The sequence below is a fragment of the Diadema setosum genome, chromosome 8 (genome assembly GCF_964275005.1).
Source record: "Diadema setosum chromosome 8, eeDiaSeto1, whole genome shotgun sequence".
In the NCBI taxonomy this organism is placed as follows: domain Eukaryota; kingdom Metazoa; phylum Echinodermata; class Echinoidea; order Diadematoida; family Diadematidae; genus Diadema; species Diadema setosum.
Genome location: NC_092692.1, coordinates 17,860,789 through 17,971,720, shown reverse-complemented (window position 1 = coordinate 17,971,720; position 110,932 = coordinate 17,860,789). Strand labels below are relative to the sequence as shown.

General features: G+C 38.7%; 2 protein-coding genes across 2 annotated transcripts; one reads left to right on the top strand and one right to left on the bottom strand.

Annotated features, from left to right (window-relative positions):
• The first annotated feature begins 10,899 nt into the window (after positions 1-10,899).
• Positions 10,900-48,870, top strand: LOC140231484 (exportin-6-like). The gene is made up of 25 exons (XM_072311616.1): positions 10,900-11,034; positions 17,297-17,387; positions 22,506-22,618; positions 23,912-24,109; positions 26,569-26,728; positions 27,034-27,168; positions 27,971-28,427; positions 29,022-29,148; positions 30,290-30,402; positions 30,739-30,847; positions 32,476-32,568; positions 34,195-34,264; positions 34,934-35,093; positions 36,072-36,164; positions 37,111-37,264; positions 37,994-38,140; positions 40,451-40,640; positions 41,532-41,687; positions 42,581-42,695; positions 43,403-43,462; positions 44,328-44,439; positions 45,273-45,434; positions 46,231-46,329; positions 46,864-47,094; positions 48,161-48,870. The coding sequence occupies exons 1-25, from the start codon at positions 11,032-11,034 to the stop codon at positions 48,260-48,262; spliced, it is 3,450 nt and encodes a 1,149-aa protein (XP_072167717.1). The 5' UTR covers positions 10,900-11,031; the 3' UTR covers positions 48,263-48,870.
• Positions 48,871-56,887: 8,017 nt separating this feature from the next.
• On the bottom strand, positions 56,888-96,813 carry LOC140232111 (meiosis inhibitor protein 1-like). Its single transcript, XM_072312258.1, has 30 exons — positions 96,738-96,813; positions 93,940-93,987; positions 92,868-92,941; positions 83,941-84,046; positions 83,312-83,512; positions 77,865-77,956; positions 76,443-76,615; positions 75,991-76,128; positions 75,476-75,505; positions 74,523-74,657; positions 73,754-73,975; positions 72,292-72,508; positions 71,515-71,629; positions 71,029-71,089; positions 70,265-70,368; positions 69,699-69,831; positions 68,393-68,544; positions 67,554-67,678; positions 65,784-65,912; positions 64,864-65,035; positions 64,492-64,590; positions 63,780-63,890; positions 62,985-63,145; positions 62,388-62,463; positions 61,524-61,786; positions 60,170-60,251; positions 59,624-59,733; positions 58,500-58,634; positions 57,632-57,753; positions 56,888-57,023 (listed from the first exon to the last, which is right to left on the bottom strand). Exons 1-30 carry the CDS (start codon positions 96,811-96,813, stop codon positions 56,888-56,890), a joined length of 3,798 nt encoding a protein of 1,265 aa, XP_072168359.1.
• Positions 96,814-110,932: the final 14,119 nt, after the last annotated feature.

Here is a 110,932-nt window from a genome sequence, read left to right as displayed (position 1 = left end):
TGATGGGGGGGGGGGGGTCACTTTCGACTGGAGGGAGTTTTGCGTTTCGATGATCGTCATTAAACGGCCTAATGCACCCTTGGTGTTATATGGAGAAAATTATCCATTCTCGAAGAGTAGATAATAATAGTCTCATTATCCCCATCCCCCATCGAAAAGAGGGAGCTTTTACACTTGAGTAGAAATGAATTAATTATATCATTTAGACACATTTGATGGAATATTTGGGAATTGTTAATCAAAAGGGGAATTTAATATATATTGGGGGAAGTGAGCAGTTGAAGAGTTAGGGCAAATTACCCTTCAATATGAGGGAACTAACTTTTGCATTTTGTAAGTGGAAGATCTAGTGCACACTTTTTGATGACAGATTCGGAAATTTGTTAATCTCAAAAGTGTACAAAGTCTATAAAAAGGGGCCGAGCGAGGGACGTTTAGCATCTTTATGATTGCAACTGAATGACAAAGTGCAAATACTTCAGGTTGAATATTTGGAAAATAATGATTGTACAGGCCACCACCTTCCCCACGGAGAAGGGGGGGGGGGGGATGCATCCAACCCAACCTATACCCGTTTTGTGCACATTTAAGGGAAAGATTCCATTGGACCTTCTGAGTTGTTGAATCTCGAACATTATGTTGAATTTCTTTGTCTCTTGAAACAGGCTAAAAACAGCAAATTTTGATGAACAAACGGCGGCCATTTTGGGCAACATTTGGTTTTCGGGAAGAACTCACGTGGTTTCATTTGTACTTATGTGCTTCATGATCTCTAAATAAGTATTTCGTTGGGTTCCTTATGTCTTAAAATATATATTTATACATTTAAGTGCGTATCGCAATTACGTAGTTGCAGGGTTATGAGAAAAACAGGAAATGGCAGCCATTTTGGACACCACTTTGGATTTCTGGAAGTGCTCAAGTGCTTTATTTGTGTTTCAAAATCTCTGAATTTGGTTCCTTGAGACTCAAAACGTATATTTCGACATTCCAAGTGTGTATAGTTGACATCTACTTGCAAAATTATGAAAAAAAAAATCAGAAAATGGCGGCCATTTTGGACGCCATCTTGGATTACGGTACTTGTGAGCTTCAACAACTCTTAATTCGTTCTTTATTGAGTTCTTCATCCTTCAGAACATATATCTAGACATTTAAATTTTGTATTTAGGCTACCTGGCTGAAAAGTTATAAGAATTTCAGAAAATGGCAGCCATTTTGGACGCCATCTTGGATTACGGTACTTGCGTGCATCAAAATCTCTTGATATGTGTTTCAATGAGTTCTTCATGCTTCAAAACATATATTTAGACATTTAAATTTCGTATTTGGGTTACCTGACTGAAAAGCTATAAGAATTTCAGAAAATGGCGGCCATTTTGGACGCCATCTTGGATTTCGGTACTTGCGTGCATCAAAATCTCTTGATCTGTATTTTATTGAGTTCTTCATGATTTAAAACATATATTTAGACATTTAAATTTTGTATTTGGGTTCTCTGGTTGAAAAGTTACAAGAATTTCTGGAAATGTCGGCCATTTTGGACGCCATCTTGGATTGCGGAAAACGCTCGAGGAGGATTTATGAGGACTTTTAGTATGTTATTCTAGACATTTTTCTGGACTTATCCTGAAAAAATCAGCTTGTTACCAAAAATGTCCAGGTTAAAACTAATACTCTTGGACTAAATGTAGAGTGCAACGACATGACAGTCACACATTATATAGGTTATAAATACTGGTAGGGGCACTTGATAATATCTTTCATCGACGACTTGCTTAAAGGAGAAGTCCACCTTCATTTACATGAGGACTGAGAGAATGCAACAATATTACCATAGAAGACGTCAGTGAAAGTTTGAGGAAAATCGGACAATCTGTTAAAAGTCATGAATTTTTGAAGTCTCAGTGCCGCCATTGCTGATGGATACAGGTTGTGATGTCACATGCGTGGTCGGTATATATATATATATATATATATATATATATATATATATATATATAAAAGAAGAAAGAAAATTCAATATATTTTCGCTTTTCTCGTGTAATAAAGAGCATGACTTGCCTCCTTCAGCAATGCTCAGAAGGCAGGGGGATATTACCCTTAACATCATTTGAATTGAATTTGAATTGAACATTCGTCATATAGACATTAAAAAAGAAATGAAATTCTGTGGAATTCTCTTTATATTTCCCATATATTGTTCACACAATGGGACATCATACATTTTGTAGTAGTCTTCTCATCATCCACTGTGCAAAAAAAAAAAAAAAAAAAAAAAAAACAACTTTAAAAATTCATAGCTTTTGCGTCGGTTGTCCGATTTTCCTCAAACTTTCACCGATGTGTTTTATTATAATATTGTTCCATTCTCTCAATTCTCATACATTATAGATAGGTGAACTTGTCCTTGAACCAAAATTTTGGCTGATATGATATACTACGAGATGCGTAAATACATGACACGATTAATCTTTTTTTTTTGGGGGGGGGGTATAATAGGACTGAGTGTTGTAAATGCTGGAACTTGTGTTGCCTCAGTGAGTCAATGAGATTTCTTTCAATTCTTTCGGCTCCCTAAATCTAAGGGAGAGAATGGGAGGGCACGTATGCTTAGTGCCCATACATCAAAATGACCTTCTGTATCTCTTGTTGATATAGCAACCAGTGCAACCATCTTGAAGCCAATCGTAATAGTGCATGAAGCTTAACTTCACACGTTTTTGGAAACAATCCAATTCTAACTGCGCGGATCTCCACATAATGCACAGCCGAGCGGCTATAACAAGCATCTATAATTAAAGTGTACTGTTGTTTCACAAATGTATTCTATGCTATAACCATATAGCTATTGATAAGTACCTACAGTACTGTGTTTTGAATGTCATACAGACAGTCAATACGCTGTGCATGCTGGATATAATTGAGGTAATGAACAAAATATCTGACCAACCCTGAAATAGGGATTACGAAGATTTTCTCTGTATATAATACCACAAGACTCTAATAATTTTCCCCGAATGCTTTATGCTATAAATAGCTTTTAAAAATAGCGTAGGTAATGAACTCAATGCTATCCTTGAAAACAGCTTTCGTGATTCTGGTTATGCATTCGTAATGTTTTATATTTCATAAAGGCTAGGATGGTATTTGATCACATTATCCGGCTTGTTATTTAGAAGACATAATTTCAGTTACATTAGCTGCAGAGGCATTAAATTGTCTCTATTCGTGCCTTCTTCACTGAACATAAAGTCACCACTGGCGTAGCCAGGGGGAGGGGGGGGGGGCGATGGGGGCGGTCGCCCCCCCCCCCCCCCTAAGATTTGGACCGGGGATTTGGGAGGCGGAAAAAAAATGCGTGTATACTGTATGCATGCACATGAAGCGGGTCTCCTTTGCAACCTTTCATCAAATAAGATCATATTTGTTTTTTGAAACTTTCACTCAAAGTGTGCACCAGATCGTTGAATTTCAATTAAAAATCCCCCTCCCAAACCCTCCCCTTCTGTACCTCTTTCCCTAGCTTAGTACACTTTTTAGATTTACAAATATATATATATATATATATATATATATATATATATATATGAATAATTCTGAGTGCACAAGACTTATCACTTATACTCCGAAAACTCAAAGTTCCCTCATGCATAAGGGGAATTTTACCTTTTAATAGACCCTTTCCTCCCTCAGTCTCCCCCCCCCCCATCAGTTTTTTTTTTCTTTTTGGTGATTTCCCAAATATTCCATCAAACGAGATATCTCAATTTCAACCTTAAAAAGGCAAAAGCTCCATAGTAAGGGAAAGATGGAGATAACACTCGCCCTCGCCTTCTCCCTGCTCGCCCGCCCCTCCCACCCCTCCCGTCCCGCCATGCATAGAAGTAGACTGAGGCTACACTTTGAACATAAACAGTTTTCCAAATATGACACAAAATGTGCGCACTAAAACGTTACACTGCAATCAGAAAATTGTACAGAATCTCCTTCCACAGACACTTCTCTTCTGAATGACAAATTTCCAGATATTCCAACAAAACTGTGTGCCAGATTGTTGAATTTCAGTTCTAAAAGCTTAAAACTGAAAAAAGGCTCCCTTGAATATGGGAGAGGTATCTTGCCACCCATTCATTGCTTGTTACCCACTATAGACTTGGTACATTTTTGGGAATGACAATTTCCGAATTTTCCACAAAAAGTGTGGCCCAGATCGCTTTATTATTCTAAAAACGCAAAAGCTTCGCGAGCGGGAGGGGGAATCCCCCTTCCCCTAAGCTCTACCTCACTAGACTTTGTACATACACACAGATGATGCACATTCGGAATGATAAGAGCTAAATTCCGTGATTTTAACACTTCGATGAAAAAGTAATGCACCAAAAATTTGCACCAGGTCGCTGAATTTCAGGTCTGAAAACGCAAAAATCACTTTCGTGTGGGAAGGGATATGCCCCTATCTACACCCGCGTGTGCATGCTTTTTCTGTTTGATTGCTGAACAGACAGCGTTCATGATATTCAGTGTAAGAATTAATTCAAGAATTTAAATGATACCATTTTATAGACAAATTGTTCAATAATAATCTACATCAAAATATACGGCTACCTTAAAATGCATAAAATTGCACCATTTGCAAATTCAAAATGCAAAAAGTTCTCACCGTGGGAGGGGGGACACCCCCCTCACACACCCTCCCCTCCCCCTCGCTCGCTCCGTTCGCTCGGGTTCAGTCTCGTTCATGATATTCATTGAAAAGAATTAATACAAGAAGTGTATTTAAATTATACCATTTTATAGGCAAATTGTTCAATAACAATCTACATCAAAATATACTGCTACCTTAAACAAGTGCAACTGTTTCACGTCGATAAAACGCGCAAAAACATGCCTCAAACTGCACCATTTACAACATCAAAATACAAAAGTTCTTACCGTGGGAGGGGGGACACCCCCCTCCCACACCCTCCCCTCCCCCCTCGCTCGCTCCGCTCGCTCGGATTCAGTCTCGTTCATGATATTTAGTGAAAAGAATTAATACAAGAAGTGTATTTAAATTATGCCATATTGTAGGCAAATTGTTCAATGATAATCTACATCAAAATATACTGCAACCCTAAACAAGTGGGACTGTTTCAACTCGTTAAAACCCGCAAAAACATGCATAAAATTGCACCATTTGCAACATCAAAATGCAAAAAGTTCTCACCGTGGGAGGGGGGACACCCCCCTCCCACACCCTCCCCTCCCCCTCGCTCGCTCCGTTCGCTCGGGTTCAGTCTCGTTCATGATATTCAGTGAAAAGAATTAATACAAGAAGTGTATTTAAATTATACCATTTTATAGACAAATTGTTCAATAACAATCTACATCAAAATATACTGCTACCTTAAACAAGTGGGACTGTTTCACGTCGATAAAACGCGCAAAATATGCCTCAAACTGCACCATTTGCAACATCAAAATGCAAAAAGTTCTTACCATGGGAGGGGGACACCCCCTCCCACACCCTCCCCTCCCCCTCGCTCGCTCCGCTCGCTCGGATTCAGTCTCGTTCATGATATTTAGTGAAAAGAATTAATACAAGAAGTGTATTTAAATTATACCATATTGTAGGCAAATTGTTCAATGATAATCTACATCAAAATATACTGCAACCTTAAACAAGTGGGACTCTTTCAACTCGTTAAAACACGCAAAAACATGCATAAAATTGCACCATTTGCAACATCAAAATGCAAAAAGTTCTCACCGTTGGAGGGGGGACACCCCCCTCCCACACCCTCCCCTCCCCCTCGCTCGCTCCGTTCGCTCGGGTTCAGTCTCGTTCATGATATTCAGTGAAAAGAATTAATACAAGAAGTGTATTTAAATTATACCATTTTATAGACAAATTGTTCAATAACAATCTACATCAAAATATACTGCTACCTTAAACAAGTGGGACTGTTTCACGTCGATAAAACGCGCAAAAACATGCCTCAAACTGCACCATTTGCAACATCAAAATGCAAAAAGTTCTTACCGTGGGAGGGGGGCACCCCCTCCCACACCCTCCCCTCCCCCCTCGCTCGCTCCGCTCGCTCGGATTCAGTCTCGTTCATGATATTTAGTGAAAAGAATTAATACAAGAAGTGTATTTAAATTATACCATATTGTAGGCAAATTGTTCAATGATAATCTACATCAAAATATACTGCAACCTTAAACAAGTGGGACTGTTTCAACTCGTTAAAACACGCAAAATCATGCATAAAAATTGCACAATTTGCAACATCAAAATGCAAAAAGTTCTCACCATGGGAGGGGGACACCCCCCTCCCACACCCTCCCCTCCCCCTCGCTCACTCCGCTCGCTCGGGTTTAGTCGCGTTCATGATATTCAGTGAAAAGAATTAATACAAGAAGTGTATTTTAACTATACTATTTATGGGCAAATTGTTCAATAATAATCTACATCAAAATATACACGTACTGCTACCTTAAAAAAGTGGGACTGTTTCACGTTGATAAAACGCGCAAAAACATGCATGAAATTGCACCATTTTTCAACATCCCAAATGCAAAAAGTTCAATAATAATCTACATCAAAATATACTGCTACCTTAAACAAGTGGGACTGTCGACTAAACGCGCAAAAACATGCATCAAATTGCACCATTTACAACATCAAAATGCAAAAAGTTCTTACCGTGGGAGGGGGGACACCCCCCTCCCACACCCTCCCCCCCCCCCCCCTTGCTCGCTCCGCTCGCTCGGGCTCGGTCGCTTCGCTCCCTCGCAGAATAACCGCCCCCCCCCCCCCAAGATGAAATCCTGGCTACGCCGTTGAAAGTCACTCCTTATCTTCGTGGTTTATCCTCATCCTTTTATTGATTAACATAATAAATAGATGGGGCTTGAGCGTAGATGGGTTCTCCAAATGCTGTCGAGGGTAAAGTATATACGATGTTATATGATAAGTTTAATTGGTCTGATCTTTCATCATCGTGGCACCAGGGGATACAAAATGTGTCAAGCTGTGATGGGAGCGAAGAGAGCAAATCTGGGCTCTTTTGCGTAAAATCCGATTTCTAGCTATCAAATTTACGTAACTCAGAATGATATTCAAGTAAAAAAAAAAAAAACCCCAACAACATACGAAATGCAACTAAACTTAAAAAAGCAACAACAGTACCGAGGAGAAAGATCATTAACTTTTTGTACTATCTCCTCAGTTGATTCTTTTAAAATAGCACTGAAAACACATACTTCATATAGCATAACAATATGATTAGTTAATGACTTCATTTCTTCTTTCTTTCTTTATTATGCATGTGTGGGAGATTGTTCATGTCCTCTGCATGAGCACTCAGACTGAGTGGCAAAATGCATGGAATATATACCCCCCCCCCCCCCATAATCATTTAAAAAAATTATTAATGATGCAAGTGAGGCATCTCTTGTTTGTTGGTTGGGGTATGTCCGGCATGGAGGGATTTCGAACATGATAGCAGTATGGAGAAAGATGAAGAGGTTGCCCGTTACCGGGTTTGTTTGTTTGTCTGTTTCATTTCCATCTGAGAAGATGGCTGCACGGATGGCCCATATTCAGCTACAATAGCTGAGGGTGAGGCTGAGCAAGGAGGCACCTCCCTGGGCTGAGAGAGAGAAGACGAAGAGGCGGGAGAGGGCAGAAGCGTCATGGGTGTGGTGAGAGAAGACGCGTTGGCAATTGGAGTGAAAAGGGAGGATGCTAAGGATAACATGGAAAACTATTCGCTCCGTGTGCAGCGTACAAAGGAAGAGATGGTGTTGGTCATCCACGACCAATAAATTATGATGACATAATACTTCTGATGATGATTTGAACATGGTCCAGCAGGTGTATAGTATAGATAACTCAATTAATGCAAACATATTCCTTAACAATTACAAACATGTGTAAATACTATAGGGATGATGTTGGTCTGAGAGATGAATTAGTAGGCCAGCAGAAGGGATGTCAATAACATGTCAGGAGAATTGATGGGACTCTCTGGCGAGAGAACGAGGAAAATGAAGTTTATGGGTGTGGTTAGAGGAGACGAGTGGGTAATGGGGGTTGAAGGGGATGATGAGGAGGATTGAGAAGAGAACAAAGATTTGCTGTGATTCGTAGTAATTCTTGATAGTTATTATCATTCAAATATCTCACAGAATATAATACAATATCTCAAAACAGTTTTGTTAGGAAACACTATATGTGCTGCATTTTTCTGGGAAAGATTTTTTAAAGGCAACATGGTCCAGATGACACTTATTTTGCTAGACACTATGACAACACGCACCACAGTCCCGCTTCCCCTTCGCGCTAGCTGAATCCGAAGTGACACCGGCAGATGATGTCATCAATCCCGCCTTGATCCTCCTCTTGGCTGCTCAAACGGCCGGTGTGTCGCTTCGCGGATCGTACCAAATTTGTCAATTCTCTGTCGTGTCGAGGGAAACGCTCATCCAACCGTTTTCTGACTCAGCGCGCTGTTTAGTTCCCCTTTTTGGTTTGTATTTATGGACAGACAACAAGGGGGAGGGGGGCATGGTTATTGGTCTTTAGTTACAGTAGGGATTGCACCTGTACGACCTGCGTGATCTAAAGGCTTTATGACATGATTGATGACGAACGCACGTGCTTCCACTCTGAAAACTTTAACGGATAAATACAATGTCGAATATTCACCAATCGGCAGTCTCCTGCACGTCTGTACCCATTGTTGGATTCTTTTCATATGGGAATATCACTTCATGTACGTGCTTATGTCATGTGCGCAAGTAGGCCTGCATTGTAATATCACGGTACCTCTTATACCGTGTTATACGGTTCTTTTTCTTTTGCTTGTTCGTTTCCTTATTATGTTTTAATCTGTACCACTCTGCTAACGTGTGAGTTAGAAATAGTCAAATCATGGAGCTATATACATACTTGTATAGCTCCATGGTCAAATGGAGTTGTAAAATAGAGATAATGACAAGAAAGCTTTGCCAAAAGAGGGCGCCGTCAACTCTTACTCGTTTCCTTCATCAACACAATTCAAACGAGGCAGAATCGAACCCTTTGGTCTCAGTGCGAATTACTTGGGGGTATGGAATTCAAAGTAAGGAAAGAAATGAATGAGACAAAATTCTCGTATACGAACGAACGAGCAACTGTGATTGCATAAGTCTGGGTAATAAGTTCAAGTTTCTGTTTGTTTGTTTAGCCTTGTGTGAAATGCGATTTCTTTCGGTGTGGTCATTTATTTTGTTATTAAATTATTTTCCCCCATTGGTATCTTTAACATTAATTGATATCCCCCTATTTATATGCATCCTGTTCAAACACCAGACCTCTTCATCTAAGCTTTTTCACTCTTCACTGTTTTAATGTGATCTTTCTATAAACGCCCGAAGGAATTGTCATTTGGGTTCACCCGCGTCTCTGTGGATGAAATACATTTTTTTTTTTTTGCAACAAAACTGAATCTCATATTTTTTTTTCAACTGCCCACTGCCAAAAAATGAAATATGATGTTATTCAACATGGATACAGGAACAACTGAGTTACTTGAATTGTCCAATGTCGACAATGATGCTTAAAGAATGTACACAAGGTGAACGACCAAAACAAATATACTAGTCCCACATACTGACATCCATCATGCTCGTAATATGAACATTACAAGTTGCAGACCACTCACTGGGCAAGAGATCCACGCCTCAGGGGTCAGGGGTCTTTCTCACGCTCGCAACCCTGACAAGCTTTTTCTTCACATCTAAAAAAAAAAATAAATAAAATGAAATAAATAAATAAATACCCCCCCCCCCCGGAAATACCCCAACCCTCAAAATCATGGATTTCTAACTACCGAAAAAGGTCATATTTTTAGCCAATTAAAACAACAACAACAACAAAAGAAGTCAAAATATCATAGATTATCTAATATCAGATTACCCGACTTTACAGTTTTAAAATGCTGCTTACCACGGTCACTCCTAGCTGCCTTATGATCTTAGGATCTCCGGGTAAGGGATCCTATGTGTTTTAAGTTAATTAAGTTTTCGCCTATTGGTACTTTTCAATATTTCTTTTTCGATGAACTGATGAAGTAGATGAACTCTCCCACCTTCATTTCTGCCTCTCTGTACCACCTCTGTCTTTCTTCTCTTCCTCCCTTCCTCTCGAGTCTATATCCTGGTTGAATATGATGCGTTTATGATGGAAATGCTTTTTGTAATTCTATAATTCTTTTGTCGGTATTGTTTTATATTACACTTTATTGTAACATCGTGCAATTCAGTCACCGACTGCAATACGATTTCAATAAAACCACTATTGAACAGAATATGATTGGATTGAATTGAATTGAACTCACATATAAAAGTAATTAGTATAATGACATAGAATAACAAATTAACCCATTCCGTACGGGAACCTGGTGACCGGCGTATTAAGTCTATGGGCTTTTCAGAATTCAGTACGGAATGGGTAAAAAGTACCAAATCAGTAGTAGTGTCTCGAAAATACAACTAAAACTGCATTCTACCGAAACTATACCCACATGGTTATGTCTAGGAAACATCTTTGTTGCATCATTAATCAATCAGCAAGAGAAATCATAAAATTAGACAGTATTCTTCCTGTTCAAAGAAAATGCACCGTTTTGTTTTCATTTAAATAAGATTTTCCTTGAATTCCCGATCCGTCAGCAAAATGTCATTTCCCTTTCCGTTTGGTTCCTTTTTCATAATCGTATTTCCTTGGAGGAATTTAACCGGTATTTCCGCATATTACAACTGCCCAGTGGAGTAAGCGATCAAATGCGAACAAACAGTTGAAGTATGCTAGGCATGCGCATTGACGAATTATCACATCGTGCAGAAACTGAGGACAACCCGGTCGACGCCAGAAAACTCCAGTTTTAACAAAATCTGCGCCGGGAAATTTTCCCACCTTTTGCAGACTGATAACTACGATATATTGTTTTTATGTAGAGGTATCCGTTTCGTGAAGCAGATGTAAACTACAGAGAAATCATGGTAAGACTGCTTGCTTGCCGCACCTTCTTTCGTTTGACGCAGGGAGAGGTAACCGTACGCTTACCCCTGCCAGAACTACGTTGATGTCAATGAATGGGGAAGCGCGTGACGTGAGTTAGTGTGGGTGGGTGTGTGGCATTGCGCTCATGTGGACCCCGGTACGTGTGCAGTAGCTCGTAATATGTGGCGATTCGTAGCCTAATATTAACATGTTAATAGAATAGATGGAGTAGGAACAAATAGGCAGGAAGTACTATAAACCTTCTTTATCAAAATAACATTTGTACATGAATATGATACAGATTTCTAGGTGCAAATTGAGACACGGTGCAGTTGAAACTTCTCGACAGATTGCTAGGCTCTTTTTGGGCAAGGGCCAGGCTAAAGGGGTAAGAGAGAAAATGGGATGGGATTATTAAAATCTGTGTTCAGACAGAGTCAGAGGTAACCACATGTCATATTGAAAAGTCATACTCATGGGCATGTTTGAAACAAATGGAAGGTTCGTTCATATGAAACAGAGAATTATATTCATTTCAGTAAATACACACCATCAAGTACGGGACACTCACTGTGTTGCACCCTGCGCTAAATTTATGCCAAATGCGCTGAGTTAAGGGTTTTAATACAGAACATATTATCGTCTGTTGAGAATGAGGAAAGAGTTCCTTATGTCCCCCCACTAATTTGCACAAAATAAATTACTTTTTTTAAAATACTAATAATAAACTAGGCTTTAATAATGGTTGTGCTAGGGTTATGTCTCAAAAGGAAGTCTTCCCATAAATGGAATAACTTTTATTTAGTTTATTATTAGTAAAAAAAAAAAAAAAGTAATTTAGTGGGGGGGGGGGGGGGAACATAAGGAACTCTTTCCGAGAAGGAGAAGGGTGTTACGTTGTCTTGAACACTATGGCCCGAATTCACGAAGGTGGTACAAATGAAACCATGGTTTAAACCATGGACAAAAACTATGGAATGCCAAGTGTTGCATGCGATATTTCGCTACGAAATCAGTCATTTCGTCGATGAAATGATTATTTTGTAAAGAAATGACAACATTTTGTAACTAAATGAACATTTCGTCCACAAAATGATAATTTCGTTAACGAAACAGTCATTTTGTCGACGAAATGACCAATTTCGTAACGAAATATTCTGTTTGACACTTGGCGCTCCATGGTTTTTGTCCATGGTTTAGACCATAGTTTTGTTTGTACCACCTTCGTGAATTCGGGCCTATGGGTTTAGTGACAACTTAATGCCCAATCATTCTCAACTGACGATATTTTGTTAATATCACTTATCAGGAACTTTTTGATTTCACGTCCTGGCTGGATGAGAACGACGATGTTGATGTCATTTTAAGAAACTGCGCATGCTCCAAGTTCTCCAGAACGTCCAACACCAGAATTTAGAATGCGTCTTCTAAGGATTTCGTGTCCTAGATTCAGGAGAGAATGATGTCGGTGCTTAATTTGCTTTGTGCGCCAATAGCTGTATGTCGTGAATGGCATTCACAAAAATGGAAATGGGTGATAGCACTGTGGATGTAACAAGTGGACTGCAGCCATTTGGAACCACTCTAGTATGAGAATGGCATCATCGTCCATACAATCGAAAAGTCCGTATTCTGCTTAGACAGCGGTCTACTGCATATTGATGCAATCTAGTATCATCTTCATAGTCTACAGAGAGGGATATACTGACTGTATACGTTGTTATTTTTGCGTACAGATATTTTCGCGAATGACAAGGCCATCTAGATATTTTTGGGAGATGTTTTCGCAAATCGATGCTGATGCTTACGTTAATGCACTACTCGGTATATAAACAGGGCGCATGGAGACATTTTCGCGTGTTGTTAAATTCGCGATCCAACTGTGATTCGGGAAATTCGTGAAAACTAAGCCCTCGCGAAAATAACAGCTTATACAGTACAAATTCTGTTTAATTTCTGGAATTGTCCTCTTCGCCAAACTGTCCAGTGCGCAGTAATATATTGCCAAAAAGCCCAATTTCAGAGAATTGTTGTGGTTGTATCAGAAACAGTCTCCAAATCAAATTAATATCACTGAATATTGCATGGAAACAAGATTGCAGTGACATACCACATGCAAAGTCTTATTTTATCTAGATTCTAAGTGATTTCTTCTTCCTTTCGATGAAAGAAGTGATTTTCAAGAAATCTTGACTATAGTAATTCTTCACTAGATTATGATCTTCATGGGATACACTACAACATAATCACCTCCTCCATCAGTGCAAGATGTACAAGATCCATAATGGTTTTTTTCAACATAGCCATGCCGAAGGAAATCGGCATAGCAGTAAACGACACAAGGAACCACTTACCTGTCATACCACCAACCATACTCCAGAGTCAACTGCCATCTTTACAGTTTTGACCCCAGAACCATAAGAATCTGGAACACTCTCCCTGCCAAAGTAGTAACATCAGGTACCTTGATGACCTTTAGGAGTGCAGCCCTACCTGCATTAGACAGATGGCGTCGCTCCCTACCCTCAAGATGCTGTAATGAGAGGCACATCTGCACTGAGCACCTGAACCTATAGATGCACTGGAACACGCATCACCACAGGCACATGCTACAGCACACTGCACAGCATAGCCCTCTCCAGGTCGCAGGACAGCATCTTCGCTTTTTTTGGAGTACTGTAAAAGGGGATAATTTCGCGCTACTTATTTTTCACGCTCGGCTCGGAAAGAAGAGTTTTGCATGCTTTTAATTCCGCGGAATCAAGACAGTAAGTACAGGAACATAATGGGTGATTTCAAGTTTGGTGCTAGTGCTAGTACTAGTGCTATCTCAGCACTAGCACCGGCGATAAAACCGAACTTGTAATCACGTCGGTGTTGGGAGTTGACCTCAAAATTATGACGTATTTCCGGTAATTGGTGCTGGGCTCGGTGTTGAATGTCGTCTGCTGAACCGAGCTCCGCCGTTTGTGTTAGCGATTTACGTGCTTTTTCCCCATTGACTAACACTAGCCCGTAGGGATTATCATTTTCTTCATTTCAAGTTCGGTGCTGGTGTTAGTGTTGCCGTGCGAGACCCATATTCACTTCCATAATAGATGCACGTTTTACGTGCAAAGTCTATGCTAAGGCAGTGGTCGCCCACGTAAATAACGCGAACACCCCAGACATGGCTATATAAATCTGAGCCTGGGAGCAGAATGAAGATAGTTGTATTTTTGGGAATGGATGAAATTTGTGGCATTTTAATCCGTCTTTCTCACTATGTGTCTTAAACTAAGCAGTTTTGGCTACATCTTTTAATATTTGACTGTAATCACACGCCATCACTTTTTTTCGTCATGCAATTCCCGCGGAGCTTGCGGTGCTATAATTCCAACACCTAGTGCTGGTGATCGATAATTTTGATCGGTATCGCCTCGTTAATCTGACCGTCGGTGTTGGAGCTCGATTTAACGCTGTTATTTGGGAGCTAGCACTAGCACTAGCACCGAACTTGAAATCACCCAATGTCACACAAAAATATTTGTGTGCTTTTATTTTCACGCTAGTTTCTAGTTGCACGAAATGTGCTAAAATTTCAACACTACAAAAACTTCCACTTTTACAGTACCGGTACTCATTCAAGATTCAAGTCACAATTTGCTGAGGCATTTAATTTCCCCCTGAATATGAGATGGAATTCACTCTCCAAAGGGTCGGTATATATTTTGTACTGGAGTCTAAGGCAAATGACCGGAGACAATTCTGGGCTGGCAACCTTGCCGATTTGCCAGATCTGCTGGATGAGGCAGCTGCGATGTGTTGGTGATGTGTAATGGTAGCTTGACATATCATTTACCTTGAGAGCAGTATCTGCCTTGCCAAACAGTTGTGCAGCATGGATTCCTTTGTCCATTTTGTCAGCTAATTATTCATGCCTCTCATTTGCTGCTCCCAGTCAAAAGGAAACCGGGGCCCTGTTTTAAGAAGAGTTAAAAATTCATTATAGTTGATTTCTATCATAAGTCTATGGCAGCCTGTGTGGTAAGGGAATTTACAATCGATTATCATCTTTTGATAAAACAGGGCCTGGAAGTGGCCTGATCAGATATACAGCACACATACTTGTATACTGCTCTCGTTTTGTGATCCCCCTTGGTTCTGTTCCTATGACCAAAGTTAGATGAATAGTTCCAAGCAGTGTTACACAGGAATACACAATGTTTTGTGCCTTTACTGAAAGTTCACTGGTATAAGGGAGTGAAATTAAGAGGCAAACAGTAAGCTGTAATGTGGGCATATATTGAGATATATAGATAAGATCTCTAGCAATGTCCTGGTACATATAACAACTGGTTTTAAGATGTCCTGTAGGCTGATGACCTGAATACTGTAAAAGTAATTTTTCACGCTCGTCCAGGTAAGAAGTTCAGGTTTTCAGTTCTGCAGAATACTACCGGAACAAATTGCAAGCAAAAATATTTGTGTGCTTATATTTTCAAGCTAGTTTCTTGTTGTGCAAAATGCGCAAAAATTTCAACACCGTGAAAATTTCCACTTTTACAGTAGTTGAAACTGTGTTTAAAGTCATGTCAGAGTGCTCTGAACTGAACTAAAAATAACATGCAAGGATGTAAGAAAAGAAAGAAATAAAGAAAAAAACAACAACGTAGCAATGGATGTCGAAGGACATTCTGCTGGGCATTTCTTATTTTTGGATTGCTGAGTAGATAGCAACCATTTGACACTGCTTCAGAGGCAGAACAGCATTCACATCCATGTAGATTGTAGGCACAATCAAAGTGCCTCATTTACCCGTGGGACATTATGTGTTTGCCATTTTTCTTCTCTATCAATGTAGATTAGCCGACTTTGTCACCAAAATCCAAAATTTTTTCAGATATGTTGGAATTTGTCTCTGGCATTGAAAAAAGGTTTTCAGAGTGAGATGTGCACCCCTACTGTTTTTGCTCTGACTGTAGCATAGAAATGACTTCATCTCAGTGATTATTTCAAGATACATTGTATCTAAACAACTATTGTACTTGTGCACAATTTTTGATTTGTAGGTTGTGTAGTCTTAATTCTTATTTATTCATTTTTTTTTGTGTGTGTAGAAGTGAACTATGAGAGAAATGTAAGAATAGAAAAAATGAGCATGGAAATCTGCTTTAAAAAACGCTATTCGCTGGAAGCCTTGCGTACATCCTCAATGAATACATCCTCAATGAAGCTTCTATTACCCCCCCTTTATACAGAGCATTTAGAGCGCTCCAGGAGCGCTTCTGATACACAATCCCTCTTGAAGCTCTGTATAAACAGTCGGGACCTTGGGCGTTCTTAAAGTTTTTTCCCTCTTGCATTGATGCTAGGTTCAAGAGCACACCTGAAGTGCTCTATGGCCACCAACATTTAGAGCACTGTGGAAGTGATATAGTGGATATGCTGTGTGCGCTGTGCATACAGTTTATGTGTTAGAAGTTCCTGCTCACTCAAAGGTCAGCAGCCATGACATTTATGCCCCTCTCAGCCATTTCTAGATGTAATAATAATAATAATAGCTAGTTTTATTTCACACTTGTTATGTATCTCAATGTGCTCAATCTCAAGACTATTATTACCCTGGTCACTGGATACATTATTTCCAACCAGCACTGGTAGTGCTCACGTTCCACTTCCTGGGGAGCACTCCAGCCAGTCACAAGCCCACTTTACAGGCACGCACATGCGGATGAACCAACATAAACTTTCTCATCCTACCGGGTGCCCATTTGTACTCCTGGGTGTAGAGCAGTAGTATTGTCTTGATGAGCAGTAATTCTCTGTATGAACAAACTCATAGGGCATAGAGACATACATTGTAAGTTGAGATGCTTCAGGAGCACTCTTGAGCCCAATTTTGTTTCGATATACAACTTGTACATGAGGTAATGGTATTAGACATGCATAAAAACTAAAACTTAGACAGGCATGAGAACTCAATAGATACCTCACTACAATTCAGGTACAGCCACACCTGTCCATAGGGGCCACCCAAGGGAGCTGAAAAAAGGTGGTAGTTATAGGCAGGTGGCGGCTATAGACAGGTTCTTTTATAACATGCTTTCTCTCTTGGAGGGAATTGTTCTTCAGACAGGTTTGACTGTATTTCAAGTACATGCTGCAAATGTTTGTGTATTAGATTGCAATTTATAGTGTTTCAAACATTCAGTCTTTTTCATTCAGTCTTCTATTTCCTTCTAAAATATTATTTCTCCTTTTTTTTCTCTCTCTCTTCAGAGTACAGATGAGTCCTCTTTACGGGCCCTGGAGGGGCTCATGTCAGAGTTCTTTGCAGTCTCGACCACTAATCAGCGCAAGAGAGACATTGGTGAGTCAAATTTGAAAATTAGAATGATGTGTGTGTCATATTTTGTTTTCTTCACAGCTTTCCAGGCTCGTATTCACATCCAGCAGTGTGTAGATTTCTTACTGCAGAGAAGTGGGGGGGGGGGGGGGGGGAAGCAGTGTCTGTTTTAAGATAGGCCCGTTTTGCTTATAGTATTCATGCTGGAATTTGTCCAGAGAGGAAGATTGACTATATGTATAAAGGCATCCTGCTGGTCTAAAGATTCTGTTAGCATAGTATGATTGTGGCTGGTTTATGTCACCAGAAAAGTTTGTAGTTACCATCCATTTTTCAAAGTTATTGTGATACTTTTTAACAACTCCATGCTGTAATTGTCAGGTGGTAGTACTTGAATGGAGCAAATTTTTGCAGTTCATTGTAATCAAGAGAGATTAGAATAAAACTGCAAAATGTGATAGCTACCGAGCTGTAAAGGAATTTGTATTCACAGTAAACTCAGCTTTAATGCAATTTGCCCAATATGTTGTAGTGTTTCAGCTTTGTGACATAAAGTACCCTGATTTCCAAAGAAAGGTTTTGTCTTTTTTTATTTTATTTTATTTTTTTAAAACCAAACTTCCTACTTTAAATAGCTTGTTGCCAGGCTCAGAGGAGGTGGGGAGTATTGAGGGGCAGAGATGTTCTTATACTGTTTTTTGCATGCATGAAATTTTCACAAATTTTGCGAGGAGCCCAAGATTCCCAAAATCAATGCTGCACGCTGGCACTAGTCCGAAGGTCCCTGACCAGTAAAAATCACTGTCTGACCAGTAACTTTTTTCCAGGAATGGACTAGTAAAGCATGGAAAGACTGGGTACCTACTGGTCCATCCCGTCTGTCGAACCAGTAGAAAAATTGGGTTATTGTGCAGCCCTGCCAAAATTAACGTGCTGCATGTAAAATTTCTTGTCTGCGCTATTTGCATTGAATGCCAGTGGTAGTGGGAGAAAATCTCATGCCCCGTGAAGGTGTTGGTTCCAACTCGTGAAAATTTCATGTCACAAATATTTCTGGTTTTACAGTGTTTGAATGCACCAGGAATCCAGCCATGTTGGTGAAGTGATTTGATATTTATTGTGTGTCATAGCAGTATCAGCAGATGTACACTGAATTGAAAATTTAGCATTTCAGCTAGACAGCCGATGCTACAGTATGCAATGCTAACTTTATTACACCTTACAAGCATGGATAGGCAAGAGCGTAACTAAGAGATCCACAACCTTTTTTTCTTTTTGTTTTTTCAGCTCCTAAATGTTTATTGCGTTGGAAGTTAGAATATGAACTCTCAAATTAGTGGTCAAGACCGTTGCTTTTGGTGAAAAGGAGTGTACGGTATATTCATGCTATCAGCATGTCAATGTCAAATTTTCCATGTATTAAGTGGCAATACATGTCATGGATACATCTACAGGTTCATATGATACCTGTGCATTCACAGGTAGGCCACTGTGTGTGAATGAACTTTCCTGCTAGGGGCACTGTGATTATTTTGTCGTCAAGGCAACTTCCATTCCATGGTGACCTATTACTGTAGTCACATTGACCAAGCTAAGCTCAGCCCTGCTTCTCATGTCAGTGTTGAAGCAGTAGGGGAATGAGCAGTCACAATGTGGCCGCAGTCATCCATGGTATCTATGACACAACCAGAAGTAATTACAAATGAAATAATAAAGCACACATGTACAGATTTCCTGGGAGATTGATATCACATCATGGGCAGTAGTTTCAGTGTATGGATATACTGATGAGGAAGTAATGTTCTTATAGTTGTCACAGCAGAAGAAGGGACCCACTTTAGTGGACCTTTAGTGCCTAAATTTGCTAATTTTCTCTTGAGTGCCATCTTGTGTTTGGATTTAATATGTACATGCACCTGTACAAGTGTTCAAAGATTTTATATAATTTATCGGTATAAATGAGGCTTTTCCCTAAATAACCAGCAAACTTGATAGCTCTAATAGATTGCACAACATAGCTTTAAAGTGCATGGGTCTAATATTGTGCATGTCGTGTAAGGCCAGCATGTTTTAGCTGAATATACTTGTGATATAAATATGACGTAATACACATGCAACCTGTAATAGTTGCACACAACATAAATAGTTGTGATATAATGAGCGGTGTGTCTGTCATGTAGCAACCCCTTCCCCTCCCCCCTCCCAATATCTACTAAAAAACAGTGTCTTTGCCTGGAGTTACCCTTGATTAGGAATACTGTAGGTGAACTGAAAACACTGTCCAAAAGGTGGAGGGGGGGGGGGGGGGGGTGGGGACACCCAAAACAAAGTTGTCACTACAGTATCATTTCAAATACATACGCATGTATGTGATTTGTATATCATTTGCACAAGTTGACAAATATCAAATTGGCTAAGGTGCAGTGCCATACAGGCTGTACATTTCTGTTCTGTCATTTACTGTATACGCCCGAATATTTCGCGAGGTTTTTATTTTCGCAAATTTCGCTAGTCGGGTGCTATTCGCGAAATAAAAGACACGCAAAATATTGACTCTGATCCCAATGTGAATGTGACGTACACATGTACCCGGTACTCTTCTCCGTTCAGTACAGGACTCCACGATCGCGAATTTAACCACTTGCGAAATCGTCGGGAATTCCCGATTTGTGAAAATGTACGATGTAGACTTGCGCAATATTTGGCGTATACAGTATTAAACTCATCACTGTACAAATGACATGTGGTATTTCTTATGCAACATTGACGTGTACTTCCAGCTGCTTAGTGGATTCTTGAGTGGATTCACTATGGATTGGGATGCCCTTGCATGTACTCAAGTCTACAAACACATTTTTCAGTATATGGGACAACACATGAAGTTTTTGAGTGATAATATTGTGTAATATGCTTGTCTCTTCTTTCTTCATGGCTTATGTGTATTTTCTCATGCATTCTATATGGTGGCATTACATACATGTGTGATCTTTACTCTGTGTACCAGATTATTTTTAGCTGATCTTGATACGAGCCTTCCTTGAAGTTCTTTGTGGCTTGCGTGTGTTTGCCTAGGGACAGAATGCCTTGACTATAAGTAGATGATTGTCTCCATAAAATCAATGCCATGCAGCAAACTACACATGTACATAGGATGATAATGGATACTGAGGTCACAGTTGGCTCAATGTCGTAAGTGCTGAAGTTGCAGATATTTATAATACACTGCTTGTGGTTGTGTATCATAAGGTGCGTGGTTCAAGAGAAGGCTATACGTACTGTATGATGTGTTTCAGAGCTACTGTCTAAAACATGTCTCTAAATCTGTTAAAGGCATAATTACTGGTACCATTTGCAGATGAAACAAAAATCCAGCATTAGTGCTTCTAAAATGTGAGTTAGGGATAGGAACAACCAGTGTTAAAATTTGAATCCTTTAATTAATGTTATTGTATTGTTAAATACACAAAATGTGAACAAAAGTTGTGTATATTTCCAGATTAAACCATCAACAGCTGTGGATTATTGAGAAAAATACTGATATCTCCTTAATATATTTTGTAGGCTTTATTGCGAAAATCTTTTATGGTAGGATGTTTTGTGATAACAACAGACCTACACATATATGCATCAAAAGTGATATCTTGAACTTTTTAAAAAACACTGCTCCCAAAGGTAAACAGGACCTTTAATAGCCTACAGTAGGTATCCACAGTATACTATAAAATGAGGAATGTTTGCATGCATTTAAATTTTGTGAATTCACGAGAGCCAAGATTCGCGAAATTAAAATGCATGCAAAAGTTCTTGTGACCTACACTACAATTTGTATGTATATGCATTGAATGTTAGAGACATCTCGCGAAAATTTCATGCCGAGAAAAAGGCAGTCGGCTCCAATTTGCGAAAATTTCATGCCTTGAAAATATTGTGTTTTACAGTACTTTCTCTACATTGTGCATTTCAATGCCTTATTATCTTCAGCAGTTAGTGATACTCTTGGAGGATCTTGGTGTGACAGGATCTTTTAGTGGCATTTATAACCATTACAATATGTACATGTATGATATATGTATATCTTGTATTACTGTCATACCCTGCAGATACCTTGTACAAAGTAGATTGTACATTGTACATGGTATGCAGTTTTGAGAATATCTGGTACTCATTACTTTCCATAATTGGGTTAACCCTTTATGTGCCAGGTAGTTTGGACAGTGTATACAATGCTATGGGGTTTTCTGTGCCATTGTGTACTCAAAGCACACAAAGGGTTAGGAGTCTGCAAGGAAAGGCAGTCAGCAATTGTTCACAAAGTACAATGTAGTAGTCCCAGTGTCATCATACATCTGCAGTACAGGACCAGGAAATTTAGAGAGAAGGGAGAGGACCATGGGAGATCCTGGAGTGGAGGGTTTTAGTCCTGAGCTACAGCGATAGTATGAGGGTTATAACATTTAAGAAAAGGACTTCAAGTTACAAAGGGGATCAGATAAGAGGAGCTAGGGATTTATTGTTTGGAATATATAAGTAATACGTGAGCAGAGCTAATATTTGACATAATCTCATACCAAATGCTAATCTCACATGAAATGTGGTAGATGTATGGTATTGGTATCGATGGTAGATATCATATAGAAAGCACTTGCTATATGGAGGATATTACACAATGTGTACATGTATGCTGTAACAGTGCATTATTTATGAATGATCTAATTTATGAGTGGAGATGATTCAGTAATTTTGATATGATTTTAACTTGTGTACAGTGTGTTGGCATTGCAGATTTTATGTTGAAGTTGTGATTATCATTGCTGTCTGTATTGTCAGTAATTTTAATTACCTGTACAATAGTCATATTGATGTGCAGGTTTTTTTTTTTTTATATTTGAATTGCAAAAAAACAAACAAACAAACAAACAACTCAATGACACTTGATAACCAAGTGTTTAGTTTCATTAGTATGTAGAAGATTCTGCCTACATTGTGTAGGTGAAATAAATTGTAATGTCCTCAAATGTTATCTTCACAGCAGTGTACCTGGTGGAATTGAATGGAAACTTGAGTAATTTGCCATGGGATACTACATTGTACTTATTTCTTTCCATGTCTTTATTTTTCCTCTCTTCTTCTTTGTACATACAGAGGAACTTCTGAATAACTTCAGTGCCCAGAGTGGTTCATGGAGACACTGCTTCTTCTTTTTGATGCGAACTCGCAATGAGTATGTCATGATGTACTGCCTGAGTGTGTTTGAGGTATGGATTTGAACCATCAAAATTATGAATCATATTACTTGTGCAATACTGTAAAAGTGAAGAAAAAAAAATCACATGAAAATATCCACTTTACAGTTTGATAAGCTTTAGTCTCTATACTTCATCAATTCCTTGAAACAATATTTTGGGTTTGGTGTTCTATTCTTTGATTACAGATCTCACTACTACAAATACATGTAGTTTCTTTTGTTAAGTATAATAAAGACTTAAAGAGAGCCCAATTTTGGTCATATACCATTGTTTATTAGCTTTGAGCCATTAAATTGCTTTAATCAGCAACACATTTTAGAAATGAATACGTGTAGCTTTTCTTCTGTCTAGTTTTCTCCAACGTATTGCATCAAGTATAGTTGCCAATGTTATGTTGACGAAATGACAATTTCTGCTAGAAATTTACCTGAGGACTTGGTGGGGGATCACACTGACAATGCACTGTGCACGAAATTGTCCATTCTTTCCTTTGTTGTAGTAGTGCAGTTGTATTTGAAAAACTCTATTTAAGCACACCACAAGGCATTAGAAAGATTGCTCCATGTAATTGAGATTCCAATGGTGCTACAAAGGACTCACTGGTATGTCAGGAATGCATAATTACATTTTCCATTGGTATACTATGCTGCCCCAATGCCTAGACTGATCCAGGATTGAGAATTTGTTCAACGTATAGGAATCCCCCTTCCCATCTCATGGTCTCAGGCAAGGGGCATTGTGTTAGGAGAGAAGATGGCTTATAAATGGTAGTGCCATAAGACCACTTAGGACAACTATGGGTATAGTGGATAAGGCTCAATGCACAATGTCCCTCTTTAACAAGTGAATTGGTTGTTTATACCAGTTGGTGGCAAGGAAGGGGTGGTTATAATGACACATCCCTGAGAAACACCAGTGCTAATGCTAGAGGGACCCCTTGAATTATATAAGGTAATGCTGCTATTGCTACTGGGTCTTCTGCTGTCACTTCTATTCTTGTTATTATTATTATTATTGTTGTTGTGGTTGTTGTTGTGTTGTTGTAGTAGTAATTATCATCAATGTTGATATCATCAACATCATTATTCTCATTTATTATCATGTTTATTAATATTGTCATTATTTTTACTATTATTTTTCTTACTATTGGTATCAGTAGTAGTAGTAGTCATAGCAGTAGTAGTAGTAGTAGTAGTTGTTGTTGTTGTAGTAGTAGCTGTCATCATTATCATTTCCTGCCCCTTAAAGGAGCAATGTGCTTTCAGCCCCATGCTTTACCTGACCTCCTTTACTCTCCCCCAGAATGTGATCAATCGCCAGTGGGTGGGGCTGCCCCCTCAGGACCGGATGGAGATCAGGACCAGCCTGACCAAGTTCCTGCTGGGCCAGCACAAGGTGGTCCCAAGCTACATCAGGAACAAGCTCATCAAGGTCATCGTCTGCATCGCACGACTCGACTGGCCCCACTTCTACCCAGACTTCTTCACCACCATTCTCCAGGTACGATGATGTTGATGCACACTTACTGTCAGCTCTTGGCTCTTAATAACCTAGCTGACGGTAGATTGATTAAGTCCTGTTAATAGAAGTATGATGATACATAAACTGCAAAAAAGGGTGGCTTTACACGAGTGTATACCAAGAAATAAACTTTTTATTTAGAACGAAGTGTGGTGCTTTCTGGCTCGTAGAAATAAGATGAAAGTCAATTGGTATATAAATTAACAAATCAATACACTAGGTACACAAGGTGATATTAATGTCACTGCAAAAAATAAACTACTTCAACATGGTGGCAGAGAATATTATAAACATAGGATTTAAGGGTTATTAGCACCGGAGAAGGGGTAACAGATGACAAGCAGATCGAGCTACTGATCATCAGTCCTTTAGTCCACTCTCGTGATGCTCACAACATGGAGGTGTCCCCGGGTCACACACGTGGACGGATGACAGATGTGTTGCCCTGTAGGACGAGGACGGCGGGTGAGGTGGCGGGACTCCGAATTGATATGAGGCTCAACGAGCGATGAATAATGCAGACCGATGCCGAATAATGACGAATGATGAATGGTGCGCGACGAGTGACATATGACATATGCTGAGTGACACCTAGTGGGTAGTGCGTGCTGAATAGCACGTCATTAGCGATGCCGGCTGAATGTCGCGTTATGAGCGATGCGGGCTGAATATTACGTCTTGAGTCGAGCTCGTCCAATTCTTGAAGGGGTGCGTCAAGCTGGGGAAAATGGGGCTTCTCCTGGCCTGTGCTGCTAAAAGTTGCATTGAATATGGGGCTTCTCCTGGCCTGTGCCGCCAGAAGTTACGCTGAATGCAATGCATAACCAACCTGCAAGTTTGGGCATGTGCCTCAACCTCGGTGCCTCTAAATTCCCTGTCATCACACACATACATAGGAGCCTAGGTTGCAGCTCCTCAGCCTCACATCCTAAGCTCTGGGTGTCATCTGTTCACTCTCACACTTTCTCTCTCATATCTGGGCACTCTCATACTCACTTGCATACACAAACACAAAAGATTTTACATCCTAAACAATTAAGCACATCTGTGTGAAGTATGCAAAAACCCTGGGCTGTTTGTTGGTGGCTTGCTGGGCAAGACTGGTAACGTGTCCCATTCTTATAGTGGTCCCAATCTAGTGGATTCGAAATAAGATTTAGATATGAGTGTCATCCTAATGATAAGAGAAAATAAAAAACTGATCACATTGTGACGCTTACCATCCCAGGAGAGAGATTTACAAATCCATCTCCCATATAAGCCATTACTGACTCTTGTTTTGTAATTTTTCTTTTTTTCTTCCCCCCTCCCCCATCACATTTGATCACATCTTCAGGTGCATGCATGTATCACCTAAATGTGTTCTTTGCCTAACATTGAAGTCAATACAAAACTTGATGAGAGATGTTTTCTAACACATGGAACATTTTTATGTAAAGAAGCTTATATAAACAGAAATTGTTCACATGCTCAACATGATTCCATTATATAAAAAAGAAAGCAATGTGCATTTGATTGCAAGGTGCTGACTACATAGAATGCATATATTTCAATCATTTATTGTCCATATCATTGATATTTGTTTTGTTCACATACTCTTTATAAAAAAAAAATATAATACATTTCATTAACATCATTTGAATTAATATAATACATAAAACTTTTTTTTGCCAACATTTTAAACATGACATCAATATTCAAACATTCAGCCTATTAATATATCTTTACATAATTAATATTTACTGTGAATACAACGTAACTAATATGGGTGATTTATTTCCATGTCTTGAGGGTACAGTAACTTGAGGGTTGTAATCTCTGGATAAAATAAGATATATAACAAATATTCTTACTCTGATCAGGTTCAATCTCCTCCAACTTCTCAACATACTGCATTTATCATGAAATAAACATCATCAACTACAATCATCCAAAACCTTCCATGGAATCTCTCGCTCAATCTATACAGCCTTCAAACCTTCCTAAAACATACAACATTATCAGTCAATTCAATCAATTAATTAAAAAATCCAATCATTATTATAAACACAGTATTTGTTTTACCTTGATACTTTCTGGGGGAAAAAATTGAAAATGGAACAGTCAAATTATCACATTGAATAGACTTATATGGAAAAACATCATGTGGGGGGGATCCTCACAAAAGTCATGTGCAGCACTGTGATCTCATGAGTCAGAGATTGATTGATTGATATGAATTCTACGAGGAATCAGGGTTGTTTGCGTAAAAGACATTAATATCATAGCAGTTCTTGCTAGAATGGCAACTTCTTGTAGCATCAGCCAATTAGAAAGCAAGATTCCTGTCATTACCATGACACATTTTCTGTCATATCAACTCTTTATGAAATTGAGCCCTGATCGACCAGAGCGGACTGTATTTGATTGACATTTACTCCTTTTGATCTGTCACACAGCTGATACAGCAGCCTCAGACGTGTAGTCTAGGTCTCATCATGCTGCAGACCACTTCAGAGGAGCTGGCCTCCCCTCGGGAGGATCTCAGCGCTGCTAGGAAGGAGGAGGTCCAGAAACTCCTCTTGGAACAGGTCCCCACAATTTTCAGTCTCATCACACGTAAGTTGATTCATCATTTGCTCATAGAATTACCAGTGTCTTTCATTGCAATGTTATTCAGGGGCCTCCATTTATTGTCATGAATAATTCAAATTTTAAAATGCCAAATCTATGAATACTGGTACTGAAAAGAGCAATTTGTATGTAGGCCTTGGTTACCACTTTTTAGGGGGTTTATGCTACAATTATTGGCATAAAAGAGGAAGAACAGCTTTATTATTTGGAAAAAAAAACCCAACAAAACTCTGAGGTGTATCATGAAAATAAGCAATTTAATATGTGTGTGTTTGACTGTTGCATTTCAGACATACTTGAGACAATACTGGACAAGCATCGGTCATTGGTTACTACGGCAACCCCACCCCCATCTCCAACGCATGATGACTCCAACGACAGTAGTCCCACCCATATGGCGTACGGGTCATCACCACTGCAGTCAGGTTCGTTCAGACAATTAATTATGGAGTAGATGACCCTAACAGAGAGAGCCGACAGATAACTTTATGTCTTTAACCCGTTGAGGACGAGTCCCGAGGATACTCGGGCAGGTGTCTATGGGAAATGCGTGTTTTAGCAAAATCAGTCCGTCCTCAATGGGCTAAGACTTTGTAAAAGCAGTCAATTTCTCCTCGAAGCAATGAATGAAATATCTCAGATTGTATTTCATTACAAACTTTTATGGGATGCATTCATGACAAAGCTAGTAAAAGGGCTTGAATGTAGTGTTTCTACTTTGTTTCAGTTATTCCATTAAATGAACTATAATGCTTGTATGACAATGTAATCATAGACACAGTGCTTTTTATTTCGCCCTTGGGAAGCAAACGTATTTGTTCATACATCTTTGTAGACATGATAGTGACTTTGAGAAAACTAATGTTAGCAGTCAAACTCAATTATCAGGCTCTTTATGGATATGATGTACACACAATCAGATAGTGTCTTGAATGTCCTCTGTGTGAAAAAAAAACAGTTTTTCATTTTGTTTTATTCTGTCGTGAATTTAAGATTAACTACAGTTTTCAGATTTTATCGTATCCTCTTTTTGAGCTTTTGATTAATGCAGTTTTCAGTGAATATAACCCAGGAAATTCCATTGAGTAATGCCATAGTGGGTGTCAGGTAATCGCTGACTTCATGTATAAAGTTGCTAGCATGCAGTTACTTTGAAGCTTGAGTGGTTATGGAACAATCGAGTGCAATTCTGGTTAAGTTTTTTTTTTTAATGTCTTGACTTCTCAGGTAGCCACATCATCCGGAGCATGTTCAAGGCTTCGCCGCCAAACAAGCACAACGTCCAGCCGCTCCCGCCCCTTGACCAGGAGAGTGAGCACCTGAGCACCCTGTGTCTGGGATGCCTCCTCCACTTCTTCTCCTGGATGCCCCTCTCCGGCAACATCACCCCGTCCCTCATCACCGTCATCTTCCACTTTGCCAACTTCGGCTGCGACATCCAGTCGGTCAGCCGCGGCACGTCGCCGGGCCGCGCCAACGACAGCTTCAGCTCGAGCGGGAGCTCGTCGCTGGGCGTCCTCGCCATGTCGTGCATCAACGAGATCATGGCCAAGAACTGCGTGCCCTCGGACTTTGAGGACTATCTGCTGCGCATGTTCCAGCAGACGTTCCAGCTGCTGCAGAAGCTCACCAAAGACAATACGAATCAGTCCGTAGGAAATAGACTCGAGGAGCTAGATGAGAGGTAACGACAGACGAAGATCGCATTGTCACGCATGGATTTGCCTCTCTCAGAAAGCATGTCTTGTCCAAGCATATTTGATCACTTCCTCAAAGGATGATGTCTTCGTATTGCCTTCAGTATTCAAACAGATTCAATGATTTGGAATGGTTTATTATAGACTGCGACGAAAAGCATTATTATTATTTGAGTGGTTTCTGCTGTTCTTGTTCTGTGTGTGTGTATTCCAAGCCATTTGGCCGGAACTTTCCATTCTGATTGTCAAACTTTCACACAAATATAACCTTTGTTTCAGTGCTCTCTTTCCAAATATTTTCCTGTATGGGGATGATTCTCATGTTATTGAATTCCTAGTTAATGACTAATGAAAGAAAATATATGTTTTTAATATATTTGCTCAAATGTAGATTTGCAGTGCTACAAAGTAATGCAATGTACCATGTTTGTATATGTTTGTGTCTCTTTCAGCAAGCGTGATAGAATTACTGATGTTGATTTTTGAATCTTTATACACATGTTGCCCATTGGTATAGTTTTTGTAAAGTTTTTCATGATTTATCTCTTAATACCTCTGTTTACATTCTTTCTCCTTCCCAGTTATGTAGAGAAATTCACAGAGTTTTTAGGTCTCTTCGTCAGTGTCCACTTGAGACGGTTTGAAAGCAACTCACATTTTCCAGTCCTAGAATTCTTAGCCCTCCTTTTCAAGTACACTTTCAAACAGGTAAGACAGTACGTTGTTGTTCTTATATTATTTATGCAGGCATGCCATTGATTGGAAATACTTGTTGAAGTGAAGTTTGACAGGACAAATTATCATAGAACAGTATGCTACGTCGATGTAGGGCAATTTGTCAATCAGTTGCAATGAAAACATCTCGACGGAAGAATTTCATGAATTTAAGTATGCAAAATGTATTAAAAAAAACAACAACATATTTTTATGTGTTCATATTGAAAATGATTGAAATTCAGTGGCCTGTCAAAATTTAACTTGACTTGTTTTTTTCAGTGTAGATGTAACCAGACATGCTAACAGTCATAGATTTTGTAAGTGGTAACTGTAAGGAGAATCAAATGACATTTTGGTACATGTCACGTAAATGCCTTGACAGGATTTGCTCTTTAAAAGCCTACATTGCCAAATATTTTGAGTGAGAGATTATCGATTATATCAGTCATTTCATGAGGATCTTGCACATGAAACATAGTCTATGTTCTTACCCATCATTTAACCAGTAGTTTGAAATTGGAGTTGAAATGAAATTTATTTACCAAACAGTGACATTGATGAAAACATGAAATAGTAAAAAAAGTTAAAGAGCATTACAGTTGGTTTAAAAAAAAAAAGGAACCGGCAATAGCAAGCAGGCTAGTCGAGTCCAGTCCTTTCAACAGTACAAAGTGTAATATGTATTTGCAATATTTGCAGAAGTAATGTTGTATCTACCATATTTACAGATTTTTTTTTATAGGGAATCATTTAAACATTATTCAAAAATATATATATTTTTCAATGATTTGTGAAAAGCTTTACATGAATTTGTATTCTTTAAATCTTGTGGAAAGTGTCTCCAAATTATACTACCTGCGTATGACAAGGATTGTTTACCAGTTTCAGATCTGATTTTTGCTGGTTTATAATTCATATTTCAGTCTTGTATCATAACCATGCTCAAGTATTGGAATCTAAGAGGGTGAAGTGTCTGTTAACCCATTGAATACTAGTCCCAAGTATTTACAGGCAGGTGTCGATGGCAATTGTGTTTTTTTAGCAAAATCAGATTGTCCTTAACGGGTTAACACAGGGGTGAATATAATTATGTTCCAGTGATCTGACTATTCTCACCACTTTTGTCCAACAGCCAGAGAATGAAGGGTACTTCTCCTGCCTAGACATCTGGACAATATTCCTGGACTATCTCATCGACAAGACCAACTCATCGAGAAATCCAGACATGAATCACTTTGTGGACAGGTATGCAGAATGCATTCAACAGAATGTGTGTCTTCAGCCAGTAATTTTGTTAATATGCTCTATATAAATAGTTCGTTGATTGAAAATATTTTGGTATGCTTTACTTGTTTCCTTTTTAATTCTATGTAAGCTGTGAGATTTCTCTTACAGCTGCATTAAAACTTTTATTCATATTTGCTGCTGTTTGTCTTTAAGTGCAACTAAATATTTGCTTGCTTTGCTTTAAAAATCATGAAAATGTTGAAGGTATATGCAGATAGTTTGTCCATTTCCCCCCTCAGTGTTTCTTACCCTATTTAACATGAACTTGCTATGTCCTCTACACCCTGCCTGTAGATACAAAGATGCTTTGCTATCGGTGATGACGGAAATCCTACGCAAGATGCAGTTCAGATTCAACCAGGTTCAGCTGGAGGAACTGGATGATGACATGTTGGATGACGATGTGAGTGATGGGATTTGGCAATTTTTCAGGATCAAAAAGATTGGTGCTGTAGAAGCCATTTTGTCTTGGTCTACCTGAGGCTTTGCTCATGAGGCTAGATTTTGGCAAACTTTGCCACAAACTGTTTCTATCTTACTAAAAACTTTCATCGGTTGGGGATGACAGTAATTTCAAAAGTTTTAGCTTCTACCAACCTTTAATTGTGATGGGCAAGCTTTCGTCCTACTCCTGAGGACTTTCTCAAGTCTTATGCAGTGAAGTGCTGTCTTGCTGCCGTTGCCTGTCTTTGTTGATCACTGGACCATAGATGGGTGAGAGGGTATAGACAGAGTCTCTATTGAGAGCTGGATTAATCCTGATCCAATTAAAGGTTGGTAGAAGCTAAAACTTTTAAATTTACTGTTTCTATTTTGAAAGGAACATTTGTATATTTTACAGTAAAGCCTCATTCAGTCCACATTCGTATTGTAAAGATTTGCTCACAGTAATACCTGGTAGAAAATGTCTATGTTAAGATTGTGACCCTATATGATTCTGTTGGTTGGACTTCAAGAGTGGCAGCTATAACCACAATCTGTTTTCCCCAAACCATGGAAGAGAATGTAGGCAAGTAATTGATAGTGAAATGCTAGTTCCTTTTCCTCCATTTCTTATTCAGTTGGCACGGTTGTCTAGACAGGAAGACATATGTGACAGTGCACCTCAAAACAAACAAAAAGTCGCCAGACATGAATTTTTAGTTAAGACCATATTCTGAAAGAGCAGACTTTAAGCTTTAAAATGATGTATAACTCAAATCAAATGGACTCTCCTAACCTATCTAAATATTGGAAAGAAAGCACAACCTCAGAAAAAGTGTGAACTGAGAAAAGAGGCTCTGAAGTACAGTGTCTATTCAAGCGCTTAATCTTTACCAAACCGTGCTGGCTGTGCGATGAATGGGACAAAAAAGAGGAAGTAAACCACTGGAGTAACAACAATGAAGGGATTATCAGATTAAACTGAAATTAAGCATGTCTCATTAACACATTCTGTCCATAATTAATGCCAACTTTCAAAGCAGTAGCACTATCCTTGCAAAAGTTATTAGAGTTGAAAGTGAAGAGTGTGGACAAAGTTTTTCAGAAATGAAAAAGGGATTCTGAAGACACACCTAATCACACTATTCTATCAAAAATGTTCGAGATAAACTGCTAAAAAAACACACTTTCCTGCCCCTTTTATGATACCAAATTTTAGCATAATGTAAAAGAACACCTGCTCTTTCAGAAAATATGAAAAAGTCAAGTTCGGCTAGGTTGACCCATTTCACTTGTTTTCAGTCCTCACGCAAAATCAGTGTGTGCGACTTTATGTTCGTTTTGAGGTGCACGGTCACATATACAGTGGAATTACCAGTATGTTTTCACTAATCTGAAACCTCACAACACAGTTTGTGACCAACCACCACAAGAAATCAGTGCTCAGAAAGTAATTTTCTTCTCTCTCTCTTGTCGTCCCCCCCCCCCCCCCCCCCCCCCGTGTGTGTTTGCCTATCATACACTCAATTTTCATTCAGACATCAGTTTTGTACGTAACATTAACAACCACTGATTTCTCCTTTTGTTGTGTTTTGTTTCATCACACAGTCTGAGACAGAATGGCAGAGCTACCTGAGACAGTGTCTGGAGGTGGTTGCCAAGATTGCAGAACTGTTGCCAACGGAAGCATTCAGTTTACTGGTAAATCCTTTTGATGTTTAGCATGACAAGTAAACATGCAGACACTAACTGCTCGTTGGAATTTTTAATGAGTACCACCCATCAAAGAGCACAAGACGTAATGAGGCAGGATGTGTCACAGTCTTCTCCTCCTTACTCTAGACAGGTTTCTTTTGGACTAATGCAATGAGTTAAAGGGACTGTACAGTACTGGTTGAGGTGGGGATTCATGTTTTGAACATTCCAAGTGAGATAATGAGAGATGTCTTATAAAATATGAAAGAGCATGTAATTTTAAGAAGTATTCAACGTTTATTTGATGAAAATTGGTTTTCAAATGGCTGAGATATCCAAAAAAGTGATAATAATAAAAAGCGTTCCTCCAAGTTAGAATGAATAGATGATGAAGGCTTGTGCATTGAGTTTGTGGTGAGAGGATTGCAGAATTGAGGATTGTGCTATTTTAAGCATTTACATCTCTTAAACATCATCTTGTTTGAAAATTCTCTTTCAGTTGCCCAGTTGCACTTAAATCTCCATTCTTCAGATGCTTTAAATCTGTGAAACAAACTTTGTATTGAATTCAGCCATTGCTCACAATGCACTGAAACCCTACGACCACCAGATTAGCTTTAAGGACACCATGTGAGCACAGTGTGCAGAAAAGTAATTAGTTTGCAGTAGCTGCGACTTAATGGGCTTCCAGAAATGTTCAGAGGAAATTGTATTTTAGTTATGGCTGCTCTGAAATGCTTTACTTTCTTAGACACTTATCATGTCTAGTAATCCTTTGTTTTTTGTGGTAATCATTATCAAAGTGAGAATTCTTACGTAGTAACAGTTTAAGTAGAAGAGTATAGGTTCTTGACCTGTTGAGGATGGACTGATTTTGCTACAACACGCATTTCCCATAGACACCCGCCCGAGCATACTCGGGACTCATTCCCAACGGGTTAAGATTATCCATATCTATTATTTGAGGTGATTTTGAGATCAAAGAGTTTGTGAGATTGGAGGTTATGCAATAAAGGATTTGATGAGATTTCATTGTTCAGTACCATGCCTGGTCAAAGCAGATTAGATCACTAAACCTTAATTAGCACCTAAATGTAGCTCAGGTCTCCATCAAGTCTGCCTAATCTTTGCATCCATTGATAATGGAAGATCTGGAAGGTAGGATTAGGAAACCATACATTTGCTTCGCAGTGCATTCTTTTACAGTACTGTCAAAGAAAACACTTTTAAAGCATTCACTTACATTTGTGCCAAAAGTTGAACTCACTGAGGGAGCAGTTGTGGTAAAATCTTACTTGGCAGTTCAGATGTGAAACAGGTCATGTGTATGAAGGTTATAAGGTATCTCCTAACAAAATAGCATTAGAATGTCATTGCAACTACACTAAAATGTACATGAAAGTACACTTAACGCATTGAAGACGAGTCCCCAATAAACACAGGCAGGTGTCAATGGGAAATGCGAGTTCTGGTTGTAGCAAAATCAGCCTGTCCTCGGCGAGTTAATTACATTGAAATTACACTACAATTACATTGGACTGACATTGAATTTGCATTCAATTTCAGTTAAGTATAATACATTAAAAGTACATTCACGTTACATGGAGGTATTTGTTTTTTTTCTCTCTCTAGTACCCACCATTCCAAGAGTACCTTGACATCTACCTGGGTCTCAGCCAGTATGTCATCAATATTCCAGAAGGTGAGCTCTTTAAAGTGTACTTTTTCAAATGACATTCTTTGTTTTTATCATTTTACTTTAGTAGGTTGTGATAGGGGAGCTAAAACTGACGTTAACATGGGTATTATAGTTGTGCACTTGCTGTGCTGAAAGCTTACACCAAAGTAATGTTTTTTTTTTTTCCCTTAGCATTTACCTCTGTGATAGACCATAAGTCAATTGACAGTTTTGTACTATCACCCTCCTCCTGGCATCACTGCACTTACTTAGCAGAGTGCACTCATTCAGTTACAAACGTGTGCTCAATCCCTGATTTACTGTCTAATTTCAACAACCGATTGCTTCTTCGTGCGACTGAACCATAACAAAACCATTTGTGTGTCATGAAAAATGATTGCCATTTCTGTGCTACGTTCAGCAAGTGACTTGGACCATGCTCATTTATGTCTGAGGTGTTGTATTATAAAACAAATAATGAAAGGTATTTACTCATGCAGTTGATCAAGATATTGCACAAGGTGAAAGATGAGTGGCTCTATTCAACTACCCTTGCCCTCATTAAACAGGGCACCTCATCTGTCACCCTGAGTGAAATCTTGTACCACCATACTCATAACCATTCACTAAATATTATCTTGTGATTTTATTTTATTATTATTATATTTTATTTTTTGCATCCCCTTGTTGCAGGTCAAAAGCTGAACATCAACCAGGAGAATGAGTGTAGGAGGTTACACTGCACACTGAGAGATCTCTGTTCCATGTTCCAGGCACTGGGAAGACTAGCAGAGCACTTCATTGGGGAGAAGTTCAACGAGAGGTTTGACAATGCCCTCTCATTAATAGAAAGGTAAGGCTTTTGGTGCAGCCTAGATAGCCTACAGTTCAGCCAGCGATCAAGTTCCCCCTAGATCGCGATCACGGGCGATCAGTGATCGCATACGCGATCAGTCGATTGTATGCAATTCGGCATACAATCAATTTATTGCGACATATCGCATTATATGCGATCACTGATCGCCCGTGATCGATCTAGGGGGAACTTGATCGCTGGCTGAACTGTATAAGGTAGCCATAAGGTAGCCTATAATCTAGGTGGAGGATGCAGCTATGAAGCATCCACAGCCTATTTCCACTCGTCTTCGTTAAGTCGTTTTCTTACTATCGACTATAAATCAGTGGCAGACTATCAATTCATAGTCGATAATAAGAAAACAAAAGTAAGATGAGTGGATAGAGGCAGTGAATGCTTTCACTGTTCGTGGTTTCGCCATATCAGAAGTATCGCTAGCAAAGACAATAGTCATGACGCAGCAGATGTTAAGCAGAAAAGCAAAGACAGTAGCTGCATCCTCCATCTAGATTATAGGCTATTTTGTTGTAGATTCTGTCTGGTCTACTCCGAACATTTTGTATTTTGGTTTCCTTTTTTTTTTTTTTGTAAGCTAAGAACAATCTCTGTAGTGATGAGTTTTAGCTGTTGTATGAAGCATTGTTTTACAAATAAAAAAAAAAAAACACACAAAAAAAAACAACAGCAGCAACAACAACAAACAAATTGAAAGATATCAAAGAATTCTGTTTAAATGTGAGTTGAAGATTTTTCAAGTGAAGATTATAATGAACCTGTGTAAAGGGATAAAGAAATTTACTGTCAGTAAGAGATAAAGAAATTTGTCTGTAAAGTGGCAGTACTCGGCTACTGTACAGTTAAATGCAGCACTTTCTAAATACTGTAGAATGTGTGAGTGTTTTCTGTGCTTTTGCTGTATTTCGTTGTATTTCTTTTCACTTCATGAATATTTTGTTCTGTCTAATGATGCTGAAGGTTTTGCCAAGCCGCCGTCTTTGGTACCAAGACAAAGTTGTACAGAATGAAGACTGCAGCACCAACAGTACTCAAGCCCGACTTTGTGGAAACGTAAGTCTTACAAATAGTTATGAAATGGCACAGAAGTCATCTATGCTATACTGCCCTACTTTGGCAAAAGGAAGCAAGTGACAAAAGTGACATTTCTCGTAAAAGAGCAAAATGTGTCTGTCATTTACACTGACGTCAATGGACTATCATGATGTCTTATCTAACATATCTCTTAGTAGGATGAGTGTTTCTGCGTGAAATTTGACCTGGAAGAAGAGCTCATTGTGTGAATTATGAAAACATCAATAACTCAAATTCGGATGGTATGTCACTTGCTTCCTTTTGCCAAAGTAGGGCAGTATAGGTGACGATACATGATGTATACAGCCAAGTCCCAGTCTATGAGAAAGCGATATAAAAAGATCTTATTCCGAGACCACTTCGCTCCTGATTAGAAGGGCAGATGGTACAGTGTGGTCAGACTCATTACTTTGTCTTCCTAAGGAGAGAGGAAAATATAACCCATGAAATTTGCCTACTTTCTGAATATAGATTGTCTTTGAAATTATGTGAATGTTGGTCTCAATGAACAAAATACCAGTCAATTACGCGTAAGTCAATAGCACATTGTCAAATGATCAGCCAAGTCATTGATAATAAGTCTTGATGTACATTCCAATATTTACTCATGTATTCCTCTGTGCATGCAGAAGTCAAATATCCCCCAAGGTGAATATATATTGCCTAAACCGATGCGTCTTTCTATTCCCATCATGATTGACATACATGGAGTAGACTGTACTTACTTTCATTCATATATTCTCCAAGAAAAACAATATAAAGACCCAAGGTTATGCTCTATTCTTCTCTGATATTTGAAATTGTGTGTTGGTGTACGTGTGTCATTTACCTCCATCCTTATCAATTTTTCCAAGTTGAAATAATCCACAATTTTGCTCTTTCTCTCTCTCTCTCTCGGTTACCTTCGTTACCCTTCCTCTATCAGCCACGCCCAAGCCCTGGCAGCCCTGAAGGCCTACAGCCACTGGCTGGCTCAGTTCTACAATGAAACCAGCAGGCAGGGGGGCAGACACCACCAAAAGTTTGTACCCCTCGTGACCAGCCTGGTGGAAGCCATCGCACCTGAACTTGCCAAACAGGTGCTGTAAAATATGATATATTCGTGGCACGAAATTTTCGCGAATTGGAGCCGACAGCTTTTTTCGTGGCATGAAATTTTTGGGAATTGCCACTGGCGTTAAAATTTTGCGTGCATTTTAATTTCGCAAATCTTGGTGCTCGCGAAATTAAAATGCACGCGAACATTCCTCATTTTACAGTATGTGCTTTTTAACCCTTCAACATGATACCAGAGCCTCGGCCTAATACCCCCATTCCTCAGATTTTTTCCTCGGTGATCACTCGTCAGAAACAAACTTGCCACCGACTGCAATGTATCAGATTGCAGTCTGACAAATCGGACGTATGTTGGTTAACTATTAGGTCAGTGTCGGACATGTCGGGCAGTGATCTGATGAGGCAAGATCATCCAATGAGGATCAGGCACGACATGTCTAACACTGATCCTATAGTCAACCAACACATGTTTAATTCATCAGACTGCGATCCAATACGCTTCGATGGGTGGCCAGAAGCAACAAACTTGGCTTCCGATGAGTGACCGATGAGAAAAAGCTCTGTGGAATGGGGGTATGAGCCTTGCAGCCAATCAGATTTATGAGCGTCTTGTATCAACATGTATACCTGAGCTTTAAACTCTTCACATTTGCTATTGTGTGATAATTGTTTGAAAACGTGTCCAGATGATATGGTTTTCAATCCAGCCTTTGTATGTTTATTAATACGTAGGGAATTTTCTCTCTCCTCAGATCCCGTGTAAGATCATCTTGTCCTCAGCACATCTCTTCCTGTCCGTAGCCAGCACGGTACGACCCACATTCCTCATCGAAATGCCCGCCATACAGAAGCTCTTCAACGATGTCAGTGGAGGGTCGCTATCGGGCCTTCAGACAGAGGTGAGGGAATTGGAGCGTAAACCAAACAATGGCTCTCAAACAAGTTGAATGTAGATGCGTAGTGCATAGGGAACATTATTTTGTTGTAATGCACTATGCAAGCCCAAGTATTACAGCGCACTCCCGTTATGATGAACACAGTTATAACAAAACTTGTGTTGCAATAAAGTGAAAATTCAAGTCCCAAATTACTATCTATATATCTATTTATACTTTATTGTATGACTGTAATAAAATTGCAATGTAGCGTAAGAATAGTACTGCCAGTCCCCAGGACTTTGTTATAATGGGAGTCACCTGACTGTATTATTATTCTTATCTAAGTGTTTCCTTATTTAGTGTTCCATGAAGGAACTTCATTTGCAGGGTTTGCAGCCTTACTTCTATGTCTAATTTGATGGCACGTACCAGTTATTTGTTCCAGTCTGTTCAACAACAAATTAAATCAAAGTCATGGAAAAAGAATTGAGTGGATTTTATTGAAATTGTGTCAACACTCATCAAAATATGATTATGTCAAGAAGTGAATTTTCCAGTAAAGTAATATAAGCTGCGTGAGAATGCTTTTCTGGTTGAATGAATCAAGAAATGTAAGAGATAGAAGATTACTGTTCATTTCATGCCCCTTGCGAGCCACCAGACATTTCGCTTCCTCTGCACTGGATGTTCATGAAGGGTGACTGAACTTTTGGACGTCTTGCTTTCTTTGAATCATGTTTTGTTTTGTTTTGTTTGTTTCAGTCTATTCATACTGCAGAAGTTTCTGTTACTTGAATGTTAATGTTTGTATCTGTTTTGTGTGTGCGTGTGTGTGTGTGTGCTTTTCCATTTCCTACTGACCTAGTGGATGCATACGTAAGATAAGTATTGGACCACATCAAAGGATGAAAATATGCAAACTTGAAAGAAAATTAAAGAAACAAGCTTATAAATCCTGGTTAGATTGTTAACAATGGGGTCTTCACAGCTGTGCAGTAACAACAAAACATGCAGAACTGCCACTTGGTAGTACTTCTGCGATGTAATTAGACCGCATATGTGCGATAAAACTTGAGCAATATCTCAGAATTGACAATGTATGAAACTTGTCTGAAGGTAAGAATTGACTGTTTTTGTCCCCGCCGAACGAGTTGGAGCAGGGGACTATGAAACGGGCTCCGTACGTGTGTGTGTCCGTCCGTGCGTCCGTCCGTGCGTCCGTCCGTGCGTCCGTCCGTGTGTGCGTCCGTGTGTGATCAAAATGTTAAATTTGCTACTTCTCTGTCATTTATGAGCCAATTTTGATTCTGTTTGCTTTATATGATAGCACTACATTGGAGCTTTGAAACTTCACAGAATTTCAGTTGTGACCTTTGACCTATATTGTACATTTTGCTACAAAATGCTACTCCTTTGCCATTTCTAACCCGATTTCGATTCCGTTTGCTTTATGTGATGGCACTAGGTGAGGGCTTCAAAACTTCTACACAGAATTTTGACCTTTGACTTCTTTGACCTTTGACCTTGATTTTTGACCTATATTGTACATTTTGCTAGAAAATGCTACTCCTTCGCCATTTCTAACCCGATTTCGATTCCGTTTGCTTTATGTGATGGCACTAGGTGAGGGCTTCAAAACTTTTACACAGAATTTTGACCTTTGCCTTCTTTGACCTTTGACCTTGATTTTTGGCCTATATTGTACATTTTGCTAGAAAATGCTACTCCTTCGCCATTTCTAACCCGATTTTGATTCCGTTTGCTTTATGTGATGGCACTAGGTGAGGGCTTCAAATACACAGAATTTTGACCTTTGCCTTCTTTGACCTTTGACCCTGATTTTTGACCTGTATTGTACATTGGCTAGAAAATGCTACTCCTTCGCCATTTCTAACCCGATTTCGATTCCGTTTGCTTCATGTGATGGCACTAGGTGAGGGCTTCAAAACTTTACACAGAATTTTGACCTTTGCCTTCTTTGACCTTTGACCTTGATTTTTGACCTGTATTGTACATTGGCTACAAAATGCTACTCCTTCGCCATTTCTAACCCGATTTCGATTCCGTTTGCTTTATGTGATGGCACTAGGTGAGGGCTTCAAAACTTTTACACAGAATTTTGACCTTTGACTTCTTTGACCTTTGACCTTGATTTTTTACCTATATTGCACATTTTGCTACAAAATGCTACTTCCGGCGGGGACATATATTACGCACCGCGTAATTTCTACTTTTCCTTGTTTCCAGAATAAGATTGCATGCTACTAAAGAAAAACAAGTTTTATTTCACATAAGTTTGATGGCATATACTGTACGTTTGTGTTGACCTAGGTCCAGCTGCTGGTGTGCAGAGGGCTGTCAAACATCCTGACCCTGCCCTGGGCCAACGTGCCTGAGAGTGAGCAGCAGTGGCCGGTCCGCTCCGAGCACCACTCTCAGTTCATTGGGCGGCTGACCCAGGAGTTCAGGGAGCTCAAGGGTGTCAGTGAGCTGAGAACCAACAAGGCATTACAGGACAGAGGTGAGGCAGCATTCTCCACATTAGAAGACAAGCTCACCCAAATATAAGCGTAGATTAAGCAAATGATAGTGATAATAGCTAGTTTTTGTATAGCACATTTCACTCTTGTCGAGTATCTCAATGCTTTTGACAAACTATCATTACCCCGGTCACTAGATAGGTTATTTCCAACCAGCACCAACAGTGCTCACTCTCCACTCCCTGGGGGGCATTCTGGCCAGTTGCAGCCATAAACATTCTCATCCTACCGGATACCCATTTATTCTTCTTGGTGGAGAGCAGCAATGTGGACAAAGTGCCTTGCTGAAGGGTAAATATGTCAGGCTTGGCTTGGGCTCAAACCCATGAATACAACAATATCAGTAGAACACATCAGCGAAAATTTGGGGAAAATCTGACAAATCGGACAATCTGGACAATCTGTTCAAAATTTATGAATTTTTAAATTTTTGGTGCCACCATCGCCAGATGAGAAGACTACTGCTTCTGCTACTTTTTGCCAGTTATGTGAAACTGTTCTCTTACATTGTCAAGACATGCTATAGACCTGTTAGGAGAACAATACATCATAGGGGAGGCATACCAGTCGCCATAGCAACATTTCCAATAATTCTCTTCCCCCTGACTGGTTGTGTACCATTTGCATTGTATATACTTTGTAACCCTATCTTAATTTCTAAAAGTCTTGTATTTACTTTGGGGCCTTTTTCCATCAAGCTTTAATAGGCTTTGATTGGACCCCAACAATGAATGTGATCATATTATGACTCAAAGCTGTAATGACTTTTTTTTTTTTTTTTGTAAGTGTGGAAATAAATAAATATGGCCATGTGCAGCCATTCATGCAGGATTAATAAGATGTTATTGTTCCCTCTTGTTCGGTCAACCCAGCCAAGCCGGTCATAAGGAAGACTCTACAGATCCTGTCTGACCAGGTGGAGTCGATAGCAGGAGAGGTGTCTAAGACCAAGCAGCTGTGTTACCACTCAGTCAGAGATTGCATTGAGGTCACCCTCTCTCTCTTCCCTGTCTACATCCACCAGCCAGGTGAGATTGGGCCTTTGCATCACGGTCATCCCAAACTTGATCAGTAGGGATGATCAGTTGTTTCAGAGTATTTTGAGATAAAAAATAAAAAGTTGGTATACCGACTTTTATTCCAGAAGGATCCAGGCTAACTCGGTCTCGGGGACAACTTGGCCCTATTTCAGACAATTTAGACGCAGTTTGTGATCACCATATCTTGTACATAGGTGCATGTTCATTTTGTATGCGCACCAAAAGGTTCTTTGATACGCGCCTTGTATCAACTCGGCCCATAACTGTGACCAGCCAGAATGCGAAGCGCTCCCATAGTACAACACTGTACAATCCAGAGGGACAACTCGGCCCCGGCGTCAAAGCAAGGCAGAGTTGTCCCCAAGTCCGAGTTAGCCTGACCCCGATCTGGTACGCTCTGAGATGCGAATATTTTTGGTTAATATTTTGCATTTTCGTCGTTACCCAACAAATATCTTGTTATTACAGCGTTATTCCACACATTTCTTAGGCATATATGTACATTTTGGAGCGAAATTTGACAGTTGTACAGGCGTACCAGAACTGTTTTACCTTGAAGGAGGATAACATTCATTCAGTGATTACATGGTTTACATTGAAATGAGGGTAGCATTCATTCAGTGACATGGTTCACATTGAAAGGAGGTAACATTTAATCACATTGGCAACTTTTCTCATACTTGTATTCCAGAAAATAGCCAAGTGGTAAAGGAGAGTGAGACAATTTGATGATAAAAGAATAGACAGCTTTTACTTCATATTTTGTGCACTTTTTGCCAGAGTCTCATATCACCACTTCACTTTTTTGTTGAATGGCGGTTAGTTAGTTAGTTAGTTAGGCACATATTTAACACTTTTCTTTATACTTTTCTCCTCTCAAGATGTTGTGGATGACATGATGAGCTTCTTCCTAGCCTTGTTCCAAGGATTGCGAGTTCAGATGGGAATTCCAACGATACAGCACACAATGTCCATGTTCATCGACCTCTTCACAAGGTTAGCAGTGGTTTAGGTCACTTATGTGTCACATTTCCACTAGACGAAAGAAAAAAGAATCCCCTTTGATACAGAGGATAATGAACAATTAAAGAGCAAAACAGAGCTGTGGTGACTTTGGATAGATGATCCCTATTTTTTTTTTTTTTTTTTTTTTGCTTGTTTGTATATTTTTTGTTTTGTTTTGGTTTTTTTTTCCACTTGAAAGAGAGGCAATTATTCTCTGGTATTCTATTTTGCAGGCCTTTGAAACCTGAATGTAGCACATATATTTCTTTCAGATTATACATGAGAGAGACTGTCAAGTAAAATTTTATGATTATAGGTAAATGCTATCATGACCCTTGTCTTGACAGTGATTTACATAGACTTCAACTGACTTTCTCACTCTGAATGAAAATGATAAGTAGTGTGATAATGAAGGGAACATTTTGAGTAGTTTACTGTAAAACACAATATTTTCACGGCATGAAATTTTCGCGAATTGGAGCCGACTACCTTTTTCGCGGCATTAAATTTTCGCGAGTTGCCTCTAACATTCAATTTGTATAGTGTAGACAAGAACTTTCATGTGCATTTTCATTTCATGAATCTTGGCTCTCGCAAAATTTGTAAATTAAAATGCATGCGAACATTCCTTCTTCTACAGTATGTGACTGTATGAGTGTCCTTTGAATGATATTTGTAATCTTCTTTCATTCCTGCAGAGAACAGCTGGCAGAAACCATCACACACGAGAGTTCATCAGGAATCAGTGTTGTGGAGAAGTAAGTTGTACTGTTTCGTCATCTCCCATAGTTAAAATTAAAATGCTTGCAGTGAATGGAAATTCTACAAAGTTTTATAAGGATTCCTATTCATTGTGTTCACCAGGATTAAAACAGGGTATTTACGCAGTTCCATTGAAAATTTTGTGATCAACATTAAATACAATTAGTGTATATTATTACATATGCGTAATTGGTGCAGTGTGCTTTTTACCCTGGAAATAATGTTCATTTTCACTACAACACGTTTGTGATACTGTAGAAATGGAAATTTTGGTACAATAAATTTCTTTGGCTCGCACCGGTAAGATGAAATGGATGGTCACAGCAATTGAGCGAGGTACTTCAAACAGCTCACAGCTACCACAGTGGTAAAGGGCTTTGGTGGCACATGCTAATGTGAAGTGTAACTGGTCTGCATTACAAATTTGTGTTTGCTTTTTTCTTTGCTAGTTTCATTTTGTGCTGAATGTGCAAACATTTTCACACAGCAAAAACTTCACCTCTTGCTGTACTTTCATAAATTGTATCTATTAGTCATTGATTTTGTAAGTTCAATCCTTAATACTTTTGCATGTATGTCTGACAAGGCATGACCTTCACTTAACTCACTGCATCCTACTTAAAGCAGTTACTCATAGACATTACATACACTTCAACTGGATCCCATAAACAGTGGCCTACTTTCTCTAGGTCTCTGCAGGAAAAATAATGTGATTTCCTGCAACGTCTTGCTTGTATTTTTACATAAAGAAGCATTCCATCATGGCCGTATCGCATGAAAGTCTCTTTACTGATTTTTTGTTCTCTCCTCTCTGCCTATCTACCTGTCCGTTTTTCTGTCTGTCTGTCTGTCTGTGTCCAGGTTTCTTCAAATCCTAGAGATCATTGTCCAGGAGCCTGGGTCAGCTTTCAAGACGTTTCTGCCCAGCATCATCTCAATATGTATGGAGCACATCTACCCCATCATCGCCGAGGTACGTTTCTGTTAATTAAGCTGTCTCCTACAAGATATTTGACTTACCCTATAGGTTGAACAGCCAAAGCATCTCGAAAGGGAATAGGTTTGACACCACATGGGAGTAACAGGCACTGAATGGGTATCAAACAATTAAAAAAAAAATTAATTCAGTTATTTATTTTTTTTTTCCAAAACAGCAGTACTGGGATGGGTATATGATTGCACGCTGACAAACAACTTTATTTGGAAATGAATAGAAACTAAGTCAGTGTAGCACTCGGGGATGAACAATAATGGATATTCATCCTGCATGAGATTTAAATGTCTATGAACATACAACTTCCAAATGTGTGACAAGAAGCGGAGGCAGGAGAGATGTTTGTGAGATGTTTGTCTCAAGATGGTTAAATATAAACTTTTTTAACCCATTAGTAACTGAACCACCCAATACCACCCTTCTTTTTACTACCCAAAACGCCTGAAGCCATGTGTCTGCTTTTTTATAGTTTCATGCTTTACCATTTTTATTGTTTTCATATATTATATATAAGTACATAATTTGAAAGAGGTCAAAGGTCATCAGAGGTATTTCAGAATTCTGTGACCCACAATTCTCTTCTTAAAGTCTGAATAGGCTTTCAGATAAACAGGACTTATAATAGACAAAGATTAACATGCAGTGAGCTGTTTTGCATAATTTAGAAAGTTGTCAAAATAAGAGTTATATTGCTGTACCTTCTAGGGAACCATAGACCATTTTGTATGGAATCTTCATTTACTAGAAGGTTAAATAGTGTATTATATACAGTTTTTAATTCCCTAGTGTAATGTTTTTATTTCACCCCATAGAGGGCATCACCCGACATCAAGCCCGCCCTCTACAAGCTGCTGTTTGAAATGCTACAGAGCAAATGGCGGTACTTCTTCAACACATCGATCCTGGCCAGCATGCTTGGGGCACCCCCTACTGACAACGTGGAGCACGAACAGCAGTTCATTACCATTATGCAGGTGAGTGGGACAACTTAAAAGAATTCACTTAAAGGGTTTTTTCGATTCATTTGTTTAAAGACACAGTAGCGTGGGTATTCGTGGTTAGTCCAATTTATTTGCTCCCCACCGGGGTACATAAGAAAAACCACGAATAGCACCGTTCAGTGAATATGTTCATCGAAGTGTATGCTCATCAGTAACAGTTGACTCCAGTGGAGATTCTGCGACTGTGTGTGTATACATACAGAGAGATCAGTGAAAAAGCTGTACACAGTTCGTTATGTGGATTCTCAAATATATCCAAACCGGACTAGCCTTTTCACTCCATGAATCTCCATGCTATTGGTTTTTAATAGTACAGATTGTTTTATAAAATGACACAAATATTTCCTCCTTTGCAACAATATAAATAAGCACTGAATTGATCAACGTTTTTAGTAGTAGCAATGATGATAAAATCATAGGCGTTCAAACTCGAATAGGATACGAACCTACGACGTCCTGATCTCAGGACAGGTGTCATCTCCACTAGACCAACGAGCTTCTATTCAGTAGTGTTTATTTATGTCGATGTAGGGCAATTTGTCAATCAGTTGCAATGAAAACATCTCGACGGAAGAATTTAATGAATTTTGAGTATTTCCTCCTCGCTTGCGTTCAACTTTTATCCAACTATAGATGGCTATTGTGAGAGACTTTCTCATTCTGTTTCTTTCCGTTTTGCTTGTATTGCGCTGTCACTTTATATATCTCTCCCTCACTTACCATGTTTGTCCAACTATCGATCTACTCCTTGTCTGTCCTCCTCCCACAGGCGTTCGGACAGTCCTTCCTCCAGCCAGACATCTCGGTCTTCAGACAAAACCTGGAGGCCCTGGAAATTCTCAATGCCAAGCTCAAGCTCTATCAAAAGGTGAGCCAGATTACCCTCGCTATATCCTTGGGTCACAGTGATTGTGGTTTTGCATCCAAGCTTTGTTGGCATCTACGACCCATTGATAAATGAACTATGCATTTCTGAATTGAGAGAAGAATCACATGTCTGTGAAATGCAATTGAATCGTAATTGATAAGAAAAAAAGAAATGTACTCAGCATATTCCAAGTTTTAAGCCTGTACTCACAAATGTAGTTTAAATCAAATTCATTGTTTAACTTTGCTTATAAACAATAAACAAGGGTGAAATGGATGTTCAAAGCACAAGGCAACCATACCTTGCATGTGAGCACGTCCACACATATTTATCACTGGACGTCTGTTCAGGCACAGTACATGTAACATGCGCACAATTGAAATTTGCATAATCCATGGACTCGATTTTCACTAGCTTTGTGACTTCCTGCCAATTTGTTTGACCACATTGCCATTGGACAAATTATCAATCGCCAGATTCTTTACCATCTCGTGTAACTCCCAGTGGTTTGCTTTGTCTGTATTTCTCCCACAGAAAATCTTCAAGACCCTGATGCTGTCGCCGTTCATGAACGTCCTGCTGCAGGCGCTGATCCACAAGTCACATGACCTGCTCCAGGAGGAAACCATGGTGACGGTGTACAACATGGCGTCTGTCGACTTCGACAACTTCTTCCGCGTCTTCCTGCCCGAGTTTCTGTCCAGCACGGAGGGCCTGGACGCCAACCAGAAGACCATCCTCAAAACCAACTTCAGCATCGCAGAAGTAAGTGTGGGGACAATGATGGTTGATTTGAACTCGGATATTCCACTTGCTTCAAAATCTCTCTTTTGACCTGTCCACGCTGTAGTAGTTTGTTGATAATGTCCTATTTTCCCAAAGTAGTCTCACTTTTAGTTATAATCTTTTATACAGCCTTGCAAAAGGTGCAAATTCTTTCCTTAATTCACTGCCCAAGTATTCACGTAGGGTCTTGCTTAAATGTACTCTATTAAAGCACCCAGGGCAAAGTGGCCAGTATCAGTTTTACAGAAAAGCCAAGATGTGCAACCAGTCTTAAAGGACAAGTTCACCTTCATTAACATAAGGATTGAGAGAATGTAGCAATATTAGTAGAACACATCATTGAAAGTTTGAGGAAAATCGGACAATCCGTTCAAAAGTTATGAATTTTTGAAGTTTTTGTGCAGTCACTGCTGGATGAGAAGACTACTACAGTGTATGATGTCACATGCGTACAACAATATAAGGAAAATATAAAGAGAATTTCACAAAATTTCATCTTTTGAAAGAAGTACACATTCCCTTGACTCGTTACTTACATATGTTATGGGTAATATTATTCCCATTGCCTTAGGTAATAGAAAGAGGCAAGTCAAGGGCTCTTTTATTATGCGAAAGAAGTGAAAATATGTTGAATTTTCTTTACATTTTCTTTATACTGTTGTACTCATACGACATCACGAGCCTTAGTAGTCTCCTCATCCAGCGGTTCCAAGAAAAAAGTTTTAAAAATTCATAACTTTTGCATCAATTGTCCAATTTTCCTCAAACTTTCACTGATGTGTTCTACTAATATTGCTGCATTCTCTTAATCCTCATGTTAATGAAGGTGAACTTGTCCCTTAATAAGAATCTGTGTGATAGGTCATGCTCTGTTCTCATCATTATCCTTTTTTAAAATCAGATTTCAAATACACACTGTGGATGGCTTGTACATATTTTGTGATTTGCTAAAATTATCAAAAGAAAATTATTATCATTTCCTTAGTTTTCATCACTACTACACACACGATTACACTGACTTCACCTTTTTTCAATTCATTTGCAGGACCTGCCATCATTCAGTCAAAACATGCAGCGGTTTGTCAGCGATCTCCGCTACTACAGGTTGTGCAACTCAGCCCTCCCTGCAGGGTCCGTCAAACTATGACACTGGAGCCATCGGGGGGAGGCGGTGGCTCAAGTTTTGCAGAGTAGGGCATGAGTTGCCTCCTTCCCCACAGCTGCAAAATCAAAAAGCGGTAAACTCTGATGACTTCTGTGCGTGAACCTTCGCACCGAAGCCACGCCAGGTGCGTATGTAAGAGTGCACGTGAATGCACATGACTGTCAGGTGGAAAGTTGTATGCCAAACAACACTCCCCCACCTTTTGTCATTTTTACCTGATTTCTGAGCGACGTAGAAGTCAAAACCGGAACACCTTCTTTTGACCGTGCAGGATAGTTGCCATTTATGTCAAAGATTCACCAGGAATCAAAGCGTCTCTTTTTCTTGTCTTGTTTTTGCTTTGGATTGTGAAGATTGAAACAAAGCACCTGAGAAACATCATATGTGTTAGCAGAGATGGAGGCACCATTTCTGTAGTTAGAGAAGAGACTTTAATATATCACCAATGCTGCATAAAGAGACATATGAATGTGTTCTATCTAAAATAGAGATCCTTGTATTGTGGTGATGGATGATGAGAGACTGGGGACTGTCAGCGTTTGTGTCTGCCCAGCTACATGTATGTGGCAGTGCTCCATAGCCCACTGACAAATAAGGCAATAATGATGTGGAGTCCAGATTGGCGCCCATCTCCCACTGAGTAATATACCAGTAAAACCCATCAATGAGGGCATTAGTAAGAATTATTAACCACACAAGATACCTTTGGAACAGTCTAACTATCACCTCTGGCATTTGGACTGTTTCAAAGGTACTGACTGTGTTTTATGTTCCTAATGCCCTAACAAACTGATGTGTATTAATTGCTTTATGAAATTATGAAGCAGATCCATGTATGATAAAATTTTGCTGCACACCAGTCATTTTTATGAGTAAACTAAACAATGAAATGACACCTCTTTATGTAGACCTACTATGCATCCCTATGTGAAAGTGCTAATGACTGGACATTATACTTTGCTAATGACTGGTCATAAGCAATATTATATTTTAGGCAAAATAAATGCCTGGTCATGTGCGTGCTGTCGAGCAGTCATTTGATTAGGATCCGCTTCATCATTGCATAATGATGTTTTGTCAGCTGTGGGGTGTGGAATGCCAGGAGTAGTATTGGTGTGTCTGAAACTAATTTCTACCATTATGGGAGCAATGTAGTCTTCTAGGCTGTACTTCATAGTACTTTTCTAGTGTGAATGATGAGCCAACATACAAAAAGGAGAGATGTATGTGCTGCTGATTGTTTACTTAAACTGTTTCTTCTACAATTCTGTGAGAACTGTCAATGCCCCCAAACAAGACTCTTTTTTACCCGTCCTCAAGGAAAGGAAAGCTTTGCAATCTGCCTGTGCAAAAGCAGTCAAGCAAATAGAGTATGTGATGTGCTTGCAAAATAAACATTAATGTAGACCACAAATCCAGATGCTCTTGTTTACATTTTCGGAAGCTGGTATACATGGTTCCAGTCTCTTGAGTTGACGAGGCCTGAAGTGGTCTGAAGTGGAGGCGGTCCAAGGTTAGCCAAAGTTTTGTGTGGCTGTTTACACATGTGAAAAAGCTAATGCAAGGCTGGCCTGACCATCATCGTGTTGGCTTTTTCGTTTGTGTAACAGGGGTCATTGACAGCAGGTGAAATTAGTTTCCATGTTTAGTTTATTATTCGGTCAAGCATGGTTGGTTTTGGCCGTGACATGTCACCACCCACAAATGGCCATCCCCTCGGTCATCCACACCATGGGGCAGTGTTAATGCGGACACCATGACGACCATTTTTTTTTTTTTCTTTTCCAGGAGAGGTGATGTGTCTGTCATCTAGATGCATATGAAGCATTCCATGTCTGGTTTATGAGATGTGTGGTCAGAATGAGTAAAATGCGCCACTTGCTGTTCTTCTGCTTTAGACAGATGATGAAGAATATACATAACGTTGTCCCTCCACAATTGGTCCAATACGCATTTTATAATTACGCATCTTAAAATGTTACTGAAGCATGCAGTATTGCACAATACATTGACAATTGGGTGAGGTCTCTTGAATGGAAGTATGACTGTTGGTGCGACCACTGATCCCTGCTGGAGTGGCAAGGGTGGATAGTGGTTTTTACTTGATTTATGCCAAGGAACTTTTAAAGAAACTGATGTCTTCCAGAGTTGTGGATTGCAGAACGTATGTCATATCCTTTATTTTTTTATGCCTCAGTCCCAAAGTAGTACTGAGGAGGTATTGTGTTCAATTAATTGAAATTTAGTTTTTGTTTTAATACCATCAATGAGTAATATACAGAAATCTGTACATTTCTGCTGCTTGTCGTAGAACTAATGCAGAATGTATCAAAAGTATCAGAGTGTACTGGATTTGTGTATAAGCCCATGTAATACAAACTCTCCATGTTGAAATGATGGTAGATTGTGAATGTTCATAATGTTCATGATGCTTGGAGTATTGTATCAAACTTTGAGGTAGTGATACCAGTTTATGCATGTAAAATCTCTTACCATAGGTACGTTCTGAACTTACTATGCCTATCTCGCATCATATTGGTAATATACTGCATTCGATTTCATATCATCTGCTTGTGTGTAACTTGAAGGTCATAGTCATGTATCTGGTCTGTGTTTGACAATGAGCTTATTCAGTAACTTTCAGTGCGCTCCAACAGATCTCGGTTGTACACAAGTATATGACCTTCATGGTATCCTACCCTATGATGTGTACTGTATATGCCACATATGTTGTAGTAGTTTAATATTTACAAATCAACTGATATTGAGGTCCTATCACCCCTCTGCTTAAAAATATGTTCCTTTCAATTGATATTCACAGAATTTTCATTCCAAAGGGTGGACAATCCCAAGTTTTCCTCGCCTGAAAGGAATATGTAATACAAGCTTTTCGTTCAGTTGCTCTCATTTTCAAGCATACACGTAACCAGGCAAGAAAATGTCTTATAATTCTTGATAAGGAAACTACTACGCCTGCAAAAATATTTGGCATATACAGTATTTGGTTGCAGAAAGCACGGGTGGATATACATTTCCACAAGTACATCACACTTCACAGGTAGAATCGACAATATTACCATACTGTCTATGAAGAAAACATAAAGAAGAACTCACTGGCAAAAAAAGAGAAAAGGAAATTGCCCATGTGATGAAGGTAGAGGACACCCACAGCATCAATACTGGAGTATCTATAATGTTGGTGGCAGAGTTGCTAAAGTTTTAGCCTCTGTTCAGGGCAGTGATAGAGAAGGAGAAGAAACAAGAATCTCCTTTGAACCCATGCTCCATGCCGTGGAGAAATCCATCGCAGGTGTTATTGAATTGTTTCTACAAAAGACAACAATTATATTGAAGTATGCATCTTTCCTCATTCACAACAAGCCAAGCAAGCAGCAGTTTGCTGTCTTTTCAGTATTATTGGCTGGAATTATTCAGTGTGTAGTTGAGAACAAGACACGCAAACAAAGGTCAGAAAAAATTGTACTTTTTAAACTGTAAAATGCTGTTAAACAAGTGGAAACACGCTTTAGCCAATTATTCAATCCGAAAGATTTCACATTCAGGTACATTTGTACTAAACGTGGCAAACAAAATTATGCACAAATGTGCACAAGATGGTTAAATGCTTACTTTTTATGTGATACTAATGTTCACTTTTTCAGTTCTGGGGTATTGATAACAAGAAGATTTGAAGAAAAGCTGAAAGGATTTGGTCTGTAACATATATTAAAACCTTCCACACAGGATGTAAACATTTCCTTGAAAATACAAAAATCAAGAACCTCTTATTTGGTCTGACCGTCTCCATATAAGAACTCCATGGAAGAACATACTGTAGCTTATGGTGGTTAATGTGTGTGCAAATGTAGCAGTCTGTATAGCCAGTTTGTGAAAAACACAAAACAAGAAATATACGGGCAAGGATCAAAACTCTATTTTGGTGCATGTGATGAAAGTACCAATGCAGTTGAATAAGTCATTGTAAAACATGGTGTGTGGAATTTTGGATGTGATTCAGATTTGGTATCTGTTGTTAAGAGAGTGCTTCCCTTGCTGCTAAATAACTTTATCTGTCATTGATTTGTGAATATCTGTGTATGAAATAGAAAAAGCGCTACATTCTGAGATTAATTGCAACATGTGAAGTCTCTTTTGTAGGGTCCTTTTCGTAGAAAGATAGGCAGTTACTGCACTTTACAATTATCAAACTACTACAAATGGCGTGCTGATTGGTTGTCGCTTTGTTGCTACCGTAATAACAGAAGTTATTCTCTGTAGCCGTTTTTTGTAAAATGTTTATGAGACAGTTCCCTGGCTGCATTTTGCAGGAGAATTTTAGAATTATGACGAGGTCTCTTTTTCTTCTTCAGAGAAATTAATGAATGTGCTTGTATCTTAGTACAAAAAACAGTTGTACATGTATCGAGTGACTAATATGATAGTCTCTAAACAGGAATTTGCAATCTTAATTTCAGTACATGGACTTATGCTCAACAACTACTTCAAGGAAATTAGTATTACATTGACGAAATTATAAAGAATTGGGTGTAGCAAAACTCAATCATGAAATAAAAGATAGACGCGCAAATGCTCATTCAGGTAATGACAAAGGGTAGTGTTCCGATTTATTTACAAACCAGTGTATAATAAGGAAGAAATACACAGTGAGTACAAGCAAGTCAAAACTGTGGCTGAAGATCTTTTTTCAGGAATGATTAAAGATGTTATGTTAACATGGTAAACGGTCTAAGGTATTGTAAAATAATTAACGTTAGCTCACACAAATTGTCAGTGACCTTTTGATAACATTGATATCATACATCAGTTTCTAAAAGCAGTTGATGTTTGCAAGACTGTGCAATCATGAGCAATATGGCAACATCTGATGACCTTGAAAACAACCTTATTGTAACACTTCATGTACTTGAATAGCCTATCCCATATGAAACTGCAGCACCGTTCTTTCCACTGTGAGCTTGTTAAGAACGTGTCTACACTACCAATAGATAAGATCGTATTGAAAACGGCGAACAAATAACTTGATTGCTCAGCAAAAATGATGGACATGTAATTTTTGTCAGTGAGAAAGTCGGATGCTCATTGACGTTAATATTTTCAAACACCTTTATACAGTTTAGCTTCAGGGTCTTTACATATTGTGACATCACGCAGAAACCAGTAATGTCACTATGATTGACACTTGGCAGTGATTTCTCTGTGAACTGCTTATACTTGTATATGGGGCATGTGCAGTTGTGATTACTGAAAGACAAGTTAGGTTATACAATGTGGGATGTATGCATGCGTTTTCATATTTTTTGTTTTGTTTAATTATGGCACATTCCTCGAATGAATATCCATGAATGAAATGAAAGCATGTTTTTGCTCAGTACTTAGTGTGGATGTAAGCTATGTGAGTTAACCTGATGCTGCGGCATAGCCACCAATATGTAGCTAGTACCTTAAGTGCCATTGTTACACTTCGCATTGCTGTGTCAGTGCCAAGTCCTTCTGGATTAGAATAGAAGCTGTCGCTAACTAGCAGAGGTGGCCCAATGACTGTGGTATTTGAAATTCTGTTCTCTGGCAGATCAATCGCACTCACTGGTAAAATACCAGACCGAACCCTGTTTGTATGTTTTGAGATGTGACAATGTTATCTGATGTAACGATTTCTCATAGCGTTTGTGAATCGGCTTCCAGTAACTGCGTACCGGACAGAGTTGAAGAGATCATACTTGAAGTTGACATTTGACCAGAAATGAGTCCCATGAATTTGCTGCTCTTTTGCGGAGTGGAAGATTGATGCATTATTTCCTGTTTTTGTGGGTATGAATTGCATTCACAAGTCGACGTTTGTCCTTACAAACTGGACACCTTTTTGAAGTCAAAGTTATTGGACAGAATATTAGACCAGTTCATTTCCTCTCCCGAAGGTCAGTTCTTCAACACATGTATTTTTCTGTAATATAAATTGCCTACTTTTTTCCCCCTCTTCTCCTAAGTAATATGTCATGGTAATAGTCTTTTGAATATTCAAATTGAGAGTTAAAGATTGGATTCAAGATTTCAAATTGGCTGCTTTGGAGTTTACCAAACAGTAGGCTCCATTTAGCAAAAACAGTGTGGCTTAAGCAGTGGTGTCATTACATTGAATACTGTGACAATTTATTAGAAATGGTAGATAAATTGTAAGAGTAAAAAAAAAAAAAATCATAATTGTATACTTGTGGAAGCAGAGTTAAGAAGAAAATAATTGTAGACAACCTGTAATAGTAAAAAATCATAATTGAATACTTAGGCAAGGCTGCACACTGGCTCTGGTCTAATGGTCCCTGACCAATAAAAATCACTGTTGGATCAGTAACATTTTCTGGAATGGACCAGTAAAAGATGGACAAACTGGACATCTGCTGGTCCGACAGACAGGTCAGACCAGTAGGAAAAAATGAGTTAGTGTGCAGCCCTGACTTATGGTAGCAGAGTTAGGAAGAAGGAAGGTTCCGGTCAATTTATGAAGATTCTCTGCCCATTACTTTTACTCAGAGTTAGTCAATGTTTTGCAGGAAATAAGAATTAAGACTGTACTGGCCATTGTGGTTCTCATTGCCATCTGGTTTGTGATGGAGTGCATTTGTTTTGTTTTTTTTCACACACTATCTTCTGACATTACCAACAATGAAATTGCAAAGTGAGTCATAGATATTACCATCATATGATCAGCTCTACCATACAGGAAACTAGTAATGATATGATGGGGGTTACAGAAGATATAGAGCAAACATTTTTTTTTTGGTGTAATTCATCCCATCCTTAACAAGGTACTAAGTAGTTCATTAGTATTGACATCTTTAGATGTCTCATGGTAGCAAAAAATTGCCAAGTGAATAAAACATGTTTTTTTGGTTTTTGCTTTTAACGTACAGTCTATACAGACGTTTGTTGTACATTTCATTAGGTAACAGTCAGAATGTTACATCACATTCATTTCATTCAGCATTACAAGCATTTTTGAAAAAAGCATGCTTTTATTTCACAAGGTAAAGCCTTGTGTGTGGAGGATGTGAACTGGATATTTAGGGATACTAATTTATTGAGTTATTCATTTAAGGAAGTAACATGCCAAACTGCCAAGGCACTAGCAAACTGTAAGTAGCTTAAAAAATTGCAATGCATTTGTTTTCCTTCACTTTCCAGCAAACAAAAATATACTTTATTCCTTTTGTGGACAATTTGTTTTAGACTCAAACTTTCAAAGTCTTTTGAGCCTGTTGAGGGGGAATTTGCATTTGAAAATTTGTATTTGAAAATTTTATGTTCATCACAAGAAACCTGAGGTTTTAAGAACTGTTTATTTGAAGATGTGTTTAAATAAACACATTTGTAAAAAACCCTTGTACATGCTTGTATGTATAAATATTATGTTCATGTAAAGTGTATATACATGTAACGTACATGGCTTATAAAATAAAACTATTCATGAAGGTAATGTTTTGTTCAGCCTATTGTATGCTTGTCTACTGCTGGTCATATGGGTGTCTATAATGTGTGGTTATATTGAGATTTGGCCTGTAGACTTTGGACCAATGAAATCACTTTGTTATGCCGAAATTTGGTATCAGGGTATGAAAAGCAAAACACTGTGTTGGAACCTTGTTATAACAAGGTGGGATATAGCGAGATATGTGATATGACAGAGATAAATTTTGGAGTGTCTAACACTTGGTAAACAGTACATGTACATGCAGATCACATAACTGCCAAATTGCGTGTTCCATATATGTATCGTATAAGACTGATTATAAATCAATCATCGTATGTTGTTCCACTTTTCATTTAGCTTTGTAAAACATTGCCCTACTTTGTCTAATCAGAAATCATTTTTGAGCAGTTCATGTCAAGTTCATTTGAAGATAAACCTTTTTACTGGCACAAACATACACCATTACAAAGTTCTTTTTAATTTGGATTCCATCATTCATAACCACAACTCACACCTCTATTTATATACTTAATGACATGTGATGCAAAACACGAATAATGTTCTTTGAAAAATCAATGAAAAAACAGCAATTGTTCATTGACTTTGAACAGAGAGCATCATTTTGCTGCAAGAACACTCATGCACATACAATTTAATAACAAGAACAGTATAGCTCTTCATGCCGCCACTCATAAAGTGAAAGAGTAAGGTTATGGATGTCATGTAATGTACCGTATTGTGGATATATCAAGTAATAAGTCACTAGCTGACATACGTCTGAACGTGGTTTGAATGCACCAGTCTGTTAAAAGTTTGAGAGATGCAAACATATGCAAATTATGTCTCACATTGAGTATATGACACTCATGAACATGGAATATCAGAAAACTTGATTTAGTCTGGATATTTTTCTCTACAACAACAAATGATATGCAGATATGTTTTCTGATTTTTTTTTTTCCCCCAATCAAATTCATTCCATTGGAAGCTGTACATTGAAAGCCATCGTAAAGGTAAACTGTATTTGAGACTGCTGTATCAGTGCAATGGTTTCCTGAGGAGTGACCTCACCGACTGCTGACAAACTTGGAGCTTTCTGTCTTCTTCGGCCTCGATGCTGATGGCTATGATGGACCGTGTTCATCTTGTTTCACTTGTTTGACAACGTCTTGAAGGAGACTAAGGATCTCATCTCTTGTTCCACGCTGGAGGGATACTGTGGCAGGAAGCTGTGGGGCTATCATGACGTCGTTGAGAATTCTTCATATCATCAAGTCAAGGAAGATTTTGCACTTGACAGAAGTGCAAGTTCTGCTTTATACCAAATATTGATTTACGAACAAAGTCCACAGAAAATTAGTGGTTGCAGAGGCATAATCCCATTTCACTTCAAATTAGATGCTACGTGCGCATCTGCATAGTGATGTGACATAGCTCTTTCAATGACCCCATTTTTCATCAAATTTAGGCCTGCATTTACTCATCTACATACTAAACTTGCTTTTTTTTATCAATAATATCATAATTATAATTACTATCAGTACTGATATTGTCATTATTATCATTATTTTCAGTATTATCATCATCTTTATCATTATTACTATCATTATCATGACATATTGAACTCTGTCAAAATTTCTGTAATGCATGATGAATATTTTACACTTCAGAATGTAATCTTAATTTTTGACATGTGATTTTCACCAAGTCTATTACGAATTGACCTAGTAGATCGCATCAACAAAATAATTTTACATTCACACCAAGTTCTGACAAATTTTGGTAAATTTTGCTTGAATTGTGATGACAAAGAATTGTTTACAAAGAGTCTTGGAGTCTGAATGTGGGAGTCTTGAATGAAAGGATACACAAGATGAGTGTTAGTGGGGTCTGTAGGGAACTGATGTACATGCATCTTGATCTGATCCAACCAGGGTACGAGCTGTGTCCTGTGCTTACTAGTCAAAGGTAACTCTGGTCTTGCCAGCACCTGCATTTTGAGAGAGAAAGAGATGAAGGATGAGATAAGAATCGATGGACAGTAAGGTAGGTAGATAAAGAGAGGGCTGGGGAGAGAGACACACACAGAGACAGGCAGACAGGAAGAGACAAAGAACCCTGTCTTATGGTGACCATAACCAGGGATGTACATTCCTTCTTTTCCCATGATCTCATGACAATCTTGTACCAGTAAAGTATTCTTCATTTCCATGAACATTTCCTGTACTTAACCACCCTGATAAGATGCTATGCACAATTTTTTTATTTTCCAAAATGCAGACTTAGAGGTAAGTTCCACCATAGTACAGATTCACTTCTTTTTTTTTTCACCACTACAAGAAGTACAAAATAGATTAAGATATCTACGAAAAAAAAAAAGGAAAGGAGGGCTAAAAATACTTGAGTATTATCATTTTTTTTTTGAGCGTAAGGTATCCCCACCATCAGTGTTTCAGATAATACAGCTTGTGATTATTGGCAAAGAAGATGGAAGAATGGCACATGTGCACAAGGTATGCGTCTGACAGTACAGTTAGGCAAGTTCTATATCCTGTTAACCTCTCCACAGTGATAGTATTTGTATGATGATACAGTTAGGCAAGTTCTGTTATCCTATTAACCATTCCCCAGTGATAGTATTTGTATGATGGTTAAGTGAGGCAAGTTCTGTATCCCGTTAACCTCTCCCCATTGATGGTGTTTGTATGATACAGAGGGGGTTTCCCCATTACTTACAGCTTTCAGGAAGTGGAGAAGGGCAAAACTGGACTGAGTGTCGTGGAGGGCTGGGTCTACCTCCATGAGTGTGTCAAGCACAGTGGTCACCTGTTTCTCTGTCACGTAGCCATGGCTGTTGCCCTGTTGCAGAAACTACAAACAGGCAGAGACAGAGAGACTTTGGAAATGCAGATGTTTGTATAAACAGCAGAACAAATCAAAACTTCTAACTCCAGTGGTCTCAATAGTCTCTGGTCTTTGGTCTTGGTCTCTCCATGAATGTTCAGCAATCTTCAAGGTCCCACAGAGATCTTGAAGAAATTTGCTGAAAATTGACTTTTTGGTCTGTCAATGTTCTTTCAAGTGCTCTTTGAGCCATTCCAGATAAACACTATTTTCACCTGGACTTGGAGACACCCAAATATGCTGAAGCTTATAGTGGCAAATGTGTAACTCTTTTTTTAAAACAAATAAAGAAACTGACCTGAAATGTATAACAGGAAAGAAACTGAATTAGAGAAATACAATTTCACTGGGATTCAAACCTATGACCTTCAGACTGCTAGACCAGGCCCTTATTTCTTGAAACTTGTTATCAGTGACAACTGCCACATTTCTGTGACAAATTTGCTCTTAGCCAATCAGATGCAACGATTTCAGTAGCTTATCACAACTATGACAACTTGTCACTAATAACAAGTTTTATGAAATGGGGCCCAGTGCTCTTACCAACTGAGATATGGAAAGCAGGTACTTAATTATGGTGTTCATCCCTGAAACCCTGTAACTTTCATTGCGTGCATGGTCAGAATTGCTATCATACACCTTACATTAACCGGAAGGATAAAAATTATCTTCAGGATAAATGGCAGGGATCACTAAGGGATCCAGCTTTTTGTATATCATGGTGTATTGTAATTTCAAACAACTAGAGAAACTGACCAGAAATATATATGGATGAAAATGAGCAAAGAAAATCTAGTGGTCTTGGGTTCGAATGCCAATGCATCCCATTTCTGTGCTCAGTTTCGTTCTTTCTTTCTTTCTTTTTTTTTTTTTTTTTTGGTGGAGGGGGGAGTTAAATTTTTATTAGCCTATAAATCATGGAAATGACAAGCTGTAAAAGTATCATCTGGTGCTACCATGGTGATAAGTTCCAGAATTCCATGTGCATTGGTGGATGTCCCTCGGTAGATGTCAACTGCTGAGCTGATGAGGAGTTCGTTCCATGGTTGGCCTATCAGGTGAAGAGCTATTAAAAGCAATTATTTCAAAGGAGACACTACTAACTACTTTTGCTATCTATTGCTTTCTGATGCATACAGGGTTAAAACATTTCTGCAGAAAGCAAACAAACCGACTGAAAGTTTATAGGGAAGTCAAATGGACAAAATTATCATTATAATGACCATCATCACTAGATTACTTAGAACACTGTCAATTCCTATTACGCTCTGAAATATTTGTTGTTGTTTTTTTTTTCCCTGCTTGAAGATCGCAAAGGTCTGTCATAGAGAATGACTATATTACAAGGGCTGCGATTGCAGAGTGATTGATGTTTTATACTCCTCTGGATATAAAGATATTTCATTCATAACAAATGCTACAGAGCTCTCACACGATGAGAATGGGGTATGAACGGATTTCTGTGAACACTTGTCATGTCACACTGAATATAACAGACATACCATTTTCAGGGCTCTTCTCAACAGCAGCACCCACCATTGCCTTCATACACGTGATGGCATTCTCTCGCAGCAACTCACTGCCCTGTGAAGTATAAAATCAAGTGCACCCAACAAATGTGGAAAGACATCAAAGATGTGAAAAAAAACCCAACAACGACACCTTTTCTATTGACTGTAGGTAGGTGTAATCAGGAAAGGGATGGATCATTATGTGCTTATTTATGTGTTATTAATGCGCGGTAATAGCTGTCACAATGTGTGTAAAAATAGGGCACTGGTCTGTCACTAGTACCAGTATATAATTATGACAACAATTTGAAAGATAATCAAGTTAGAGAAAGCATAATTCAGCTCTTAATTTCTTTCAGTTGCTGTAACCTGAGATCAATGTTACGCAACACTTCCCACTTTGGGTACAACAAGAGATAAGGCCCGTTCACAAACAACGAAAATCGAAATTTCAATCGCGATCCAAATTTCGATTTTTTTTTTTCGACCGTTCATACACAGGGAAAAAACGCACTTCGCAGCAAGGAAAGAACGATCAGTGGCCAAACTGCGCATGCGCGAATCTTGCATGACCGAAGACTGACCTCGCAGTCCCAATAGAGTTTCGCACGCGCTACGAACGATGGGACTAAAAATACCGATTTCCGAATCTCGATCGCGCTCACACACACGACGCTTGGCAAAATAATCGCGATTATTCTGAAAAATCGCACTAATAGTGCGAGTTGGATCGCGATAAGGATCGCGGTAATTAGTGAGATTTTTCTGTCCACACTGGAAAAAATTTCGAAATTTTGATCGCGATAAGAAAATCGATTTTTAAATCGCACTTTTTCCCTTGTGTGTGAACGGGCCTATAGTGCACTGGTCGGTTGAATAATTTCCATTTCCATTTTCAGCAGCCTACCTAATTACTCATTGTTCAATTGATCAATTAATTCTTAATGACTTAGTTTGATTTTTTGCCTGATCACATATCGATTCATGTAATAATATATTATTAAACATTGGAAATATTTTGTATTCAGATAATCATGTTTTGTTTACAATTATGTACAATTTTTTTTTGTCGTTGAAATGAATTAAAATGAAAGGAAAAAAAGGGTCAAAATGGGTTGATGTTTTACAGGAAGATAAGATATGCAAATTTGATGCTGTAAGAAGTCACTTCATGACTTGCCCTTGGTGAAGGTGAAATTTTAGCAGCAAATAAGGAGAGGGAGACCATTAACCTGTTGAGGATGGACTGACTTTGCTACAACATGCATTTACTTCCCATAGACACTTGCCCAAGTATACTCAGGACTCATCCTCAATGGGTTAAAACAAAGGCCTTCATCTTTACCTGCATGATGGTGTTCTGCAGGATGGCAAACACCTGTCTCTGTGCTGTGAATGAGACGGGCAAACTGGGGTCCTCCTCAAAGTTCTGCCTGGTTCTGCTAATGTGGAGATTGAGGAGGGATGGGTTGGACCCAGCAGAGTTAGCTGGTGATGATGATGATGACAATGTCGATGATGCTGGTATCGCCGTTGGTGATTTTGACAGTTGTTGTCCGGGAGCAGACAGGGAGAGGAATATTGCTGTCCAGAGTTGCATGATACAGACTGTTGGATATTCAAAAAGACCAGTGAATGAGTTTATACTGCCATGAAATAAATTCTTATCTGTTCTCCATACTGAATCGTCTTCCTGTGGATAGTAAGTGAAATTGCAACTTGGAATGAGGACAACTTTTTATGTGAAATAAAAGACATGGACTTTAAACCTCATGGTATTTGTGCATATACTTCAATAGTAAAATCAACACAATGAAGAGGTTTAGCTAATGCTCTCCTATGGGCGTACTATGTATCTATAGCTATCTATCAATTATAATATGCACACAAGCTCATCAGGATATTTCATTTAGAATAAAAGAGAGGGCCTAAAATGCATCTACATAAAGCTACTTTTATACTACCATCAGGGCCTGAATTAAAGCTTTACATGAAAACTGACATCCCTGGCACATACAGGAACACTCCTCTTTCTCAAGCCTTGGTCCTCTATACTAGCCTCAATCAAATCTTGTCTCATGTACACTTTGTAGGAGTTCTTGAAATAAATCAATGTATAAATGTGTATCACCAAATGCAATCAAATACAGCAGTATCGTATTTTGAATTATGTGTTAAAGTTTTAAACTTTAAGACCAGTAATACTCACTGCGATGGATAGGCTTAGAGGTGTAATGTGCTAAGGCAACCAGGTCTTCTTCTTCCAGATGAACAATGTTGTTGACCTGCAGAAAGAACTTACAGTGGACTCCCGTTATAACGAAGTCCTCGGTACCCGCAATTTTCTTTCGTTATATCGAAATTTTGTCATAACCAAATGAATAAACAATAAAAATACATAGAGTTTATAATGTTGCGGCCCTAAATTTTACTTCGTTATAAATAACCATGTTTGTTATAACGACTGTGCACTGTATAGTAACAATGGTATGACAGAGAAAGCAAGTGCATTGCTGAACTTTCATTTCTAGTTTGCAATCTCTTCCAGCATTCAATTTGAAGTCCACAGGACCAGCAGTTAGGACTTCTTCAGTTATATCAACATGTCATTACAACCAAACAAATAAAGTGTGTAAACATATGAAGATGATAATTATAGGACCCGACTGTTTACTCCATTATAACAAGAATTTTTTTTTTGTAAATGTGTTTGTTATAACAGGAATGTACTGTATTCATTAAGCTGAGCACAGCATGCTTGGACATTGATTCGAGTGATGGTTACACCGGTAAATCAGATGCATACCTTTACATTGAGCTGTTTCTGGAAAAGTGTGAGGTAGGCTAGAAGGATGATTGCAGCGCCATCTAGTGGGCTGAATCTGACAGGTTTCTTGGAGATGTCCTCGCTTGAGAGTTTGCCAAGGAGACCCAACGCAGTCTTGTTTGATGTGACGAGGGACAGAACTGCCCAAAATGGACCAAACACAAATCAAAGGGTAACATTAAGCACAATATCCCCCACTACATAAGTAAAAGAACAAAAATATGTTATTGGAAATGAAATCTTATATGAATTGAATTGGATAGAATTAAGTAGCTAAAATGATCTAATTGATATGCACCAACCTGACTCGCTTGGATGAACATTAAAACATGTACTCACACACACATACAAACTCAGAGATACTGAATAAACACAATCAGATTGATTAAGTAAAGTTTCACTTAATTAATTAATCAATTAGTGTGACAGACCTGCTTTAAACTGGCAACTCTAATACTTCAAATGCAGTTAGACTTGGTTAGCTGTCTGTGGAATTTCACAACAAAATCGAGGTGCGAGTGGGATCTCCTATTAACGAACTACAGAGATTACGAAAAATAATATAGAAGTCTAGGGCATGTGTGTGTGTGTGTGTGTGTGTGTGTGTGTATCTGCAAAAGTTATGTAATCTGGGCAATATCATCTGAGAAATCCAGGCAGAAAAATGTTCAGAGAAAAGACAGACATCGAGAATAAACGTTTACAAATGTCCATATGTGCAACAGTGCACAATAGGCCCTATTGATTGTTGGGTATTATGGAGTCCCATCTTACCTCTTGTTTCACCAAGGCCTGCTGTACGGACTAAAAGTGTTGTCAAGAGGTTAATTCCAGCCAGAATCACACCACAGTCTCTCTCGGTCTCCTTTGTCAAGAGGCCAATAACTGTCAAAGGACACAGTTAGTGCATACCAAGATCAGTTACATTTCTATCATTTCATACTTTGTCACATATGTTAATACTTTGTCACATATGTAAATAGACTGAGTATCTTTTGACACTGTGATAGGCCTATGCATAAGTATAAATCGCATAAGATTATTCATTACATTCGTGAGCACTCCGACTATGAATCATATTTTCATGTCATATTCTGTAAGATTTTGTTTGAATTTGAATGCTCAGTAAAGGGCAAGGAAATGCCCAGAATATTGATGTCATTCAAACATTTTATCTAATGTGTGTGTGTGTGTGTTAGTTACAATATCATTGAAAAACAAAGGTACAATGAATGTGATCCCTGTAAACCTTGTCCGCACAAAGCAAATTATTTTTTTTTTCTGCGCTAGATAAGAGTATCGTGAATTACATTTGTGTTTCTTTAATGTGTTGATTTTACACGATACAAAAGTAGAAATGTGTCAACTATATGAAGCAACAAAGTACAAATGTAGCAACTGTTCTCGTTTTATTTTGTTTCTTTTTCTTTTAAAATCTAATCAAGGCATATCCCTTGGAGGTAGAATACAAGGACAAAACACTTGCCATGATAGATGAGCTTGAGGTCAGCCTCCTTTAGACTACTTGCAGGTTGATGCTGGTAGAGGGCGCACAACACTCCCAGAATGCACTGCAACTCTTCACCTATTTGGTGATAATGCAGAGTTCATTTGTGGCAAACTGTGTGGTCATTCATTTGACTATCAGTCTGAACACAAACATCAGCAGATCTATCCTAGACATCTTTGATTTTTTACATATTTGCATACACAGATATTGGAATAGTCTCAATTTTGATTAATGCTATGAAATCTATCAGTGGAAGATATGAAACTGCTGTAATCAAAAGAAAATGCACTTTACTGTTCTGTCATTCTTTTCAATGTTGACTGAAATGAAGGGATGTTGAGTTGTTACCGATATCGTCCTGGTTTTCAGCCATCAGCAAGTTCTGCACCAAGTTTGGCAATTTTGTCTTCATCTCATTGACAGCGTGGGTCAGGGATGAGGGGTCTCCTGTCATTACCAACTCTCTCAGAAGAAAGGCACACTTTGTCCTGATGTTTGGGCTGTTTGTTTCCAGCAGGTTCTACACAAAAGACATCATTAAACAGTCAACTAAATATTTTTTTTTTTTCAATTGAAAAGAAAGATTGGACCTGAAATTGACTGGTAGTAAAGTTATTACTCTAATATGAATGAAAAGTCATCTTCAGCTAATGCTCAGTTGATATCTCATTTAGATGAATTCGATGGAACGATCGATAATTCACATAGTTTCTTATTTGGTCAATGATGCCAGGCATAGGAAAAGTAATATAGAATTGATTTATTTCATTTACTTGATGCATGGATGATTTGTTCCAGAAGTTACAACAGTTTTATTCAGTATTGATGTGCCACACTGAGCTCTTAAATAAATGTTAATCACTAAGAATAACCTTAGATACTGGACTTCTTTTTAACAGAATGACATTATTCTTAATAATACTTTTGTACTTATATGCCATCACACATACTACTAGGACGAAGACAACAACAATGATGATGATGATGATGATGATGATGATGATGATGATGGCATATTGGTGATTTTGATGTCTACAAACTTTGATGTTGTATCAAATGTTATGACTTTTGTGTGCTATTATTGACATTTTATTTTTAATCTTCTGTCGGAATTACCAGCACCTCTGAGAATGGTCAGCCTTTCACGAAATTATGTACAGGGCAACTGATTTTTTTTTTTCTCCAGCTTATGTACTGTTTTTTTCTGTGCCAATCACATAGAATGATGTGATATTGGTCACTGGAAGAACTCATGACTGATAGATTACCAGCATAGCACGGATGCAGGTTGGCTTGCTAGACATGAGATGGAGAGTGAAAGACAAGTCTGTTGGTTCGCTGAAGTCCTCTGGAGAAATATCGTCTTCCTCAGGTAACTCGAGTATCCACTCAGTAAACTTTTAAAATAGCAAATGGGGCAGAATATGAGTGTCAACTTAAGTCTAACTACAGTTGATAGTTTTGATATCTATTTCACTACAAAACATGTCATCTACTGTAATGGTTGTCTCCCAATTCAACATTGTACTCGGGTCTGTATGATGAATAACAAGGAAAAGTAGAAATTACGCGGTGCGTAACATATGTCCCCGCCGGAAGTAGCATTTTGTAACAAAATGTGCAATATAGGTAAAAAATCAAGGTCAAAGGTCAAAGAAGTCAAAGGTCAAAATTCTGTGTAGAAGTTTTGAAGCCCTCACCTAGTGCTATCACATAAAGCAAACGGAATCGAAATTGGGTTAGAAATGGCGAAGGAGTAGCATTTTGTAGCCAATGTACAAAATAGGTCAAAAATCAAGGTCAAAGGTCAAAGAAGACAAAGGTCAAAATTCTGTGTAGAAGTTTTGAAGCCCTCACCTAGTGCTATCACATAAAGCAAACGGAATCGAAATCGGGTTAGAAATGGCGAAGGAGTAGCATTCTGTAGCAAAATGCACAATATAGGTCAAAAATCAAGGTCAAAGGTCAAAGAAGTCAAAGGTCAAAATTCTGTGTAGAAGTTTTGAAGCCCTCAACTAGTGCCATCATATAAAGCAAACGGAATCGAAATCGGGTTAAAAATGGCGAAGGAGTAGCATTTCGTAGCAACATGTACAATATAGGTCAAAAATCAAGGTCAAAGGTCAAAGAAGTCAAAGGTCAAAATTCTGTGTAGAAGTTTTGAAGCCCTCACCTAGTGCTATCACATAAAGCAAACGGAATCGAAATCGGGTTAGAAATGGCGAAGGAGTAGCATTTTGTAGCAAAATGTACAATATAGGTCAAAAAATCAAGGTCAAAGGTCAAAGAAGTCAAAGGTCAAAATTCTGTGTAGAAGTTTTGAAGCCCTCACCTAGTGCCATCACATAAAGCAAACGGAATCGAAATCGGGTTAGAAATGGCGAAGGAGTAGCATTTTGTAGCAAAATGTACAATATAGGTCAAAGGTCAAGGTCAAAGGTCACGACTGAAATTCTGTGTACAAGTTCCAAAGCTCCCATGTAGTGCTATCATATAAAGCAAACAGAATCAAAATTGGCTCATAAATGACAGAGAAGTAGCAAATTGAAGATTTTGATCACACACGGACGCACACACGGACACACGGACGGACACACGGACGGACACACGGACGGACGGACGGACACACGGACACACACACGTACGGAGCCCGTTTCATAGTCCCCTGCTCGAACTCGTTCGGCGGGGACAACAATATTGATTGAAACTATGCATTCCCATTTTCAGGATCAAAATGGGAAATACTGTGCCGTTTCAATCAATAGCTTTCTTTCTTTTTAATCTACTAAGCACCATCTTCAAATTCAACTTGCTAACATTATTCCCAATAAAAAATGTTCAATGGCTACAAAGTTAGGGTCAATGTAATTGACTTCAGGTCATAATGTTTTTGAAAGTATACTCTTCAAATTTTCAGACAACATTTATGAAGAAATAACACAACGGGAAAGAAATTACAAGTATGTCTACAATTTCAATCTACATACTCTGTAAAGAGACTTTTTTTTTTTACAAGGTGCCTATGTTCTAGTTCTTACAATGCCTTCAACGATCTGTTCAGGAATGCTGGTGCTGGTGAAGATCCATTCGACCACACTCTGGTGATTGGTGAATACTGAAGCTATCTCCATCTTACTCAAATGGTCTGCCAACATGGATGATGCTTGAAAAATAGAAAGTATCATGCAAGATTTGATCCATGGAATCTAATGAATATCGTCCCCTCCTGGCACAATCATATCACTTTATATCATTTCAAGAAAATTTACCATTGAAGCAGGGTACTCTTATGTGGATCTTGGCCTCTTTTAATAAAAAATGCTAGGATGGCAAATCTTGCTGGAATAGCAACTTCCTGTAGGAACAGCCAATCAGGAAGCTGGATTCTTGTTGTAACCATGACAATTTTCATTCCAGTGAGAGCTGCTATCATATCAACTTTTCATGAAATGGGGCCCTGATGTGTTGATTATCAAGGTTGCAAAACACTTTGATTAATGGTATGATTCTTATTACAACTTCTCAGCAGATATTGCACTAAAAACGAGTAAAAAAGCACCAATAGTCCAATTGCTTTTAATTTTGTCTACCAAACTTATAACTAATCTTTCACGAGTGAAAACTATCAAGAATGCATCACTTGCATTTCAAGTACGATTTCCAGTACTATCTAGTGGTTAACATAGAATTTTATAAAATGCTTTCATTACATGCTGGTAAATATTACATGATGTCCTGAAATCATTTTGGTAGCTTAATTTGACCTCCTACCCCTTCCTGCCCCCCTTCCCCATTCCTAACTCCTCTCTCTAAACAAAAACCTGCAAACCAAACAAAGATACTGAGAAATAATGTTGAGTTTTAATAATAAACTTACCCCTTTCTCCCCCTTGGCAACCTGACTTGACAAAGCTATCAGCAAAGAGGAAGAGGAGCTGTTTGGTCATGTCAGGTTTGAGGGATGAGATGTCAGAGTGCTGGGTGATGAACGCCATCAAAGACTGGCAGAGCTCTGCTGGACCTACCCACCTGTGAGTGAGCGATTGAGAGTCAGGTTGACATGATAAGGTGATCCTCTCATACAAAGAATTTCTGGGATGTGTCCTAATGTACACTATGCAAGGCACTCATCACCTTCTTTTTTTTTTCTTTTTTTTTCTTTTTTTTTTTTATAGAAGGGAATGATTTCATTTCTCAAATTTGATTAGCAGTTTTGATCAATGAGAAAATACTACTTTAACCCATTGAGGATGAGTCCCGAGTATACTCGGGCAAGTGTCTATGGGAAATGTGTGTTGTAGCAAATTCAAACCGTCCTCAATGGGTTAAACAAAGTTCTGTACAGTCCTATGTTAAAAAAGCAAAATAAAACCTGTTACACACGAGTAAATTGTGTGTAGCAGTCATATAAAAAATGCATAGCAAATTGCAATGTGATGTATTTAAGAATGTACAGCTGTGATGTCTTAACTGCACAAAGTGTAATTGTCCACGCCATATCTTTGTAAAAAATACATGACAATGACAGAAAACAATCAACTCATGCATAAGCAAACACCAGAGGCACTTTATAATACACAAAGAAGACAGAAGGTGGCACTAACACAAAGAAGCAAAGTCATGCTAGTCTCGATGTTCTTTGTTTTTATATAGTCATAGGCAGAAAGGAAACTTTCTCAGTTTACATGCAAACATAGGCTTAATGAAATCACAAGACATTATAGAAAGATGTGATGTTTGCTTGTGTATGTACAGAAAACATGTGCAGCAACAAACAAAAAGTACAGAGGCAAGGTTATCACTGTCAGCACAAAACATGCAAGACCAAACAAATATGTGTTTCGATTGACAAATTGCCCTCCATCAATGTAAATGCACACCAATTATTCAGGTTTTTTTTTTTGTTAGTTCTTTAGTTACCATTTTAATAATCATGGACATGTCAAAGTTACAATATGTGCCACATACTGCACAATCAGTGTGTATTTATGGTCATGGAAGTCAATTTGCCAATCAGTTGCAAGGAAAAGAACTCGACACAAGAATTGTTGATTTGAATATTACAGCAGATATGTTTCTTTCTCAGACCATCTTGTCATGACACCGCACACATAATCTAAAGGGGAATATAGCTTAAAAGACAATGTATTAAGGAGTGAGGTATTGAGAGGCTGCATGCTTACTGGTCACCCTTGAGCCATGCATGATAGAGGAGAGTGAGCAAACCTTCCTGGAGTCTCAGATGTGAAAGAGCGCCCTCACCCCTCTCTGACACACTGCTGTGGTCGAGCAGACGACAGAGTTCTGCTGGCGAACCTGTCAGGATAGAGGGCAAAATGATTTTGAATCAGAGGAAGAGCAAAACAGATCTGGAAAGAGAAATTAACATACATCTAATTTAGATAGAAAGATGCATAGATACATGGCTAGATAGATAGAGAGGGGGGGGGGGGGGCATAATAATCCATTAAGATCAGGTGCATGTTGTACATTTTATATACATGTATAATGTTGCACTTTCCTCTAATGTGTATATTTCATCACAAATGAGAAAAAAAATGTTGTGTTCTAGCATTTTTTAAACAACAGAACATGTCCACATCAATGGAGTGAGGTCTTACATGTGTATTCATTTTTATAATTTGTTTTAACTTAATCAGGTGCATATACTCAGCAGAAGGAAAATCATTATTCTAAAATATCAACACTCAAGTCAGAGCCATGAATACCTTAATGAACATGACTATACCTGAGATTTGAGGCAGGATACTTTCCAGCATGACTTTGTCAGATGACATGACAGATATCAGCTCAGCCAGAAAGATGTCTGCAGCTTTCTTGACTTGGTCACATCTACACAGACATTAAGTCAATGTCATAACAAGAAACAAATCTCCATGAGCATCATTGATAATAAGGTAATAATAAGGTAATCATTAATGTGTAAGCTCATAACCAAATGAGACATAAACTCAGACACTGAACATCATTATGAATTTTCTCACTTAAAAGGGACCATGTTGCTGGTTTGAATATTGTATGAGCGGGATGACTTTCAACGACTAGTTATCTACTCTTCAGCACATGAATATCAGAAAGATGTGCAAGTATTGCAGGTCTGCAAAGTGACACACTTTCATATGCAAAAATAATCATAATTCAAGTTCTTAATTCAAGTTCTGGTGAAATGAGCTCAGCTGAATCTGTACTTTATCAACTTGCCCTTCAATTACTGATTTTGGTCTTCCATAGGGCATTTTTGACACAGCTCAATTCAGACTTCACTTGTGATGAACTGATATAAATCAAGAGACATTGTTAATCATCGAGGCAGCATTTAACCTCAGATAGTGCATAATCAAAGAAAAAGTTTGATGCTTCTTTTGACTATAATACAATTGTAGCTTTTAGGTCTCAGTATGCGAGATGGTACTGCACAGAAACTAAGCTGGGAAGAGCTGCAAGGGGTTCTACAAAATAAATGTGCAATACAATTAGGCTCTTGACACTTACCCCTCTTCTGCTGTGAAGACGTGTCTGATCTCAAGAGCAAGCTGAATGAAAGATGATTCAACTATAGGAAACAAGAATAAGAACCAAGGGAAGTATTTTACTTATTTACATGAAATGACTATGATTACAAAATATGACATACGGCTACATAGTTTAACTTGCAGATGAGAAAAACTCATCAAAATTAGGATAGGCATTAGTAACACATTAGCACACACTACTGAATTTTTCTCAAAGTTTGTTTATTAACACAGATATCATACGTAAAATGTCTACTTAGGCTTCTGTAAGATAGCATTTCAGAATTTGTGTATGGGATTAATATAACTGTTTATCATCGATATATGAAGCACAGAACAAACACAGACATTAGCAGAGACTGCATCCTTCTTATTCTTTGCTGCTCAATGAAAGGGGTGCCCATCCCCTGTGGTGGATAAAATTCTCATCGAAGGACGTAAAGGTTGATTTTGACCTAAAACTCACCCAACTTTTCAGCGAGCACCACCCTCTCCTTCTCCTGCGGCAGACCAAGGCTCACCCCAAGGCTGTCAAAGAGGGAAGTGTACACGCCTTGATTGGTCAGGCAGTCATGGTTCACCTATGAAAAATGTGAACATTCATAAACCTATAATTTATGAGGACATTTATATCATAGGCCTGGGGCGATATGAAATGAATCGAAACAGCAATGTTGTCAAAATGGCATGAAAACAAAAGATAGCACTAATAATGGGAATAACTGAAAATTGAAGGTAACAACTATGAAAATGTCATGAGGACAACAGGGAGGAAGCTGATATCAACAGCAGCAATTACAATGAAAACATTCATCACAGAAATTATATTAATGATGGTACAAACATTTACTGTGATTACATAAACACCTCCAATAAAACTTTATCAATAGTAGGAAATCTGATGCAAGAGCAGCATTTATCAAATTTGCTTTGCAGAGTGTAATAAGGGCATAATTGTCATCTTTTGATTTCATGTGGTAGGCAGTGGGTATCAATGGCTATAACTTTCTTGTGAATGTCAGGATGCCACTTCTAAAAGAGCCGTATACTGGTAACACTTCTCCGATCACACTTCCTACTGGAAACAAAGCCGGATGAATATAAATCCCTGTCTGAGACCCTTGCATCTGTCTTAAAAGACTTATGAGGAATGACATGTATGAAGCAGAAAGCAGATAGGAGGGATTATTGTGGATAATTTCTGAGCCTGGGTGTTTTAATTTAAGAGTATTCCTTGTCTCACCATGACCACTGGAATGCAAATTTTGTCCACTGAATCCAGGAGGTAGGTGATGAAGGCAGCCAGACTGTTCTCACGGGTTGGTCCCACCCGCTGGGAGCAGCCAGGGGAGGATGGTGCAGGCAGGGGGTACTTTGGCTGCGATGCGGCAGTGGGAAGCTTGGGGGAGGAGAATGCTTCTGGATCTGCTGTTGGGTCCTCTTGACATACCTGGCATAGTCTGCAGAGGAGTGAGTTCTTTATAATCCTCATCACTTGTTGTCATATGCAGTTAGCAATTTTCATTGCCATATGAATTACCTAGCTCTCACAAAACAATATGAAATATTGCAGTTCACTGCACTCTCGCTCTCTTGGTGAGCGAAGAATGATGACACATACATATATTCTACACTCTTCGGTGGGAGAAAACGAGGAGGCATGAATTTCTACTTTTGACAAAATGTAGGAATATGATTTCCTTTTGTAATCATGATGATGATGATGATGAAAAGGAAGAATGCATGGTTGTTCTTTCTACAGCACAGATATCAGACAGCAGGATATCATAGAAAATACTTTCATTCTGCCTTTCGTGCTCAAAAATTTGCTACCACTAATACGATGACAAGTTAGTATCTTTGGAAAATATTTGACTTACAGTGACATGCACTTTCATATGTGTGCATGTCATACTTTAATAATACAGAAAAAACTTTTACCTTCAGGGTTTGACTCAGTTCAAAGGATTCATTCTAAGATTAATTGCATTATGCAGCCAAATGGTTTTTCTTAAAGGTAGGGAATCCCATTTGCATGCCTTAAATGAAGAGTTGTATAAATACAGTGGTATGTTGAAGAGAATATCATTTTAGAAACTCCCATAAAGTATTGAAAGTGGAAGGTAACATTTAGTACATTTTTATTGACCGTTAGATTTTGAATTGAATTTTTTTCGGGGCTCACCGTAAATTCCAGTACATTACTAGGCTACCTTTGCAGACCCATGCACTGCATGTGTGTCCATCATGTATATTTTGTGAAGAAAGTTCATCAAAACTTACAAACATTTCTATATACATTCCTGCCACACACTCTATATGTTATTACATCAGCTCTTATACTTTTAGATTTGTGTTTATAGATAAAAGATACAGAAGATTGCAACAAAAAGGCTTAAGTGTGGCTGACACACAGGACTACTGAGTAGTTGAGTTTTGTGCATTATTCAAATTGTAGATAACTGTTGACTTCCAAATTTCTCAGCAGTGGCCTAAACAAGTCCCCTGAGGTTCATATTTAATGTTTTGCTGCATTTTGGGAGGTCTGTAAAAGGTATCCCCTACCTTTAAGCTGTGTTGTAACCATGACCTCAATCATTATTGCCAAGCCATACATGTGATAAGTACAAATTTCACATGGAGATATTACTCTTTGAAATATGTGTGGGCACATTACAATGACCTTTGGTTGGTAACTGATATACCTGAGTCCACTCAGAACCGCATCTAAACATCTTTCCAGGCAGTCTTGACGCTTGCTGGTAGCTTCATCTTTCACCCGACCATCCCCTCTCCCTCTTGGCTTCTCTCCGCCCGGCTGTGACGGCTTGACCAGTGGGCGGGGCAGGCTTTGCAGGATGGTCAGGACTCTATCCATGGGTTTGATCAGCTGCTGGAAATCCACTGGACTGGGCTGGTGGTCACGTCTGTTGATTGATAAATACATCCCAACCAATTCATCTGTGATACAAAAAGTTTCAAGGGTTTTCCGTTTGTATTACATTCATTCGTTTATTATTTAAAAAAAAAAATAGAATGAGTCCAAACTGCTCTGGAAAAGTAAAGAATATCAGAAGAGTTTTCAAAATACAAACAGCTGAAACAAAATTATGCCTACTTTTACAGAAAAGGAGGAAAATTTATGATGTATGAAAGAAAGTAGCACGTCAGTCATTCAGAGACAAAATTCGCCAACAGACCATAATCAAGAAATAAATCCATTACAAATGTCAATGTTGCTGGTATAATGTTGTTGTTATGTCACCTCTGCTTGCTCCGTCCAGGTTATAGCTTTCAGGTAAATAGAGAAATGCATTTTACTTATTTACTAGAATTTCTCAAAAAGAGTGTTTTCACAGTAATACGTACCCTCGTTCCCATCTGATGCAGACAACATTCTGCCTTAACACAAATTGGGGGGGGGGATGGGGGTGGGGGAGGGAGTTTCTAAAGACAAAAGATACTAGTATTTACCTGAGTAGATATTTGAAGGCCAAGGTAGCTTGTGTGGTGACATTGCTGTCTGGTTGTTTGATGCAATCAGCCAAGATGTCACATATGTGTCTGTTGATGTTGGCACTGGTGAGCAGCTTGAGGTCCTGTGGTTGCCTAGGATACGGTGTATGGGAGAGATGACACTCTAAGATGATAAAGATGATAATTGCAGTGATAAGCATCCTCATCATTTTCATTGTAATCATCATTATCAATCATCATAATCATCATCATAATCATCGTTGTCATCATCGTTGTCATCATCATCACAATAATAGCAATAGGTAAGGTCTTGTTTATCTTTAGTGTTGCCACTGCTCTACCAGAGGGCCCCACCATTGCTACTACCCAGCATTGCCAGGTACCCATTTATACACCTGGGTCGAGAGGAACGAGGTGGTTAAAACAATCTTGTTCAAGGATGTAAGCACTGGGCGGGAATTACACTTGGGTCCTCTAATTGGGAGTCAGGAGTCTTATCCATTATGCCACAGCACCCCACTGTCATTGCCATGCCACAGCACCCCACGATCATTGTCATGTTCGTTCTCCTTGTCATTGTTACCATTATCAATATCATCATCATCTTCATTGTCATCATCATTTTTTGTCACCACTGTCATTGTGATCACTACAGGAATCACTATCATCATTAATTACATAATGGTCTGACTTGGTCCAGGTAGCCTCTTCACAAATAGGACTGCTCTTCCTTTGAGCCCACCATTATTATTACCCAAGGATTGTCAGGCACATCTTGCTGTTTACATGTTGCTCTGAGATGCATGGCAGGTGAAGCACTTAAATTAGCTTTTAATTGGCCACGACAAAATCAACATTAAGATCCAGTCCCAAATCCATTTATAATATGTGATTGATTAGGCAAAAAATGCCCCCAACCTGCAATAATATCTTACTAGATATATACTTACCTCTCCAGAATCTTACTCAGAAGCTGCAATCTAAAGGTGAGACACAAAAGAAAAAAAAATCATGTTCTCACTTTGAACACATGAAAAACAATTAATCTTCCAAGGACTCTTTTACACAATGCATCCATTGATCATGACGGTGAAATATTGCAAATGCCCCTTGTCAATACTTTCATAAGCTGTAGGCCTACAGCCTTGAAGTTTTCTAAGCAAGTCCCTGTGCCTTTCTATTGACAGGTGGGGCATCATCTCTAAAATATGACCATCTGGTATCACACCCACTATCTTATCATATAGTAAAATGTATGTAATAATTGATTTTTATTCGGTCAAAAGGAGCAGGGCACACAAAGTTTTGTTTGTTTGTTTGTTTTTTGAGAATGAATGGCACAAATCAAAGAGATTTTTTTTCCCCCTATGACCTCCCCACAGCAAAAAAAAAAAAAAAAGAAGAAGAAAAAAATTAGCTTTTGCTCTTATTTTCTCAAGAAAGAAGGAGGGGGAAGCAATCTTACCCATCTGAAAGTGTGCCAGTGCTTGTTGCCTGACAGTGCTGCAGCGCTCTAACGATAGCATCAATCCCATACACTGAATGGCACTTGGTGAAGAAGGAGTCATGTTTGGCAAGGAGCAGCAGGCAGGAGAAGATGGCACTGTAATGTGACACGACAGGCAAGGCATTTTGCAGGATTCAGAATCTATGTCCAGGCAAGACGAATGATGAAGGAAGGACACAACATACACACACACATACACACACATCCAGGTGAATAGGCTCATTCATGTATTAAGTTTGTTCTTTCTTACTTTTGTCACAACATAGATTTAGTCAAAAAATGATATCTTGGCAGCATGCCTGCGAAACTACTAGTATTGCTTGGTAAAAAGCATTGGTTTCCAGTTTATTAATGTCATCCAATTCAGCATAACCTTTAATTGATTTGGTGCAATTAAAAAGGTAAATTACCTGAGCAAGAGAGAATCCGTTGTAGACAGGGCTTCAAACAGGAATTCTGCTATGTCCTCATCCAAGAACTGCTCTGTGTAAGACCTGGGTCCAGGACCATTATCATAGACAATTACCTGAGAAATGCACTGCACACATCCAGTCTGGAGAATCTCAATCCGGCTCACAAGCATCTAGATAAATTTTGCACAAAAATTACGATTTTATCTTTTTGTGAATGATTATGTAATACTAAAAAACATTTGCGTATTTTATGAACACTCCTAAAGCCTCTAAAAACTTCTATACCTCATTATACCACAATGGCACAAATGTATCTGCCACTGACAAAAATCACGGCATTCCCCTGCAATTACAATTTGATCTTATCCTGCTAAAAGAATATTACTGCAACACTAAGATAGCACAGAATTGTGAAAGAGCGCCCCCTACTGTTTTAACATGTCCATTTTCTTACATTGCCGTTCATACTGATGTCGCGATAGAATTTGCTCGAAATAAGTACGGCGGGTACCTGACACTCTGCAGACATTAGAGGATGAAAAAGATGAATATGAAAGCTTCTTCATTCTTGCATCCATCTTAATGCAACAAAGATCGGGGAGAAGGAGGAGGAGGAGGTCGGGAAATGTAGCCCTAACTTCATATCTACTGATGATAGTGGGGCTTGTATTAGGTGTGTAAGTGGGAGGGGGTTTCTGGTTTGCCATTCAAGATATGTCATTTGCGATATATACAGATAACATTTGAACACATAAAATGAAAAACAAATGCCATAAAGCTTCTCCTCCAACCAGTCCCCATTTCTCTGCTTTTATAATTCTTGGCTATAACCCTACACACATGAAAAATGACTCCATCACATGCAAGCTAATGAACTGTCCTACTAGGGACTGGATGTAAGTGGGTCAGCTGCCAGCAGGCTGAATTTCCAGAACCATCCTCTGCACTTGCCCGAGGCTCAAATAGTAGCAATTAAATCATGGTGAAGCCTGTGGACAAGACTACTAGTAAGTAAGTGAGGTAGGGCCCTGTGACCCAAATGGAATGCTCGGCCTCCCGGGAGTGGAGAAAGAGAAACTGGAAGGGAGAGAGAGAGAGGGGGAGAGGGAGAGAGACAGGTGCAAGAGACTGACAGCCTGAGAAGAGAAAGAGATTAACAAATGCAGAGTAAGAGAACAAATTTAAGATAAAAGCGAGACGCTGATAAAGACTGAGGATAGAAAAGAGATGGGTGGAGAGTGAATCAAGGGACAGGGAGAGCTAAAGAAACAGAAGACAGATGTTGAATCACAGAGAAAACAAAGAAGCATAATAAATAATATGGAAGCACTGTTAGAAAGACATAGAAAGAGATGTGAGATAGAGAGAGAGATAAGGCCGGGGGCATGGGGAACAGGAGGCATATTGGCCTGGCCTTACCTTCTTCATAGTGGCAGAGAAGCTGGGCTGACTGTCTGCCTGCATGATGATGTCAGTGAGCCTACTGCTATTCAGCACTCTACCCAACAGACCTGGGGGGAAAATGTAGAATAAAAGAACTAAGTTGTGTACAGTTCAATTACAGTACAAACAAACGCTTCAGGGTGGTGAACATTTACTTATAAAACTCATAAGGAAAGCAAGTTCTTATTAAATCTTTATGTAGTCCATTGCAATTTTTACTGACCCTAACAGCATCAGAAGGAAACTGACAAATCTTTGTGCACATCCTGGATTCATTACTCGTTGGAAAGAAAACACTTGCCATCCTCTGCATTAACTGAAAGAAAAAACTGCAAAATCATTTCAGGTACCTAACATTATGTTTGTTTTTTTTTTAAATGGTAACAAAAAGTAAAATAAAAGTTACAAAAAATTGCTTTGAAGATGTGTGGTATTTGGTGTATTTGACCTGAAATGAGATCACACGATATTCAACCCAATTTCCTACATTATTGCCGGGCAAATTGAAATACCTCAAAGAAAGAGAAAGAGAGAGTGAGAAAAAAAAAATAAGGAGGCTGTGATTGCAGCTTTCAACACACGGCAGGGGCAGTGTGCACAGTATGCCGGGAAATGTCTATATCAAGCATAACGAACAGCTGTCCATCCGCTGATGTATGGTTGGCACTATCCACAAATGCTGTGGACACCCTAAATACCTACACTGATGAATCCCTTTAGCATGATGGAGGAAGGACTTGAATCAAAGTGGCCAGTCGCCCCTAGACCAAGAGCTTTATTTATCCACAACTGAACGATGTTTCATATCTATAAATGACACGCGCCAAATGGCAATCACATAAATTCGAACCATGCGGCATTTTGCTTATATATGACAGTTATGACAACTGCCTGTAATATACCTTATGGCCTACAGCTGTATGGACAGACTAGCTTTGTATGTTTTGAGCAATGTAACATTATCATTAGATTTTCATCAATTTCTCTGACTTCAAAAGTGAGCAAGTACTACCTGAAAGCGTGAATTAATCCACGAACTCTGTGCAAGTACATGATAGAGTTGTCTCACAAAATCAACTCATGAAATACAATGGAGCTTTTAAGAATTAGAGGAGGTAGTATGAAAAATGATTCAAATCAAATTAAATGATCATTTTCTTATTCTTTTCAAACTCACATACTCTGAGATTGCAGCTACCCCTCCCCCCCAAATACACATAAAAGAATTTAATCACTGGCAACTGAATGGACGGCTTCAGTTTGGGTTGAACGAACACCGCGTCCTTATCATAGATAGATAGATACTTTATTTTCTGCAAATCAATATACATAAGTTACATAATCATGAACATGTAGGAAATATACAAAGTAAATTCAACACATAGCCATTTGACTAGCGATATACATAAGTTACATAATCATGAACATGTAGGAAATATACAAAGTAAATTTACTAGAGTCGTTTGACATGCATAAACAATGATATAAAAGGAAAGTAATGATATAATATACAGTATGCATGTCTATGCAGCAGGGATTACACGAACAATTGTAATTAAGAAGCAATTATGCAGAGGGCCGCCATTATAAGCATTGCTTGAAAAGTTGTCATCATGAGTTAGAATACATAAAGGGATATTCTATGAAAAACTAGAAATGTCGCTTTGGCGACTGGTATGCCTCCGCCATAATGTATGATTTTCCCAATAGGTCTAGATAGTACATGTGGACACTGTGTGATTACATTTTCACAAAATTGGCAAAATACTGAAATGACAAGTTTGTCACAAATGTGTTGAATGTTCACCTTCCTTGACCTAGGTTTAATTGGATGAATAGGAGAGCATGTATCTAGGGATTTAAGGACTGTAACTTGACTTTGACCCTTTCATACATTTAGGCATTGAGTAATTTTCAAGGTACAGGTGTGGAGAAAAAGTGCAATTTCCGAATTGAATAGTAAATTGCTATCATTTTCATCTGGCCCTTGACCCTAAAAATAAGATAATTACTTTCAGGTAGAACATGCATAATATGTACTAAGTTTCAAGGTAACTTGAGCCACGTCCAAGATATGGAGGAAAAAGTTAGTTCAGCACTTTCACTTGATCTTTGACCTTTTGACCTTTGAGGCAAAAAAAGAAAAAAAAAACTTTCCAAAGAATTTCTATTAGGTTACACATGCATACACCAAGTGTAAAAAAATAATAACCCTGCTGGCATTGCATAAATATGAGGGTAATAGTAAAATTTTGAAGTCTTGCACTTGACCTTTGACCCCTGACCTTTGACCCCATGAACCCTACATTCTCTAGATAATCACTTCCAGTCAGTACATGTATATACTATGTTCCATGAAGATACCTTGAACAATTTTCCAAGGTATGGAGAAAAAAAAAGAAGTTTTAATATTTTTACTTGACCTTTTGATCTTTGACCTTTGACCTCACTTTCACCAGAGAATCTTAATTGGGTAATACATGTATACACTGGGTTTCAAGAAAATATCTTCAGGCATTCAATAGATATGGTGGAAATAGTGAAATTTTAAAAAGGGAACCTGACCTTTTGACCTTTGACCTCATGACCCAAACTTTCACCAGAGAATCTTAATTGGGTAATACATGTATACACTAAGTTTCAAGAAAATCTCTTCAGGCATTCAATAGATATGGTGGAATTTATGTATTTGACCCTGATCTTTTGACCTTTGACCTTTGACCTCATGACCCAAACTTTCACCAGAGAATCTTAATTGGGTAATACATGTATACACTAAGTTTCAAGAAAATATCTTCAGGAATTCAATAGATATGGTGGAAATAGTGAAATTTTATGTATTCGACCTTGACCTTTTGACCTTTGACCTTGAGCATGTGCACCCAAAAGTTGATAGGCACAACTTCACCCCCTAATACACATACATGCCAAGTTTCATTAGGATACCTCAACAGGTTTCGATAGTTACCTTGTCCACAAAATTCATTACGGACGGACGGAAGGACGGACGGACGGACGGACAACCCGAATACATAATGCCTCCGGCACCACTTCGTGGCGGAGGCATAACAAAAAACAAAAAGAGGAAAATCAAGTCACGGGTATTGATTGTGAATAGGTAAAAGAATTATTTCCTCTTTTCTCTAATGCTCTATCATCTCTTGAGGGAGTTATGTAGTAAAAAACTAGAAATGTCGCTATGGCGACTGATGCCTCCGCCATAATGCATGATTCTCCCAATAGGCGTATAGTACAATGTCTTCACAATGTGTAATCCATGACAGTTTCACATAACTGGCAAAATATTGAAATGACAGGTCTGTCAGAAATGTCTTGATCTGGGTTTTCTATAATTTTCTTAAGAGTGCAGGTACACATATTTGGGAAATTGAGAATTTTTACTTGAATTCTGATGGACCTTTTTATTAGTTTAGGCATTGAGTAATTTCCAAGGTATGAAGAAAGAGTGTAATGATGGTACAATATATATATATATATATATATATATATATATATATATTATATATATATTTTTTTTTCTTTTTTCTTTTTTTTTGGGGGGGGGGGGGGATTGAAACCTGGCCTTTGACCCTAAACCTCTGACCATTGACCTTCTGGCTGGAAATTTCCCGGAGAATCTCCATTAGGTAATGCATGTATTAAGTTTTGAAACTAATAATGCAAGCATTGCATATACTAGTATATGAGGGACATAATAAAATTTTGAGGAGTTGACCTTGACCTTTGACCCCCTGACTATTGACCCATGACCCCTAAATTCCCTAGATATTCCTTGCCAGTCAGTACATGCATATTTACCAAGTTCCACGAAGATACATTGAACCATTTGCGAGAAAAGTGATATTGCAACATTTTCACCTCACCTTTGACCTTTTGACCTTTGACCTTATGACATGAAACTCTCTCTGGAGAATCTTTACGCAGTAGTACATGTCCACACCAAGTTTCAAGAAAATACCTTTGGGGCATTGCATAGATATGGGGGAAATTGCAACATTTGTAGCATTTGACCTTGACCTTTTGACCTTTGACCTCTTGCCAATGTCACTAAAATCTGCTCAACTAATTGTCCCATCATACATCATCCTTGGACCAAGTTTGATGAAAGCTGCTTCATCCAGTTTTGAGTTATCACGTAAACAGATAAATTTTAGGATTTCAGCTTAATCTTTGACCTTTGACCTCTGTCCGATTTCACTGAAAAACTAATCAAGTAATTGTTTTATCATACATCATCCTCCAACAAAGTTTGGTGAAATTTGCTTGATGCAGTCTTGAGTTATCGCGTAAACGGATACAATTTCATGATTTGACCTTGACCTTTGACCTTTAGCTGATTTCACCCAAAATCTAATCAAATAATTGTCCCATCATACTTCATACTTGGACCAAGTTTGGTAAAATTCCAGTAAATATTACTCAAGTTATCGCGTAAACGAAAGCGGACGGACGTACGGACGTACAGACGTACGGACGTACAGACGTACGGACGTACGTACGGACGTACGTCCGGACGTACGTACGGACGGACGGACAACCCGAAAACATAATGCCTCCGGCACCACTTCGTGGCGGAGGCATAAAAATTGAAATCTGCCCTTTAGGCAAATCAACGCTAAAGCTTATGGCTTACTTACCATTGCTGACCATGTCAAGCTCATAATGAACAGAGTGAGCATTGGAAGCATAATTTTGCATGCATATCTTTTTCCCCTTTGTGAATACATATATCAGTGTTGACAACCACTTCAAATCAAAAAGAAGTATTTTGTAGACAAGATGACAAGATATATTGTTTTTCTGAAAGGAGAGTTTGCATAGATTAATCATGCTAAATCTAACGCTTGGAAAATTAACATTAACATTTTACATTTAAACTACACACCACATTTTCTTACTTTTAAAGAAGAACAAAAAAGACATACTAGTACTGGATATGGTTAACAAAGACCCCGTTTACAGTGCCGCGGCCGAGTCTCGCCCTGTTATAGTGATATGAATGATGATTCTGGAAAATGCAAAACTATCATATGCAATATGTACCACATGAGCGTTTGCATGTATGAAGTTTTTGATTGAAGTTGACGGTTTGACTTTCATTACAAAAGTATCTCTTATCGAATAATGTGTAAATGATCCCCTATAAAAACCTGTAAATATATACATATGATATTGCTTCTGTAAGTATTAAAAAAACGATATATAATTTATGTTGTTGATAGGACTGGCCTCGACTAGCCTGCACGCTATTGCCGGTTCTTTGCTCCCCCCTTTTTTTTAACCAACAGTGTTTTTTAACTATTGGCAATTTTGACTATACTGACAATGTTTATTATGTTGTTGTTTGGTAAATATATTTCATTTTATTTCATGTCATTAAGTGTTGTGCCTTCATGGCCTACCTGTGGCACTGGTCTGTAGTCCCTGGGTCTTGGACGAGGCAATGATAGGAAGTATTGCCATGGCAACCTTCTCTTCCAGCTTGAGACAGGTGCCTCTCTCTATGAGGGGGCCGATCAGAGCACCCAGGATTGAGGTGACACAAACTCTGACTTCTTCACTCGGATAGGACAGACCCGACACCACATATTCCAAGAGAGTGTCTGCAGGAGTTAAGAAAGATTTGAGGAGAAAGGGGAGGGGGGGGGGGGGTAACAGGTTTGGAAATGGATCAATATTGCAAATAATTCAAAGAGGCTGTCATATGTTTAATGAATGAGAAATACAAACAAAAAAATGACAATACTTTGATACCCCCTTTACTTGATCTATTCAGATAGAACATGTCACAAAAAAAAAAAAGAATTTCGCTATTAAACATACTAAAGAAAGAAAGGAATATCTGGTAGACAAAGAGAACAGAAATGTATTCTAAGTTCTATGAGGAATTTAATAATAACTTAATTTTTGAATGAATAGGATAACGGTCTACATACATGCATGTTTGCGTCGATGATCTGTTCATTCATTAAAAAGTGGAATTTGTGCATTGCAGGTGACGCGAACCTTAAAAGAAGTCATCAACGTTTACCTGCATGCTCAGTCAGATTCTGTGCTAGAACTGGTATTGTTCGCAACAACTGGTCGATCAGACTCAAATAAGGTAGCCCTTTCTGGTAGCTACATCCATTTTCCACCTGTTTATAATAACACACAATCAGAAAAGAAAAGTGATACGCATTATATGGCCAAAATGTAATAAGTACTTCTTTGCTTTCTTCGGGGGAGGAGGTGGGGGGGGGGGGGGGCGATACTGTTAAATGCAGAAAACTAGCAAATGTAAACAAAATATCATATTCCTGATGAGTATGAAAATGACAAAATTATCAATTGTAAAGGATGTAAATTCCTTCAGTGGTCCATATTATCCCCATTACTTTTTGTCCCCTCTACTTCAGTCTTTAATTCCAGGACATTAAAAAAAAAGTTTGTTTAAACGTTAATCGTGTATTTTCAAGATGACGCTGGTGACGTTTAAACTTGTTTACAAAAAGCGCATGACACACGATGAAAGCGGACGGTTAGCAAAAGCAGTAAAATTAATACGTATGGGAGCAATACAAAAAGATTATCAGAACGAAACAGATAAAACACAGCAAGAAGAGAGAAAAGTATGTATGTGTGTGTGTGTGTGTGTGTGTGTGGGGAGAGAGAGAAAGAAAGGATATCGTGTATTATTAAAGTACTACACAGTCAAACCTTTCCATACAGACTTTCTATGAAAGATAATTGAAAACGAGTATTGGTGACTTATGCAGTTTAATTGGTCGGTTGGTGCTTGTTTTCACCTGTCAACAGTGCAGAAGAAACCAAATGTGACCGTCCAACTAAAAACCCACCAAAAGCTGAGGATCAGGACTCTGAGAATGGACCAAAACACGTCATTTGGGGTGACCGACTCGAAATTTTAAAGTTTGTCTTACCTGGGAGAATAATCTTTTCTCTGCCTACTGCCAAAATTGCGGCTTTAAACAAAACCAAAATCGAGATATCAGTAATTTCTCTGGACCATTTTTTTTTTTTTCGGACAAGCTTGGGGATAAAGTATTTTCGATGTTACATCTGCACAGTACGCCTAAATGATCCAAATCTTTAAATCCTCTTTTCTCCCTTTTCTATGAAACTGCACCTCCTAACTCTCTTATTTCAATCATTTTTCTTTTATAAGTTAGGATGATCTGATTTGAACAAGTTATATATCACTTTAAAGCTTAGAGCATAATCTTTTCAACTATTTAGAAAAGTGGAAATTTATTCTGGCCTACTTTTTTGCGGGTTTTGAGCTGGCCGGTCACAAATAGTGTTTGCATCGAAACAACGTCAAAACAACCATCCCAAGATTGGGTTGTTTTACATTCGTGATTTTATTTTTATCTTTGGATTTAATCAATGCCTAAAGATAGTAGCATGCGCACATCTATTTAGCAATGTGCAGTTGATATTGATAACGACCGGATTTGTTATCCAGTGTCCCGTGTGTTTGCCCGTGTGGACATGCCATTAATTATTGGGCTGTTGGGTCAGTTCCAAATCCATGCTGAGCTTGCAGGCTCTACATTTTGGTGACAGAATACATTACGTGATAAGCCTACGATCGCTCGAACAGCGAGATTGTCTAGCTATATAGCCCGGGACTGTTTTCCCCGATTCGTGGCACGCGGATGATTTCCCCCATCCCATCGGAGAAGGCTCAAGTCGTCATGCCATAGTTATGAGGAGAGGAGACAGCCGCAAGGTCAGGCCTGGAGCTAGCTCACGTTCCAACGGGATTTTCAACGACTGGTTGCAACGTAAAGGGAAGAGAGGGCTAAAACAAACTTTCACAGGGTTATGCTGTCACCATGATCTGGGGGGCATTTCATGAAGCGTTTTGTCCAACAACTTTGTCGGACAAATTTGCTCTCAGCCAATCAGATGCAAGGATTCCAGTAGCTTTGAACAGTTTGTCAGACGAAATATCTGACAAAACGCTTCATGAAATGCTCCCCAGGGGTCCGTTTGATAAAGATTGATCTTAAGATTGAATTTACGATTAATGCAATTCAAATAAGTTACGTTTAATCTGCTGTCAAACCTGTCCTTAGAATCCAATAGTGTTGATCTTGTACACGCTAGGAGTTACGCTCGAGAAATCGAACCCAAGATCAATCGTAACTTTTAATGAAACGGGCCCCTGGGCACCGTTTCCGGAAAGTTGTCAGTCTCTGACAATTACAATAGTGACAGCCAATCAAAACCAAAGATTTTTTTTTTTATATATAATTTTCAGAGACTGACAACTTCTAAGGGCCGTCAACTTTCATGAAACAGCGCCCTGTCTCTCCCGAGTTGTCTCAGCTCTAGAGAAGAAAAATATCGATTTACCTCTCTATAAGTTTCTTTATTCATCTCTACATCTGTTTCACACCTGTTGGCATGATTTTAGTCACGTGACTACCTTACAGCAGCTGCCGTGTCAGCCAGTTCCGTTTAATGACATTTTGACTCGCCATTTTCCCATTGATGTCAACTTTCTGCCGTTTCGCTCTTCACACAAATTAATGTACGATACTGAAATGATGTATCGCAATTTGTTCAAGAATGGGAGAGATATATTTAAAGATTACATGGTCTCAATATTTAGGTAATAAAAATCGGTTTCAAACTATCTTCAGCTACGAACACTAATTGGTGAGAGCGAGTATGGATATGGGGTGTTCACTTAATTATCGAACCAGGGTAAAATTACCCAAAGGCATAATATTGATTGCTTTCTTTCTCAAGCCAAATAAATATCGACTACCAAACTTCTGTTTCTAGTAAAACTGAAAAAGGTAAGCTACTGTTTGCTTTCCCACAACTCGATAAAATTATTTTCCAGGGTACCTGTCCTGCACATTCCATTGTCCTCGCCAGTGATTGACTCTGCTTACCTTGCCTGGCATATGTCTATAGGGGGCGTGCTAATGACAGAACATTAGGACTAATTACCCTTCCCAACCCTTCCCGGCAGCTGGGTAAATGCGGAAAGGTCATGGAGATGAAAAGGGCAAATGCATGGTAAGTCAGCCCCGCCCCCTTCAAACCTTGGCTCTTGTGCGAAAGGTAAATCACAGAACTTAGTCAACGGAATAAGTGTGATTTATTTCGTGATCACAAGAAATAATCTTCGACAAAGATAGTCATCGACGAATGAGTGGCATTCATATCTAATTTTCTAACCCTTTCAAATAGCAGTGTGAAATGCAAAATATTCGTCTAATTTGTACCACCCCGATGAGCAACGTATTGGACAAAGGTTCATTGTTGCTGCATGTGATCAGTCCATACAAATCAATCAAATCTGCACTCTGTCATGCCCTGTTCGAGACTTCAGTGTGCAAAGTGCGAAAGTACATAACGTATACTGTGTTTTGTTCGTATCATTTTCCATCTGAGAAGATGGCGGGACAGCCCACATTTAACTGCACTTGCTGGTCCTCTGTGGGATCCACTTGAATGTAAGGTGGACCTTTTCACCGGGTTGGCACCCTGCTCTTTGCGATGAATGAATGAAGCGGGATCTTTCACGTTCATGAGTTGTGATTCTCTCACATACGGGACCGCCATTTTATGTCCTATCCGAGAGACGGAGTGATTTACCTCTTTCTACAGACGACAGTATAATTACACGGTCATTTGAATTGGGAGGCAGACGCGCTACCGACTGAGCCAATCAAATTCATCGCCCTTTGAAAAAACAAAAAACAGAAACAAAACTATAGTTTTTACAGACATATTAGTCTGTCATAGGCCGAACAATAATTTTTGCCTCATTATCAAGAGGTAATGCAAATTATTTCAGTTTAATATGTTAAATATCAATAATCAACAATAATCAATCTCACCAGCAAGAATTATTTGAGAAGGATGTTTGTATACATGGGCGGATCCAGGAGTTCCGTATAAAAGGGGAGGCGCTTTTACAAAATGAAAAGGGCGGCGCACGCCCCCATTTTTTTCTTTTTATTACTTTTGTTTTAACAAAAAATAGATAAATAAAGGGGGGGGGGCCACCGGGGCGCCCCCTTTATCTATTTTGTCACTATCTGCCACTATTAGTTATATAGCATAAACAGCTATACGTTCCCTCACCACAGCTCCTCTGGAACAGGAGAAGTGGTTGGAATGGTTGCATATGATATTCATATCTACTGTAGAAAGCAAGCTCCGAAGGAGACAATAGGCTAGATCCGAAATATCGCTTGCTTGTAGTAGTTTATGACCAGGGAACGTGAGTTTATAGTGAAACTACAGCTTAAGCCATGCACGGCATTTGTCAGGATAACACCAGGACCTCTTTTCTATCAACTTATATGTATTTATACTTTTAGACACGGAACATTCAAGTTCAGTAAAGCGAGAACATGTCCGCTATTTATCTTTCAAGTAATATCGAAAAAAAGAATCCAGGAAGAACCAATTAAAAATAGGTTCTTTTGTAAGGATCATAACTAGAAATTGAGAAAAAAAAATCTGAAAATACGGTATTTATCTTATTCTGCATAGCAAAATAAAGGTAGGGTTTGATTTGTTTCACTTTGAATAACGGATAACGTACTAAAAGCATCATTATTAACCAATGAGTCATAAAACCACGGCCAACAAAAAAAAAAAAAATGAAATTATGAAGTTCAAAATTGTGGAAACAAAACACATCTGAGAATTAATACTTTTCTCAAATTCTGGCTTCGATATAGATTACTGTTCGTTTGCTAACATTTTACATCAGTGAGGTAATCTGCATTTACCTATCAATACTGGCACTGAGGAAATGATGTATTTGGCAGATACCTTACGAATACGTCAAGATATAGGCTCTATGGAAGACATAAAATGTATATGGTAAGATGAGATGGATACCAATTCTGCTCCATGTCTCAATTCAAAAGCTAATAGAATATATTCTATATCACACTGTCAAATTGACAGTCATGGTAAAAGACGAGTATAACCCCTAAACTTCAGGAACGGCTGATCCAATTTTCTACACACGAAGTGAAAGAACACTGTAAAGTAAATGACCGGTAATAGACATCTTACAGGACACAGCTGCTGGGCAGGCAGCCAAAACGGATTCTTTATTAGGCGGAGATTATTCAATGATGGGGAACCTGTCAGCGTAACGAAAAGTACAGGGCAGACTTTAACGGGAGATGGGATTAATGTTGCTGTTTGTGACTGGGCTGTCTTTATTGACCCCTAGAAAGCGACACGACCGACCAAAGGCATTTGACCCTGCCGATGTCTAGGGAAAACTTCGAATGACAGGACCACTGATACAGCGTACTAAACTTTTCTTTCCCCCGCACTCATACATGGAATGGAATACTAGTACTGTGTTTGATGGTAGTTGTGTATATATAAGATCGTCAGATTTTCCTCAACGATATCGAATAGGCCTATGCAATATATAATATTTTTTTTTTGTTATGCACAAGTCCAGTTGAAGTCATTATAATTTGAGTTTCCTTAGCAATTGTCAATTCACATTCATTTTATGGTACACGTGATAATGCGGCATTCGTGGAAATTAGGCGTGGCTAGACATTCGGACTAAGCATGCTAAGCATGTATATTTCATTTCATTTTATTTCATATTCACTTTATTTATCCGATTGATGTTAAACAAACAAACAAACAAACATACAAACAAACAAACCACATGACATTGACACATGATTATAACGTGTATATACATTCCCATACTGGGATATGTTCGTTATATCCATGACATCAACATTTACGAAGCAGAACAAAATACATGCACCCTCTGTATCTGAAAGTGCAAGTAAAATGCGGAAAGTGATATCACATGAAGAAAGCAAGGAAATAGAAATGGGACAGCTCGATGTATGATCCAAGAAGAGTCTCAGAAATGGCCTTTACAAGACATATTATGCAGTATAACGAGTCAGAACCGAACGTTTAGAAATCACATTATAACACATCTAAGAACTTAGATGTCCATTTCGAGATGTGAAAAAAAAAGACCGATGTAGAGAAAGAATCAGTTCCATTCCGTATACTCGTGAATTTAAAAGAGAGAGAGAGAGAGGGGGGGGGGGGAGGAGGAACTCATGTAATTGATTTCTTGTAACCAACCAAGCATCATGCAGGGAGGACAATGAAAACATCCAATGTGGTATTAATATTCTTCCTCTTTAAAATGATTCAATAATTCTCTCAGAATACATGTATACTTATTTTTGTCTTGATTCGCAATTCAAACATTTTGCTGTTTGTCCAGTAAATTGCGGTTTTCAGGAGCAAAATCATGTTATATCTTATCATGAGCAAAAAATTCTCCCGCCAACTGCCATAGGTCACACTGTGTTCATGCACAAACAAATGGTCAGCCGTCACCTCGTCGAGTGGGTTTAGGTACACACCATGTCACGAAACGAGATTCTTCGGGAGACTAATGTGAGATGTGACCTTCTTCACAATCATTCGCACCTTGCAAAGTAAAGTTCAAATACAGATTTATAATACACACATATCTCTTGCTATGAATGCAATCACAGATCTGCAAATGCTCTGTACATATGAATTATTTGAAATAAAAGCCAAATTGTAATTTATAGACATTACGTTGACGGCGCACTCCAAACTCAATTTAATCGAACATGATAAAGACTCTTATTCAACAAATAATAATGTTCTTCTTCCAGAGGTTCCTACGGTACAGACTTGAGGCAGTAATATTTGAATATGATGTTGTCTCAAGAATTTATTGAGCTGCGTTGATACGTTTGATTTACAGGAGAAATATTCAAGCAGAGTAAGCAATGTCATGTTCATATTTTTTCTTTATTCCAAGCAAGAGAAATCGCCATTAAGGAATTGATAGGGTGTATAAAGTTTAATGTTTATGCGGACTTTGATTCTCACTGTGGGATTTGATAAGGGCATGGCACTACCAGCCTATATGCTCTTGATGATGATAACGAAGTCCACTGCTGAAAGAGAAAATATATATTTGACGAGATGAAAGCATGTGGCCAAGACCCAGAGTCGGGTAAGACTACACAAGAGGCCGCAGGGAAACAGTCCCTGTCAGGGTTTATTTTCTTGACGTCTATCTTCATCTGTTGGCCCAGGGACCAGATGACATTTAGCATGCTCGATTAAAGGCCACATACATCATGTCCAGGAGGTCACCCCGGATTTCATCCAATGCATAGCCTGGTGGCTGCCCATTAGCACAGCTCCAAGTCAATCTCATGTAAATACGATAAAGGGATGCGTTTGTGGCACCAGAGCTGGATCGATCAAGTTAAAGCTTGATTGGTAGAGACAAGGCTGGTGGCTGCTTTTACCATGTGATGCATCATTCCACAGGCACTTGTGATGATTTCAGTATTTATCTTTGAGTTTGTATTTTTTTTTTAAACGACATGACAGTATTTTACATTTAGATTTTCTCAGCTGCAGACAATCATCCGCAAATACCTCTGTGTATGTATGTATGTATTATATATATATATATATATATATATTATATATGGTGTGTGTGTGCATGTCGTTCCACGCTGTTAAAAAGTCCTGTATAGCAAACATCCCATACAAAAGCTAATACTAACGAGAAAATACGCATAGCAAATATATTGATACACAGGCCTATATACGAATATTGGATCACATCTGTATCAAACAACATATTTCGAAAACTTGACCCCCCCCCCGCCCCACCACACACAGACGAGTAAAGAAATGGAAACAGCAAAAATAGAAAAAAGAAAGAATCACATATACACACTTATGAAAACAATTAGCAAACAAGTACCAACACTGAATAGTATATAAAACTAAATATATTTCGGATAGCTGTCAGGAATTCAAACAGCTATAGACGCAATGACGCACCAACATTTTCACTTTACATGGGCGTACCTTAATGTCCAAAGGACGATGTCTTAAGCCATCAGATAGATAACGTGCACTATACACTTCCTGTGAGACGTGATGATGAAAGAAATGACGACCGAAAATATCGCCACGCTCTTGGCTTTGTTTTCAAAGGTGATAGCCAAACCGGAACAAAATATGCTGTGACAGCCTGTGTAAATATCCCATCATGCAGAGAACACATGATAATTAGGGGGCTCCTTCTAGGTCGCTCTGGCAGAATACCTGGTAGGAACGGTGCGCGTTGGAAAGAGAGTAGGCTCAGGCCATTTTGGCGTGGATTTAAGGTTGTAATGGATATACTCAAGCTGTGGCTACATGCCGGGTAGCCATTACCACATGAAAATTTCAATCATCACCAGATTGGTTTCCTCTTTCCAGACAATAAGAACGCTAAGGCGCCGCGAGCTTTCATCAAGTAGACAAAAAGTTAACTTTTCAAAGCTAAAACACTGAAGTGTTACAACTTGGCATCTACTTCATCACAGGCATGACAGGGGATGGATTGGTTACCAGAAAGTTACATAAACGATGACATGTTGTAGTATCTAATGCCTGTCTTCTCCTTTTTTTTTTTTTTAATATCGTGGTTTTTTTTCTTTGTGTAGGATAGTTAGAGTAGTGTTATGAATGATATCATGAATGTTGAATATATTGCTAACTGTTATGATGACGGTTACAACTTTGATTGTTGACTATAGTTACTCATTCTTCCGTTTGGGAACGCCATATTGCTAGTTTTGACATTATTCCCATCTGAATTTAAAAAAAAAAATGATACATTTACTACATAATGAGAAACATGATTATCTGCAGGAGAAATAAACATGATTATTTTTTGTTAACTTAATCCGTCTTTGCCACAGTCCTGAAAGAAAAATTACCAAACACAATATTACACAGAAATGCAGATTATCCAACAAAATACACATATTTCGAATATAAATTCTTATTCATCTTTGTTACACTAAAAATGTGGATTTTGAGTGATTGCTTATTGTCGACATTGTCAAGAGGATAGACGCAAACCTTCACAATGATTTCTTGGATGAGCAGATAGACAAGATCATCTGACTTCAAGTGGCAGCAAAGGCTCACAAGAACTACACCAAATGTGAAACAGACAGAAAATCAATAGAATCAGATTTGGTTAAAGAATGGATAGCTAAGAAATGATTCATTAACATAAGATACATTTCAAGGATACCAACGTTTTGGTGTTAGAAGTAACAGTTGTAGGGGGAATGATACATCACAATCAAGAATGCAAACATCAATCTCATTTCGATGCAACACCAGAATTTTGCTTCCTCAAAGAAGAAATGGCATAAAGACATTTCAAAAGCATCGTTTTCACAGTTTCGATGTCTACAGTTTCCGTGTAACAATGAAGAGATGAGGTGTTCTGCTGACCACAACAGCTCCGAAGAGAAAAATATAGCTAGAAACACATGTTACATTTTCTGATACATTTGCAAAAGGTAACTTTGGAAAGCCCTTACTGATCCCGGATACAATGATTTTGATGGTTCAGAAATGGGGAAAAAATCTATATAGAGACAGGTCCATCTAACTACTGCAGGGCCGGCAGAACCGTAGGGGGGGGGGGGCCTCAGGCCTCCCACTTTTTTTCGCGGAAGTGCGTATAAAGTGGCACTAGAAAAAAAAAATAGATAAAAACCTTGAAGTGTGAGCGCAGTGAGGCTTTGTTTTTGCGCTGAAGACTTTTTCTTCGGCTTGCCAGCTGAAGAAACCCGGAAGTGACACCCTATAGAACTACAGGAGTTGCGCTGAAGACTTGCTTGTCAGCTGATGAAACCTGGAACTGGCACCAGAAGTCTGAAGTGCTCCCCCCCCCCCCCCCCTTAAAAACGTGGCACCGGCCATGTACTGATAGACATTTTGACAAATGATAAACACCTTTTCTCTTTCGGGATACCAGGTAATTCATCGGATAGCGGGTTTCAATCGAACTGCTCCAGGAAAGCTTCAAATGATTGTAATAGCTTTATTGACTTCTTGAGTCAAGAGTATGAAAACTGCATCTTTCTCACTGTAAATGCACAGGCCTTTTCTTCTTGTAAAAACGAATGTTACTTACTTTCATTTGCAACCAACGTGATGTCCTCTTCAGACAGTGCAAGCAATTCTGTCAGTAGAAACGGAAAGTGACAAAAACTCAGTAAGCTTCTTGATTTTGCTATCTTTGATAACTGATTTACTAATAATGTGTAATTCAGGATTACTAGTTGCACTAATGTAGTTAGTTTTCTACGAATAACGATGTATGCTTTCAAAGCTCTAGTCTAGTCATTATCACACTTGAATAGATTTTTGACATTTATATGCTGCGACGATGCAATATGTTTGGATACATCTTTGATGATGGGTTCTTACCTGTTGTTTTGTCATGGTAGGTACAGTTTCACTTTTGATACTATAGTAATAGTTGAACCTCAAAAATTACATTATACATTGCTACTAGTATTCTCTCCTAGGTTTGACCGAAAGATCGGTCTGTATCTGGTCGTCGGGGAAATGTTCCGCGGAGACTGCGTCTGGCTTCACGGATCCCCTCTCTCTACGGAGGAGAGCGATAACGTCAAAAAATAGAAGACTCCTCCGGACAGACGGATCTTCTGTCTACTACTAGGTCTACTTGACTGGTTTTATTTCCATTAAAAATGTATTTTCTTTTTTTCATTCAAAGTGATAAGTAAGGTGACAATGAAGAACCAAGGCAGTGCTGTCAGAAGTAGATGTGAAAGTGTTATTTTCCTAGTGAATCCTACTCCTAGCTTCTCAATACAGTCAGTGATGGGACAGGTAGAAACAGACTAGAGTCTAGCTAGGTCTATTGTACATTACTAAGTAATAGACCCAGGCCTATGTGTTCTAGAATCTAGAATAGGTCTAGAAAAATATATCTTATTAAGTAATCTAATAATCATATCTGAGCAGACCGAGGATTTTAACATTTGTAGGATTTTCTAAGTAGAACACGTCGTTAAATACCTACCTCTACCAGAAAAGAGATCTATCATCTAGATTCTAGTAACGTTAACGGTTAGATATCTAGATCTTATTCTTTGAAATCTGCTCTGCATTCACATTCTGTACATTCACTGGAGTTAATAAGCATTTTCTGTTACAAATGTTTCCTTGGTAGGGCTTAGTGCTACTCCTACTGAATATACTATAGCTTGATCTGTTCCTAAGATGAAGAATAGCGAGATCTACCTAACCTAGTCTACTGTAGAATCTAGATCTATTGCAGTAGTTCAAGACAGACAGTCAGTGACCAGCTACCAGCATGGTAGGCCTACACAAAAATTGCATAACAATTAACATGTAGGCCCTAGGCTAGGTCTACACATGATGTAGACTGTCTATTCGTATGCCTGTCCTGTAGACTCCGTACTATCGATGCTTGACGTAGAGTCTTTAGAATTCTATATCTAGGCCTAACAATAAATAATATTAATACCGTAGGTGGCCTAACGTTACAAGTACAACCTAGTCCAGCGAGGGTTGCATGAAATAAAATTCTACTTTTGCGAATAGGATAGGATGTTACAACAAGTACTAGTTAGTACCGGTAGGGTAGCGTTTCTACCTAGAAAATGCTACTAACGTTAGATCTGTAACGTTACTACTGCAGCATGATTGGTGTGCAGTGGAGCTTGATTTTGGAGTGTGTTTACAAGCACAAGCGTTGAGCACAACTGACGACGCAGCAGCATGTTTTTATTTTAGCAGCAGGAGTTCTGTCATTAGCTAACGTTGGGCTACTGAGTGAATATTGTTATGGGTATAGATCTAGGCCTATGTGTTGTACTTGTATGTATTAAACGGGTTAGACCTAGATCTAGATCTACCACGTAGTCTGCACCGGGTGCTACGTAGGCCTAACTTTTTAACGTTAGACCCATCAAACGTTAGACCTTCCGGTACCGAGTCTGGGTACCGGGTGGTGTCTAACACTAAAACAGTTAGTGATTCTACTTCTTTCAAGAGCATTTCGAACTCAAAACTTACTAAAAACTGTACGAAGTAGATGTTCTAGCACATCTTCATCGGCTGTGAGCAGATCCCATATGTCGCCCTTCAATCGTGATGTCAACAGACCGAGAAGTTCACTAAGTAGAAATTTCTTCTTCACAAGCAACTCATTCGAGTTTTCCAAGGATTCCACCATGCAGGCGACACACAACAAAGAACGGGGTCTTGCACCCGCGAGAGTCCAAACCGAGTCATGCTTTGGATGATTTTCACCGAATAGTGATAACGTGGTCACATCTAACGTGGAACTGGTCATCGTTAGGTTTTATACTTACAGTTCCAGTGTCCACAATAAATTAATCAGGATATAAGGCACAAAGGATCAGCAATTTCACTGGTCGTGGAACTGGAACATTTTTGACCTCCTCATGTGTTTTACACGCATCATCAATCCTAGTTACGTGCGTGCATGCATGCACAATTACTGTAACGTACAGCCACTTAGATAATATGCGCCATGCATGCCGTGCGCCTAGCATAGCTATTATACACACGTACATGTACCACGTGTACAGTCCGGCCGCGTGCGCATCTGCGCATGTACAGTCAAACCTGTGTAGGCCTATATAGCGGCCACCCAAGGGAAACGAAAAAAGTGACAGGTGGTCGCTATAGACAGGTCATCCAACTTTGTGTGCATTGCCTACGTGTCCATAGACGGGAAACAAAATTTGTGGCCGCTGGCCGCGTTAGACAGGTGGCCGCTATACACAAGGTCGTTAACAGGGCATTTCTCTCGGGGGGATTTTTCAGTGGCCGCTGTAGACAGGTGACCGCTATAGACAGTTGGCCGCTAATGCAGGTTTGACTGTACATGCATGTAAACGAAAAACACACTTTGTAACAGAGCGATGTCTATGAGCGAGAGGAACGGGGAGAAATTGGGGCAGGCCGCTTCGCGGTGCTCTACCATCTTTTCGCATGCCGTTTTGTATGGACCATGACACCGACAGACAGACATGCGTGCATGCACAGGACAAGAGTGAATCGGATGTCATTTGTCATAAATTTATTCCATAATGCATCATGATCACGATAGTCTAGAAAGGCGATTTCCCAAAGTTGGCTCAGTCGGTAGCGCGTCTGTCTCCGACCCTTTGGAAGCGACCCGGGTTCGAACCCGAGTCTGGACTGAGCAATGTTGTGTGTAATCATACCGTCCCCTCTAACGGTAGCAAGAGGCATAACACTCTGTCCCTCGGATACTAAGTAGTCCCGAGAGAATCACAACGAAGTCATGCACGTAAAAGATCCCGCTTCTTTAATATTCATCGCAAAAGAGCAGCGTGAGTAACCCGGTGAAGTGGTCCCGCCTCACATCCAACTGGACCCCATGGAAGACCAGGGCCCCGTCTTATAAAGGCTTGTGATGCAAATCCATCTTAAAAAAAAAGAAGTTATGATTGAAATTAAGACGGAGAACTGCAATCAATCAATCACAGGTTGCGACTGATTGCAGCTTTCAAGAGATTTGTGATTGATTGATTTCTATCACAAGTTTTATAAGACAGGGCCAGGCCCCTAACTGGGGGCGAACGAACCCCCCCCCCCCCCCCCGCTAGCGAGCAGGGTCCGCTTGAACAAAAAAAAAAAAAAAAAGTGAAAACTTCTTCACAAAGCTCCAAATAAGACAGAAGAATGATTTTGATTTTGCTACAACACGCACTTCCCATAGGCACCTGCCCGAGTATACTCGGGACTCGTCCTCAACGGGTTAAAGATAAATCAACAACCACCAAAATAAAGCAAAAACAAAAAACAAAAAAAAAAATCCGTACAAATCCCCCCATTTCCGCTTTTGAACCCACAAGCGGGAATTTTTAACCTCCCCCCCCTAAAAATCCTAGTTACGGGCTTGCAGGGCCCAGCCTAGCATAGCTGAATACCATGGGCTATCCAAATATCTTTTCAGATGGAAAATGAACAAACAAAACTTTGCTCCAAGGTTTGACATAAGTCCTCGACTAAAATGAAGAAGGTCTATGCCTATGTTGCATTGCCATTACGGTACAGGGCCCCCACTTGTTTTGTACAATACAAAGGAATACATAAGGTGTCACCACTTTGGGCCCCGAACTTTTTTTTTTCACCCCGGAAGTGCGTAAGTGGCACTAGAAAGAAGTAGATAGATACCTTGAAGTGTGAGTGTTGTAAGGGAAGAAAGTTTTGCTTGTTAGCTGATGAAACACGGAAGTAGCACCGGAAGTCTGAAGTGCCCCCCCCCCCCCAACTTTTGAAAACGTGGCCCCGGCTGTGCGGGATAGATCCTACTTATACGAGTACTTGAGTATATAGGCCTACTGACTATACTGTACCCCTACGATTCTACGAATATATAATACCAAAGTGTGACGTCATAGCTATTCATCGCCATGGAAACTGGTGTCTTCTGTATTATAAAAGGATTTCTTTTGGCCTGAATAAGCCAGTTCGGAGTTAGCTCATGCATGGGCACATTGGTACAAATGATCTTTCTTTTTTTTCCGGGCTCAGTCGGTAAGGGGCACTGCACTCGTTTTCAGCGCATAAGCTTCACGTACCGGTAACAAAATGGGATTCATCAATCCTGTTCAAACAAAGAATGAACTTGTGTAGACCAGGTGGCCAGGATGACCGTCAAATAACACTTGGGGAAAGCGTCCATTTAATTACTTTCCATGGAATGTATTAACAATCTCTTTCTATTGATACCATACCAATTTTTTCTATCAAGTGGATGTGCTGGCAAGCACCATTTATAAGAATTGCATGAATAATCATTCCATCAAAAATGCTCATCTCAGTGAATTTAAAAACCAATGACCTCTTTCTGCTCATGCGCAAAAGTGGAACTGCGAAGTGGCTTGTATCTATTCGAACACTGTGTTGCTAACTATGCTCACACCTGCTGGTTCCAACCCAAGCTATAGCTATCAAAAGACTGTGACATCATCACTTCGGTATACACTTTGAAAAAAAAAATGTCCTTTTTTAAAATAAACTATTATGTGATTGTCCATTTTAGATATTTCGTACTGAATTTTTAGGAGTCATTTTATGCATGTATTCTATTGAATTAGTTTGTTTTTGTTTAATAGATACTTTATTTTCTGCAATTCAATATACATACTAGTAAGTTACATAATCATGAACATGTGGGAAATATACAAAGGAAATTTAAAACAGAGTCGCTTGACTTGCATAAACAACGATATAATAGGAAATTAATATACAGAATGCATGTCTATGCAGCAAGGATTGCAATAACAATAGTTAAGAAGCGATTATGCAGAGGGCCGCCATTGTAAGCATTGCTTGAAAAGATGGCCGGCCCGAGGAAAAGGTATAGGGACGTACTAGATTCGTAACAATACAAATTCTACTGCGAAGATAGCAGGGGAAAATAAACTCTGACGTGTGATGGTGGTGAATGTGCGTGCAAGTGCACGTTGATTATTCATATTATTATAATGAACATTTTTTTTTTTCGCATCAATACTCTCAGGGCCCCATGGAAGAACAGCGGTGTCCTCGCTGGCACAGCTGTATGGACAATCCCACCTATCTATCCGCGATACCTGATCTCTTTTATGAACTGTCTCTGTATATATTTGCTATATCTTAAGATTTGTTTTTTTTTTTTCACTCTGCTCTTTGTGTTACTCTGTTGTTGTTTTTTAATGTTTGAATACGGAAATTAATAAATACAACTACCAATCAAAATACAAATAAATACTGTACATCCATAATGAGACTTACAACAATACAACAACATTAATGTATCAATTTTCTGCTTTTTACACATTCTATCATGGAGGTCTTTTTAAGAGACTGGAAGATCAGAAGCAGAATGCATCATTTTCTCGTGATGTCTCACACACGTTTAGTGGGACATTCAAGCTGACCATCATGATTGACACAACAGACAAGTAAGACTGGTCCCTGGAAGAACAAACACGACCGTCATAGCAAGTAGAGCTCCCTTGATCCCAAACATACCCGGACACACCTATAGAACAGGGAGCGGTGAATTAGCTTGCTTCTGAGGATGTCCCTTTTATCACTAAGATCTTGTTTATACGCCGTGGTATAACCGCTTTTGTAAGATGATTATCTCGTATTAAGTTGGTTACTCACCGACAACCGGCATGTTAACATCGACCCCCAATGAACCTATTGACGCATCCTAGGCTCCTACATAACACGTTCAAAACACTACACCCGTTGACGACAAACGTCCTCATTCCTTTTTCTCTATAAATAGTGCAACATTATTTTGTTACATGAGATAATGGTACACATGTTCTCTCTTCTGATGCGGACTATATTCTATTCAAGCAAAGATAGGCCCTACTTTGTTTTCATGATTTTTAACAATAGTATCTTCTGGGGTATTAATAATTTGTAGGCATTCAATTACCATTAAAATCGGCTTTTAATTCTCTCTTTTCTACCAGGAACATCTGCATTGCAACCAAGTTGTCATGAAGCATTTGACCCAATTACTTTACATGTGCAACTAGCGAATGTGCGTTGTGCACAATAGACGAACATCAGAATCCCAAGTTATAAACAAATGTTATGAATTATCATGAATGATTTCAGTATTGTGAGAATATTCAAACGGCAAGAGGCTTGTGATATCATGTGATCAACCTGGGCAGCCCAATTCAGATGGGCTTGTATCGTCACACCAGGCAGATGAGGGCCAGGGACTGCTTCCGGCACTTTGCTTTCAAACAATCATGATGACACGTGGGGCTGGAACATCGCGTATCCATGAGATTTTTATAGGAAGCTAACATGTCTGAGCTTGCATTTCTCGGGTTTTGGCGCCATAATTATCATTCACGGAACACCAAATGTGACAAGGCATCTACCAGTGACTGTATAGCTGACCTGCGTGTTATTGTGCCATTATGTCCACAAGTATCAAATCATTAACATGCGTCCATCTCCTCTTAGTTCTCATTACAGCATCGTTGATCATAATGGGGAAAAGTATGGGCTCCAACTTTCCCAGTCCAGTGAGGAACTCCAAACGTAAGCTTCTGCACAGTTGAAGATGTGCCACAATGTTGATCTACAGTGGATTCCCGTTATAACGAAGTCCTTGGGACCGGCAGTTTTCTTTCGTTACATTGAAATTTCGTTGTAACCGAACAAATAAACAATAAAAGTGCATAGAGCCGATAATGTTGCAGCCTGAATGTTTACTTCGTTGTAACCGGAATTTCGTTATAACCGTGTTCGTTATAACGGGAGTGCACTGTATTTGAGTATAGTGAGACAGGAAACATGACATGACTGGAGATACAGATGGGCGGACACCATGCTCGATCATCTGGCAGGGTGCTATATAGTGATCAATCAAGTCGAATACTTTCAGGAAGTCAATAGTGCATAGAGTGGCTTCGAATCGTGATCTATCAAGACATCGATAGACCTCATCGAGAAGACTCAAAAGATAGTGACTCACAGAACTACCCTTCATATATTTCCAAATTGCTGTGGGTCAATCATGGGCTTCACATCTGCCATCATCCAATCTGCTAGGAAACCTTAAAAAGCAAGGGCAACAATGAGAGTAACGGGCGTTATTTGGGGGACTGCAGATACAGATGCAGTTTTCCAACAGGATGGGGAGTGTCCTGTCTGTAAGCAATATGTTGAAAATAGTGGGCAAGGGTTCAGAAATTTCACAAATTCGCAATTCTTTGATAAGGCGAATAGGTATGTCAATAGGATAATGTCCAGCCTTTGATGCATTCAACATCTTTGGAATCTTGTTGACTTAATACCTGTATATATTTGGAGGAGGAAGAGAAGGTACAGATATGCAGGCAAAACAGATACGCCAAGGCTATAGGTAGCCTGTTGTATATGCTAGCAAAATGGCAGTTGAGCGCAAGGGCGAAGTCGGCAGGCATTTTATTGGAAACCAGCTTTGAAACAGACAACTTGGGCATCATAGCTTCAGCCTCATAGCTGCTGTACCTTTCGAGCTCCAGCTTTCCTTTTGTCTGAGCAATCTCTCTTTGAAAGAACTTACGAGCCTGCCTGTAAGATTGTATATCTCCCCGTTCACAATGCCTATCTCTGCTGGAGATTAAGAGCCTTCTGATTCGGTTGTTCATCCATACCTTGTCATTTACTCGGCGGTGGTGGATATCTCTTCAAAATAAGAATTAAGAAAAAAAAGCTGTGAGGATCTCCTGGAGCCGCTTGGCTTGCAAACATGCGTCGGGCTGCTCATCCACATTAGACCAGTTGTAGTGCGTTACCCATTGTCCCAATGATCGCACACATTAGAAATGATTCCCATGTTTCAATTCAATTTCCATTCAAATGAAATTTAATTTCCAATGACGCATGTTTGTTATCAATGCAGATTCAAAGAAGACAAAACGTGCAATGCATTACAACAACAACAACAAAATATGCATACATTATGGAACTGATAATTATTGTTAAAATAATTGTGCTATACGGACCCACGTAAAAGAAGCTTGTAGGAAATGTGGGCCACTCACGTTGGAATCGTCTGGAAGTCACACACACACACACACACACACACACACACACAAACTTCCTTTGAAGACTTCTGCTGCGGAGCAATCTATACTATAATATGGGCCAATCCTTGACTGCTTGGAAGCATTCATCTTTTGATGGCCTCATCGGGCAAGTGAGATTCAAAATAAGTTGCTGTATAAATATGTTTCCTTTCATTTTATTCTTTTTCGGGCCGCCATCATTACAAATCTAATGATTTAGTGTTGCTCTTATAGAATCGTACTTTTTCTTTCCAGACAAGCTTTCAACTGGTTCATTGTTCTGTTGGAGCCAGATGGTCACATTGGTCACATTGGTTTTATATATATATATATATATATATATATATATATATATATATATATATACATACATATATATATATATATACATATATACATATATATATATATATATATATATATATATATATATATATAGCAATAATAATGTCACAATAGAGGAATGCATTAAATGCCAATTGCCCTGGATTCGGATTTTGAATTAAAATCAAGGCAATTGGCATTTAACTCTATTGTGACATTATTATTGCTATTTCTAGTACTGCCAATACGCGGAGCAACTACAATGTTTGGAACAAGACTATATATATATATATATATATATATATATATATATATATATATATATATGTATATATATACATATATACATATATATATATATATATATATATATATATATATATATATATGTATATACAAGCTGTATATATATATATATATATATATATATATATATATATATATATATATCATACGTTTGTTGTAATGATTTTCTGATGTTTGGATACATAAATAAGATCAATAGATCCAGGGAGGTGAGACAAAAATCTTCACCTCCCTGATAGATCGTAGCACCATACCGTGGTGGTTTATTACTACGACCTACCATTGGGTTGAATTCTATTTGCAGTAGAATATAGTCACAACATTTACTGTTCTTCCATGGAAAATTAATGGTTCGAATGATCTGCCTTTATCATAACTATATCTTATCTAGTATATCGCATGGCTCTGGTTAATTCTATTATCATTTCTTAAGTCAGGCAGTCGTGAATCTTTGTCAGTCAGACATAATTGACCTTTTATATCAATATTTATATAAACAAATTTTATATATAAAGTGCATCCCTTCCTATATTCAAAAATAAGGTAGATAAATTACATAGTAAGTGTTTGTATTGAACTGTAACATTGTAAATCATTTTTTTTTTCAATATTTTAATTCCTGGTGGTGTTTTTGTGTAATATGCATGATGACGTATGTCTTTTTTGTGTATTTGTTTGTTTGCTTTTTTGTCGTTTCCTATAAAATATACTTTGTATAAGATATTGTATTTTGTAATTGTATGGATTTTAAACTACACGGACTCACAGAAGAAACAGCCATTTACTGAAGTGAGTGACTCGTGGGGAAATAAAGTAAATTCAATATCTTTGCCATCGGAAGCTGAATTCTTTAAAGATGTATTTCACCCAAACACATGGACTAATAAAGCTGTCGTATAGTATACATAATGCATACATCTGCGTTTGCAGGTCATTCATTAACTTGCGTTTCCAATTAGAAGAAAGAGCGAGGAGAAGAAGGGGAGAGAGATTGAGGCTTTTTTTCTTTTGCATCAGACTTTGCTTAATATTTTCATCGTTTATTCCATTTAGTACGTGCCAGATGTTGAGGTTTGACACCCATCAACCGGAGTAGGCAGGGCATGAAGGTCACAGCAGCTTGATGTGAAATGACTGGTCAGTGTGTTGTCCTGTAACAGTATTTATCTTACCCCCATCTGGTAGAAACGCGAGCGGGTCAATGACCCGTTTGCCAAAGGGCCGCCGTAATTGCACGCATGACAGACAATTCCATTTACTGCTGCTCTCATTTCTCTTTAAATAATTACATTTATGTACCTTATATGCATATAATTATGTATATGTATATTATATAGGTAAGTAAACATGTATTACATACATAATATCAAACTCTTCATTATATACCTCTACATAATAGGTAAAGTTTGATCGCATATTGACTAACGAGCAAACGAATAGCAACGGTGACACTACATTTGCTCCTGTCACGATTGCTCCAGTCTTATTTTCTCCAAGGACTTAGGGTTTGGGTTCGGGTTGTAATAGGACTTTAGGTTTAGGTTAATGTGAGGATTGGATGGGATTAGGGTTAAGGGCTATATTTGTGGGTTTGGATTAGCGTGCAGATAATGCATGGGGGCAATTTTCTCGGGGGCAAACGTCATGGAACCTCAAGCAACACATAAGTATACGTTCTTGTTAATCTAAAATATTTACGATTAAAGCTGCTAAAGAAACGAAAAATAATAAGAAGATGTGGGGTATTTTTGATAATAACTTTGAGAATATTCCTTGTTATGTAACAAGTATGGATTCACTGGAAAATCTCACTTTGCTTTATTTGATGATGGACTTACTTTAAAATGTTTAAAACCCATTTTGCAATCAAACTCTTCAGTATTAATAATATTGGAAGTGAGAATTTGGGATTCGTTTCAAACATTACTTCTTGAGATCTCTCCTCTCCTTTTAGATTCTCTCCTTACAAAGTCGTTTAAGTCTTGAGCACACATGGTATTTATATTCACGAGTGAGAGCACATGTACCATTTGTGTGTGCGTGTGTTTACGTGTGTGTTTGTGTGTGTGCATGTATTGTGTTATGTGTGAGTGTCATATGCATTGGGGGTAAAATGGTGCCAATTGGCAGGTGTGGAGGTGATAGTATACAGCGATCACGAAGCTTCATCAGTGTCCTATAACAATGTCTTAATACTGTGCACTGCTACTTAAAAATGATGGCGCCACTCCATACAGTATGGTCTCACCTCCCTGGTATAACCCATTCGTGAAAGGAATGTGATGTCCGACTTTTTACCATAACGCCAGCGAGTTTAATAGTCGTGGTTTTTGCTCATAAATTATGCAGTTTCATAAACATCGAATAATATTGGTGAAGAGCATGCAACAGTTTACATTATACGCGGATGGAGTATACTGGATACCAACAGTTAAATAGAATTATCTACCAATGGACAATGATTATTTTTTAGTGTTTTCTTGCTTTGTTGACAAAAAAAAAATGTCATGAAAGAAATACTTTTCCAGATTTTTACCGTCAAAGTTGATTGCCTGGTAATAGTATCAGAGAGATTTAAAGGAAACCAAAATCCAAACAGTTTGAGGAAAATCGGAAAATGAGTTTTAAAGTTTGCTGGGTAAGGAGACTACTGTAGTTCATGACTTCATTATGGACAACAATATATAGAAAATAAAAAGACATTTAAACTTATAATACTTTTCTTGAATTGAGCACTTGACTTACCTCTTTCGGAAAGCAGTGGGAATAATATTACCCTCACCATTAAAAACAAAATATAGCTGTAACAAGTCGATGAAATGTGTACTTTTCATGAAAAAAATAAATTTTGTGGAATTCTCCTTACATTTTCTATATTTTGTCGTCCATAACGAAGTCATGAGTACTGTAGTAGTCCTGTTCCCCATCGACGACGGAACCGAAACTTTAAAAAAATCATAACCTTTGAATCGATTGTATGATTTTCCTGAAATTTTCACTGATGTGTTCTATTGATATTGCTGCTTTTGCTCAATCCACTTGGGTATTGGTTTCCTTTAACTACAGTGGACTCCCGTTATAATGAAGTCCTTGGGACTGGCAGTTTTTGTTTTTGTTTTGTGTTTTTTTTTTGTTTTTTTTATAGGGTGAATAATGTTGCGGCCTGAATTTTACTTCGTTGTAACCGGAATGTCGTTATAACCGTGTTCGTTATAACGGGAGTGCACTGTATGTATGTATTCCATTTTTCCTCTTAACTCTTGACACAGATTCCCTTGATGTCGGAGCTGTGGATCCATGCCAGAAAGACCAGAGATGTCTCTGCGAACACGATCCAGACGAAATACCACGACGGTTGACGAAATGTGCGACAGTTGCCAATTTTTCATAAACATGAGTCGGGTATATAAACAGCACGCGGTACAGTTTCCCAGATCTTGTGTCATGTTTGTTCGCAGTAGGACGTTAACTCGCCAAATGCCGAATTGCCAGGGTTTCTATTTAGCGCAGCTCGGTGAGGAAATCATTGGGTTAAATCTGTAGGCCCTAAGTTTAGACTATGGATCATCATCAATCACCTGACCACGTGTATGTAACATTATTGGCGACTATCCATAGTGTCTCGTGAATGTAGGCCTATATCCTATAAACAGGTCACAGTCTTGGAAGTGGTACAACCCTCCTCAAAATATTTGCCGTACAGGGCACTCTGGATTTCATCCAACTGGCTTTGAGAAAAGGGGATCAAATTGGGTGCACGTCACGAGTCCGACACCCACGAATCATACAGCCCACGAGTTATACGGCCCACGAGCTCGACACTATATAGGCAAATAAGGCGCATGAGTCCGACATTATGGGCAAACAAGGCCAATGAGTCCGACACTCATTACATCACGGCTTTTAATGTACGCAGTGTCGGTCTCGTGGGCCTTTTTTGCCTATATAGTGTCGGACTCGTGGGCCTTGTTTGCCTGCTGTCAGACTCAATGGACCTTGTTTCAATGTCGAACTCGTGGTTCGTATGATTCGTGGGTGTCGGGCTTGTGGGATGACCCCATAAATCAGCGCTCTTCTTTTGTGCTTACCATAACAAAATAATGACCATTTTTTTCTTACAGTAAGATAAGTATAATGCTTACACAAATCATCATTAGTTCATGAGAGTGGATATCCGCAAAAATATATATTTGTAGACATTTTCTACAAAAATGAAATAGAAGAAATAGATGCAACAATATTCGTAAGCGAGTGAAATGTGCCTTGTTTGTTTGTTTTCTGCAACAACAAAAAACTAAAACAAAAAACCCCAAAGCCTATATACCTTAATTTCTTTGATAAACATCGATGCAAATATCAATACAAATTTGGGCAAAAAAACTAAACATATTTCTGATTAAATTTTCATTGACCGAATGCATGCCGAGTTGACCAAATGTATACTTGTGCACTTTGGGTCTTATGATTTTATAATTGCTAACAATGTTAGGAGGCAATGCATGAAATATTGTAAAATAATGCCAAACAGACAATAAATCAACTCAAATCATACAACATGGAGTTGAAAAAGTAATATTTGTTTACAGGTTTTAAAAGATATTACCGATGCTCAAATGTAGTCACAAATGAAAGAAACAGTGCGAACTGTGAATGTGAATTCAGTAAGATAATTATGTCAAATAATATTGTACAAAGGTGAACGTCGATGTTTGGAGTAGGGTTGATGTTCCACTACATATTTCTGTCGTTATGAATTGCACAAGTCTCAGATATACAAGTATCATTCATGTTCTAGACAACTAATTTCACATTAGGAATTCGACAAAAGACGCAACACACGGATGAAAACTCACCATGATATGAAAGGAGAGATAAGTCTAAAAAGATGCTGACTCTACGTCAGTATGTAAATCAGTGCACTCGGTAAATAATGTTTAACGAGAACAATAATCACTTTTAGACTGGTGAATTTTGCTGAATTTTGAAACACTCATATATCATGTAAAGTAATGTCAGAGAAGAAATCTCTTCTTTTTCTCCCATTGATATGTGATAAAGTTCATCATGATCACCGAATACTTATGAAGAGGATATCTAAATATTTACCTGAACGTGATTCCAGCGACAAGCTGATATAATATAGGGACATTATAACATTTATACTTGTGCGTATTGCAACTACTCGTGTTCATGTCATTGAGACTTATCAAATTCCGTGGATTCCAAACTTCTGGCGCAGGCAGGGTTGTCATGACAACAGCAAGCATCCTCTTCGCCACATGACGAGTAGAGGATATCTACATACTCAAGTCATGATAAGCATCGTAGGAGAAACCTTGTAAACTAGCATACAGTTTTTCACGGAGCAGGAGGCAAAGATACGTCATACATAATACATCAACAGAAAAAAACAAAACAAAACACACACACACAAACAAACACCAAACCCCCAAAACCCCAACCCCCAAAAACAGCAAATCCGCAGAGTGTCAGTCTAAGATCATAAAACCTTTAAGATGATTTGATGATGATATGATGATGATGATGATGATGGTGACGATGATGATGATAATGGAGATCAGTATCTCATTGTGCAGCTATTATTGACTTAAAGGTATAGTACAGTATTGGTGGAGATGAGAATTGGGCTTCTAACTTTTTGTGAGATACCAAGAAATCACTTATGAAATAGTACAGAACATACCATTTTAGGAGGAATTCAAAGTTAACTTTATGTGAAGAAAATCGGGTTTGGAAAGACTGAAACATCGAAAAACAAAGTAAAATAAAGCGATCGTAATAAAAGCTGGGTCCCACACTTTATCAGAATCGTTCTGCTTTGGATATCTCAGCCATTTCAAAACCAATTTTCATCAAATAAACGTTGAATTGGATGGAATGGAATTACATGCTCTTTCATATTTCATAAGAGGTTTCTCATTATCTCACCAAGATAACTACTATGTTAGAAATCTGAAATTACGTCTCAACCAGAAACTATACAATCCCTTTAAAGTTGCACCGAACAGACTTATAAAAACACAAATGTAGACCTTACTACTTCAGGGGAAAAAGAAAAAATCTTTCCGTCTCGAGGAACACGTGGCAGTAATACTATTGCACGTGAATGGAGGTTTGAGAAATAAATAATCAAAACCAATAACAAGCACGGAGGTATAATGCGATTAGAAAAGTGACGAAAATAAAGACGAAAATGTGTGCATATAGTATAATTTCGTCAAACAGAGTTTCAGTCATTTTTTTTTCTTCTCGCAATCGGGTCCCATCAACTAATTGAATTCCACGAGAGTGTGTCCAATAAACAGAACAAAACTATAGCAACAGCTTGTCTCTTTTGAGAGTATGTATTACCTATATTTCGATGGGAACAATAATTACTGCTATTAATAAATTTATCGTTATGTGCCATCGCCACCATCACGTTTAACGCACTCGCCGCATCCGTCTATGATTACGGGTATGCGTGAGCGCGCGCATTAATCCTGACAAGCGATGGTCAGCTCAGGGAAATTGAAATCTAGGCAACAAGTCCTTTATATACCATGTCTCGATCCACATCGTTGGTCAGATCACCGGTCACTTCATCATAATAAAGTTATACCAGTCATCTTCATTTTCAGAAACTTCTCCGTGAGCTATATTTGTCACTTTTTGAATCGCGGATCGCTATAATCTCATACATCTTTTTTCTTTTTTTTCACCGTTGATCATTTTGATTCTATTTGCATATTGCTTATACTAGTAAGTCATGATAATGATGGTAAAAAAGAAATAGTATATATCGATGACGATTGATGGCGGCAGATAATCACGTACCACCAAAGTCAAAATGATGTGTCACACATTTTTATTTCTATTTTTATTTTTAAATGAGAACTAAATTTACATATTTTACTGGTGTATGTCTTAAACTTCGTCCGTCTGTTTAATGTAGTAGAAGAAAATTTCGTACTTCTGAACACAGGAACACGTTTAGAGAAACACAAGCATATCTCTCCCTCTCCTTCGTTCTCTCCTCCTCCTCCTCCTCTACCTACTAGCCAATCTATCAGTGGAGTTCTTAGTGTATTTCCCGCTACCCTTTACTTCATCAGTCTTAAGTAGGAAACAGGATAAGATATTATGCCAAATAGAATTATACGTTCCACATCATTGATTGGTCAGGCAGTTCGAGAAGATTTCTTCTGCTGCCAATTGAAAAGCCATGCCAGTTGCCGTTGTTCAAGTTACGTAATCAATAGATTGAGTGTGGTCTTCAGATGTGAGACTATTTCATATATATGCCCATCGGAGCTCCGGAATCAATCCCGCCCTCAATCTCTCCAATTCACCAGAAATCATTTTCGGACATTGATGGCCCGTTTCCATTTATGGGGGGTCGAACCCCGTCCGCCATCTTGCTTTTCTCCCCATCCTCGGTCCGATAGCCTACAGCCCTGGCTATCTGTACGAGGGAATTTCACATACCACGGCGAGTGGCCCTACTCCATACACGACACACTGTTGACTATATTTGGAATGTGCGCTCGCTGTGTAATTAGTTGCCTTTGACTGTCTTAACCCTTTCTAACCCAAGGGCACCGCATGTACACGCAAAAACTTATGCTGGCATCGCATGGACCCTTTAAAGCAGATCTGCCCAATTCTGTCATTTTGTCGAGGGCGGATTGAGCTAGGGGCACCCTTTCTACTTTTGGGTACTAAGGAGTTAACTTAAATGAGATTAAACGTGAATTCTCCCCTCTCCAACGGAATATCAATTACCCAATGGGACACACGCACAGATCCAGCCACAGTCTCCCCCGATGCACTGGCACTTGCAATGGGTAGAGGACGCTTGGTGCA

What these genes read in the sequence shown, in the direction of transcription:
- LOC140231484 (XM_072311616.1), top strand. An exon ending in CACCTGAACTTGCCAAACAG is followed by an intron (nt 37,265 to 37,993) that starts GTGCTGTAAAAT and finishes CTCTCTCCTCAG; the next exon opens with ATCCCGTGTAAGATCATCTT. An exon ending in CAAGGCATTACAGGACAGAG is followed by an intron (nt 40,641 to 41,531) that starts GTGAGGCAGCAT and finishes CGGTCAACCCAG; the next exon opens with CCAAGCCGGTCATAAGGAAG.
- LOC140232111 (XM_072312258.1), bottom strand. Translation starts at nt 96,813, where the DNA reads ATGGTAGAGCACCGCGAAGCGGCCTGCCCCAATTTCTCCCCGTTCCTC. An exon ending in TCCAAGAAATCATTGTGAAG is followed by an intron (nt 84,047 to 92,867) that starts GTTTGCGTCTAT and finishes TATTATAAACAG; the next exon opens with GTGGAAAATGGATGTAGCTA. An exon ending in TGCAGAACACCATCATGCAG is followed by an intron (nt 60,252 to 61,523) that starts GTAAAGATGAAG and finishes TATACTTCACAG; the next exon opens with GGCAGTGAGTTGCTGCGAGA.